This window comes from Silurus aristotelis (genome assembly GCF_946808225.1).
Source record: "Silurus aristotelis genome assembly, chromosome: 2".
In the NCBI taxonomy this organism is placed as follows: Eukaryota; Metazoa; Chordata; class Actinopteri; order Siluriformes; family Siluridae; genus Silurus; species Silurus aristotelis.
In genome coordinates, this window is record NC_139575.1 from 29,135,794 (window position 1) to 29,279,972 (window position 144,179).

General features: G+C 38.2%; 2 protein-coding genes and 2 long non-coding RNA genes across 14 annotated transcripts; 1 reads left to right on the plus strand and 3 right to left on the minus strand.

The window, feature by feature from the left end:
* Positions 1–5,188: 5,188 nt before the first annotated feature.
* On the plus strand, positions 5,189–82,951 carry chd6 (chromodomain helicase DNA binding protein 6). 11 transcript variants are annotated; one of them, XM_083531264.1, is made up of 38 exons: positions 5,189–5,329; positions 21,630–21,685; positions 40,825–41,354; positions 42,501–42,648; positions 42,966–43,115; positions 45,444–45,512; positions 45,611–45,669; positions 48,169–48,286; positions 48,598–48,682; positions 48,766–48,902; positions 49,157–49,278; positions 49,788–50,031; positions 51,647–51,823; positions 53,912–54,055; positions 55,656–55,911; positions 55,991–56,201; positions 60,092–60,287; positions 60,657–60,821; positions 61,595–61,774; positions 63,535–63,645; positions 64,199–64,401; positions 66,807–67,006; positions 67,173–67,332; positions 68,282–68,371; positions 68,529–68,632; positions 68,727–68,856; positions 69,033–69,126; positions 69,206–69,254; positions 70,002–70,248; positions 70,601–70,809; positions 70,906–72,792; positions 73,807–73,952; positions 74,057–74,272; positions 74,400–74,876; positions 74,971–75,168; positions 76,491–76,634; positions 76,725–76,829; positions 79,788–82,951. In XM_083531264.1, the coding sequence occupies exons 2-38, from the start codon at positions 21,659–21,661 to the stop codon at positions 80,826–80,828; spliced, it is 8,829 nt and encodes a 2,942-aa protein (XP_083387390.1). In that variant the 5' UTR covers positions 5,189–5,329; positions 21,630–21,658; the 3' UTR covers positions 80,829–82,951. The 11 variants fall into 11 exon arrangements, with proteins under 11 accessions (XP_083387390.1, XP_083387391.1, XP_083387394.1 ...); XM_083531265.1 differs by having other exon boundaries at positions 21,633–21,685; XM_083531268.1 differs by having other exon boundaries at positions 21,633–21,685; positions 45,444–45,509.
* On the minus strand, positions 27,470–29,435 carry LOC310722374. Its single transcript, XR_014532347.1, has 4 exons — positions 29,158–29,435; positions 28,072–28,147; positions 27,683–27,838; positions 27,470–27,596 (listed from the first exon to the last, which is right to left on the minus strand). It is a non-coding gene; the product is annotated as an uncharacterized lncRNA (long non-coding RNA).
* Positions 82,952–92,013: 9,062 nt separating the features above from the next.
* On the minus strand, positions 92,014–92,322 carry LOC310722490. Its single transcript, XR_014532391.1, has 3 exons — positions 92,258–92,322; positions 92,135–92,192; positions 92,014–92,054 (listed from the first exon to the last, which is right to left on the minus strand). It is a non-coding gene; the product is annotated as an uncharacterized lncRNA (long non-coding RNA).
* Positions 92,323–110,025: 17,703 nt separating this feature from the next.
* On the minus strand, positions 110,026–129,553 carry rbl1 (retinoblastoma-like 1 (p107)). Its single transcript, XM_083531965.1, has 22 exons — positions 129,194–129,553; positions 125,087–125,220; positions 124,549–124,749; positions 123,858–123,922; positions 121,141–121,269; positions 120,525–120,670; positions 120,376–120,440; positions 119,563–119,749; positions 117,933–118,099; positions 116,474–116,586; positions 115,652–115,755; positions 115,248–115,385; positions 114,324–114,488; positions 114,058–114,199; positions 113,417–113,647; positions 113,073–113,242; positions 112,567–112,743; positions 112,199–112,270; positions 112,035–112,119; positions 111,785–111,930; positions 111,495–111,659; positions 110,026–110,637 (listed from the first exon to the last, which is right to left on the minus strand). Exons 1-22 carry the CDS (start codon positions 129,353–129,355, stop codon positions 110,467–110,469), a joined length of 3,135 nt encoding a protein of 1,044 aa, XP_083388091.1. The 5' UTR covers positions 129,356–129,553; the 3' UTR covers positions 110,026–110,466.
* Between the last annotated feature and the right edge of the window lie 14,626 nt (positions 129,554–144,179).

Sequence of the window (144,179 nt, forward strand, 5' to 3'; positions counted from 1 at the left end):
GAATAATTTAATACATATTCATGTTTAAAAATATGTAATCAAAATGTAAGTCAGTGTTTCTGATAAAGTTTAGGCCAGCAGAGAAGGCCTTACTGACCCTGATGGCAAACAGAAATGATGTAATTTGAATTTCCTTCAACGGGGTTTGTATCCCAGGACACACTAAAACAGAGTGAGATTTGTGGATGAGTGAATCAGTGAGTTCCAGGCTTATCTTTGTTTTGGTTTTTTTTTTTTTTTTTTTTTGCATTTTTTGTCATTTAATTTTTCTTCTTCTTCCTCCTCATTTTCTTTTCATTATTATCTTATTTTTCTTAAAATAAATTATGGGGGACAAACTGTAAAAGATTGAGAGAAGAGAAGCTTGGTGAATTTAAATAGTACTTCTTATGCTACTCAGGAAAGTGAGATGGGCTCAACTTGTCAAATGGTGGCACTATTGTGCAGACTGGTACTATATATATATATATATATATATATATATATATATATATATATATATATATATATATATATATATATATATATATATATATATATAGTGTTGGGCAGTAACGCGTTACTTTTTACAGTAACTAATACTGTAACTTTTTCTAATGCTGTACTTTTAAAAAATTAAGTAACTTCGTTACCGTTACCGTATGGTGCGTTACCCGTTACTTTTATAAATTAATTTCGGCTAAAGTGTAGACTACAGCCTAACTTGCTTACAGCAGCGTCGCATTGTAGGATTGGTGGATGAACCACTGTAAACAGGAAAAAGACGCATTGTAGGATTGGTGGATTACCCTCTGTATACACGAAGAAGACGTACTGTGGGCGTGTCTCCGTTTATTCAGGTCCGTGCGGCAGTAATGGCGAGTCGAGGCGAGAGCAAGACGAGTTTCTCAAAGTGGAAATATGCTCATTATTTCACTTTAGTTGAGTATAAAGACAAAAACTTTTAAGTCAAATGTAAGATGTGTCTTTCTGGTGCGAAGCTCGTATCTACTGCGATAAACAGCAACTCCAATCTGTTGAAACACCTCCAGGAACTCCATGCCTGAGGAGCTAGTAGCTAGAAGCTTACCCGGTGTTCTACATTGTTGATAGTTTTCATACTTCAGCTGTCAAAGGAACATTTTTAAGAGCTCAACACAACAGCAGAAGCCACTTTAGTTTTTGATTGTGAATATATTATTCAGCTTGTTTTGTTATTTATTTCAGAAATCCTTGTGATATAGTCAGTTTGTGCTGGTCTGACTTCAATAAAATAGTGTTTAAAAATGACTGTGTTTAAGTCAGTTTTGTGTTTGTATAGATCATAACGCATAAAAGGGCATTAATGGGAACATTAAAGAATGTTCCCATTATGTAACTAAAAAGTTACTTTTAACAGTAACCCATTACTTTTTGGTGTAAGTAATCAACAAAGTAACGGAGTTACTTTTTGAATGAAGTAACTGTAACTAGTTACTATTTAGTAACGAGCACAACACTGTGTATGTATATATATATATATATATATAATTTTTTTTTTTTTTTTTTTTTTCTATGAACTCTAAGCATTTTTTTCCTCATTGCTTTTTTTTGCAAACAAAAAAACTTTAGAAACAACTAACCCTGTCCATTCCAATTTTATATATAAGCTACAAAGATGCCCTTGGGTTTGCTGAAATTGTATTTACTTTATGTACTATGGAGATTTTATGGAACTTAATGAAGACATTTCAGCAGACCTTTTTCCAGAATAGGCCTTTTTTTTTTCACAAACATCATATGCCAGAGGAGATTATATGCCATAGTTGATGTCTGGTCATGTCTAATGTCAATAATTCTAAAAAAGTCCAACTCTAAGTTCAATCATGCTGGTGCATCAACTTATGTTCATTATCGGCTAATCTTTAAAATTGATTATTGTCAATGACTTGCTATTTGAGTTAGCGCCATGAAATTTTAAGGGGCTTTTCTAGAAATCCTCACTACTACTGATACTATTAGTACTACTACTGCAAGTCAGATTTAGCAAATATTTTGTGTTTAATTTATTTGTATAACACCTTTAACAATGGACATTATTTCAAAGAAACTTTAGATAAATTAAAAGATTAAGAAAATTAAAATTAATTACATTTGCCAAAATTAGCTTGCCAGAGGTGATGGTGGCACAGAAGACCCTTTGAAGAATACAAAGGGAACTCGTCCTCATCTGAATGACACCAGATATTCATTCATTGTATTTCTATTATTTATAAGTTCCAAGATCAAAGTGTTACCAGCCATGGCAATCTCAAGTATTTTATTCTGGTTGTCCGTTTTGAACCATATTTATCAGCAGCAAGGGGTGTCTATTTGATAAGAACTACATCAGGGCATAAGGATGGACTAACTAGATCTGGAGAGCAGAAGGGCACAGGACCACCGGTATCCCAAGAGGCATTGGCAGAGAGTAATAGAGTGAAAAGACCCACAAATTATTAGGTACACTTATTGTTGCAAGATGGTTAAGGACAATACACACTGTGATCAGAGTGCAAGCAGGGACTGCAGCAAGACTAGCCATGGCAGCATAAGCTAAAACTTAAAGTGGCCAACCACATCATGTCAACAAAACTGAGTGAACCTGTGACAATGGGGGGAGCAACCAAACATTGCAGTTTAGCCATAGTGTAACCATAGATCCTCCATACATTCTTCTTTACATAAAAATGTTGACAAAATCCTTGATTAAACAAATAGGTTCTTAACCTAAACTTAAACACTATTGGGTCTGAGTCCCGAACACATATTGAAAGACTGACACACATAACTGTGGCTTTAAAATAAAAGCTCAAGGAACGAACAAATAGCCTGCATTTTTGATTGAAGTAGGCAGGCAGGTAATATTGAACCGTGATTTTAAAACCGAGGAACATACCGAACCTTGAGTTTTGTATTGTTACCATTACATATCTATCTATCTATCTATCTATCTATCTATCTATCTATCTATCTATCTATCTATCTATCTATCTATCTATCTATCTATCTATCTATCTATCTATCTATCTATCTATCTATCTATCTATATATATCTATATATATATATATATGCCAAGAGAAAGGCGTGCTGGTCCTCGAGTGTGCTTAGACAGACATTGAGAATAATGGGAATAAAAGTCCACGAAGGAGCTCGGGCAGGTGCCAAGGAAAGGTGTGCCGATCCACGAGTGAGATGGGTGGATGCTGAGGACAGGTGTCCAGAACAACGAGAGTGTGGGTGAGTCCCAGTGTGAGTACTGAAAAGGAAAGCGCAGGGCGAAAATGAAAGTAAATAAAGAACCCTCTGCTTAGTAAACAATCGCCCCTCTTTCTTCCAGTGAAGAACCAGTGAGATTTGCTACAGTGGTCCGAAACCCTGTGCAGGAAGAGAGATATGATGCCAGGGAGACTTGGCTACAGAGGAAGCAGGACCAGGCCAAGGAGGAGTGCTGCAGCCGCTGCAGCCACCACCTGTGTGCTATGTGGTGAGATGGGACTGGCAGCGGAACGGGCACTTAATTGTCCACCACACCTCTCCAGGGAAGTTCAGATGGCGGTGTACCTGATGACAGGCAGCTTCTCTCCCTTTCTCTCATTCCCTCTGTCCTTCACCACCAACCTTCCGCACCTTCCTTCCCACTCCTCTGAGTCTGGGAGCACTTTCCACCAGTTTATACCTGTATATAGTTTGATATCATGTGATTCTAGTGATTGAAGTCTTTCATCTTCATTGTGTAAAGCCTTCTGGGACCACACACGGGGAGATGCCTGATTGGTTAAAAAAAAGTCAGAACTGTGAAAAAAAACAGCAACTCTGAATTGCGAGCTAAAAAACTCGGAATGGCCATATTCAGAAACATGTATTCCAGAATATGGAATACGTTTTATATTTTTAAATCTTCAAAGTAGCCACCATTTGCCTTGATGACAGCTGTGCACACTCCTGTATTCTTTCAGTCAGCCGCATGAGATGCTTTTTTGCTACTTTTCTTTCATCCGCCGGTCCAATTTATCCCAAACCATCTCAGCAGGATTTAGTTCACATGATTGTGGAGGCCAGGTCATCTGAGGCTGCACTCCATCATTCTCTTTCTTCTTCACACCTTCTCCTTCATGTGTAACAGTGAGAACCATACATTCAGTAATCGTTCATTTACATCTAAAAAAGACTTGGTGGTTAGAACCAAAAATCTCAAATTTAGACTCATCAGATCAAAGGACAGTGGAAATACCACAAAGAATAGTAGTTCTAAAAAACTTATCATCTACAAAAAAGGTAGCGGTTGCTCTTCACTTCCTGAGACGATCCTCAAGAGTTATTTTTTGGTTTGACTGATTTTCATTTCTTAAAGTAATGATGCCATTTTATACATTTGTACAGTAGATGTCATAGAACTAATAGGGCAATTGACTCTGTACCCACACTTCCTCTGCACTTCCACAAGACAACTCTAAAGCACATTAAAGAAGGCAAGGAATATCACAAATTAACTCTTTACATTACGTTAAACGTTAAACTGACGTTAAACTGAAAACTATTCCAGGTGACTACCTTGTGAATCTAATGAGAGAATGCCTTAAATTTGCCAAGCTGTCATCAAAGATAAATGTAGTTACTTTGGACAATCTAAAATATAAAACAGTGTGGGCTGTTCATCACTTTGTTCACTACATAATTCCATACGTGGTATTTCGTAGTTTGGATGTTTTTATTATTGATGTACAATGTTGAAAATAATAAAAAATAAAGGGGAAACAACTAAAGGGGAAAGGTGTCTCCAAAGGTTTGATAGATAGATAGATAGATAGATAGATAGATAGATAGATAGATAGATAGATAGATAGATAGATAGTGTTTATTATAAACATTAAATTAATAATACATACTTGAAATTAACTGAAATCTTATAACCATATAAGCCATATAACCAATTATGAGCCCCGTGTTCTTTTCATATAACAATTTCTGGGGAGTAAGTATAAAAGATATAAATTCTGACTGAAAACTAAAACCCAACTCCAAAGCCTGCAGAAATCCTGAGACCCTGACATGTTTGCGCTAAATCCTCCACTGCTCACATCCGGGCTACGAAACACGAGCAAAGACGTGGAATGTTAGATTTTTTTCCCCTCAGCCGCCGTAATGATGAAGTAAAAAGCAACACGATTGGTGGATCGCGAGGGACAAGAAACATAAAACCGGAGGATTAGCTTTAGCCTTCGGATTCAAACGGGACACGCTCGAAAATAAGCAGCTGGATCCAAAAGCAGCGCGAACAGCAGCTAGCGGCACGGACGCGTTTTCGCTTGCTTCTTGACATCTGCGAAGGTAACGAGAAGAGAAATCCAACGCTCAGCATCCACACAAGTAGCTAACAGTGCACAATGGTCTCTCACAATATTTTGCTCTCATACAAACCATAGCGCGGCGGCGCATTTACGTGACAGCTCGGCGTCCAATAGGAGGACGCGCTCGCCAGGCTGCGCTAAGCTACAACCAATAGGCAACGCAATAATACGGGCCCAAACTAAGTTAGGCTGTTGGCTCAGGCGGCCAGCGCTAAACTTCACCAAATAATAGCTGTTTGTGTTTTGGGTGATGCAGTAGCCATTTTAGGTAAGTAGGTCTTTTGAAATTCCCACCCTCCCTGAATTTGTGCCATAAAAATGAGTATTGCAGCAATAGAGCGTTCCTCGGGCCGGCTCTAACTCCTGCATCCCCATGAATGAAGTGCTGAGGTCTTGTGCTTTAATAACGTTTAAGAAATGGTAGGGAGTTTGTTTCCCCCCTCCTCGACTCCCACCCCTCTAATATATGATGCATTTTACTAAACTGTCATGGCGATTTTTTTGCGTCCTTGGAAATAAACGCGGGGGCGGAAAAGCGTTATGGTGCTCCGAACCGGCGGCTTGAAGCTCAGGTAGGCGAGGTCCTGCTCAAAGCCAGGGGATAGTGGAGTTCTCAGTGGCGCTTCACACGTGGAACGACCGCGATAGATAGATATATACATGGACATTAAACGGTGCCGTCGCAGTGATATTAGATTTAGCAGCATAGGCTAACATTGCTAATGCATGTGACACGCGGCGTTGCTGCTGGTCGTACAAGCGGTTTTTTTTAATTCGGTCAACACCGATGCATCTGAAGCCCTGTTGTAAAAGTACTCAAGCAGGTAAATTGGTGACTTGGGGTAAAAAAAAAAAAGAAAAGTACATGTAATGACATTGTAGTTACCTACTATTCATTCTTATTTATTCAGCACGCGCGCAGTGCACCTCAGTTGCAGGTTCCTCTTTTGGCACCTGTCAGGAGCAGGAATGCTTCTGAGGATGTACACTGTTAATAAAGGATATTTTATTGTTTCCCTCGTGTAAGCACACATTGTATTTGTAATATAGTTAGACAAGGCTTTAATAAAACAAAATATACAAATGACAAAGTATTGTTTAATTTTTTTTTATTATTTGGCCATTTTCTTTTTTTAGGGTGTTCATTTCTGGTTAGTGTTAAAATGATAGATATTTAAGACCGATCAGAAGTTATTGAAGAAGTTTTACAACTTCGGCTTGCACTTCAAGTATTTATTACACATAGTGTCTGTCCTAGACATTGAAATGTATTTCTAATTCATTTACAATCTCCAAAAAAAACAAAATGTCAGGGAACAAGATTCATTATAGCTATTTTTAGAAGGATTTTATGGTGCACTCTTAGTACCCAAAAGAACGTGTATTACCCAGAAGGCTTTACCAGTGTGTCTGTTTTGACACGGCAAAATGTTTTCAATGTAAGAACGAATAATTTTCTTTCAAATAGTTTGCCTTTCAAATTCCACTAGTACAAATATCATTCAAATTTGCCTTTATTCAGGTTCCTGCTACACATGATGGGGGGGGGGGGGAATGTAGATTTTTGATCCTTTAAAATATATCACTTCTAAATATTGATGTAACTGTTAGCAGAAACTGGATTTACATGTCGTTTACAGTGTCATAGTATGAATTATTATTATTATTATTATTATTTATTAATTTCTTTTACAAAAATTGCACAAAATGACATTTATTTATTATCTACTTTATTTATTTAGTTTACTGCATCCAGCAGATACCCTTATCCAGTGTTAGTGCTCTGTGGCTACATAAAAAAAAAATCCCTATGCTAATTAAATTAGTGTGTAAATAAGATTATTATAAGATATAAGATTATAAACTAAAATGTTCTTTCAGAGAAATTGGTTCGACCAACATTTCTGGTACATCCACCAGATATGATCCAGATACCAGATCCACCGGTATCCATGTTGTCGGCCTGAAGTTTGAAGCTGTTGGTGTATGAATGAGGCTTCTCTGCTTCATCTGTCTTGTTCCATTTCCTCCAGGGCTGATTGTTAGACAAAGTTCTCTCCAGGGATCGGAGGCTTAGTTTAATACCATGCACTACACAGGGGGTGATGCCGCCATTGGCTGAAAAAAGTTGGAATTGCAAGGAAAAAAGGTCGGAATTAGGCAACCTTTTTTTTTTTTTTTTCCTTCTTTCTTCTGTGATCCCTGTCCAGAGCGCTGCAGGGTTTAGCGGGTGGTGCATCAACAATAATGGTCCGTGTGGAAACACAATGCTAATTTGCCTCAAAGACGTTTCTTTTTGTATTCGAATTACTCGAGTTGTTTGAAGAATCGTCTCAGTCCTACAAGTAACAAGTCATAACTGCTGTAAACTGGCAAATAAGTAAGATGAAAAAACATGTTCTCTAACAGATAAATAATTTAAATAGACTTGATGAGCTTAGCATACTGTGTTGCTAAGAAGGATTTGAAATAAATGCCAAATAGCTGACATGAAAGAAGAATTGTCACTCAAGTGAAAGGCTCACACTATGATGAAGACATTTATGAGTCATTAGCTATTTTTACATACAAAGATTTTTGCCAGACTGAATTTATTTTGATTACTAATTAACCATTTGTCTTCCATAAAACGAGCAGGCTTCATGTTCATGCACTTAATAATAAATAACTAAATAATCTGATTCAAAGGTATTTTCATGCTGGGAGCACACCATAGCATTAGCTTATCATAGCAGTGAGACACGTCCAACTCGGTATGTTCGGCTTACTGATAGTGCCACTTGTTGATTTATGTAGATAAAATAACTTAAATACTTGCCATTAGTATAATGCAATTAAACATCACCTGATTTCAAAAAATTAAATATGAGAAATTAAAACTATATAAATGTATTTTAGAATGTGCAATTTCCGCATATTTTCTGTATGCACCAATGTAAAATTCTGAGCTTAATTAATTGACTTAATTGAGGTCAACTACTATTTCTACAGAAATTATTTTGAAGCTAGTCTAAACTCAAACTTATAAATAAATTAAAATCTATAACATGAACTGAGTTTTCTTAATTGACCAGTGGCACTATTGGGACTCAGATATAAGAATACAACCACGTTTTGATATTGGAAAAAAAACAGACACAATTGTTTATATGGCTGTTGCATTTGTATTTGGCTTATTATCAAATTTTATATGCAAATAAGATGCTTTGTTTTTGGCATATTTGTGTTACATTTTTTTATTACAAATAAATATGTCCAAAATATGGAATTTTTGTATAGGCAATTTATTTTGAATATTTTCTTGTGATTGATAGCACCAGCACTCCCACTTAAAAGTATACAACTCTGTCCTGGTAAGCATTTACCTTTATGTCTTGGTTTGCTAGCATGAACAAATCAGGAGCAGGAAACATTTGGAATTAGAACAGCAAGTATTTTTGCAATACTTTGTGAGGGTTTGCATATGATTACAAACTGGTGAGTGTGATCAAAAATCTAGTGACTTGTGAATGTGCTCATGAGTTATTATGTCTATTATGTCTGTAGGCCATGATGTGTTCTGTTGAACAAAACGGAGGGCTTGTTTCGCAATTTTGGAGATTTCTAAAGTCCCTAGTGGTGAGACTCGTGATGACAGTCTGCATTCTCTTTATTGATTTGGGCCACTTGTTCCAAACATTAATGGTTGCTTTTCCACACCTGTTCACTTCGTTCTAATCAGTAACTAATCACACTCTAGATGGGAGTGACCTGAAAAACTGTGTGTCTCAATCAATTCTGGGCATTTTCATTCTATTTCTCATAGTTCTGCTCAGTCAGCGATGACTTCTCAGAGACATCTACCTTGACGACGAAGGGCCATGAAGATCAGGATGGAAGTGGTGAATGCAATTTTAGGTTGATTTAGTGCATCCTAATCTTCTATGTTTCAGGCCAGGCCCTTTGCCCCATCTGGTCTGATAATATACTTCAGGAAGGAAATTTTAGTGTTTGTGAAATTCATATTCTCTCCTCTGATGAATAACTGATTCTAAAAGAGGTGTTCATTGACCTGATGGACATCAAGCAAGTTTCTTAATGGGGTGGGAGTAGATTAGAATATAATCAATGTACGCAATGAAACCCCAGCATGACTCTCAGAACATTGTTAATGTAGACAGTGGAAGAGCGAGTGGACCCAAAAGAGCCCATTCACCATTATGCAATACTCATTGTGGTCCCTCGCCCCCCCTTTTGAATTCACACCAGATTATACACTGATAATCTGTAATAATAAGACCATCTGCCTAACACTGTGTACGTCCCTCATGTGCCATCAAAACCGTTCTGACTCCACATGGTCCCGAACGTGTTCTGTGGTACCAAGAGGCACAAATCCTTTCTCTAGGTTGCAAGATGGAGCCTCCATAGATTGAACTTCTTTGTCCCGCACATGCCACAGGTGCCTGATTGTACATTAATGGGGAATTTGGAGGTCAACAACAACTTTGTCAGCTTCCTAAAACTTTTACTGACCAGTTTTTGCCAGTATGGCTGGGCATGTGAGATGTCTGTGGTGTGGTTAATCGCTAACCCTGGGTTTGGAGAAGCAGGGTGGAAACTGCAGGTGATCATTCTTGCTGAGTCTTTTTAACACCAGTTTTCTTATTTATTTTTTGTTTTCAGTGACTCCTGTAACTCTGAAGAGGGAGAGACAGAGTAAGATATAACTTGGCAGAGCTTGAAACACACACAGACACATACACACTTAAACTTGGAAAGGCAAAAGCTGCAAGCACGTTTTGAAAGAGTTCATTGCAATTCGGGAACATCATTAAAATGAAGGGGTTGCTGCAACAGTGTTTGGGTAAATGATATGTGTCACGGTAACATTTCCATGAATTCATGGACCAATGAATTTCCAACAGAACATCGTGCAAAGCATTACACTGGCTCTTCTGGCTTACCTTCTTGCCATGGTAAACAATGTATAAGCACTTGGCTATCCACTTGTTAAAGAAAATGCAATTCATCACATTTTATATAGTTTCTGAGATAATTGGGGTGGGCATTTGTTTGTCTTGTTCTCTGCTGAACTGTAATTGCTAGCTGGCTTGGCACGGAGGGGGCACTCTCTAGCAAAGTGGTTGGATTTGCCATGCCATTGTGTCTATCATCTTGCATAACATGACATCGCCCCGTTACATGGGTTTGGATGTGCAGCTGGAACTTTGCGAGTTGTAAAGATCTTGCAGCTCAGTTCCTGATTAAAGGTAGGTTTAAGGGCCTGGTTGTTCCTTCCACAGGAGTTTCTGTTCTCCTTCTTGAAACTGTACAGCAATGACACATTTTAAGGGCTTGTCAGTAGGTCAAGGAAATGTGTGCTGTTATTGTTGGCAAAAGAGCATTGTATTTATAAACCTTTACGTGGTGAGGAATTACATGCATATTTGTTTTGCATTGCTAACGCCGGGGCATTTGTGCGCTAGTCGATGGCGATGGTTTAAAAATCGGCAAGCGTTGTTGCTGTTCTCCCTCCAGTTTGTGGGAGCATGTTGCATTCATGGAAAAGACGATGTAATATGTCAGGAACAGACGCAAATGCAGTTTGTGTGTATTTAGAGACTAGCAGACAAGCAATATTGCAAATTTTGTAAATGGACAACTGATTCCAATCACCATTGTGCCACCTAGTCTAGCTCGGAACAATGCTGTAGTTTTTGCTTTCTGTTTTTGGCTGACGGAATTAAACCCAATTTAATATTCTCTCATTAAATCCCATTTGCCTAAAGGTTTGATGCTTTTCTGTTCACCACAATTGTGAAGAGTGGTTATCTAAAGTACCGCAGTGTCTCTTATCAAAAAGGTGTTTCAATCTACAGATCTGCTGCTTAGTGTAAAATTTAGAGGCTGCTGTGATTGAAAATCCCAGGAAATTAGGTATAGAAACACTCAAACCAGTTAATCTGTTAACAGCATTTATGCAAGGGTTAGGGTTCTGACCCTATTTTGATGGATGATGTGAATATGATGAAGCTGCTGGTCCAAATCTGCATGATTTTTTGCATTGCACTGCTGCTAAACATTGAGCTGATTAGACAGTTAAGTATTAAAAGTAGGTGCAAAGTTGTTTCTAATGAAGTCTTCTATAGATGTATATTGAACTCATTAATGTTCATGTAAAACCTGCCCTTTTCTCTCATGTCATTTTAGTAGAGTTTTTTTTCCCAGTATTTACATTTTTGTTCATTATTTCTGTTTATTTACCTTGACAGTATGCAAAGGCATCATTTAAATATTGTTTTAAGTTCATTAATGTGAAATATTAAACAATTAAAGTAAATATCAGTTAATATAAGTTACAGTATATTTAATAGGGATCCACACAAGTTGTTAATGGAAAACTTCAAAGGTAAAACTAATTTGAAATGAATTAACCCTTCCATTCCATTATCTGCATGAAAACGGATGAATTGCAGCTTTACTTTCCCTGAGGGTTAACTTTAGTGGTTAACTTTAAAAAGGCACACTTCAGTTTCTACTGTAATCAAAAGATTTATGAAAGGATTACATTGATAATGGTGCACACAGAAGTACATTTACTACCTTATAGCACAGTTACAACTGCTATCACTGCTAATTTTACTAGTGAAGTTCCATCACCTCTTATTGCAAAATTAAGATGTGGTGCAGATTGATGGAAAGCGCAAACTTTTATTGATTAGTTTAGTTGTGGTTTTTTTTGTTGGTTTTTAAAAGTAAGCTCCAAATTGACAGATGGCGAAGCCCACAGCTTGATACATTTTATTTATTTATTTTTCTAAAAAGATTTTCATGTTTTATGACAACAGTCCATCTTTTGTAACATAAACATTTATTAGAGTTTATTAGAGTGCCATGGTAAGCACAGAAGGCAAATCCTTCTTGTGTGACATAACATGAAACAAACATGGCTAAATATTGGGAGTTCATTATTGTTGACTTCAGGATATAAATACTTTGCAATTAAATATGGAATAGGATTTTTCATGCCTGCTTTGTTGGACAGTTTCAGTCTTGTGGTTTTTGGTACAATTAAGAATATCCCAGTTTATTAGTGGTTTGTTTAAAAAACTACAGTGTACCAGTGACCATTTTCAACCGTTAGTGACAGCTACTGTGTTTCTTAAAATGTTTAGAACACGGTATAAATTGCACCATCCAGGACCATTAAAAAAAAAAAATGTAGAACAGCAACTTTTTTTGTTAAATTCCTATAGTGTTTCATTACTGTTTCCACTAATGACATTTTTGCATGTCATGACTTCATGCTAACAGTTCTAGAGGTTTGTGCTAGTTTGATCTCCTTGTCCCCAGTGTAATTTTATTTTGCAGTAAACAGCTGCAAAATAAAACTTTCCAGTTCTACACATCCGGCAAGGGCAGCCATGCTCTCTCTGTACGATTGGAAATCTTTTTTGGTCTTTTTAAAAGTTCTTCTCTCCATCCCACTGTAGAATTAGTGCCTCTTTTTATTAGCAGCCTTATAATCAAACTGTATCCACTTTATCCTTCACACCCTCGTTCTATGCATCCCGACCTTTACTCATCCATGTTCAATTCAAGCTTTGTGCCTTTTTTTTTTTCTGCAAGTGATTTATGTCGCTCAAAACTCCTAGGCCTTTCCAATAGACTTTCTCGCTGCTCTCTCTGAAGGGAATGCAGGTGTCTTCCTCTTAATTCTAGCCTTTCTGACCCCCCCCCCCTAATACCCTTCCTTTATTAATGCCAACCATTAGCCCATCCTTCTTCAGAGTTCCTGTCTAACTGCTCTCATCTCTTTATGTTCATAGCTCTTCCTGTTTTGCAGTAGCTGTTGCTTCTCCTGTCAGACTCTGTTTTAACTGTCATTGAGGGATTGTGTATGGTTTGTTACATACCCTTCAATCAGCCTTTTTTATAGACCTTTTTTATGCAGCTATGTCCTTCTGCATTTCAAGCCCTATGTTACTCAATCTTGACCTGACTATTTCAAAATAGACCAAATATATCCTCACAAATTCATTTGCCAAATTCATTTTGCTTGTTGTGTGCATGTGAGTGTAGGAAATGGTTCTGTTTATACTAGAAGCACCTGAAATATAAGGTACATACCAGTAATATACTGTAGGTGCTTGACTGTGAATTCAGTTAATCAGTTTCATCAATTAAAATGACCAAACTTTTATACGGACTAAATTAGAGTGTATATCTACATCTATAGTTAAGTTCTTCAGTATTGTGGGACTTATGATTTTGCTGCTTGCAAGATATGTGCGATAAAATATGTGATAAAGGTGCAGCAAAAAATTCATATTGGTGGGCTGTGCATTTCACACCTTGGCCTTCAGTGATGTCCTACCTGAATCCACCTCTTAATACAATTATTTTGATGCCATGGCTATAGAAACCATCAATATTATACAGAAACGCAGTATAACGGAGCGTTGCATCACAGGCTGGTATTTCATGCATCAAGAATGAATGCAATTACTAAAGTAAGAACCCCAATAAAAACAATTCAACAAGTGTCCTTTCATTGCAGCCCCAGCTGTTCTGCCCCAATAAATTATCTTTATCAGAAGGCAAATTGTGTGTTTTTGTGCAGATTTGCCAGGTAAAGGAAACACAAAAATGGTTCATGAAAAGCATAACTTTTTTTTTACTTTTTTGGCTGACCTTTTGTCACGATGTCCAGCTTTTCACAAACAGTTTATCTTAAAAATGTCAAGTGTAAATGCAAGCAAATCAATTATTTTGAAAAACATATTAGATGCACAATATATCGAATATATTTGAGCTTGTGCAGTTTGCTAAAGATGCGGTTTGCGAGACCTGGCTAGTGTGCTCTCTGACCATAAAAGAAAGAGAATGGGTGAAAAAAAGAAAAAGTATTTAAAAATGTGGATGTTATTGTACGCCTGCTAGATGGCCTCAAAGTCACCAACTCATAAACTGAACTTCTGATTGTCAGCAGAGAAGGTCTTGCTGGTCCTAATGGCTCGCCACCGATATGTGTGTGGGTGTGTATACAGTACTGTGCAAAAGTTTTAGTCTGCTTGGAAAAATTTTGTAAAGTAAGAATGATTTCAAAAATAAGCGGTGTGTTATTTTTTATCAACAAAATGGAAAGCAAATGAACATAAGTGAAATACAAATACAATCTATATTTGGTGTGGCCACCTTTTGCCTGCAAAACAGCATCAGTACTTTTATGTACACTTGCACACAGTTTTGAAACTTTGCAGGTAGTTCTTCTGTCTTCTTCATGTAATCTCAGACAGACTTGATAACTTCGAGATTAGGGCTCTGTGGGGGCAAAAACTATTGCTTCTATTACTTCCAGGACTTTTTGTTCTCTGCAATGAAGATGGTTCTTAATGACATTGGATGTATGATTGGGGTCCATGTCCTGCTCCAGAATAAATTTGGGGCCGAACAGTTGCCTCCCTGATGGTATTGCATGATGGATTAGTATCTGCCTGTTTGAGGACACCATTAATCCTGACCATATTTCCATCTCCATATGCAGAAAGGCAGCCCCAAACTTGCAAGGAATTTCCATCATACATCACTGTTGCCTGCAGACATTAATTACTGTACTGCTCTCCAGCCCTTCAGCAAACAACTTGCTACAGACAAATATTTTAGTTCCAGTCCAGAGCTCCTGCTGCCATTCTTCCATGAATACCACTTCTGGCCATACTTCTCAGACAGTAGCTGGGTGTACCTGGGTCCTGCCGGCTTCTGACAGTTCTTTGCACTGCTGGACAACTTCTGATGGCGATGGGATGTAAGCGTGACCACTGCATCTATAATCCTTAACGCTCCCTTTTTGATTGCTTCTTCAAAATAGTTAGAACAGAACATCTTAAAACACCAGTCTGCTATGTAATATTTGCTAGAGAGACATTGTTGATGCAGTATTGTTGCACCTTGTGTCCTGTTGCTGTGCTCAGTCTTGCCATGGTGTAGGACATGTGACATGGTGTAGGTCCTGTGACAACTGTTTTCCACAACCTCATCTTAGTAGCAGAGTTTGGATGTTCCTCACCCAGTTTTAAGCCTTGTACACAAATAATTCTGTTACAGTTAATGACTGTTTCAACCTACATATAAAAGTAATGTTTTTTTTATACCTGCTTGGTATGCTTAGTTAATTATACACATGACTCTGAACCTATAAAATCCATGATTTTGGCAAGTGTAAGAATAGAAAGCCAAAGGTAGTTACACCAAAGGTATATGAATGATTTGTGTGTGTGTGTGTGTGAAAATGTTCTGCTCTGAAGCAATCATGTTCATATGTGCATTTGTGCTGATCTTATAAAAAATGACTTACCAAAAAACATAGGGAATAGAAATAAGCCTGAACTTAAAGAGTTTTAAATGAGTGTCAGTGTAGTCTTTAAATTTGTCCTGTTCAGTTTTGATAAAGTTGTGTGGTATGGTTTTTTACTTTGTCTTTATGTGCATTTACAAAAGTCCAAGATTAAAAAATTATGCACTTTACTTTTAATGCTTTACAAACAAACAAACAACAAATTCTTTTTAAAAATCGGCGAAAGTAAAACATTGCTTTTCATGAACACACTGTGTGAGGGTTAGTCTACATTGGCTCTCATTCATGCAGATGCTTCAAAGATTTGAGTATGGTATGTATTGCAGTAGCAATAAAGCTGTAATCACTCATTGTATGCAAATTTACATTTATCAAGCATCTTTGACTGGACAACTCAAGATGTAATGACCCCGCTTTTAAGCATTCATGGTAAAAGTAAACTTGAATGGTGAAAAAACTTAGTCAATCATGCATGATGTGGTATTGATTTTACACCACTAAGATAAGTGAGCTTTGCTCTCATTATACGTTGCATTGAGCACCAACTATTCTGCCCAAGGAACAGGAAACTCTGGGAAAATTTGGGTGAAACTTGCATGTATAGTGATCAACAACAAATGGTGCAGTACACAGAGAAACTATTGTCTCATGGAATTATGCACGTTGGACCTGGAATACCCTGCCGAAAAATTGCATCTTTTTTATTGAGAAGCTATTTCTGCCATCATTGAGAATGATTATATATTCCCCTCAGGCCAACATAGACACTGCTGTATCTGCACTATACAGGACATTGGACAACTACCATCATTGAATCTGGATGCTGCATTTGTGATTATCAGTATCTTAAGGCTAAGCTTGAAAAAAAAAATGCAGAATTTATCAGCAGTACATGGGGGGGGGGACACAAGACTTTTACAAGGCAGTAAAAACACCGGCACTGTTTAAGTTGGAATATGGTGACATTTTACTCCCAAAATTTAAACAGCGGCTACAAAGGGAAGATCATGTGACATAGGAGGTACAGCGCTCAGATGACTAATCACTAGTCATGCCACAGGATTTGAATCCTCCATCATTTCTGTCCCCAGCACCCTGTCTCTAGTAATGACTGCTGTCCTGTTGCACTTATATCTACAGTGATGTTTGGGGAAAAACTAATCAGAGTTTCTCAGTATCTAAATTTCCAGCTGACTAAACAGACTACAGTTGCACAGGTTAATAGATTATCAACTACACCCTCCCATCTACAAAAAACAAAAGGAACCATGTATAGACATTGAGGATTTTGGAACCATTTTCAACACTTTGGTCTGCTTATTTCTTTGTAAAAAGCAAAAAAAACCTTGGGGCTGAAATCCACAATCTTGGTCATTGAATTCTGGAGTATCTAAGAAGTTGAAACCAAGTGGTCAGGATGTGAAACCACACCTTCTCCTCAGATGTTAGCAGCTGTGAGGGTGAGCCGCTTCATATTCCTTGGGGCCTCTATGGAGTCTGTTCTCACAGAACATCATTGCCTGGTTTGGAGTTACCACATCCAGGACAGAAAAGCCCTGTATGAAGTAGTGAGGATGGCGGAGAAGACCAACGATTCGGGTCAGGAGAATTATCAAAATATTTACCCGCCTAGACATTACCTCTTCTCTATGATTTCATCAGAATTCGTCAGATTCTGAGGACCAACAGGGATAGACTTAGGTTTGACTTATAATTTTGCAATGTTACGTTGACGATTGCGATTTGACAAATTTGTAAACATTTTGTACATTTTGCGCAGCAGACAAGCGTCAGCCTTAACTCGCATGACCAAGCGCCCACACTGGCGCTTGTCTATGTGGCCGCTGCTGTACCTCACAGTATATATGTGTACATTTATGTACGGTCATCGTCGTCGTCGTCTTCTTCTTTTTTAGGCTGCTCCCATTAGGGATCACCACATCGGCTCATCAACCTCAACCTCCTCCTTGGCCTTCCTCTTTCCCACTTTCTTTTTCTTCTACCAGTATACTCCATGCCCCTTCTCTGCACATGTCCAAACCATAATAATCTAGCCTGTGCACAGTCCCTCTAATAAACACGTTTCTAATTCTGTCCATTGTCGTCAGTCCCAATGAAAAGCTCAACATCTTCAGCTCTGCTACCTCCAGCTCAACCTCCTGTCTTTTAGTCAATGCCACTCTAAACCATACAACATAGCAGGTCTCACCACAGTCCTATAAACTTTTCCTTTCACTCTTGCAGATACCCTTCTATCACAAATCACTCCTGCCACTCTTTTCTTCACTTTTCTAACACACTCTCTATTACTTTGCACTGTTGACACCAGGTACCTGAACTCCTCCACCTTCTCCACCTCTTCTCCCTGCAACCGCACCACTCCACTGCCCTCCCTCATATTCACACACATGTTCTCTGTCTTACTCCTACTGACTTTCACTTTCCTTCTTTCCAGCATTTACCTCCAGCTCTCCAGGCTCTTCTCCACCTGCTCCCTACTCTCACCACAAATAACAATATTCACAAACATCATAGTTCATGGAGACTCCTGTCTGATCTCGTCCGTCAACCTGTCCATCACTACTGGAATCAGGAAAGGGCTCAGAGCCGATCCTTAATCCCACCCCCACCTTGAACCAGTCTGTCGTTCCTACTGCAAACTTCACTGCTTTCACACTGTCCTCCTACATGTCCTCCTACACCACCCTCACATACTGCTGACACACCTGACTTCCTCATACAAAACTACTCTCTCGGCACCCTGTCGTAAGCTTTCTCTAAATCCACAAACACACAATGCATCTCCTTCTGACCTTCTCTATACTTCTCAATAAACATTCTCTAAGCAAATTATGTGTCTGTGGTGCTCTTCCTCAGCATGAAACCATACTGTTGCTCACAGATGGTCACCTCTTCTCTCAGCCTAGCTTCCACTACTCTTTCCCATAACTTCATGGTGTGACTGATCCACTTTATTCCCCTGTAGTTACTGCAGGTCTGCACATCTCCCTTATGCTTAAAGATCAGTACCAGCACACTCCTTCTCCATTCCTCAGGCATCCTCTCACCTTACAAAATCTTGTTGAACAACCTGGTTAAAAACGCCACTGCTATCTCTCCTAAACATTTTAATGCTTCTTCCGGTATGTCATCTGGTCCAACCGACTTTCCACTCTTCCTCCTCTTAATTGCTGCTCTCACGTGCTCCTTACTAATCCTATCCACGTCCTGCTTTACCATTTCCACACCATCCAACCTTCCAAATACACCCTCCATTTTCTTAACACACTCCCTCGACATCATTTATTGCACTAACTTGCAGCACATCCTTACCAGCTCTGTCCCTCTGCCTGGCCAATCGGTATAAATCCTTTTCTCCTTAGTGTTCAACTTCTCATACAGCTTCTTATATTTACATATCACCTTCCCCTGCTGCCGCATCTCCTTGTACTCCTTCCTACTAACGCATCTCTGTCGAACCCAATTTTGTTTTGGGTTTTCTTTCTTCTTATGCTGTCCTGCACTTCCTCATTCCACCACCACATCTTTGTCTTCCTTTCTATTTCCAGTTGTCACACCAAGTACCTTTCTAGCAGTCTCCTTATCACTTCTGCAGTAGTTGCCCAATCATCCAGCACATCTTCCTCTTTTCAGTTTCCACCATCTTATTCTTTTTGTAGTACCTATTCTCTCGCTTCTCCTCTTCTTCTTTACCTCCAAAGCCATTCTACAGACCACCATCTGATGCTGTATAGCTACACTGTCCCCTGCCAACACCTTACAGTCTCCAATCTACTTTAGGTTGCATTTTCCACATAGAACATAGTCCACTTGTGTGCACCTTCCTCCACTCTTATACGTCACCCTGTGCTCCTCCTCCTTTTTTTTTTTTAATACGTGTTCAGCATTGCTATTTCCAACCTTTTAGCAAAATCTACCACCATCTGCTCTTCCACAGCACTGACTTGTGCAACCTTTATGGCTCAGTTAAATGATTGACAAATCACATTCTACACTATACTGATAACTATTCTTCAAGACTCCTGGGTAGGCTAGACCATGGCTCGACTTCAAATATTTTTAAGTTAGAATGGGGTCATCGGAATGCATCTCCATCATAAGTTGGGGACAAGTATTATTATTTCTTTTTTTTTTTTTTTTTTATGTGTGCATTTGTTCTCTTTTTGTCTGCACTTTGGGACAACTAACTATGTTAAAAAAAAAAAAAAAACATTACATCACATGTATTATGTATGTGACAAATAAACAACCTTTGATCTAACCATGGATTCTAATGTTTACCATAAATAAATTAATAGAAATATTGCTTACATGGATTATTTAATAGGTTATTTTATAAAGCCAACAAGTTGAAAATGTTTTGTTTATTCATTAACCTTTTGAAATTTGATTTGATCTAAATATAGTTTCTATAATATAAAAGTGAATTATTGTATATAAATAATTCACTTCAATTTGTGTGATGTTTTGTGACGTTCTAATCCCGGTTATTCCATTTATAGTATGACACAAATGTAGTCACATGCTAATGCATTCATGTATTAGGCCAAGAACAGTTTTTATTTTTTTTTATTTTTTTTTGCTGTATACTCCAGACACTTGGGGTTGAGATCAATAGATGAATCTGAGTTGACAGAATTTTTGCTTTTGTTTTCTGATATTCACATTTAGTTAATTTAAACACCTTGATAACTATCTTTTGGTATAGTAACAGAGTTTTTAATGAACATTAATGTAAATAACATTTAATTGCATACCCCTTGCTTGCAATAGCTGCATTAATCTGGGGCCACACTGACATCAACACATTCATGGATACTTTTTTGAGATTGGATAGTCAGGGAGTTCTACATTTAGTCTTCTCTTCAGGAGGTGAAATGCATGTTTATTTGGGTTAAGGTCTAGTGATAGACTTAGCCAGTCTAAAACATTTTACATTGTTCCCAATACATACTTTGTTGTGTTTTTTTGTAATTTTCTTGGTATATAGTAAAATATATTTTACTGAAAGTTGGCAGAGAGAAAGTATTTGTAGACATCTGAATTCATTCTGCTATTACCATCATGTGTTCGATTACTACAGTTTAGTCAGGCTGTTCCCGAAGCAAGCTCAAAACTCCATTGACCTCCACGGTTTTTGACCGATGAGAATGTACTATGGCCTCCTTTATAGCCCTTGCTTCATAGGACTGTTAAAGGAAAAGCTAAACTGAAAGTTGTTTTAGTTGTTTCTGAATGTACTTCTGTGTTTATTTTTCCTTAGGACACGAGAGGATGTCAATTCTCAGTATGCAGAATTTCTGCTGCCATTGGCTGGTCATTGTAAAAGGGCTGCAAACGTGACTTAACAGTGAAAGAGATGGGCAAATTATAATTGACAAACACCTGCAAAGACACTGTTGAATTTAGAAGTACATAATCTGCTGATTTTCTTCTCACAAATAACTTGTGATTTCTGGTGCTGATCAGCCCGATTAATAAATAAAACTTGATTGCACTTTTCAGAACAGGAAGGAAAGGGCAGGAGGGAAAGTCAAATGCAGCACCATTATGAGGATGCAATGTTTTATTCACTGCATTTCATTGGCTCTGTACTTGTACTCTGTACAGTCACAAAGTTGAATCTCACCTAATCTAATTTACATCCTCATTAGCATGCTACACTAAGAAAATAAATAAATGCAGAACTATAATCCGAAATAAACACTTGAGGGCAACAACATTTTGTGCACCTTTATTGTGTTTATTTTAATTATTCGCTTTTCTATTCACACAATTTATTTAGGAATCTGTGAATTTATATATTTCTTGTGTTTTTCCTCGGGTTTTACTCTCTTTAATGAACCTCTGTATGATCCTACGACAGTGAATCTGTCTACTGTGAAATATCTTTAATTGTTGTTTTATATTCCTATTTCAGTAGATGCAGATTCAAAGTACTAGAAAAAAATGAAAATACAAAAGAAGGACAAGCAGGTCAGTTTAACCTTTTATATCTTTCTGTCCTTTTTTTTTCTATTTCTTTCTCTGTGGTTGATTTTCCTTTTTTTTTTTGAAGTGCTGCATATATCTAACAATTCATAAGGCATCATAGGCCAGACTGTATTATTTTATAAACAAAGTTTTTTTTTTTTTTTTTTTGAGTGAATGTCACCACATAAACAACACTGTTTCTTGTAAATCTGTTTCATTTTTAGATTGTGAATTGACAGTACCGGTCCCTGTCTATAAGATGGTACTATAAAAACATTAACATATTTAAAAGAGTGCTTTTATATAATCCTATTGTTCATGTTACTGCCAGAAATACTCTGAGCTGTGCTGTTTTATGTAGGAAATAAATGTCACCAGTACTCTAGTAAACGTCATATTAATACAATATTTTGCCCAGGTTATTTTCATGCATAATTTCTATAAGTTCAGTTTGGCATGCTTTTGGATGTGTTGCAACATTTGAACCACTAATAAAAAATATTTTATATATATATATATATATATATACACACACACTATTATTATTATTATTTAATAGGAACTATTTTTAAATTAGTGGTGTCTTCATTTGTTGGCCGATGTAAATTTTATTAGCAAAATAAGCAAAATTGACACATGTAATTCTTTTTTATCTAGAAATAAAGCTAATAGATTGAGATTTGCGCTGTGCGGTAGCATTTAAAACATCTTTCAGTTTGACATCATTCTTGCTAAGTAAAGAATTGAAACATTACATAATGAAAATGTACGTACTTACTCAGCGCAGGTGGGAATAACTATAGCAAATGTCACTGATGTTCATTAAAGGCATGGCGCCATTTCCGAGCATATGCATGAGCTTAAAAAATACAGCTACCCTTAACCGTTCACATGCATGTTTTAATGAGCAGAATGTTATTAATTTGCTCTTGTGTTTGAGGACGTGCGTACATTATGCACACTCCTGACCATAGCATGTGCAGGAACCTGTAGTGGTAAAAGTGTAATTATGGGTGTATTATAAGGAGCACTGATTGCACTTACTGTTCATCATTTCAGCATAATTAACAGCGTAATTGCTGACTTTGTTTCTAACAAGGTGCAGACAAGTCACACAAGCATATCTAATGATTGATTAGGATGGTTCCTTGCATAAACATTTGGTCCACACAGCTTTGCACATGGAGCAATGTGTTTTTAAAAGCATAATAGGCAGAGAATAATGAACAGATGATTTAATTTGCCCAGTGTCATTTTGTTTGGCTTCTATTATTTTAGCCACAAGTACAATGTGATAATGGAGGCATGTCTGTTTTTTCCCCAAATAACTATGAGCCAAATAATGTTCTAATATCACTCACAATGCAAAAATAATTACACTTAAGACAACGGCAATGAGGAATTTCGGGCTCTGTAAGGCCAGTAGAATGCATACTTGTGAATACAAGAAAAACAGCAGAAGAGATTTTGTATTTATTTTACAATATCATTTTAGTATTTGATTCAAATGCCACTCTCATTCATTAGTCAGTTTTCCCTTAGAGTCTGTGCGCATGGATGGCACAGAGCTGTCCACTTACCTGCTTTTGATTATGGTCCGAGCTCCAGGTGTCTTGTCCTCTAAAGCTGGGAATAGTTTGCTATCATTCAAGTCTAATTGCTTAGTGTGTTATCACTGCCATTTGGTATAGAATGTGTGGGGTTGTGTAGTGCATGTTACTCATGAGCCTTTTTTCCTTTTAAACATTGCTAACTCTGCACTCATGATTAAGCACTCATTATCACAACTAACCCTGCATATAGTAAGATAGCAATGCCAAACTTCATTACAAGAAGCATTGCATTGCATTTTATTTGCTCTGTGGGTGTTGAATACATTTTTTTTGTAGAGCTTGTAGCTTTAACCTTTCCATAGTTTCTATTCACCATAAGGCACAGTTTGATCTTGTTGAGTCCGTCTCTCAACTCAGTTGTTGAGAATGTGGAATATTCAAACGCAAACAAAGTTGGTACTGTAGTTTGCAGCTACTGAGCTGGGGATTTGCAGAATCTTTAACAGGTTTAAGAAACGCTTTTTTGCTGGATCAGAGCCTTTGTCTTAGATCAGGGGTCACCAACATGGTGCCCGCAAGGACCACATGAGTAGCTTGCGGGCCTTTTCTAAAAATAGCTACCTACTTTGTTAAATCATTGTTGATGATAATGAGAAATCATTAACATGATGAGTGTCATCACATAGATGAATATCATTAATTATTAATAATAACATATAATAAAAGGTAAATTGAGCAAATGTGTTATTTCAGATCAAATTGAAAACTGTGTGTATCAAACTGGTAGCTCTTCACATTAATCAGTACCCAAGAAGTAGCTCTCAGTTTCAAAAAGGTTGGTGATCCCTGTCTTAGATGAATTCAAGGTATCGAAAGACACTCTTATCAATAACTGAAAGGTTTGCAAAACCATTCTTATAGCTCACTGGTCAATTATTCTTTTGATGTCTTAAAATATTAGTTGGAAGATCTACTGTTATTTCTGTTCTATCTACTGATATTGGTTCTTCTGCGTTGGTACTGCCTGCTGAATTGTTAAGACATTTTCAACTGACCGGTTCTAACCTATAGAACCACACTTGTATGCAGTGGTTAGAAACTGCCAAAGTAGTCCAGGAAAAGACAAACTATAAACCAATGACAGGAATTATTGATGCCTGTGGGTAGCGAAGTCTAGCCCATCCATTCTGATCTCACACAAGAGCTACAAAGAGCCTGCTTTTTATGGTGGCAGACTGGACAGAATGCACATGCTGACTCCTCTCCACCTCTGACTGTGCTTACAATAAGCATTAGAACTAGACCATGGAGCAGTACTTAAAGAAAGTCTAGTTTGATGATCCATGTTTGGTCTCTTACATTGTCTGGATAGGTGTGTGGTTAGGAATGGGGCCAAAATGCATTTAGCTTGTGAAAGCTGTGTGGTGATTTTCTAGGAAACTTTGTCCTGGCAATCGTTTGGATGTCGATTTGACGCACATAATTTACCTAAACATTGTTGTAAGCGCTCTTATTTAAAAGAAAATTTGTCCAGCTTTACTTTACTCTCAAAAGGATGATGGTTGTATGCTGGATATAGCCTTTGGAATATTAAATGTCACCATCCTGCAATGTCTGGTCTCTATGTTGCTGCTTCCTGGTGTAATCCACCTGTGTCTTCAGGTTTTACATGGTTAAATTTGCTCCTTTCAGTGGTTGGTGAAGGTAAAGTGTGGTAGCCATCCTCAAGCAAACCAAAGCAGGGACTAAATGTTCTGACTAGATCTTTCTAAAACATGTCCACAAGTTATTGACCATATAACATCAGTGACTATTGCAAATGCCTTTGAATTGAATTGCTGGTGTTATGGCTGCATTCCATTTGTTAATTGGTAGAGTAAAGTTGCCTTAAACACACTTGTCTCAGTTATGCACAATTTGATCTTGGTTGATTTCTTACACTATTATTACATATGCATATTATTTCACTATTATATTGGTGAATTTGTGTGAATGGTGCTGGAGATCGACTCCGCAATAACAGCATCCCCAAGCAAAATAAAGCAGATATTGTAAACAAATGAAGGAATCTTCTTCTTTCGGCTTCTCCCGTTAGGGGTCGCCACAGCGGATCATCCATCTCCATACCTCCCTGTCCTCAACATCTACCTCTACAACCTCGTCACTCCCAACGAAAATCTCAGCATCTTCAGCTCTGCTACCTCCAGCTCCACCTCCTGTCTTTTACTCAATGCCACTGTCTCTAAACCATACAACATCGCAGGTCTCACCACAGTCCTATAAACTTTCCCTTTCACTTTTGCAGAAACTCTTCTATCACAAATCACTCCTGTCACTCTTCTCCACTCACTTCAACCCTGCCTGCATTCTTTTCTTCACTTCTCTAACACACACTCCATTACTCCATCACTGTTGACCCCAGGTACCTGAACTCCTCCACCTTCTCCACCTTTTCTCCCTGCAACTGCACCACTCCACTACCCTCCCTCTCATTCACACACATGTACTCTGTCTTACTCCTACTGAATTTTATTTCCCTTCTCTCCACCCCTCCAGGCTCTTCTCTCCCTGCTCCCTACTCTTACCACAAATCACAATATCAGCCGCAAACATCATAGTCCATGGAGACTCCTGTCTGACCTCGTCTGTCAACCTGTCCATCACCACTGCAAACAGAAAAGGGCTCAGAGCTGATCCTTTATGCAGTCCAACCTCCACCTTGAACTAGTCTGTCATTCCTACTGCACACATCACTGCTGTCACACTGTCCTCATACATGTACTGCACCTCTCTGACACACCTGACATCCTTATACAATACTATGACTCCTCTCTCAGCACCTTGTCGTAAGCTTTCTTTTAATCCACAAACACACAATGCAACTCCTCCTGACCTTCTCTATACTTCTCCATCAACATTCTCAAAGCAAATAATGCATCTGTGGTGCTCTTCCTCTGCATAAAACCATACTGTTGCTTACAGATGGTCACCTCTTCTCTCAGCATGGCTTCCACTACTCTGTCCCATAACTTGGTGTGGCTGATCCACTTTATTCCCCAGTCTGCACATCTCCCTTATTCTTAAAGATCAGTACCAGCACACTCCTTCTCCATTCCTCAGGCATCCTCTTACCTTCCAAAATCTTGAACAATCTGGTTAAAAACTCCTGCCATCTCTCCTAAACCTCTCCATCCTTCTACACTGCAAAAAATTACCTATAGAATCTACCCAAAAAATGTGAGGTAACAATTTGCATTCAGTCTGTTTGGGTAAATTTCACCCTATACTGTTCAAAGAGAGTACCTGAATAAATCAGCTATAACATGGCAATTGAAATTAGGTAAAATCTATTCATAATATTAGAAAATAAATTACTTATTAAAAGTGAGTATTATTAACACCATTTGTATTTTTTCAATTTATTTTATAATTGCTGTTATTAATTAACCATATGACTAACCATTATTGAATCAGGAAGGTAAACTTACTAATAACATTAAAAAGATATCAGAAGTAGATCATGATTTTTTTAATAAACAACCAAAAATCAAACAAATGATTCTTTGCATATTCAACAAGAACATATTCAAATCTTGATCACAAGAAATTTAGTTTTTTCCTCCAAACAGCATTATAAAATATAAAAATAAAAAAATTAGGCTAACATGCTTGCTCAAATAGTGTGTCTACTTGTTCATTAATCAAATTTAGGATGCCTATTTGTTCAAATAACAAACATCTATTTGAAATTTACCAATTACTGTATCCTAAGACACTAATACTTGAATAGATTTTTTTTTTTATGTATACAATGAGATACATTTCAAAACATTGTGACATTAACAACAACAACAAAAAAGGCAAGAAGCAGTGTATTCCATGGGTTTAATTTTGAGGCTGTGAACCTTCTTGAGACACTTGCCTCCGTCTAGCTCCAAAATAAGTTTTTTAAATACTTCAAAAAGTATTCTTTAGCTTCTTGGGATATTCAGAGTTGAGGGCATGGATTAATCCTATCAACAATATGCATGCCTTGGTTTTGTATCCACACCCACTGATCACTTGGATGCCCTCTATCACAATAGATACGTCTACTGGATCGTCCTCAGCCATGGGAAACTTTAATGCAAGCAATAAGTTAAGAGAAAAATTTAATGCTTGAAACCAATAACATTTATCAATCTAACCACATGCTGTAAATGAGAAAAGTGTTCGTTCATGAGGCTCTCTGTAAAAACCTTGTGTATTTTGGTCATTTTGTAACTTACCTGGGAGTCTTGGAAGAGCTCTTCTTGTGGCTTCCCTAGGTACTCAGTGAAGCAGGAGAGCACTGCATCCCTTTTATTCTCAATACTCTGAGACTGTAAAGAAATGCATTTAAATGACCAGCATTTTTTTCTACAAATTAGTGTTTGCACTTTTGAGACTATTTGAACAAAAAACATACCTCATTTACAGTGTTAAGGAGAGGGCGCATCCTGGTACCAACAGCACCTCTTTTGGGACGCATCAGCTGCAAAAGACGGGGTGTGTAACTGTCAAGCTTAAACATAAATGTTTCTTCTAGGGAAATAGTTGTTATCCGACGGAACTCCTCTTTGATCTAGTAAATAAGTAAACGGACAAAATAATGACAACTCTTCCAATGACGAGTCACTTTCCAAATTCAATTTTGAAATTCTAAAGATTTATATATGAAATATATTAGTAATATTTCTAATTTGCTTTATTTACACATTTAGGGGTATGATGGGTGTATGTAGGAATAAATGTTGGAAACTATTGGTGTTTATAAATACATTAGTGAAAAAGAATAACAAATATAATTATTCTTACTTGAGTCTCAGTGAATAAAGCTGGCCACCTCTCTTTGAAGACACTGATAGCTGGGCTGAGAGTCACCACCTCCTCTCTTCGAATTGAAAAAGTATAGACAGACACATGCAGACTGGTATAAACATTTACATTGGCAACATTCCATTTAACATTTCAACATTCTTTATTATTGACACATATATGGCATTGAACTAATCATAATTCATGGCTGCACATCTTAAAGTCAGTCATATTCATGTTACAACAGAAAAATGTGTGCAAATGTGTCCATAGCCCCTTGTTGAAAAGCACTAATTTATATTAGTACAAGCTACCTACAATTAGGTAGGTAGTTTGTACTAATATAAATTAGTGCTTTTCAACAAGGGGCTATGGACATAATTGAAAAAACAAAACAATGTTTTAGGTTTCAACACTATAGTGTATTCGGCAATTGTGCATAAATTAAGCCTACTCAGGATTTTTGTATAATGGAGTGGACAATTGTAGGCTTAATTTATGCACAATTGCTGAATTTAAAATTAAACTGCTATTACATTGAATAACTGACATTCACATCCATATGTCTATTTTTTTTAACATTTAAAATAACATTTGTTGTCGTGACAAGCGTCATTTCCTAAGCACAACTTTAAAATGATATTTTAAATGCTGTAGCTAAAGCTTAACACCAAACTTTTTGTCTTACCCACAACACTTACATTTTAACATTTAAACGTGCTTTCTGGTAAACTTTCAGTTAGCCTAAACATTGGTAATGGAGTCACACACAGTTAGCTATGTTACTATCTACCTTTCGGTAACTTAATAAAACTTGGATTAGAATATAATAGCACAGGTAAAAGTTTTGAAATCGCGTTCTTGCAGTACCATTAGCGCTTCAATAATGCGGAAAAAGCTAATTTTTAACATTAGTACAAGAGAAAATGTGTTTTTAGCTAGCTCGTTATGACCGATGTCCGAAGCTATACGTGAACTCCTCGTCTAACATAGAACAATGACCACAATCTTATGACAGATAAAACTAAACAAGTGCCCGTTTTCTTTTATTACATGATAAATATGCAGGCTAAAAGATTATCTTACCGTCAGCACTGAAGCATGACAATGTAGTCAACTTCCACAATCCAGCTCGCCCAACGAACATGTGCCCCAAATAGCTCTTGCTCTAACAGAAAGGCCAACGTTTTTAGGTCTATATTACAAAGGTTTTTTTTTAGTTTGCAGTTATTACTATAAATAATTAGGTAGTGTGGGTTAATTTTACTCATCATTATACAATTAAAAGTGCTGACTTACACATTAAGTAAATGGTACACTATTGGCAAGGGTAATATTTACCGCCCACCAAAATCATTTTTTACAGTGTACTGGTATGTCATCTGGTTAAACAAACTTTCCACTCTCCATCCCCTTAATCTCTGCTCTCACTTCCTCCTTACTAATCTTATCCACTTCCTGCTTCAGCATCTCCACACCATCCAACCTTCTCTCTCTCTCTCGTTTTCCTTGTTCAACAGCTGCTCAAAATACTCCCTCCATCTTCTCAACACCCTCTCCTCACTAGTCAACACATTTCCATCTCCATCCTTTTTTGCTCTAACTTGCAGCACATCCTTCCCAGCTCGGTAAATCCATTTCTCCTTCCTTAGTGTCCAACTTCTCATACAGCTCCTTATATACCTTTTCCTTTACTTTTGCCACATCGCTCTTCACTTGCTGCCGCATCTTCTTGTACCGTATTTTTCGGACTATAAGCCGTTACTTTTTTCCCACGTTTTGAACCCCGCGGCTTAAACAACGAAGCGGCTAATTTATGGATTTTTCCTGGGTTTTTCCCGGTTTTACGAACTTCAAGCCAAAAAACTGAACCCCATAACATTAGACCAATGAAATTTCCCAACGGAAATGAAAAAACGCACCTCACCTGTGTGATAAACTCCCCAGAGAAATACAGTTGTACCTTGACCTACGAGTTTAATTTGTTCCGTGGACGAGCTCAATTTGCTCGCACATCACATCAGTTTTCCATATTGAAAATACTTAAAATGGCATTAATCCGTTCCAAGCCTCAAAATGACACCCCATTTTTATGTTTCAATTGGAAAATACACTTCTTAATAACAAATCTTGTATAAAAACATAATAGAAAGAGTATTTAAAGATATAATAAGGTTTTATTCAGTGTATTTTCCTTGGAGATGAGACGACTTGAGCTAACGAAAACGCCGGTGGGGGGGGGGGGGGGGGGGGTGTGTGTGTGTGTGTGTGTGTGTGTGTGTGTGTGTGTGTGTGTGTGTGTGTGTGTGTGTGTGTGTGTGTGTGTGTGTGTGTGTGTGTGTGTGGAGGGGGGGTAGAGGTGATAAGCGGCGGCGGAGGGAAAACTCGTTTTTTACTATCACTCCTGTACACTACGTATCCCTAAACTTTAAAATGTTTACTTTTCTTCTTTGCTTATCTTAATTTTCGTCAAAATCTTCACTTTCTGGCTTCGCTTTACCATCTAGCAGCGGCATCTCGAGCTCGTACCTCAATTTTTTGCTCACGTAACAAAGCAAAAAAAACGACCGAGTGACCGCTCGTACCTCGGAAAACTTGTACATTAATGCACTCGTAGGTCAAGGTACCACTGTAGTTGTGAAAGAAAGGAGGAAGACGGTGAACAATGACTTACTTGGTCGGCTACTGTTTAGATACAAGCTGTTGTAGCGCGTTGAGTCTGGGTGAAGGGAGAGCTCACTAACTCCAAAACAGAAATCATATAAACACAGACAGGTTTCCAAAACTCATGCTTTTTTTTTTTCTTTGCAACAGCGTTATGGGTTGGTCAAAGAAACTTAGAAATGAGCATCAGAAAATAAAAAGGACATCCTCGGTCTCCACACACACGCAGTAATACCTTTTCCCAAAATACCACTATGCTCCTAATAGAAGCGCAACATATTTCACCCGTTACAACGTGTCTTTCGTTAAAGCCTGTGTAAAGTACATTAGACACTTATTTATGTTAAAAAATAAAAATATTTGTCAAATTTAGTGTGCGGCTTATATAAGGGTGCGCTTTATAGTCCGGAAATTACGGTACTCCTTCCTACTTTTCTCATTACTCTGTCGATCCCAATTCTGTTTCACCAACCTCTTGCCTCATGCTTTCCTGCATGTCCTCGTTCCACCACCATGTCTCTTTGTCTTCCTTTCTATTTCCAGATGTCACACCAAGTACCCTTCTAGCAGTCTCCCTTATCACTTCTGCAGTAGTTTCCCAATCATCCAGCACATCTTCACCACCATCGAGCCCCTGTCTGACCTCTTCCCTGAACCTCACACTACAGTCTTTCTCTTTCAGTTTCCACCATCCTATTCCTCTTTCAGTCCTCATTAATGAATGAAGAAGAAAATGAAATTAATAATCTGCACAAAATGTGAGTGTCTTTTTGTACCTGTAACTGTATTATCCAAATTTATGTGAATGGCCTTTTTAATTAAACGTACTGCAATACTGCGTACTGTGACGGTCTCTCCCGGCTTACTGTGTTTCTCATATGTGTTACATACAAAAAAAGCACAATCAAGACCAGGGCTATATTCAGTCCATTCATAATTCGCATACTATTATTTCCTGAACTTTCTACCGTCCGATGCTGGTAATGAAATATTTGAAAAGGCCCAACCTCAATAAAGTTTGCAGACATTTTTGGTTTGTGCTCAGGATCGGCGCTGTCCGTGGAGGCCTGGCTAACCGCTCCAGATTCCAGCGTTTTGGGACTCTTAGCCATTTTGTCGATCATCTAGTCTTTTCAAATTTTCATACCAAAACTATAAACAAATGTAAAAAAATAGACACAACCTTTTAGCTAATCTGCTCTCCTGCTTCCTATCAACATGTAGACAAACAATGCATATTGTTAAACTGTATTTTAATGGTGAAATCTAAAATTGCACAAAAGCCATATAGGGGGGCATCTTCTCGACCTTCCACCACCCCCTATTATCACCCATGATTGGCAATATAATATATTCTCAACAAAAGTGCTTACCAGCTTCTGATTCATATACCATTATAGTAACTTTTTTTAGTTTTACTATTTATTATATGTCTTCTTTTAATTTTATGTGGCAACATCTTTGATACTTGGTATTCTTTGCTATTTGGATATTTCATTTTGACGTTACGATCCAGGTTATCTCAGTCGGATTAAGGCCTGGTTACTTGTTGTATGATGACTCGGTACCAATTAACTACAATCCAGGTTGAATTGCATTGCACTGAAGTGTGGAATGGTAGCCTTGTGGGTTTTGTATTCCTTTAACATGAAATATGTCTGCAACCTTCCCTGTTCCAAAACAACTCCGAACCATTCAGCTTCCCACTCTGTTTGACTTTGGTGTGAGGCAGTCTGGTAACATCTTTCTTGTTCTCTGGCTTAAATAAGTTCCTCTGTTAATGTCAAAATGTCATATTTTCTTTTTTTAGTTACAGTGGGATTATAGGCGGTTTTAACAGATAAACAGCTGCTGTTTGTAGTTTGTCTTGTTTTTATGATTATCACTTAATTGCACGGTGTCCTTGAGTGTTTTGACGAGCACCTTTATATAAAATGTATTATTATTTTAATTTGGATGTTGACACTTTAATATCGTGTGCTGTTGAGCCGTGCTGTGGGCTGAGGACTAGTTAAATGTCTGTCATGAAAATTGACACCCTGAGGTGCTTGTTCTCTAAAGGAGCAGTACATTTTGGCCCTCTACTCCTTTTTCTGTTAGACTCGGTACTGCTTTTACTCTGTAGACTATAGAACTCCCTTTGGTGAATTCCTCAATTTCATTGCTCTAGCTTGCATAGAAGAGCCATAATTGGCCTGAATACTATCCCTACAGTGAAGCATGGTGGTGGCAGCATCATGCTGCAGGGATGTTTTTTAGAGTCATGAACTGGGAGACTAGTCAGGATCGAGGGAAGAATGAATGCAGCAATGCACAAAAACATCCTTGGTGAAAACCTACTCCAGAGTGCTCTGGACCTCAGACTGGGGCGACAGTTTATATTCCAACAGGACGACGACCCTAAGCACACAGCACAGATAACTAGAGAGTGGCTACATAATAACTTTGTGAATATCCTTGAGTGGCCCAGCCAGAGCCCAGACTTTACCTCGATTAATTATCGCTGGAGAGATTTGAAAATAGCTGTGCACCGATGCTCTTCATCCAACCTGATGGAGCTTGAGAAAGAGGTTTTTCAGACGAATCGGAGAAACTTCTCAAAAATAGGTGTGCCAAACTTGTAGCATTATACTCAAAAGGACTTGAGGCTGTTACTGTGCCAACGGTGCTTCAACAAAGTATTTGAGGCTGTGAATACTCATGTACATGCGATTTTTTTTTAATTATTTTATTTATTTATATATATATATATATATATATATATATATATATATAAAAATAAAATATTTGCACAGATTTCAAACTTCACGTTGTCATTGTCATATTGTTTGTAGAAGTTTTGGGAAAATAAGGAATTGAATCCATTTTGAAATAAGTACATGGTAAGAACATTGGTAAGATTGGTAAGTACATGCCCACCTATTTTATTAGGAACATCTATTAACCTGCACAGTCATGCTACTCTGTTATAATTTGGCTGCTTGATAGTTTTGTTCACATAGTTCTGTAGGTGAAAAATGCCTTCTTTATAAGAGATTTTAGAGAATTAGCAGATTGGTTTAGGCTGCCTGGAATTTTTTTTTAACTCGTATAATAAACTCGTTACAACCACGGTGAGCAGAAAAGCATTTTAACGTGCACAAAAACATCAATCTTGAGATTTAGCAACAACTGTACAGTTGGTACTATAGGTAAAACCTTACAATGTGCCAAATATGCATACAGCACACTAGCTCAAAAAACGCAAACATGTCATGACATCGTCTGTCTGTATTGTACAAATAGTGTTTTCCTTTTAGTTTCTGCTTTAAAAACATGTCAAATGTCCTGACATTTTAAATCCTGGTTAAAGAAATCGTCATAGAGAGGAAGTAAAGGAGAGCAAATGGTAGAGTGGAGAACACATGATTTCAAAAGAGCTACGCTGACTTGAACAACATAACTAGCTAACAGCAGAATGGAAAATAATTAATCAGCAGCCTTCAGCAGAGTCTTTAGAGCTTCTTGTGAGTCACAACAGATTGTACATGGCTAATTAAACATTAGCACTCTGGCCAATGTGAAGAATCTAATCAGTTAGTTATGCATTAGTTTACAAAAAATCTGAATTGATCATGTAAATATTGCATAATAATAATGTAGCATTGTTTTGTTAAAAGCTGTTATTTTGAGCCACCATCATATAAACTAGAATTCGAATTTGTGTGCTGTTACACGCCAGACAACCACCAACCTTATCCATTCTTATAGAAGAGGACATTTGACAAGACAGCATGGTGGTGCAGTGGGTAGAGTTGCCACCTTGTTGCTCCAGAGTCCCTGGCATGATCTCGAGCTGGAAGCACTATGGTAGTCAATTGGCTACTTTTGGCTGCCTTTATTCTTCCTTCTGAACTGATGGGGCTCTGCGATGGAATAGTGTTCCATCTAGGGTGCATTCCTATCTTGTTTCCAATGTTCCTGGGATGAGCTTCGGATTCACTGCCCCCCCCCCCCCCCCCCCCTTGACTACAATAAATTAGTTAATAAAAATAAAAAAAATGAACATCCAGTTTATTGCTGGGGATGACCATATCCTAACAGTTTATTCTGTATTACTTAAATCTATATTTCATGACAAAAAAAAACATTTTAGACTGCTTTAACTAATTAAAAGAATTTAAATTTAAAGAGGATTTGAGTGGGTATTTAAAAATGTAAAAAAATTTAAATGCATCAAGATATTATAAACAAACATTATACATTTATATTGCTATAGTTATGAGAATTTGATTTCAATCACACCTTTCTGTCAGATTAAAACACTGCGGCATATGATTTAAATGTATTTAATTTGATCTGTATAAAAAAAAATACAAAAATTCCCCCCAAGAATTTGTCAGTTTGATATAAGCATATCCCAACACGATTATGGTTTCTGTGTTTATAGAAAGAGGAACTGTGTAACAAAGGCAACCTTTTTTTAGGAGGAGAGGAGTGTGGCATTGACCAGTCTGCAGCTGTTGCTTCTGGCTGTTTTGAGCTTGTATTGATTCCATAGAGTACTCTATTGGACTGTGTTTCTTTGTGAATGTGTGATTGGATTGGCATATTTGCCTGGCAAGTATTTATACTAAAATATATACGTGTTCAGAATTAATGAGCTGCATTCATGGAGAATTCTCTGTATACATGTGTGTATGGGTGCATCTCTGTGTGCGTGCACATCACAAGCAGAAAAGAAACATCTGAAAAGGAATACGCTAAACTGAAATCTGGAGTGAAATTCTGTAGTTTTACACATCTATTAAGTAAAAATAGTTATTATGAGATGGGAAAAGAAAAAAACACTCTTCTATTTTCTATCAAATGTTTTCTAGCTATTTTGTTTGGCTTTATCTTAAAATTTGTTGTGAATTTTATGACAGAAATGCAGAAATTGCATTGCTGCTTCCCATGGCTTGGTTGCAAGCCTGTTGCCATGACAGCGGCCTTGATTAATAGGCCGCAGAGGAAAGCTTGTGATTCATTGATATTATGCCCATACCTGTCTGCAGATGCAATGCTGAGGGTGTCTGAGTGCCTGTGTGTGTCATTGGGTTTTCTTTTGGGGGGGGGCTCACACATGTGCTCCAATGGCAGAACCACTTAGCTTAATGTACTGTAGTTCAGAAATATACCTTCAACCCTTCCTGTTTATTGTACTGAGCTCTCTTCATGTTTAAGACACCAATCAGCTATAACATTAAAACTATTTAAAAGTCAAGTGAATAATCCCAACTGGTAGATCTAACCGGCTGTTTTGTGGCTGCATATTGGGCTGTGTTGCCCTGGCCATTGTGCATGCCCCGGAGTGTGCATGCGGTCCCCCAACCACTACTAAAAGTTCCTACAATGGGTGAGCATCAGAACTGTATTAAGGGACAATAGAAAAGGTGACTTGGTTTGATGAATCACGTTTTACTTTACATAAAGTAGACCGGCAGATGTGTGTGTTTGTTGCTTAGCTGGACAAAAAAATGGCAGCAGCATTCTTTTTTTCTCGAAAGAAGGCATGCTGGTGGAGGCAGCGTGAAGCTTTACGCAGTGTTCTGAAGGGAAACTTTGGGTCCTGGCATTCATGTTACTTTGACAAGTCCCACCTACCTAAACATTGTTTCAGACCATGTACACACCTTCATGGCAGCAATATTCCAGTGACCTTTAGCACAGTAATGTCCTCTGTCACTTGGAAAAATTGTTTTGGAATGTTTTTAGTAACATGACAAGAATTTGCCTGGGTGTCTAAATTTCCCAGACTGGAACTAGTAGAACTTTTTAAGTGCACAGTGCTCAGTACTCGGCAACAAAACACAATTTAGTATCTACTAGAAGTGCAAGCAATGAAATAGTAGCATTGTGCAATTAAAAGTTAAATATGTATATGTATACACACCAACCAATTATAACATTATGTCCAGTAAAGTAAATAAGGTATAATCTCTTTATCATGGTACCTGTTAGTAGGTGAGATATATTGGGCAGCAGGTGAATATTTTTTTCTTACATTTTCTGTAAGTCTCCACAAGGTTTTTAACACACTGTTGCTGGTAGTTTGGCCCATTCCACCATGCAGATCTCCTCTAGAGCAGTGATGTTTTGGGGATGTCACTGGGCAACACAGATTTTCAACTCCCTCCAAAGATTTTCTATGGGGTTGAGATCTGTAGACTGGCTAGGCCACTCCAGGACCTTGAAATGCTTCTTACGAAGCCACTCCTTCGTTGCCTGGGTGGTGTGTTTGGGATCATTGTCATGCAGAAAAACCCAGCCACGTTTCATCTTCAGTGCCCTTGCTGATGGACGGAGGTTTTCACTCAAAATTTCACGATACATGGCCACATTCATTCTTTCCTTTACACGGATCAGTCGTCCTGGTCCCTTTGCAGAAAAACAGCCCCAAAGCATGATGTTTCCACCTCTGTGCTTCACAGTAGGTATGGTGTTCTTTGGATGCAACTTAGCATTCTTTATCCTCCAAACACAACTTGAGTTTTTACCAAGAAGTTCTATTTTGGTTTTATTTGACCATATGACATTCTCCCAATCCTCTTCTGGATCATCCAAATGCTCTCTAGCAAACTTCAGACGGGCCTGGACATGTACTGGCTTAAGCAGAGGGACACGTCTGGCACTGCAGGATTTGAGTCCCTGGCGGTGTAGTGTGTTACTGATGGTAGCCTTTGTTACTTTGGTCCCATCTCTCTGCAGGTCATTCACTAGGTCCCCACGTGTGGTTCTGGGATTTTTGCTCAGCGTTCTTGTGATCATTTTGACACCACGGGGTGAGATCTTGCGTGGAGCCCCAGATCGAGGGAGATTATCTGTGGTCTTGTCCTCCATTTTCTAATAATTGCTTTCACGGTTGATTTCTTCAAACCAAGCTGCTTATCTATTGCAGATTCAGTCTTCCTAGCCTGGTGCAGGTCTACAATTTTGTTTCTGGTGTCCTTTGACAGCTCTTTGGTCTTGGCCATAGTGGAGTTTGGAGTCTGACTGTTTGAGGTTGTGGACAGGTGTCTTTTATACTGATGAGTTCAAACAAGTGGCATTAATACAGATAACAAGTGGAGGACAGAGGAGGCTCTTAAAGAAGTTGTTATAGGTCTGTGAGAGCCAGAAATCTTGCTTTTTTGTAGGTGACCAAATACTTATTTTCCACCATAATTTGCAAATAAATTCTTTAAAAATCAGACAATGTGATTTTCTGGATTTTTTTTTCCTTCTAATTTTGTCTTTTATAGTTGAAGTGTACCTATAATGAACATTACAGGCCTTTTTCATCTTTTTAAGTGGGAGAACTTGCACAATTGGTGGCTAACATACTTTTTTGCCCCACTGTATATGCAGGATACAACTTGCAGAGAAATTAAAATGTTAATTAAAATTTAAATCTTGAATCCATAGCTATTCTTTAGCGTTTTATGTCCATTTTTAAGAATTTCTCTTGAATATTCTCCTCAATTTTGCATATCGAGGAAGGGAATGAATAAGGTATGGAAGGAATGATGGCATTTGTTAATGTATGCTGAAATAAGTTAAACAGTTATTTAAATCATATCTTTAGGAAATTAAATTTTAAATGTAAAACACACCCACACACTTGCTTACATATTTGTATTTCCCAAATGTGAATAAAAGTTTATTTAATTAATTTAATTTTTGGCAATTTTATTGTTTACTTAATTTAATCAATATAATAATAATTTGAATTTCTTTTATAAATAGGTTTATTCTATTTTTATAAAATATTCTAAACTAGTATTTAACCAAGCATGTATTTTATTTAAAATAGTTTGTAAAATGTAAACTGTTCAAATGTTGACTACAAATATTAATAATAATAATAATAAACTGCATTAATAAAAAATTATAAGCAATTTTATGTTTTGCATTTTATTCCCCCTAATCGTCTCGAAATTAGTCACCAAATCGTGACTTAAATACAGAGGCACATACCAAATCTGTGAATTTCGTTTATATATATATATATATATATATAATTACACACACACACACACAGTGGTACCCCGCTTATCGAACTTAATCCGTTCCTTAAATAAAACCGGTCGAAATGCGAATAGGTCGAAGAGCGAATGTAATTATCCCATAAGAAATAATGGAAAACCAATTAATCCATTTCCGACCTCCACCGATACCCATTTATTAACAATTAACGGGCGAACGCACGGGAGGAAAAAGGTAATCCGGGGTGCGCTTTGGAAAGAAAGCGCAGCCGTGGAGAGCGCGTGGAGTCCGGAAAGGAAGAAACGCATAGGAATACGTGTGACAGGGAAAACACAGACAAACATGCACCAAACACCTTCACATAACAATAACCTACAAGTAGTGTGGATGAATAAAGGGTTTATATAGGAGCTGGGGATGAGTGAATCATGAGCCCCAGGTGTGCATTATTGAAGCCAGAGGCTTCAGGGAAAGCGGAGGTTTTGACAGCTGCCGAAGGGGGCGTGGCAGGTGGATTTCTGACAATAATACAGTAACAAGTATCAATTAAAAACATTACAAAAGTAACAAAAAATGCTCCATGTGGGTCGGGATAAAAAAAAAAGTCGATAAGCAGGCATTTGGTTGTTCAGCGGGCGCAAATTTCAGTCGAAAAACTGTTCGCTAAGCGCAAAGGGCGATGTTTGAGCCGGTCGATAAGCGGGGTACCACTGTGTGTGTGTGTGTGTGTGTGTGTGTGTGCGTGTGAGATTATATATATATATATATATATATATATATATCATTTGTACCGTTTGCAAGTGCAATTAGATTTTGCACGAGTGCAATTAGATTTAAATCCTTTAAAAATAATTTGTATAGTTCATTAACAGGGTGTAACAAGAAAAAGTTTCCCAATCAGTCAGGATCTCTTTCAAGAACTCTGTTGCACACATTCTCCATAGCTCCTTACTAATCTGAATCTTATTTAGAAACATTTCCTATACAAATGCCTAAAACCCTGACCAGTTTGCCTTCTAGAGAATTGGTGAGGTGAGGACGAACCATTTTCCTTACTCTGCATTTGTCCTTGGAATTTAATTATGACTGGCACTAGAAGGTACTTGTGAGCATCCTTATGCACATACCTTCACCTCTAATTCAAATAATGGTGTCCCACATTGATTTAGAATTAGATGGATTGTGGTCTGTTTGCATGCCTTGTCTAGTAATGCCTCTTGCCTCTCTTCACAGCTCAAGCAAACCTTTACCTTGGTTCTGCTGGGCTGAATTAAGAGCGTGGGAGTTTAGAGGGGACATTAGAGAGGAAACTTAGGTATGTGAGGATTTGTGTGGTAAATATCAGAACATGAAGCTGAAATTCTGATCTATTTGTCTTTTGATCTCAAAGACAAGTTTTTCATTGTATTTAAAGAAAAATTGGCTCAACTGTTTTAATACTTTCAGAGGGGATGGCACAGACAAATTCACAAAATCATTAATCGCAAATTAATTTATTGGTCAAAAAATTTGTGCAAAACACAGTGAGACCAGTATACAAAATGTAAAGTGCTGTGGCAGGCCAAGGATGCCTAGTGAGATGGAGACAGGAGAATGAAAATCACCTTAATGTGTGATTTGCTTTAAAGCAGCTTCCAATTTCCTGCATGAGAAGTGCACACCTAGGGGCACTGACTAGGTCTAAGGGTTGTAAGGAAAGTGTTAGCTGAGCAGCTCATGTCAAGGTGATAAAATAAATAAATCTGACTCCATAGGGAAGGGACAAACACAACAAAAATGACTTGGTGAATTCCTACTGTTGTTCTCGGGCATTAGCTTATCCTAAAATGTATTTATATTTTGAAGTTTGCCTTGATTAAAATGCCCTAAAATATTTTGATCAGCTTGAAAAAGATTTAGTGAGACCTCTGGGGGGGATGAGTGTTACCATACAATTCTTTAATATTGTAGCACCTAAATGCCTGTTTTTTGTTTTGCTTTGGAGGACGAACTTATGTTAAATTTGTGTGATCTGTAGTAGTTTATTTCTTTAATCCAAAAATGTTTTGTTGTTCTTGTATTTGATTGGAAAGTTTATTTATGCTTGCTTTATTGTTTTTACAGATGTCTGCCACACACATTTTAATGCACACTTCAGCAACTTCAGCCAACACTGCCCCAGAGCAGAATGCACAAACAACTTTTTCCATAGGCCACTTTGGCAAGGAGCAGATCCGCATCATCGATGGGCCATCTAACCACTGTGTGGCTCATGCAAAGCTCGCCAGCATGAGGGAGGTAGTCCAAGGATCTAACAGCTCCAGTCCCCACCTTTCTGGTTCACCTGTCAATAGTGAGGAGGATGATGGAGGAGGTGGGCCCAGGGTGAGAAAAAAACGCAAAAAAAAAGACAAGAAAGACACAAGAGAGGACAGAGAGTGCGACATTAGACCAAAGAAAAAGAAGGAACAGAAAGAGGGAAAGGGCCTGCTCCTGAAGAAATCAAAAGCACTGAAGGAGCTAAAAAAGACAAAGAAGGTGGAAGGGAAGGTAGCAAAGGATGCTAAAAAGGTCAAGAAAGTTCAAGCGGTCAAGTCAAAAACACAGGGAACAGATGTGACAACCACACCAAGGCAGCGAGGGAGGAAGCCAAAGTGAGTTGATGAGTTGATGAATTATTGTTTTAAAGTATAATACATTCATTATTTCAGTAGGAATATTATTATTATTTCAAAGAATAAAACATGCATGACTGGGTATGCATTTAAAGGGAAATTAACCACATGGTGATTAAATCCAGAAGCAACTATTTTCCAATAACGTTTCATTGTTACACTTAATGTTGTGAAATACTTCTTTCAACCGGGCTTTAAACAGCCCAGATGATTCCAGAACTTGACTTTTAAAAGGTTTAGCTGTTGCAAGTGTTGTTATACAAGCGCTTATCTTTAGAGACGTGTATTCTAACTTGGCTAGGAACTCTGGGGGGGTGTTGAGACCCCCACAAGTTTCTTTTTCCATCTGACCAGCAATTCTTTGCAAAAATATTGCAACTAAAACTAACCATAAGTTAACAAGGAAACCTTGGTCTGAATGGTACAACTGAACCCCACTATGATAAAGGAAGTGAAGAATGATGTTATACCTGCCAGTGTTTTATGAAAAGTTAATGGAATGCTATTCCAAGCATTTCATCCAAGTTAAAGCAATTAAAATGCAATGCTACTAAATGCTATCAGAGTGAAATTACCCCAGATGTAGTAATTGAGAGGTGGTAGCTTAGTGTTGAAGGCATTAGACTCTGGATCGTATGGTAAATAACTACTGGGCCCCTAAGCAAGTCCCTTAACCCCATATCTGCTCATTTGTATGAATGAGATGATATGGATAAGGGCATCTGCCAAATGCCGTTAATGTAAATGTAATTCATATGTAATAAAGTAGTTATTTGACTTAATACAGGAAATGTATGATAGTCTACATGAATGCCTTCAACTAAATAAAGCAGTTATTTCCCTTTTTTTTTTTTTTTTTATGTATTAGACGCGAAAAAAGTCCTGTAATTTGAATTACAGTCGCCGCTACTGTCTGAACTGTGGTATTATATAAAAAAAGAACACATGCACATTATGTATGTAATTTTCATATCAGGGGTCAGATTCGAGGAATTCCATTTGCTATAATACTAGAATCAACGCTTTCATCTGCTTTCATTGCAATATTAAAAGCAATCCTGACCATTGGTCTCTAATTTGATGCCACTAAGTCGTGTTCTAACTCATGTTCCTCATAATGTGCAGAGAGCAAAGTGTTGTCCCACTGGAGAAAAGGAAAAAAGGGAAGCGGAAAAGTGATGCACCACAGGAGGCAGCTGAGAGTGATGATACGGCCTCACTTTGTACACTGGCTACAGGAGGCGAAGAGAGCACAGATCATATGGACAACACTGTGAGTAGCCTGGTTCTGCTAGTCATTTCTGCAATTCATTCCGTCAATGAATTTCATTTAATGATCTTCAAACTTCCAGATGATTAAAAGGCCTAATTGTAACTTCTCATTCTTGGTTTGGATGCTGTTACTTTGCATTTTATGTGAAAATCTATAAATAAATGATTTCACAATTGTAATAAAAAGAAATGTTCTTTTTCCACTCGCTTTTATTTCTCTCTCGTGCTCTCTCATCTTTCTCTCTCTGTCCCCTTCTGTCAATCACTGGTTGTAACTTTCTCACTTCTTTCTCTCTTACTCTTTTTATCTTACTGCAGAAGAGGAGATCAGGGCGTCAGGTGAAGCGCAGGAAGTACAATGAAGATCTAGATTTTAAGGTTGTGGATGATGATGGTGAGACCATTGCTGTTTTGGGAACAGAGAGAATTCCTGCTCTCTCCTCCTCTACCCTTGCTTGGCAAGCAGAGGTAACTATTTACAATTATCACACTTCTGCACTTCTTTTGACTTCTAGCTCACCCTTCACAAATGTACACAAACTCCAAGATGGAAAAAGTATCCAAGTATCAAGTTTATTTTTATAGCGCCTTTCACAATGGACATTGTCTTTAAGCAGCTTTACAGAATGTAAGAATTAAGGTGAATTATGTGTAATCCCTGATGAGCAAGCCTGGGGTGACTGTGGCAAGGAAAAACTTCCTTAGATGGTATGAGGAAGAAACCTTGAGAGGAATCGGACTCTAAAGGGAAACCCATCCTCATTTGGGTGACATCAAGAGTGTGATAATAAATCTTAAAAAAAACAATACAAAACACTGGAGAGTGAGAACTACCATGAGCGCTGGAGTATGTGATTGAGTACCGTATTTTGACTATAAGCCGCTACTTTTTTCCCCACGCTTTGAACCCCGCGGCTTAAACAATGAAGCGGCTAATTTATGGATTTTTCCTAGGTTTTCAAGCCAAAAAAGTGAGCCCAATAACATTAGACCAATGAAATTGCCAAACGGGTTCAGCTGAAACAATGAAATTCTTTATATTAAATCAGATGCGCTCCCACCGAACCGGGCCGCACCACATCATAAATATGGATGAGGTTCCTCTGACGTTTGACCTGCCGCTCACTCGGACTGTCAAAAGGAAATGCGAATCATTCATCACGCTAAAAACAACCGAAAAAACGCACTTCACCTGTGTTCTGAGCTGCACGGCATCGGGAGAAAAGCTTCTCCGATGGTGATTTTTAAACGCATGATGATGCCAAAAGATAAACTCCCGAGAGAAATTGTTGTGAAAGAAAGGAGGAAGACAGTGAACAATGACTTTCTTGGTAGGTTACTGTTTAGATACAAGCCGTGTAACAGGCACTGCCTTTCATTAAAGCCTGTGTAAAGTTCATTAGTTTCACTGCGGCTTATAGACAGGTGCAGCTTATTTATGTTCAAAATAAAAATCTTTGTAAAATTCATTGGGTGCGGCTTATATTTGGGTGCACTTAATAGTCCGGAAATTACGGTAATGTCCTTTCTACAGTCTTATACAGTCAGGTGACGTTGTGGAACCAGGAGCTACTGAGCACCTCGCAAAATAGCTTAACATCTGAGATCATTAGAATGTAGGTCCAACACAAACCAGAGCCTTTAAACATTCAAAAAAGTCCAATGTCCATCTCCACATAAAGTGGGATCTGATTGGCGCCAGTTCGTCTCTAAATGGTTTGGGATGTTTGCGGGGTCGGCAACAACTCCTTTGAAGGTCTTTTGAGCTTAATCTTCATGAGTTGGGACACAACTCTGACACAAGAAGTCAGATATTTGAGTATTCCATCACAGTTTCTCACCTAGAAGCTTTAAATCCATCAGGTCGTAAGTCAAGAAGTTTGACTACTCTATGAAGCAAGAGAGAGCATTCCATGGTGGTGTCAGCTTCACTAAGGTCAAGCAACAAACAAAGCAAAGAGGGACAGCCCTGTTCAGAAGCCAGTAGTTGACCATTTACCACATTACCCAGCACTGTTAATTTCTGATAGGGGTGACCCCGAATAGTCGAAGACTCGATGCTTTAAAAGGAGGAGCCTGATTCGACTACCAATCTTGCAGTTGAATCTTCATAGAGGTGCTATGAAATGAGGACATGTTTAAAAAATAACGTTAAAATATTTATTAAAAGGTTTTAACATTTTTGTTTAAAACTTTTAATAAATATTTTAACGTTATTTTTACTGCAGTGTTGATTAAGATTGTGTTGTTACTTTCTATTAGAGTGTAGAAACATGTTGATCTAGCAGCAATAAGAGCTTTTTTATAGCTCAGGAGGCTCTAAGTGCTACATACTACCAGTTATGTCACCCTTTACATTTTAAGGTGCATGTGTGATCGTTGCATTCGTGTGGTTGTTTTCTTCTTTCATTTCTTTAGCGGAACATTGACTCTAACCATTCAGTAAAATTACATAATCCTCTATGGAGGTCTTGTAGCCCTGAAGAACACTAAACAATCAGCTAGATATTGTCTAAAATGTCTGTGTATGCTGTTGTTTTTTAAAAGATCACTTTACTAGAATTAAGGATCCTAGCCCAAATGTCTAGCATGACAAGGCATACTCCATTAAGGCATGTTTTGTAAGGTTGGTGGATGGATGAATTGGAAAGCTGATTTGCCCAGCCTTACTTTTGCTCTTGTTGCTTTATGAGCAAAAATTGCTCTAGCCACATTTCATAATCCAGTGGAAAGCCTTCAAACAGACTCGATGTTTTACATTGTCGTTTGTCATTTGTCTTCTTTTCTTTGTGTCAGGAACCTCCTGAAGATGAAGCCAACATCATTGAAAAGATTCTCTCAGTGCGGACTGCTAAGAAGGAGGTGGTGTGTGGTCTTTACTCTTTTAATCACTGTTTTAGTGGAGTGTTTTGTAACATTGTCCTCACTTTTTTTTTATCTGCAATTTTTTTTCCAATTGTTAGACATTCCCTGGAGAACCAGTTGAAGAGTCAGAGGAATTTTATGTGAAGTACAGAAATTTGTAAGTCTTTTGTTCTTTTGCTAAAAGTAATAAAACTACTTTTTAAATATTTATAAATGAATGTTTTTTGCAGAAATGGCATAAATAGTTGTTAGGGTTTTTGTTTTGAAAACAGTTTTATTTATTTTTTTCTTTTCTTTCTTTGCAATGGAAGTTAAAGTCCCTGAATTTCAAATACATGATTTAAATTTAAGAGGGAAGTCTGAAAAAGTACAGTGCATTATATATAAGATATTTTGAGTTTTTTCAATTTCAGTAAGTTGCAGCCTTGTACTACAATCATTCAAATAAATTTTTTGTCTCATTAATCTACACTCAGTACCTTATAATGACAATGTCAAAATAGAATTCTATAAATGTTTTCATATGTATGAAAAAGGAATTTTCTTATTTGCAATTCTATTTATTTATATAAGTAGGATTGTTACAAGTTACAGATCTGGGAGACTAGTCAGAGTTGAGAGAAAGCTAAATGGAGCAAAGCAATAAAAACCTGGTTCACAGTGCTCAAGACCTCAGTTTGGGCCGAAGGTTTACCTTCCAACATGACAACAATCCTAAGCACACAGCCAAGACAGCACAGGAGTGGCTAATAGACAATAGGGTTCTGTCAGGGCTCTGGCTGGGCCACTCTAGACATCTCTGGAGAGACCTGAAAATGACTGTTCACTAACTGTACTGTAATTGTCAAAGGTGCTTCAATTAAGTATTGAGTAAAGGGTCTGAATACATATGTACATGTAATATATATATTTTTTTTCTTTAAGAAATTTACAGACGACATTTTTAGAATTCTGGGTTTTTTGTTGTTGTTGTCATTATATTGTAGAACAATTGTACCATCAGGCTGCAGCATAAAAGTGAAGGGGGTCTAAAAATGTTCTGAATGCACTGTGTAATATAAAAATATTTAGCTATTATGACCAAGGAGGAGGTGGCATGTAAAATCATCCACAATGGGTAAATTATAGGAATTATTATTACCTAATTGGAATTGGAGCAGGGAGGTAAATATATATATATTAATATGCTTTTAGAGCAAATAAAATTATCTTATTCTGGTTATTATAGTTATTATAAGGTATTATAATTGTCTAGAATAGTTCAAATTAAAGCATGTGTACATTCTTTTCCTTAATAAGTTACTGTGTAATTGACAACTTGTTAACATCTACATGCAAACCAGTAATGCACAGTGTGGCATTATGGAGTTGACCATATCATACAGGGTTATTCATAAAGAATGAACCGATATCATGACACATTGCTTCAGTTCTCAAGCATTGTCAAGGAATGTGTCAGTGACCATTTGAAAGAGAAATTATCTAAGTTAATTGTGAGTATAATACTTGTGACTTGGCTGGATTTTTTGTATTACTTTTTCTTAATAAAATATTGCTTAATGAAATTGGTTAATTCTTTTTGCATAACCTTGTATTTCCCACTAGAAGAAAAAAATCTTTACATGGCATAGAAAAAAAGAAAGTACAAGATTTAATTTAATCTCTTCTAGACTACATTAATTTTTCAGATTTTATTAAATGCAGGGTAGTTCCTCGTGCGCAAATGAATTAGATATTAGGGTCTCAGGAGAGCAATTTAAGAGACAATTTGTTTCTTAAAATTGCCCAATGAGTGAAGTCACAGAGCAAGGAATTTTAATTAAATTCAGTTTTATTTGTATCTTAATTGACATTTGTTTTAAATGCTTTACATCATTACAGAAATGAAAAGATTAATAATATACATTTAAAATTCCTAATTTTGTCCACCTACATTTATGCCTAATGAGCAAGAGATAGTGGCAGGTAAAACTCCGACATGATAATGGGAAGAAAACTTAAGAGGAACCACACTCAAAATCCGCGAGAGAGCGCGCGAGAGAGCGCGCAAGAGAGAGAGATGGATTATTAGATTTGCTTATAAAGTGGGAAGTGGTAGCTCAATGGATAAGATGTTGGACTTCTGATCGGAAGGTTAAAATCCAAGCACCATCAAGATATCTTTACTGGGCATTTAAACAAGGCCCTTAACCCTCAATTGCTGTATAATTGAGATAACTGTAAGTTGCTCTGGATAAGGTGTCTACCAAATGCCATAAATATAAATGTAAATTGCAGATCAGTTACCAGAAGAAAAATAATTTATTTATTACAACTGGATTACCTGTGTAAAGCTGTTTTGAGACAGTGTCCATTGTAAAAAGCCCTATACAAATAAAACATGAATTAAATTAAATTGAATTAATTACAGTACAGTGATTTTTTTATTATTATTTTTTACTTTCCATTTTGCATATCCCAGCTTGTTATAGTTAGAGTCAAAGCACCGGGTCATCTAATAGGGTGAAGTGCCCAACAGTGGCAGCTTGTTTCATCGAAGTTACCATAGAGGAAAGGAGGCTATATCTAATAAATAGATTAAATGGATTGAGGGATACCCCCTTATAAAAATGCTGTGTCCTGCTGCATTGTGCTTTTTTTTCCCTTTCATTGATAGTTCCTATCTTCACTGTAAATGGGCAACGTTAGAGGAGCTGGAAAAGGACCCACGCATTCACCAAAAAATCAAGCGCTTCAGGAACAAACATGCACAAATGAAGCACATTTTCTCAGAGGTAAATTTGGGTTTCTGCAAGTCTCTGTGTGTGTGTGTGTGTGTGTTTGGTTGTGTGTGGTTATGTCTATATACCAAGGTACTTACAAATTTCTTAATTTGTTTATCTAAATTTGCCAGTTGCTTGTGTTACCGTTTGGAATTTATTGTAGTAGAATATGATAAATGTTTCTAAATAAATGAATTTTGAATCATAAATGTGAATATGTAGAAACATTTAGAAAAACAGTAATGGTACTCAATTGTAATTTTTTAATCGAATAGTATTTTGTGGTTGCTCTGTACCAGTAATATCAGTTTCAATCTCTCTAGCTGGATGAAGACCTCTTTAATCCAGATTATGTTGAAGTAGATCGGGTTTTAGAGATTGCAATCACTACAGACACAGAAACTGGAGAGGGAAGTATCACTGTAGTAATAAAGACTGAATACAATCTGTGGCCTCAGATTGCTGTTAGAAGTCATTGTGTTTATACTTACAGGAGGTGACGCACTACCTGGTAAAGTGGTGTTCTCTATCCTATGAGGAAAGCACTTGGGAACTGCAGGAGGATGTAGACCCTGTGAAGATTCGTGAGTTTGAAGAGCTCAAGAAAATACCAGAACTCACACCTGTTGTAAGATTTTGCATTGAATTCATCTGAACTGAATTTACGCCCTGAGTATATCATGAAGAGACACATTTTGGTTCACTGTTCACATATTACATTTTTATTTTACCTCAAGGTAAAATAAAGGTTTATTTTACCTGAACAGCATTTTTTGTAACTAACACAGCATTACAGGTAATGCAATGATGTCTTAGTCGTTATGCTAGGTTCTTAAATGTTTCTCAGTAGTCAAAAATTACTTTCTTACTGTTCTACTTTAGGAGAGGCCTTCACCAGAACAATGGCAAAAGCTTGAACAGTCTCGTGAATACAGAAATGGCAACCAACTCAGAGAATACCAGCTAGAAGGCATGAACTGGCTTCTTTTCAACTGGTACAATAGGTAATGTTTCACAAAATCATACTTTTCTAATGCTTTTAAAGTTACAGGTACAAAGTATCTGACATACTATGGAAAAGTTCTTCTTTGTTTCGCCTTTTGACAAGATTGTGTCAAAGATTAAAAAAAAAAACTGAACCATTGACACTTTGGACACTTTTTTTTTTTAGGAACACAATAGTAATATTGAGCAAGGCCTCCCTTAGTAAACCAGCTACACTAGCCTAGACCACCCCCCCAATACTAATGTTATAGTCGTTTCCTGAAGCCGCTAGGTCGTCTCTACATGGTTTGTGATTGCACTTGCTGGCACTTCATGGGCTGATTGCATGAACAATAGGTGTGCAGGTGATCCTAATAAAGTGTTCAGTTAGCATTTATTTTAGAAACAAGGTTAATTCCCAAATCCAGAATACCCGAAATGTACAATTTTAGTTGGCCTATTTTATAACAGTAACTAACACTCAAATGTAATTTTTTTTGTAATTTTCTACTATGTTCTTCCACTTTAGGAAAAACTGTATCCTTGCCGATGAAATGGGCCTTGGAAAAACCATCCAGTCCATAACATTCCTCTATGAAATATTCCTTATGGGTTTGAGAGGTCCTTTCCTAATCATTGCTCCTCTCTCCACCATTACAAATTGGGAGAGAGAGTTTCGCACATGGACGGAGATTAATGTAGTAGTTTATCACGGTAGCCAGATCAGCCGGCAGATGATCCTGCAGTACGAAATGTATCACAGAGATGAACAGGTACATTGAATTCAATTAAGTATTATTTGTATAATGCTTTTAACATTGTACATTGTCCCAATGCAGCATCGCAGATGTGTAGTGCCTATAAAAAAGTTTGAATACACCTAGTTTTTCATTGTTTTTGACAGACATATGAATGTTCCTTTTGTTTTATATGCAACACACTAGGTCATTTAGTAGTATGAAGGTTTATTTTTTTGACCAAACAAATATATAGGTGTGAAGATTAAGTTAACTTAGTTTAAAAACGCTGCAACTTAAAAACTTACATTTTATTGAATAAATCTTCCCTCTGCACAAATATCAGCTTTACACACTCTTGGCATATGGACATCCATTTTCCTCCAAAATTCACCTGAAATACTTTACCTGTCTCTTGCTAAAGGTGTTTTTCACTATTTGGATTCCTTGCAATCCAATTTAACTCCGAGCAGTTTAATTAGAATTTAGGTCGGGTGACTGGACAGGCCATTCCATGATAGATAACAATCCAGCCAGCTGTTTGCTTAGAGCTTGGATGTATGTTGTGGGTCTTTGTATTGTTGCATGATGAAGTTGGTTCCACTTACAGTAGGTGCCGTCTAGATGGAATTGCATAGCGTTGAAGAATGGAGTTGGTTTAGTATTCTTTTTATTGTTCAACCTACATATATACTTTTTAATGATATAGTATGTTCTTCAAATATAAATAAAAACTGGAGAAGTGCAACACAGCTATGGAACATGACCAAAACCTACTATTATTGCCTAAGGTAACAGTCTCTCAAAAATAATAGATGACTAGGTTTTTCTGAATTCTTATGACAAGCGTATATTTATATCCATTTCAAAATTGAGACCCGTGTCCTGAACACTACAGTAATAGAAGGTTTATTCAGTAGGTTTTGATCTAAGCAGGAATAATCACAGGTTTGCTCACATACTCTGGAGAAAAAAAACTTGGCATAAGTACTCTCTTAATAATAAATAACACATTTTACATTTAGCCAGTATGCTATGAAAAAGGTACAGGTGATTTATAAGTAAACATTTTCAAGTAAGGATATGACATTTTATTCTAACTTTAGTTGTTTGCACCAAATGGAAGAGCACAACATCAGAGCTATGTAATATTCCAACCTGGAGGGAACAAAAGCACAAACTACTTTTTTATTTTTTTTTGCCTAATTTAAATATAGGTATTATCTAAGCAATTTTATGAGATTTTAAAAGGCTATCCTAGTAATATTATCTGCAGGAGTTTTAAACAAGGGAGTCAATAATCACACCAAGATCTTTATGTAATAATATTCATAATGTAGCTGAAAGGTCACCCAGAGTTCAAACATAATACATTGCACACTGCTAGTTGCTTGTGACCATTATGGAATACTTTTGTCTTATTGGAATTATGTATTATGAGAGAGATGCTCAGCATTCAATGTCAAATGTTTCTGATGTTTTCCTTAACTTTTTAAGCTAGTGTTTTTGTCATGTAAAGATGTGTCTTAGCAGTGGAAGCTAATATGTTTATTAACAACTCGTCCTAGATATTATATAGGGAGGAAGCACTTAGTCTAGATCAAATTAACAATAATTTTTTTGGTTTTTGTTTCTGTTTACTTCTTCGCAGGGAAACATAACGCCTGGTTTTTTTAAGTTTCATGGTATAATCACCACATTTGAGATGATCATGGCTGATTGCCCTGAACTGAAAAAGGTTAATTGGCGCTGTGTGGTGATTGACGAGGCCCATCGATTAAAGAATCGTAATTGTAAACTACTGGAAGGACTTAAACTCATGAACTTGGTTTGTTTATTACCCTTATGCTCTTATTATGAAAATTCTATTTTTTGGTAATGTTAATCAGTCATCTTATACATTAACCTAGACATTCCATTCAAGCTTTATATTGTTGTGCTACTTTCCCTTTCTTAACCTTCCTTAATAATTTTTATACAGACCTTTTTTTTTTTTTTTTTTTTTTGTTATAAGTGTTTGTAAAGAGTGCCATTCAAATTTGTTGTGTTTTTGCACAGCCATAAATCACTTTTTATTTCATTTCAACATTTCTGCAACAAATTAATATCTTAAATCCCCTTAAATGAACCATGCATGCAGTGGATTCCAGCTGTTTTTTTGCTAGTCACATAATGACATTCTAGCAAGAAGCTGGTGATTGTTTCCTTGGCAATCAACATACAACAATCTTGGGAGTCAACTGGGATCATATTTAAACCTTCTTGAAATATCAAAATAATCATCTGAGACCTCTTAGCTAGCAACAACCTAGCACTGTGATTAGCATAGCATTGACCTAGCAGCATTCTAGCAACCAACTTGGTTATTATAATTATATTATATTATATATTATAATATAATATATTATAAAACATTGGACTTGATTGAAGGCCATGGGCTGAAAGTAAATGTTGCATTATATCAAACTGTATTATAATTATAAATAAGGGGAACCATGGTACTTTTTAATTTAATTTCATTTATATTAAACAAAAAACATTACTGTATAATCCGCATTTTTATGACGCAGTTTTATTAAAATAAATTTCTAGTTCAGAGTAACTTAAAGTACAATGAAAACATAGCAACAATCCCATTTATAGTACAATAGAGTTCAATGCCTTATACAGGTCTTTAAGCAGTATGCTTGTTCATTAGTGACCTCTAATAAGAGTTATGAATCTACTCATTATTTTTCTTATTCACTCTGTACATTTTCAGCACTTTTATTCCCTACATTTAATTTTCATTAAAATATTTGGCAGCTCAAAAAACATTCTTTTAAATGTTAAATTAAAAAAGATAATCACGGGTCAGCTTTGGCCTGCAGGCCCTATTTTAAGCATCTCTGATCTACAGGTTCAAAGACATGAAACACAATCATTATATAGTGCATGAAGACTCTAGCAACACCATGGCAACCACCTGAAATATCGTGGCAAAACCTAGCAACCACATGGGATTATAAAATTACTTCATAGAGATACCATAGTGATCACCTTGATTCACCTGCACATTCATATTTAATTTGCCAAATACTCTAAATATGCCTAGTCAAAACATTTGGTTTCATTCACATTAGCCATAATGCATTTTCAAAAATAGTTTAGTCGTTGCATTTAGTCTGCGCCTATGAAGTGTTTTTGTGCATACCGTCCAAGTATTGTTTTCTTTTTTTATTATTATTGTCACTCATTTTTATTAGGCCTGTCCCCTGCCACTTACAGGTAGAAAGAAATTACAGTGTAAATATAATACATGATTTTGTTTATTATTAAATTAACTTTTTAAATGAAATATATGTTCGTCATGATATTGATATGTCATATTTAAATAAGAAAACAAAAAAGTTAATGGGAATCATGGGTCAAAAAAAGGTTAAAGGCAGCAACGTTTGAAGACTGAAAGCAGTTGTAATCCAGGCCTGAATACATCAATATTTTCTTTTCCAGGTTTTTATTTTATATTTATTTATCTTTTTAGAAAAATGAAATTCATTATTTATATAAAAAAAAGCCTTATTTATGAATGATCTAAAATTGTATTTCATGGCATGTAATTATTCACTTACAGTTTCATGTGTTCCTCAAGGGTGCCAATATTTTTGGAATTACTGCTGTCACTTGCCTAAATGCCCAATATACACAATGCATATTATGCACCATGAAAAGATGCACCATAGATATAGATGGACTTTATTTATTTAAAGCTAAAATCTTTTATCATACTGCATTTTCCTGCAAAATCCTACATCTCAGTTGTAATCATGCTAGTCATAGATAAATGCATCTCTTTGTACAAAACAGATAAAACATTTCTGCTGCATTCAGACACCTATGAAAAATAAACCTCTTGTTTTTCCCCTTTTCTGTTTAGGAGCATAAAGTGCTCCTTACAGGGACACCACTACAGAACTCTGTGGAGGAACTCTTCAGCCTGCTCAACTTCTTGGAGCCAGTGCAGTTTCCGTCAGAAAGCACATTCCTCGAGGAGTTTGGAGATCTAAAAACTGAGGAGCAGGTGGGGTTTCTTTTTGCTTGATAGTCCTAAACAATAAGTTGCAATTAGTCATCTCCAAGAATCTCCACATGGGGGTGTGATTACACTAGAAACAATTGTACAAAGAGCCTTGTTTAATATCACAGGGCACCAGCAGGTTCTAGTACTGAACTGGAAATGTTTTAATAGTCTGTAAAAGCCCTAATCATACACAATAAACATTAAATCTTCCTGCTACAATATGACGTCTTTTGTGCTTTTGGTTTGTTTTTGTCTATTGCATTCTTTAATTTCAAGTTTTTAAAGTTACAGAATTTTGCTAGCTTAAATATAGAATTCAAATAAAAATCTAATTAAACAATCCTTAGCCAAGTTGTGTGCTTGGTTTGATTAAATACATTAAAGTTTTTTTTCTGTACTCCTATATATAAGGACTTGATAAGAGCACAAAGAGTGATCTTACAACAAATAAATATATTATATGGTCTAGTTTGTGGATTCTAGACCCTCAGATCTAATTGTGAACTTTCCCCAAACACACAAAACTCTGATCACACGTCTAATCACATCTTAGTTCAGTCAACAATGACAAGCACACTATTTGTTTTAAGTTGGTCGTAGCAGTATTACTGTCATGAGCGTTGCTTTTTTTTCTGGCAAAATGTACTTAAAATGAGATTTAGAGGCAGTGAGTGAGTGTTACTTAATTTGTAAGTACAATGGAACCTCGCTTAACGAGCACCTCGCATAACGAGTAATTCGCATAACAAGCAAAATAATTTGTAAAAAAATTGCTCGCATAACGAGTGACACGGAAAGGGGAAGTTCCCCTCTTCACGTCACTCGTTTGTGCGCCAGGTATTTCCGTGCCAGTGCTACATCAGTCTGTGTTTAGCACTCGTTCTGCTAGCATGTTAGTGTCGCTTGTGATCACACATTTTTTCAAAACTTGTGTTCAGACATTATTAGTGATGTTTTTTGTGCAAAGTTTAATAACCCTTGCAAAAATGTCCCAGACGAAAAAGCCACAAGAAGAGAAATGCTGAAAGCATGGGAAACTGCAGGGGAATTGCATCTTACATTAAGAAGCATCACCCTAATAAGGCGGTTGATATGCACGTTACAAAATGTATTCACCGATAATGCTGTCACATTTTCACCAAATTTTGAAGCGTCGGCAAAATCAAATGTCTCTAGACAGCTTTCTAGTAAAAAAGAATTAGGTAATGTGTCATAAATTCATAAATAATAAACAAATTATTTAGATTTTTTTTTGTTTGTTTTCTGCAAATCGAAATCGCATTCCAGGTTGGTTTGTTCCAGTATAGAAGAAAAAATAAAGATGATTCACGCCCCTCAACAATTTGTTATTTTCTGTAAATAAACATTACATCTAAACTTTTGAGTGTTTTTTTCGGCATGAAATGCATTATCGTATTTTACATTAATTTATATGGGAAAATTTGTTTTGCGTGTTTCGCATTACGAGTAAGATTCTGGAATGAGTTATGCGAAGTTCCACTGTACTTAAATACTGAATTAGTTTGTAATGTATTTTACATATGTCTATTACTTGCCATCTGTTGTAACATTGTCATATAAATCGTGTGAAAACCAACAGGTTAAGAAGCTTCAAGCTATTTTGAAGCCCATGATGTTGAGGAGACTGAAGGATGATGTGGAGAAGAATTTGGCCCCCAAAGAAGAAACAATCATTGAGGTGGAACTCACTAATATGCAGAAAAAATATTATCGGGCCATCTTGGAGAAAAACTTTACCTTTCTGGCAAAGGGAGCCAACCAGCACAATATGCCCAACCTCATTAATACTATGATGGAGCTACGCAAGTGCTGCAATCATCCATATCTCATCACAGGTAAACAGACACACCCACACAACCCCTATATAAACAATAATTTGCATGTAACCTCTGTTCTTTATACTGTTTTTCTTAGGTGCTGAAGAAAAGATACTGGATAGCTTTAGGAAAACCCACAATCCTGATGCACCAGATTTCCAGCTCCAGGCTATGATTCAAGCTGCTGGGAAATTGGTGCTTATTGACAAGCTGCTGCCCAAACTCATTGCTGGGGGACATAAAGTGTTGGTATTCTCCCAGATGGTTCGGTGCTTAGATATTCTAGAGGACTACCTCATTCAGAGAAGGTGAGTGAATATATAATCGCTAAAAAATGTTTCTGAATGTAGCAATACATTCCAAAGTTTGGAATCATTTCAAACTAAAACATAAAGAAAACCCTGTACAGTGCGTTTCCCTAAGTAGTAATTAAAAAATATTTTTATTTATATATTTGTATTTGCATTTAAATTTGATAAGAAAAGTAAATGCTCTAAATGGGTTTAGTTTTCACAGATATCTTTTATGCAATTTCAGCAATGAAAATGTACAATTTTCTAAAAAAAAAAAAAGATGACAAATTACTTAGAGATCTGTCTTATTTTCAATTGTATATTTTGTATTACTTTTTAATTAACAAAAAGTACTTCTTTTCTGATTAATTGATGGACTAATCCAGGGGTGTCAAACTCAAATTCACAGTGGGTCAAAATTAAAAACTGGGACGAAGTTGTGGCCCAAACTCAATATTTATTGAAAAAATTACTGCAATTGTGCATGTTTTTCCTTCTCTCTAGATGTGTAATGTTAAACCTTTTCATATGGAAACAAATTTTAGTTTTGCATAAACATTAAATCTGGAACAACCAAAGTTTAATATTATAAACACATGAGAAATTAAATTTGAAATAAAACACACATCAGTGGTATTCGTTTCTTATGTCTGCCTCGCTCTATCTATAGACTTTCAAATTCCTTTATAATGTAAATAATTTTTCACAGCCCAACAACAAAACCAAAAATAATAATCATTTCCTTCAATTAAAAAAAAGCAATCTTTCAACCAATAACAGTCCATGCCTTGGAGTAAGAAAAGTGCATAAAGACAAAATTCAAGTCAGATACCTGCATCTCTTCTTGGATACAAGTGCATCATGTCTGGGTTTAGGCTCTGAGCTGAGGAAATCCTCAGGATTGAGTGAAGATGTTCATCAGTGTTTTGTTCATCTTCATTAAAGAGAACAGTTACACACACAGATATGAGCTGGTAAACACAGAGAGGATTTGAGCAGTTTGGGCACGAAGTCGGAGCAGTGTGTCAGGGAGAAACATGGAAACTGTGCAGCACACACAGAGTCGTACTTTGACTTGAGCGGGTCTCTACACTGGAGTTCAATTGGCTCCATTTGGAGGTTGGTTGCTGCACTTTCCAAGTCAACCACATACGGATTACTGAGCAGATCAAATCTGCATTTCTGGGCTCTAAAGTCGGTAAATCACCTGGTAAATTCAGCGCTGATTACGCAGAGTTTTTCAGCGGTCTCGACTGACGCACCAACGCACTAACAAAGCATTCTGGAATTTGTAGTATTAGCGGTGTATGCGCTATATACTGGCGGGCCAGCACTAATACACATTTGGTATGATCTCGCGGGCCAAATATAATTACACCCCTGGACTAATCGGTAGAATACGCTATTACCAAAATAATCTATTGCTACAGCCCTAATATTCTCTTTATGTTATTAAGGTACAAGCTAATCATGATTTCATCTGTTCAAAGAATCTTGTTCTAGGAATTTGTAAGCCATTCATAGATGGTTTTAAAGGTCAGATGGCATTTCTGATCTTGAGTGTAGATGGTAGATGGCGTCTTGAGATAAACCTACTGTATTTATATTCATTAAGGCATTAATTTGTTGTAGACTTTGGCAAAGATTAATCGACTTCCTCCTAAATGTTCTTGACTTTGTTAAATATCATCTAGCATTGTCTTTACAAGAAAAATAATTTTACAATCATCCACTTTAGTCATCTTTTGGACATTATCTTTTTTGTAAAATATTTTAATTAAAGCTTAAAATCAAAATTTACAATCACATCTTGGTTGCTTAATTTTAAATCCATTTTGGAGGTATACAGGGACAAAGTAATGAAAATTGTCACTGTCTAGATACTTATGGACCTGACTGTGTATTTCCTCCTGCCTAATTTCTTTTTTTCTGCCTCATTTGGAAATAATTTATTCTGTCATGAGCAGTATTCAATTTAATATAATTTTATTTGTACAGTGCTTTTACTCATTGATACTGTCCCAAAGATAATTTTTTAATTTTTTTTGCCTTTTTCAAATGTTGGGCAAGTTTTTGGCTTTCACAAAATACAGAATGAAAACAACTGATAAGACACGCAGCAAAAAAAAAAATGTGGTGTGGTTGCACTGTTGACTTCAGGTACCTGAACTCCTCCACCTCTTCTCCCTGCAAAGTATTGGAGAGTGTATTAGAGAAGTGAAGAAAAGAGTGCAGGGCAGGGTGGAGTGGGTGGAGAAGAGTGGCAGGAGTGATTTGTGATAGAAGAGTATCTGCAAGAGTGAAAGGGAAAGTTTATAGGACTGTGGTGAGACCTGCGATGTTGTATGGTTTAGAGACAGTGGCATTGATTAAAAGATAGGAGGTGGAGCTGGAGGTAGCAGAGCTAAAGATGTTGAAATTTTCATAGGGAGTGGCGACGATGGACAGGATTAGAAACGAGTTTATTAGAGGGACAGCACATTTTGGACGTTTTGGAGACAAGGTGAGAAAGGCCTGATTTGAGATGGTTTGGACATGTGTAGAAGTGGGACATATCGGTATGGTATATCGGTAGAAGAATGCTAAGGATGGAGCCACCAGGAAGGGGAAAAAGAGGAAGGCAAAGGAAGAGGTTATAGATGTCGTGAGGGATAACATGCAGGTAGTTGATTTGAAGGCAGATGGGGTGGGGGACGGGTGGGCTGGGGGGGGGGGGGGTATGGTGACAGATAATCCGCTGTGGAGACCCTTAACAGGGAAGCTAAAAGAAGAAATATATAGCTCTTTCCTTTTCCCACTCAAATGTTGTAATTTGTATTCTGTTCAAATAAGTGAACACCACAGGTATTCCCAACAGTATGTAAAGCAGGGTAATGTTAGCCAACAACCAAACTTGGAGCCAAATGATGCTGTGGATTCAGTAATTTCATTACACTAGGTTTGTTAACTAGCAGGTTTGCTCATGTTAACACTTATCGGTTTCATATATACAGAACATTGTTAGCTATTTACCATAGATGCTGTTTGCACACTATTCTGCTTATTACCTGTATGTTATAGCATATAAATATTCTGTAAAACATCAAACGATATGGCTAGCTACCATAGCTAACTCAGCACACTTATGGATTACCTGTACATGTTTTTCCAGTTAAAATGTTAAACTATGAAATGCCTGTCTGTCATTTTCACATGTTATTGTTGGCATAATTTGCAATCACTGTGCTGTTTCCATTGAATCATTTAACCTTCAAAAACCTTTAAAAAAAAAAAAAACTTGATAAATTGGACCCGGGATGGATTTGTTGTTACTGCCTCAGGCAGTGCTGCTCCTAGTTAAACATTTGGCTGCTGTCTTTTTTTTCCTTGTGATTGAATTATTTAACATTTTAGCATGGAGGTAAGTCAGGTTAAAATCAATTCAAGTTCAACTCAAGTCAAATTCATGCATGCGCATTGCAGTTTAGGATTTATTTATTTATTTATTTATTTTTTTACCAGTGATGCAATGATGCCAGTGGACATCTTTGCATAAATCACTATTATTTTTAACACTAAAACAGTGATTAAATATAACATCTCAAATAAAAGTAATTGATTTGGTTACCTGAATATCTGTGTACCTTTCCACCCTTGTTTCTCTGGTAACTTTGCCAAGTTAAACTGTGTGAAAGCTAAACAAAACAAATAGCAAAACTGTTCTGTTTTAACCAAAGCACCAGAAGGGACAGTAGATTTCAGCAAAAGATTTACCTGTGATTAAGACTTAATTCTTAAATAGGAAATGAAAGAATTCTGGTGAAGTAGCTTTTCCACAAGTTACTATTTTCCACAAGACACTATTCACATTAAGTAATAAGCAATTGCAAATTTGGCTTATAAAATAAAGCTGTGCTGTGTTTCAGGTACACATACGAGCGCATTGATGGAAGAGTCAGAGGGAATCTGCGACAAGCAGCTATTGATAGATTTTGTAAGGTGGACTCTGACCGTTTTGTCTTCCTGCTGTGCACAAGAGCTGGGGGACTGGGCATCAATCTTACTGCTGCAGATACTTGCATCATATTCGACTCTGATTGGAACCCACAGAATGACTTGCAGGTGACCAACTATTAAACAACTTCATGTATCACATAAAGCCTCAGCGTAGGTCAGGAACAAGTTGTAGGTAGTCTAGAATTTTTTTTAGTTTGTAATAATTTACAAGATAAAATGCTGCAGATGCATTGCTTATTGAATTTGTCAGAAGGCCCAAGATTATTGGTAAAACTTCCATTATCACTTTTGAAAATAAGGGTGGCAGAGGAAAGCAACACAGATAAATACAGGTTAGATGTCCAACAAAGAAAGCCAGGGTTTAAAAAGAAATAGATTGTTCCATTAAAGTATAAAACAGCGATAGCAATTATAAGTAACCTCAAGCATGTGATTTAAAAAGCTGGTTCTATCTGTTGTTTTTTAAACTCTTAGGCTCAAGCTCGCTGTCATCGGATTGGCCAGCGCAAAGCTGTGAAGGTTTATCGTCTTATTACTCGCAACTCATACGAGAGGGAGATGTTCGATAAAGCCAGTCTGAAGCTGGGTCTTGACAAGGCTGTTCTACAGGATATCAACCGCAAAGGCAGTCTAAATGGGGTGTGTGCTTGCCTCATACTACATTTTTGCTCGAAGAGCTCAAGTTTAAAGGTGTGCTTTGGTGACCAGGATCAGCAAAAAAAACTCACCTTCATGCAGGTGGGAGCAGGGAGACAGATTTATGGCCTGCAGGACAAAGAAAGAGCTTCGTTCATTAGCATAGAATAATATAGGATCCAGTGTGGTTTTTTTTTTTTTCATCTTCTCAAACTGCTTTAACCTGGTTAGGGTTGCTGTGGTTTAAATGAATACTTTAATATTAATTTAACGTATTGTTTTTAATAATATTAATACAATTAAAGAAACAATACATCAAATTACAATTTCCATTTGCTGGAAATAAGGGGTTTAAATGTCTGTGCGCATAAAGCGATATTCATGTAGGTATTTTTTGCCAAGGTTGGTGGGGAAGAAGTTAAGTGGGCTGCTTTGGGCTGAGCCGGAAGGCTGACTGCACCCTTGGAAACTCACTGTAAATCAGTGCCTGACTGTACTTATGTTTTTGAGGCTGAATGGACAAATCACCAAAACCATGCTCCAGAATCTAATAGAAAGCATTCTCAGAAGAGTGGAGGTGATTATAACAGCAGGTGGGAAATAGAACAAACCAGGTTTGTAAGACAGTTTGTTAAGCAGATTGATCTGTTGAAGAATGTTTGTGGAAGCAGGAAGGACTGGTCGGAATGTTCCTCCAAAGTGCAGTTTAGAAACAGTCCTAGATCAAAACACACATTTAGACCATCTCTGTTATTCTCATTTTTACACTTTCAAAGGTACAGCAGCTATCTAAGATGGAAGTGGAAGATCTCTTAAGAAAAGGTGCATATGGTGCTCTTATGGACGAAGAAGATGAAGGCTCAAAGTTCTGCGAAGAAGATATTGATCAGATTCTGCAACGCCGCACTCAAACCATCACCATTCAGACTGAAGGGAAGGGTTCAACTTTTGCTAAGGTAAACACGGACACCTGTAGGCATCACATTTTTACACAGGTTTTATTATAAGCTCCGACTGTCTAAATAAACACATCCAAAGCATTCATTACTTTTATTGGTTTAGAAAGATAGGTTTCCTTGCCTTTCAAACAAACAGCATGCTTTCACAAAGGCTGTCTACTTCTCTTTAATATTCTTCATCCCTCTTTTATTAATAAGTTAGTAGAATTTGTCTAAAATACTCATGGACCTAGAATACAATCAATAAATACACTGGATATGAGGAAAATAAGGAAAATATTTAATTTTGCTACAAGAACAATGCACTAACAAATTAGTTAGCTATTAGCATGTCCATCAGCATGCTTATTTTCTAGCTACTGCTGTGCCAAACATGTGCAGCAAAATGCTAATTCAGTTTTTTTCTGATCACAAACGTCAAAATAAATCATTCACATTGACCTGGATTCTCAGTTCTGTCCTGAGAAATGTTATGTACTTTTCTCACTGGTTATGATGAGTTTTTGGAGACTGAACATAGCTATGTAAAAGTCTAAAATTGTATAATAAATAGCACATGAATATAACACGCTGACATTTTAAAATAAATATGAAGTTGCTTCCTGTTAACAGTAGATTGACATTGTGTGGTTTGGTTCATGTCTCTGTTGTGCTCAGGAGAATATGGGAATGCTTAATTTTATAAAAATCTGTAGGTTTAACTACCATATTTTCCGGACTATAAGCCGTACTTTTTTCCCCATGCTTTGAACCCCGCGGCTTAAACAATGAAGCGGCTTATTTATGGATTTTTCCTGGGTTTTTCCCAGTTTCACAAACTTCAAACCAAAAAAAATAAACCCCATAACATTAGACCAATAAAATTGCCGAACTCGGGTGTGCTCCCATTGAATCGGGCCACACCACATCATAAATATGGATGATGTTGCTCTGTCATTTGACCTGCCTCTCACTCGGACTGTCAACAGGAAATGCGAATCATTCGTCACGCTGAAAACAACCGGGCATGAAAAAACGCACTTCATCTGTGTTCTGAGCTGCACGCCATCGGGAGTAAAGATTCACCGATGGTGATTTTTAAACGCACGACGATGCCAAAAGAAAAACTCTCTCGAGGATTGTTGTGAAAGGAAGGAGGAAGACAGTGAACAATGACTTTCTTCGTAGGTTACTGTTTAGATACAAGCCATGTAACAGACACTGTCTTCCATTAAAGCCTGTGTAAAGTTCATTAGTTTCAATGTAGGCACCTGCGGCTTATAGACAGGTGCAGCTTATTTATGTTCAAAATAAAAAACTTTGTAAAATTCAGTGGGTGCGGCTTATATTTGGGTGCGTTTAATAGTCCGGAAATTACGGTACCTTTTAAAAAAAGAAAAAAAATTATAATAATATTTTTGACAGTAGTAAAGAGATGCTTTATAGCAGATTTTTTTTAAGTGTGCTTCAAGTTTTTTTCATTACCATTTTTTGTGTGATTACAAAAAAGGTGCTTATGTATTTTACTGCTTGCTGTTAAAACTGTTAAATTTATATATGGTGGCTATAAGTTTAATGCATTTTTCTTTTTTTTTTATTGTTTTATCAAAAAGGGGAAGATTAATTTCTAAAGGCTTCAATAGATTAGGCCCAAAGCATATTTAAATATTTCAGTATAATCTTTGATTTACATCACTTGTTCAACATGATTAAAAGTTTGAAATAAATCACATTATCTGAAGTTTTGGGTTCAGAATCGGTTTTGTGTACTTTTTCAGGCCAGCTTTGTTTCTTCTGGAAACCGAACGGACATCTCTCTTGATGACCCAAATTTCTGGCAGAAATGGGCTAAAATCGCTGAGCTGGAGATTGACTCGAAGGAAGAGAAGGTAAAAAATTCCCATTGCCTTTGTTTTAATGAACACTTGTAAAAAATAGTGAACACTTGTAAAAAATACGGTTGTAGTCATTTATGCCATCTATTCCTTCCAATTGGAAGCAAATCAGTTGTTGTCTAGATTAGTGAGTTTTTATTATTTTATTAGTGAGTATATTTAGATTTACAGGCAGGCAAGAGCTCTTGTAGAATAAAATTATATCTGCTCTTGGATGTTGAGTAAATGTGAAATGCTGTGCATCTTTACTGTAGTTACAAACTCTTTGTTTTGATCCCTATTTAAAAATAACATTTAGGTGGTGATCTAAAAAATGAAGTACTTTAAAACATTTTAATGCAGAGTGATTGAAAAGATTAACTTGTTGACCAGACCTCACCCTGTAGCCCATAGACTTAAAAATTAAATATTCTGTAGACCCATTTGTGTCTGTATCTTTAGCACATTAGTACTAAAACAAAAAAAGATGACATTTGTATGCTCTAGGAAAATGCTGTCCTACAAATGGAATGTATCCATTTGGATAATGCGTCTTTATATCCTGTAGGAAAGTCTTGTGATTGATACACCTCGTGTGCGCAAACAAACACGACACTACAACTCATTTGAGGATGATGAGTTGATGGAATTCTCAGAGCTAGACAGTGACTCAGAGGAGCGTCCCTGTCGCTCACGACGCCTTGGCGAACGCAACAAGCGATATCTCCGAGCTGAATGCTTCCGAGTGGAGAAGAACCTGCTCATATTTGGGTCAGTCTTTGTCACACATGCCCACTACTTTTTCTTTAGGTGAACATCTTTATTAATTCAATAAATCTCTATCAAGCACCAAAACTTGCTTTATTTGTTTAGTTTCAAGTAGGAACAACTAGCGGTAATCAATGTTAAATGTTAATACTTCATGTTGGTTAAAATTCTGAGTATTACTAATAATTAGATGGAAATATTTGAACTGGGAACTGAGTTTATCAAATAATATCAATAGTTTTACAATAGCCGCTAATTCCAAATGTAAAATTTCTTTGGGGGGGGCGTCATGGAATCATGGAATTGGGAATGCGTTACTCTTTCAAAGATGAGAAAATTTAATGTGGAACAACAAATAGATTTGTGTCAGAAGCTTGCCAGAGTAACGGCCATTCAATTATAGCTTTATAGAAGATGCATGATGACGGTGACCCAAAACAGGATTAAATAAAAAAACCGAGAATTAAAAAATAGTGAAGTGCAGACCTTAAACAAATTAAGGCGCTATGTCATCACCTGAAAAGGGCTGTTAATGCAAGGAATTATAGAAATATTGATGATCTTGAGCAGTTTCATATGGAAAAAAGGTCTGTTCAAGCACTATTATGCAAGTGCGATCAGCAACTGTGGAAATGTAACACATTGTAAGACATTCCCTTCAGCAGATGTCACAGTCCACACTGGCTGCCAAATATTGTGGTGATGTGTATTTTGAGTATTATTATTCTATTAATCATCTGTGCTATGTTTGCCTGCTCTGTCGGATTTACTCTGTTGGATTGTATTGTGACTGCCCATGCTCTGAGAACTGCCTAGTTATCATCACTGAATAGTTTTGTGATTTCATGCTGTGTACTCAGACCTTGCACATGAATTCACACTGAATTGGTACAATGAAATGTTTTGTGAAGGATTTTTTTGCTAAAGGAGGTTCCCGCCTGTAATTTAGTTACACGGGTCACATATTTTGTTTACAACCTGGACTATGATAGATTAAACTGTGTTAAATCATTTGAAAAGTAAATGTGCACTAACACGGAGACTTGTATTTGTATTCTTGGACATGAATACACTTTGCTGTACAGAATGGTCAAATTAAGTACATTGTTGAATATTTAATAGTAACTATTTTGCTATGGATAAAATGGGCTGTACATTGGGACCACCTCCAGTATGTTATGCCTTAATTAATATAAATGTCAACTACTTAAATAAAAATAAAGGGGTCTTGTAGTTTAGGGCATTATTAATTAAATCTAATCTAAATACCCAATGTATTTACGTTTATGATGGTTTCTCTTCTTTGTAGACACTAATAATGATACAAATGCCTATTTAAATGGGTAGGTTGGTTAAACAGTTTTTTAATAACAAAATAACAATAATTTTATAAATAAATAACACATTTTTCCTTACATTTATAAAAAAAAAATGACTTTTTATATGCAAAGTTTTAATAATTACACTGATTTTGTAAACAGTTTGCAGGGGATATGTTGTTATTTCTTATTCTTCTTTTACTTCTTCTTTCGGCTTCTCCCATTAAGAGTCGTTACAGCGACTCCTCCGTCTCCATACCCCCCTGTCCTCTAGATCCGTGCTTTTTTTTTTTTTTTTTTTTTACAACTACCTGCGTGTCTTCCCTCGCCACATCCATAAACTTCTTCCTTTGCCTTCTTCTTTTCCTCCTTCCTGGTGGCTTCATCCTCAGCAGTCTCCTACCAATATACCCCATGTCCCTCCTCTACACATGTCCAAACCATCTCGATCTCGTCTCCCTCACCTTGTCTCCAAAACGTCCTACATGCGCTGTCCTCTAATAAACTCCTTTATAATTCTGTCCATCGTCGTCACTCCCAATTAAAACCTCAACATCTTCAACTCTGCTCCCTCCGGATCCACCTCCTGTCTTTAAATCAATGTCACCATCTCTAAACCATACAACATCGCAAGTCTCACCACAGTCCTATAAACTCTCCCTTTCACTCTTACAGATACTCTTCTATCACAAATCACTCCTGCCACTCTTCTCCACCCACTCGCACTGTTAGCCCCCAGGTACCTAAACTCCTCCACCTTCTCCACCTCTTCTCCCTGCAACCGCATCACTCCACTGCCCTCTCTCTCATTAACACACATGTACTCTGTCTTACTCCTACTGACTTTCATTCCCCTTCTCTCCAGCACATACCTCCACCTCTCCAGGCTCTTCTCCCTACTCTCACCACTTGTTTATTTTATCTGAATGGTTAATGATACTGTCTTGTGTGCATTTGTAGTTGCTTCTAGATAAAGTAAAACCCATCTAAAATCCATATTGAGGAGCTGAGATTGTACAGCTCTTAGTTTGGTATTCCTGCTTCCAATGTTTTTATACTGTCCTAAAAATATTTAAACTGTATCTATAGATGGGGGCGGTGGAAGGACATCTTGAATCATGGACGCTTTAAGTGGCACCTTACTGAAAGAGACATGGAAGTCTTGTGCAGAGCACTGCTTGCCTACTGCGTTCGTCACTACAGAGGCGATGACAAGATCAAAAGCTTCATCTGGGACTTAATCACACCTACCAAGGATGGTCAAAATCAAGCACTCCAAAACCACTCAGGCAACAAATTAACTTTATTTTCCAGTCTACTGCATTGAATGTAGATCTTCATATAGAACAATATGAAACAGTTTGCTTAGCCGAATAGTGTTTGCAAAATGTCAACTTTTTTAAACACTGAATTGTTGTCATTGAATTTTTTCATTGATACTTTGTTTCTGTGCAGGATTATCCGTCCCTGTACCCCGGGGACGTAAGGGTAAGAAAATTAAAAACCAGTTAAGTCCTCCTGAGCTAAAGAATGCTGATTGGCTAGTCCACTGTAATCCAGAAGTAGTACTCCAGGATGACAGCTACAAGAAGCACCTCAAACAGCACTGTAACAAGTGAGACCCTGATAATTAAAATACATTTAAAGGTGTTTGTTTTTGTTTTTTTTCCTCACGACTGGTTACATATTTTATTGTTTTGCTTAAGTGTTGATGCACATTTAGACTTTTATAAAGTAACATGTACTAGACATCATTGTCAGTGCCACTGTAGGTATTGTGGTTATCCTGGGAGACATAGCATAGAAATTATTATTATTGTAAGTATTAGTAGTAGTAACACCTTGATTACAGACTGTAAAAGGTACCGTAATTTCCGGACTATTATAAGCCGCACCCACCGAATTGTAAAAATATTTTTATTTTGAACATAAATATGCCGCACCTGTCTATAAGCCGCATGTGCCTACAATGAAACTAATATACTTTACACAGGCTCTAATGAAAGACAGTGACTATAACACGGCTTGTATCTAAACAGTAGCCTGCCAAGAAAGTCATTGTTAACTGTCTTCCTCCTTCCTTTCACAACAATTTCTCTAAAGAATTTCTCTTTTGGCATCGTCGTGCGTTTAAAAATCACCATCGGTGAAGCTTTTCTCCCGATACCGTGCAGCTCAGAACACAGGTGAAGTGCGTTTTTTTCATGCCCAGTTGTATTCAGCGTGATGTCGCATTTCCTGTTGACAGTGTGAGTGAGCAGCAGGTCAAACGTCAGAGGAACCGCATCCTTATTTATGACGTGGTGCGGCCTGATTCAGTGGGAGCGCATCTGATTTAATTGAAAGAATTTAATTGGTTCACCTTAACCCGTTCTGCAATTTCATTGGTCTAATGTTATGGGGATCAGTTTTTTGGCTTAAAGTTTGTGAAACCGGGAAAAACACAGGAAAAAAACATAAATTAGCCGCTTCATTGTTTAAGCCGCGGGGGTCAAAGCGTGGGAAAAAAGTAGCGGGTTATAGTCCAGCAAAGTATGGTAAACCTAAGCCATGTCTATGTATAGGGTGCTGCTGCGGGTACGGATGCTGTATTACCTTAAGGCAGAGATACTTGGGGAAGCTGCCAGTCAGGCCTTGGAGGAAGTCTCAGCCAGGTACTGTGTTTTTGCCAGCCTAATATTTTTCTCCATTAAAAAAGTTATAAGAACTTTCAGAACTAAGCTGTAGCTCTACTGTGCGTTCACAAACTGGATGTGATGCACGCTACTTATTTTTATTTTCATTTAACTCATGAATTGTGTGTGTTGGTAGCACACTAGATGTGTCCCTGCCTGAAATTGACTACATTGAAATTCCTACTGGTTGGTGGGATTCTGAGGCAGATAAGTCTCTGCTCATTGGAGTACACAAACACGGTTGGTTGAAACTGCTGATATATAGAGATTAACTAGAACATTTTAACATGAATCATTGTTTAATTGCCTTTAACTGGTATATGTCATTGTGTAGGGTATGAGCGGTACAATGCCATGCGTGCAGATTCTCAGCTCTGTTTCTTAGAGCGGGTGGGCATGCCAGATGCCATCGCACTTACAGCAGAACAGGGTGGTGCTGAGGTTGCACCAGATGTAACTGACAGGTAAATAATGCTTGACCACGCTCTAACGGTTGTATATTAGGCAGTCATTTACTTTGGGAACACTACAGCTTAAAGTTACAAAATCCATTCATATGAATCAAAATTTACATTGATGAGCATACTTTCGGTTTATTGTAGCTGCCAGCATATGCTTTATTTGATTTATTGTTTTGCAGTGTGAGCAAGAATGATGATATAAAAGAAGAAGTAGATGGTAAGCCAGAGGAAATAGAGGACAAAGAAGATAAAAAGGTGATGATCAAATGTCAGGTAAATAATATTTTTTTGAAAATTGTTGGTTAAATGGCATCTATTTTGAGGTAATTTCAATATGCTTCCTTCAAAACAGGAAAATACTCTCTCGGAGGACACAGTGAAACATGACTGTTCTATTGAAGGTAGGTTTTTTTTTAAACTAGATGAAAGATGCAAATAGATATCTAAACAGTAAAGAAACCAGGTTAAATGTATTTTTTTTTACAAATGTACATTTTGCAAAACTTTGCCTGTTCATATTTTTTTACTTTAATAATGTCACTTTGATATTAATTTCACTTAAAAATAGAGAGGTGTGTTTCTGTTGTTTTTTATCTTTCCCAAAAGGAATTCCTTTACAATTTGCTATCCTTTAAATATATTTTAATGGATATGAATTTAAATAAACATGCGTGGCATTGTGAATGTGCACCCTGCAAAAGAATGCCTTTTGTGAAGTGGATTGCACTGTTCACTCTGCACTTAGCTAGTTTACCAGTTTACCAGTTCACAGTGGCTGATTCACAGGTCCTTTTGCTACCAAGTTCGAACATGGCAGAAAAACTTCACAGATGCTGCTTTAGAAATAGCATCCTCTGTCCATGTAAGGCTAATAATTTTTTTTGTTTTGTTTACCATTCATTGCATGGATTTATTCACTTTTATTATAGACAGTGTAGCCTCAAATTACCTTGTTTTCAATGTTTACTGAAGTGAGCTTTTGATTCCTCTTTTTGCTTCAATAATTAAAAAGTCTAATAGCAGGTTTTTTTTGTACTTTTTTAAATAACTGCTCAGCTGGTACAAATGGAGTCATGCATAAGTACCCTGGTGCCATTATGTTGATGTTTTAATTCATCAGTGATATAAGTAATGTATTTTTTGTGTAGCAACTCGTCCAGATATTTTAGCTGAGGAGGTAGTGGAGCAAGGTCAGGCACTATGGCCAACAGCGTCTGCCCTTACAGCAAGATTACGACGCCTTATCACTGCTTATCAACGCTACACACGACGTGAACCGTTTCGACATGAAATTCTCATGCATGAGGGCATTGGGCCTGCTACCTGGCAAATGGGTGATGAGCTAAGACGCTGTATGACGAATTCTGATCCACTTTTCCTTGAGTGGCAAAGAAGGTAAGCAGTTTCAGAGTTTTTTTGTTTTTTGTTTGTTTGTTTGATTCTTTTTTTATCGTTAAATATTTATTTTACAATGTTGTGTGTAACAACAAAGTGCATACACACACACACACACACACACACACAAAAAAAATTCAGGCATGTGTAGATGCATTGTAAATATGAACAATGTTTAGTCATTAAATTTAGTCAATTGATTTGATATGTTTGAAGGGATATATTGGATATAAACAAAAAAAAAACAATGTTTTTCTTGCAGCAAAACTAATAATTACTAAGTCTAGTGCAAGTTGCAGTTTATTTAAAGCTAAATTTTTTTCTACAATTCTATGGTGTGTTTATGCTGCAGGTGGACACGTCGTGAGCAGGCTGATTTCTATCGCACTGTGTCTTCATTTGGGGTGGTGTATGACCCAGAGAAAAAGGTTTTTGACTGGAGCCAGTTCCGTATATTCGCTCGTTTGGAAAGAAAAACTGATGAAAGTTTGGAGAGATATTTTTGGAGCTTTGTGTCCATGTGTCGTACTGCCTGCAGACTGCCACCAAGGAAAGATGAAGGTAGAAATGGATGGATTAAGGAATTGCTTGTTTGGTGTGTTGGTTTTGTTACTTTTTTAATATAAATATTTTTCTTTCAATTTTTCTCCATTGTAGGTCTGGTTGACCCAAGTCTTTGTATAGAACCAATTACTGAAGAACGAGCTGCTCGTACATTGTACCGCATTGAGCTCATGAGAAAGGTTCGTGAGCAGGTTTTGAATCACCCACTCCTAGGGGAACGATTAAAACTGTGTCGACCAAGTCTTTATTTGCCTGTGTGGTGGGAATGTGGCAAACATGATCGTGATCTTCTCACTGGTGTAGCCAAGCATGGCCTTAGCCGCACCGACTTCTGCATATTGAATGATTCCAATTTGTCTTTCCTGGAGGCCTACCGTAACTACATGCAGAAAGAAAACTGTGGAAACCCAGTGTCATGCTTGCCCCATCAGCACTGCTATCTAGGGCACTGCCATTCTCCTCTGCCCTCAGAGTATCATCATACCCTCTTACACTCCACACAATTACACCAGCACATGCATTCACATGTTCACCAAGCCTCAGAAGTAGTAGCAGCAGCAGCAGAATCAGAAAGCACTTTGACTATGCCTGCAAACTCCAGGGAAAGCTTCTTGGACTGCCCCACTATTAATGACTCTTTGGATCTTGGGTCTTTACAGCATGAAGGCTTGTCTTCCAGCTCCCTCCATAGCAAAACTAGTAAAGAGCCCTTCAATGGATTTCCATTTAATTCTGCTTCAGCTGGTCAGAGTATGTTAAATTCATATGATGTACAAGGAGACATTACTGGGGCACAAGGAGATATGACTGACTCTATAGATGGGAAACTACGAAATGATGTTCTTGTGGGAGAACAGGGGTCCTCAGAGGAGACTGGGTTAATGGCCCCTTCAGTTGAACTAGATGAACTTCAGACTCCATGGGGAAGCTCAGATCATGCAGAAACATCTGATATTTTAGGTGATCCGATCTTGGTAGAACCTTCACTTGAAACGGAATTCCTGGACCCTGCTCAGTCTGATGATGGACAAGAAAGAGGGGATCCACTTACAGGCTGTTTAAGCATACCCAGTTCTGACTCACAGAGTGATCATGTAGAACCACTAGCACCAAGCTTCATGTTGTTCAAGGATTTAAATACTGGAGAGACATCCATGGAACAGCCAGATTTATCTGCCAGTCCACCTGAATATGTTGCTTCACAACCTCTTGCACTTTCAGATGTAGGCATTGATCAATCAGGATCCATTAATGTAGCGCTAGAAACAAAGCTAAATGATTCTGACATCACACATTGTAACACAAGTTCAGTACATAGACCAGATCATGTTGTATACGAGTTTAAGGATGAGGAAACTTCCCAAGGAGGCAGTAGTAACATGGAAACTGACCAAAAGCTAAATGAAATTGAAAGCAAAACAAATAATTTGGCCTCTATCGACACTTTAATGGAAAATCAGTTGGAGCCCCTAAAGGTAGAGTGCAGCATGCCAAGTGAGGAGCAGCTGAAGGATGATTGTCAAGTGTACTTGGAAGAATCTTGTAAAAAACTCCTATTGGAGCAAGATAAAGTGCCATTAACAGAACCTTATGAAATTCCTTGCAAAGGGACCCTGGAGGAACTACTTGATGGATCCCCTCAAAGTTCGAGTGTAAAATTATTGGTAAAAGAAGCTTCTGGAAAACCCCTTGAAAATTCGTCAGAACTAGTAGTGAATAGTCCTGCCAACCCCACACTCTCCCCCGACACTTTGCCTTCTTCATTACCTTTGTTTCCCACTTTTCCCAACCCAGTACCGGACCACTCTGTTTTCCCAGAACCTGAGACTGAACAGAACATAAAACAGGAATTACTCTTGGATTCATTAGAGACACAAGTAAAACCCAAACCTGACAGCACCACACGGACCCCACACTTGGAACAGGCTGCTGACGCAGAAGTGAAGGATGAGATAAAAGAAAAAGAAACAAAGACAGCAGGTACAATATTGCTTACCAATTTGTTTATTTATGATCTTTAATACAGAGCCTAACATTATATCCAGTATTATTGCTATTTTTTTTAGTTTTAGCACTTGATCCATTAATGAAAAAAATCACTGTAATGCAATGAAAGAATTTAATGCTTTAGGGATTTTCCCACCCAGGATCAATAATAACACTTTCTGAACAGCAAACTAAACTGAGATGATAATTCCAAGCCTATATCTGACTTTCAGAATATGACAAAATAAAAAATTACAAAGAAAATGTCTAAATAAATATCTACATCTTATATAGAAATGGATCTCTTATTGCATACTGTATTTTCCGGACTATAAGCCGCTACTTTTTTCCCCACTCTTTGAACCCCGCGACTTAAACAATGAAGCGGCTAATTTATGGATTTTTCCTGGGTTTTTCCCAGTTTCACAAGCGTCATGCCAAAAAACTAAGCCCCATATAATTAGGCCAATGAAATTGGTAAACAAGTTAAAGTAAACCAATGAAACTCTTTATATTAAATTAGGTTCCTCTGACGTTTGACCTGCCTCTCACTCGGACTGGTAACAGGAAATGCAAATCATTCGTCACGCTGAAAACAACCGGGCATAAAAAAAACGCACTTCACCTGTGTTCTGAGCTGCACGGCATCGGAAGAAAAGCTTCACCGATGGTGATTTTTAAACGCGCGACGATGCCAAAAGAAAAATTCTTGAGAGAAATTGTTGTGAAAGGAAGGAGGAAGACAGTGAACAATGACTTTCTTGTTAGGCTACTGTTTAGATACAAGCCATGTAACAGGCACTGTCTTTCATTAAAGCCTGTGTAAAGTTCATTGGTTTCAATGTAGGCACATAGACAGGTGCGGCTTATTTATAAAATATGCAAATACAAATCTTTGTCAGATTCAGTGGGTGCGGCTTAATAGTCCGGAAATTACGGTAATTTTAAAGTGTTAGATTGCAACAATATTTATTTACCTGTTATGCTTATTTGTGTATGCATCTTTAGCTTTATTGGCAGATAGTTTTGTTGAGCAGCCGCAGTTTGATCCATCCATATGTGAGGTGGTAGGCACTCTGCAAGATCCAAAGGAGCCAACAATTGCTAGGCTGCTACAAGAGAAAGCCCATTACTCGTTCTCCGAGTGGCCCAAGGTTTGTGTAATCTGTTTTTCTATTGATTTTTTCATAACCATTTCTAAAAGTATTTAAGTTATTTAAAGTGCAACACAACTCCGTAATATATTTAACTTTTTCAGGACAGAGTTATCATCAGCCGCATTGACAGTATTTGCCAAGCCATCTTAAAGGGGAAGTGGCCATCCCCCAGTCAGCAGTATGAATCTCCCAACTCAGCTGTTAACACCTGCATGTCCAACAGTGCCCAGCTAAGGGCAGGTTATTTATCAGCAAGAATGCCTCTACCTCAAGACCTTAACTTGAACATTCCACACTCAATACCCCATATACACAAGGTAACCGGTTACACCTTTGTAATCGAGAAATAAAGATTGACAACACAATAATGACAGACCATGCTGTTTTGTAAAATTGTACCATTATAACCATTTTATCCTTTGCTTCATTTCCCACTGTCTCCAGGAACGGTTAGTAACACCTGCATTTCTTTCTGAAGTCAAGCATTCAAAGTGTGGGTTTGAGTTTAACACAGAGGTTCCTGTCAAACCAATTGATGTTGGAGAAAAAATCCAACTTGGCATTCCACATCATGGGAGTACTCTCCTCCTAAACGGTTGGCAAGAAGCTGCCATGGATCTGTCTAAGCCAACAGAAATTGCATTTGGTAGAGAGGCTGAATCTTTGAGACATGTGTCCCATGCTGTCCAGTCAGCATCTCACAAAGTAGCTAACCTGAGCTCCATGGAGGGCTTAATGGGATTGGACATGGCAGGTATTCTGCAAGCAGGACTTGTGCACCCTGTTACAGGGCAGATTGTTAATGGTAGCCTTCGTCGTGACGATTCAATAATGAGGAGGAGGAGAGGTCGAAGGAGAAACGTGGAAACGCTTGACCTTGGATTGATGAAGGAACGAGAAATAGACTTAAATAGATTAAAGGTAATGTAGATTAAAAATATATATTTGCATATATGTGTATCAGGTTCATTTTCTAGTCAAAATCAGTAACCAACCACATTCTGGATTTTTAAAGGGCCAGCCAGAGACCATCAACCACCCCATTGTGTCCTCTACCTCCTCTCAGCCAGACTGCCCCACCCACCCCTCTTCTGTCCCCCCTCCATCAGATTCACTCACCATGAGTGTTGACAGAGAGGCAGCTGGTAAAAGCCTGATGGAATGGCTCAGACAAAACCCAAGTTACAGAATGGAGCTTCCTGCATTTTCAACGGTCAGTGACAAAAAATGTAATGGGATCTGAAAATTAAGAAACATATAAAAAAATTTTAAAAGAATATTTTACCTGCACATGCTAATGTGATTACCATTGAACGAATGTAAATGTAGCATATTTTTTTATTCTATTTTTTCCCTTTTTTCTTTTGACCACTGGTGCTGGTCATGTTTGCAACAGTCTGAGAAAGTCTGCCTAAACTTCTTAAGCCCCAGCCACAATTTCCTTCTCCTAGAGATCTCAATCAGTTCACAAGCCAACTGGAGAGTCTACACTATCTTACTACAACTACTCTTCCCAATTCCCAACAATCCTATAGTGTGACCTCAGTTGTGCTACCTGTCTTTGTGAATTAGTTTTTTCAGTCAGTAACCACAGTCTTACTGCCTTCTCACCATAGTTTGACTGTTGTGGGGGAAAAAGCTCTGAAAATAGCAGGAATGTTATTTTTAGCCAGTCTTGGCTGCATCTTGATATATAGTCCATGAAAACCTCCTGGAACTAAAGCTTCTGCTTCACTACCAGACTGGTACAGTAACTGTAACACTGCTACTAGTGACCTGATCTTTTTGATGGTCTTGTGTTCTTCTTTTCTTTAACTCCTAAATAAGTTCTCAAATACTTAAACTCTTCTGTCCGGGGCTAGAGGGAAAAGGTCTATTTTCTCAACTAGATGGAGCATTCTACCCATTTGTAGGAGCTCACAATGTTCTCAGACTTAAGCCAAGCTTCTTTACACACAGCAATGAAAGTGTCAGGTGTGTGTTAGAGGACATGTTTAGATGGTGTCAAAAGGATTCATGTTTAGTAACACAGATGTTACTATTAACAACGTATACCCTCCGACCTAAACTGCATTTTGACACTCACTATACACAAAAAAAAATGTTAAGGTACATGAACATAAATATTCTCCAAATCTTTGAAACACATGCATGAATCAGCATATTATGCACCTGCATTGTTCATACTGAAATTTAGGTTCAACTATTGGACTGAGTCTCTTCTTTAGTACACTGACATAGACCTGCTGTTTCAAGGAGTGAAATCAAGTTTACCTCTTTCCCAAGTTCAAAATGGCTTGTTTTTCTCTCGCAGGTCTCTGGTCTCCATTTGCATTTATTCTGTTAAGTACCAAAAAACACAGCTCAAACAAAAAGTACATACAGACCTATTAATTGTTTAAACAATTGATCTAATAGAGAAGTGAAATGGTGAATTGTTTTTGTTCTGTGTAGATATTCACCTAGCTTTTTTTTATGTGTTTAAAAGAAAATGTAGCTTTAAACAAACTTGCTTTCTCTTTTATAATGTGTTAGTCTCAGACTGCAAGCATGCTGCAGAGTTTTGCTGAACGTCCAAAGCAAAGGAGGCATCGCTGTAAAGACCCTACAAAGCTGGATGTCAATTCCCTAACTGGTGAGGAGAGAGTCCCAGTAGTTCACAGGAACACAGGTCGCAGGGTAAGAACATAAATGCTCTTTTCTCTTTTCCTTAATTGCAATTATATGAACAATCTGAGATTTTTAATGCTTTAATAACTCTTCACTTAGCTTGGTGGTGCAATGGCCCCAGCCATTAAGGAGCTCTCTCAATGGCTAGATGCAAACCTAGAATACTTTGTGGCTCCTGACTGGGCAGATGTTGTGAAGCATTCAGTAAGTTCTGCTTATTGTATATATATATTTTTTTTTTCCCCTATAAATTCATTGATTTGAAACGCTAAAAAAAAGTTGTAAATGTAAATAATAATTAGTAAATTTAATTTGTTACTGCACTTACAGTAAGAAGCTTTTTCATGTATCTGTATTTTACTAAAGAATTTCCATTTTGGGAGACATTTACTTTAACTTCACTACATTTCAAAGTCTAATATCTTACTTTATACTCAACTACATTCAGCAAAAACAAGTTAAAAACTTTACTGGCCAAGCACACAGCAATCCACCAATCAGGTTAGAGCACACGCTCTGTTTTGAACTTGTTATTGCCGTTTGGTTCGTATCTACACGAACATACAGTTCAGCGTTGGTTCGACAGCAATTTTGAAAGTGGATGAACACACTGAAGAGAAATGGAATGAAAGTCAGAGGGAGGGTAGTGGAGTGGTGCAGTTGCAGGGAGAAGAGGTGGAGAAGTTGGAGGAGTTCAGGTACCTGGGGTCAACTGTGCAAAGTAATGGAGAGTGTGTTAGAGAAGTGAAGAAAAGAGTGCAGGCAGGGTGGAGTGGGTGGAGAAGAGTGACAGGAGTGATTTGTGATAGTACGGTATCTGCAAGAGTGAAAGAGAAAGTTTATAGGACTGTGGTGAGACCTGAGATGTTGTATGGTTTAGAGACAGTGGCATTGAGTAAAAGAGATTTTCGTTAGGAGTGATGAGGATGGCCAGAATTAGAAACGAGTTTATTAGAGGGACTGTGCATGTTGGATGTTTTGGAAATAATGAGAGAAGCCCGATTAAGATGGTTTGAACATGTGCAGAGAAGGGACATGGGGTACATCGGTAGGAGAATGATGAGGAGGGAGCCACCAGGAAGAAGAAAAAGAGGAAGGCTAATGAGGAGGTTTATGAATGTGGTGAGGGAAGACATGCATGTAGTTGGTTTGAAAGAGGCAGATGTAGAGGACAGGGGGTATGGAGACGGATGATCCTCTGTGGCGACCCCTAATGGGAGAAGCCGAAAGAAGAAGAATCTGACAGTAGCTTGGAGAAAACAGTTTAATTGTGTATGATGATTTAAAAATAAATGTGATGTTAGTAGGTTAGGCTGATTGGTAAAACTGCAACAGAAAGCGACAGTAACGACAGCTTGGCGCTTTTTTCCGTCCGTCAGCTAAGTTAGCTGTTTCATTAAATTTGCGGTATTTGAAGCCGAGCGCTCCGAAAGTGTGTATGGTCACTCAATGTTAAAACTTTTGAGAGGAATATAAATTCTATTTTGACTTGTTTTGTATTCAGTGTAAATATTGTACTGTGTAGTTCTAAAAGTAACATTAGATTATTTTCACATAAACTGAGTTGATTGTGACAAAAATGATAATAGGACATTATAGCCATAATAAATCATAGTATTTTGGATACTTAAGTATATTTGCCTTCAAATATACTTTTGTTCTTTGACTCAAGTGAAAGTTTAAAGGGAGCACCTTTTTACTTTTACTGGAGTAATATTTTATCAAGTGTATCTCTACTTTAATTCAAGTACATGATTTGTGTACTTTGTCCACCACTACCTGTTGCACATTAGCAATCTATATGTTATACACCATTAAGCTTTATCTAACATGGTTTAAACAGCAGAAACTAACAAAGAGAAAGGTACAATATAAAAAGGACTAATATTTTAATTATTCTAATTGAATAAGTAACGTAATTAAAAATTCTAGTAATTCATTACTGAAATACATACATATGCTTGTGGCAAGGAACCTCCACAGCAAACCAACAGCATTATACACAAAGGCAGTCTGAGTTCATGGATTCAAGCTGTTTGAAGCAATCAGAAAGTTCAGAAGCTTAGCATTTGTGAGGCTCAGCAGAAATTCTCAGCCTCAGCTTTCTGTTCTTGTTTTGGTTGGGTTAGGGTTGTCTGCTGTTGTAGTGGTTTTACTTCGAAGTTTTACTTTTATGCATTCTCAGATGCTTTCCTGCTCACCATAATTGTTCAGATTGATTGAGTTAATTGAGCTCAGCCAGCCTGGTCAGTCTCCGGTGAACTCTCTCATCAACTTAGTATCTATAGTCTACTTACAATAGTGCAATAAAGATAAAGCATCCACTTAGTGACAGTTTTATGAACACAAACACTGTTTGTAAAAGTTCTGGAATATCAACAGGTATATAAATACTTACAAATCTGCCAGTTTGTCTGACAACAATCATACCATGGTCAGAATCACTTCGATCAGATTTTGTCCCCATTTTGATGACTGATGTGAACATAACAGCTTGCCTGTATTTATGTAGAGATGTACAGGTGTTTCTAGTGACATGCTAAGTGAGTTATTGCACTGTAGCTCACCAGAAATTCAAAATACATAAATCAAACTGAAAAATAAGATTTACAACAAATATCTCGTCCTCCTAACATTTAATGCTGCCTTGTTTGCAAAGCATTTCGCAAATTATGCAGCAAATACTGTGCAGCCTTTGGAGCTACTCTCTCTAAGACCCTAAATAGAGTAGGGGTGGTATGGGGGATTCATTCAAGGAAGGGAGAGAGAAGAATTAGCTAATGAGCACTTTTTTTGTTGTTTTTTTTGACAATGTTTATTTCACACATTTTAGGAAATCAAATATTCGAAACAGTGGGTAATAAGACAAAATGTGCATAAAAATGTAGACCCACAATTTTGCTGAATAGTTTTTTATTTCAATAAAATGTTTACATATACAAAGGTGAAGTCACAAATCAAATCAATCCTAAATGTCCTTAATGTTGTCTAATTTTATTTTGGTCACTAATATATTTTTGTCCCCGGTGGGTTATGATAAACTGTCATTACCAGTTTCTCTTGGATTCATTTGTGTATCCAAATAATGTGTTATATAAGTCAGTGACACACAGGGTTTTTTTTTTTCTTTGTTTTTTTTTTTTTCTTTTCTTCATATTTAAGGGTTTCCTCCCAGAAGGAAAGTTCACTCGGATTCTCACTGAGCCAGTGAATCGCGATCCTAGCACACGTCGTAGAGGCAGAAGACCCCGCAGTGAGATGCCCAAAGCTCCTGATCTTCCTGCTGGAATTGGACCACTGTTTTTGAATGATGGGCTTATTGGCATGGACTTGGTTAATTTACCCAGCCTTCGCAACGTGCCTGGCATTCCAATAGGTGGGCTTATGGGCTTTCCGCCCAGTTTGGCTGCAGCCCTACCAGGAGAGGATGCTAAGAATGGCTTGAGTATGTTACCTATGATGCTCCACAGTATGTCAGCAGTGCAATCACCCATATATGGCGCTCATTTAGGTGGAATGATTAATCAGTCATTATCTGCTACAGCCTCCACAGTAACCACATCTGCCAGCTCCTCCAGCACGGCAACAGTGACTTCCATATCCTCTGCCACTGTGGCCTTAAGCCCTAGCCCTGCAGTCAGCTCCAGCACAGCAGCTTCTAAAGAGAGAGCCAGCCCTGAGCCGAATGATGAGAGACTGGGCACAGATGAGAGAACACTAGGAGAGAATGAGAAAAAAATATTATCTGCTGTTCCCAGCTCCAATGTTTCTAGCAGTACTGCTAGCATTACAAGCAGTGGGAGCCATTTGGCCTTCAACCCCTTTTTAATCGCAGGAATGCCTCATGGATTACTGTATCCCCACATGTTCCTGCCACATGGCAGCATTATGGCACTTCCATCAGATAGCACTGGAATTATTAAGCAGAAGAAAAAGAAAATTAGGGATGAAGGAATTGTGGATGAAGACAATGGTTTATTGGTGGTACATGATGGGAAGACGAAGGGAATGAGGGATGTAGAGACACTGGAGTGTAAGCATAAAGAGGGCAGACTGGAGGAATCTATGTCAGCTGTGGACACCAGTAAAGTTACAAGTAATGACCCTCCATCTGTGGTCAGCACAGCCAAAGCAGTAGAGGAAACAAAAGAAGAGGTAGAGAAAACAATAGAAGATGACTTGGGAGAAACACAGGATGTGTAGTGCCCTCCAGTGATTAACAGTAACAGTAACGGTATGTGTTGTGCTGGTAAACGTTTGTGTAAAGAAATCAGTTTATTAACTTCTTAACATTTATAGATCTGCTGCATAATCAAAACAGGTGAATTCTCTGACATAACCCTTTTAAAAAGTTTGCTGAAATTACCACAAAGTAATTAGCATGCACACAGTTGCATTTCAGTACCACATGAATACCCAATAAACATCACTTTGAATCTGAAGATGTCACTCTTGCATCATGGTCATGGGTCCTGAGGTCACCTGACCTGTTCTGGTTGTGTATGACACACTTAGCTCAGTGTTAGAATTGACAAAGGATTTCATAAAAATGATCCTGCTTTTTTTTGTTTGTTTGTTTGTTTGGGGTTTTTTTTGTTTTTGTTTTTTTGTCTACTGAACGCAATCCACACACAATGTTTGCGTTCCAGGGAAGAGTCCAAAAATGGTTGGCTGCAGTTAATGATAGGTGTTGTGAAATGACATCACATTTTTGTCTTTAATTTATGGTGCTTACAGGGTTCTAGAAAAAAAAAAAAAAACATGATTTGCTTACAAAATTAATTGATTAGATTATTTGTAGAAATACATATAAACGTTTCACGTTTGTATTAAAAGCCTGCTCCCCATGGATGGATTATTAGCAAAGTTGCTGCTGTTACAATACAACACTAGTTGCACATCATTAGTTGCTTGCTGCTAAATTCTCAGAGCAAAACATTTAGGAATAAGTAGAAAACTATACATAAATACAAAGTTCAAAATGGGTACTGTTGAATCATAAGAATAGAGAAGAAAGCAGTGCTTAACATTTACAAAGATGCAAGAAATTTTCAGGGGCATGGAGGTGGAATATATTTCCTCAGTGTCATTTTGAAATAATGCCCCTTCTGTATAACACTCCAGAGATGTACTATTCCGTATGAATAATTTCAAGCAAGGGCAGATGATCTTGGATTTGACAAGGTGTCATTAGGATTTCATTTCTTGATTCTTAGTGAATCTTAGTACCTATTAGTGTAGGTATTGAGCCATTGAGTAAAGATTGTGTTTTGAGCATCAAATTCATATGAACACTATTAGTGAAATTAACATTTCAGTGTTAATTGACATCATTGCTGTGTTTTGTCTTATATGTAGAGTACAAGGGCAGAGTTGATGAGGCACTGGTTCTGGGACAGAAGGCCTTGTTAAATGCTTTTGTCTGACCTGATATATCTGAAAATAGTGTAGAGTAGTATCTGTCAAGATTTTTTTAAAACATGTAAATTTATATAGCTGTATATTGCTGTTACTTTTGTTTAAAAGCACACTATTTTTTATTGTCATTACGTCATTGGGAGAAACTGTAAATCAGTGCTAGTATTTCTTGTATCTACCCATAATGTACACTAGATGGACACCCAAGACTTTCAGTTGACAAATTTGTCTCTCCAAATCTCACAGCAGGGTCTTTTTTTTTTGTTTTGTTGTTGTTGTTGTTGTTGGTGGTTTTTTTTTTTTATATTTTTGGTTTTTTTTTTCCATATGTTGGATTTTTTTCTATGCCTAACATTCTTGAATTCACGTTCTTATCATTGTTTTTGATGTGAAAACATTTTGCACGTCCTTATGGTGAATATTTATCTGGAACTGTATTCTGTCTTCTATGCGTTTTTATTTCTTCTGTTTATTGTATAGACGTCTGTTTGTGTGGACACGTACAAACATGTCTGCTCCTGCAGAGACAGTTTTCATCCATGTAAACCTAAACATTGTATTTCTCATCTATAACCAGATTCCTTTTTGTGTTACATTATTTTGTTGCCTTGTCATATCTTAGAACTCTGTGCTATCTTTTTTTTTTTTTGCCTTAGCAATCACCAAATATAAATATGCGATTTCATTAGGTATTTCTTTGATTTATTAAGTTTATTCAAAATGCATTTGCTTATTTAGCATTTTGCTCATAGTATTTGTTACATATTCATTTTGGACTGTATATGTTTAAGTGTCTGTGTTTTGGAATGGGAAGCATTATTACTACACTAACAAAAGCTTCTGTGGGTGCATAAATTCTGTTTCCTATATTAAAGATTATACCATGGCCACAGAATATAGAAATCAAATTTCTGGAAGCTGTGCATTTGTTCCTTACATAGGGACAGTTCTAAATAAAATTTTTTAAATCGAGATTACAAAAGAATTTTTCGAAAATTAAAACAAAAAATACATAGTTTATACATAGTCCTGTTTTTAAGCAACATCTCTTGATGCAAACACTATATCCTGATGCAAAAAAAAAAAAAACACTGATCAGCCATAACATTGAAACCACCTACTCAATACTGTGTACATCGCCATGGTTTGCTGTGGTATCTGGCACCAAGACAATAGCAGAGGATTCTTTGTCTTGTAAGTGGCTAGGTGGAGCGTCCATGGATCTGAATTGTTGTCCAGCACATTCCATAGATGTTTGAGCGGATTAAGATCTGAAGACCACACTTTGAACTTTTTGTCATGTTCCTTAAATCATTCCTCAACAATATTTAAAAGCCATGAAGTAGTGTACTTGGTCTGCAGTAATGTAGGAGGTGGTAGGTGTAAACGTGACATCCGCACGAACACCAGGATCCACGGTTTCCCAGCAGAACATTGCCCAGAGCATCCTGCTTTCTTTCCACAGTGCATCCTGTTGCCCTCTCTACCTCAGGTAAGCAAAACACAAAACCCACCTTCTACATGATCTAAAAGAAAAACATCATTCATCAGATCAAGTCTCTTTATTTTTATTTTTTTTTTTTCCATGGTTCAGTTCTGATGCACATATGCCCATTGTAGGTGACTTTCACATTGGGCATGGTTAAGCATGGCCACACTGACCAGCCTTCACCTTTCCACCAATGGCACATTAACATTTTAGCAATTTGTGCTGTAGATCTCCTTTAGAATTAAAGCAGACGGGCTAGATTTCACTTCTCATGCAGCGAGTCATAGGTCACCTGTTCATCAGGTGGCTTTCCTAAGACTTATTTGGTACATACTATCAATTGCATGTCAGGAACATCCCACAAGACCTTATGATTTGAAGATACTGCAACCTAGTAAATAGCCATTGGCTATTTAAACTAGCTTACAGCCTTACACTTGCCCATTTTCCTGCTTGCAACACAAGCAGTCATTGAGAACCAACTGTTCACTTGCTGCCTAATACCTATAATGAGATAATTAATGTTATTTGTTAGTATTAATATATAATATTATAGCTGGTTTAACAGTATTTCTGTTTAGCTGCAGTGTTCTACAGGCCACATTGTTAAGTAACAGCCATGCTTATTGATTTAATGTGTAGTTGTATCATTTTTTTATACGCTAACATTTATTTTGCAGCATTACCAGGCTTAGTTTAAATTTATATATGAGAATCAATTCTTTCTAAAGGTGTGGGATTGGGAAAATGCTTTGCTTTGATTGGTTAACCTTTCTCATAAGCATACTACCAAGTTCACTACTCCAAGGGAACGTAAATATATTCTAAAAACTCTAGTGCCTCAACACACCCCTCCTACAGTGTACAATTTGCAAGTATGGTAAGTGTGGTGGCAGCATCATTCATTGAGGATGCTTCTGATTAACAGGGACATATTGTTACAATTATAAGAATGGATGGAGTTAGGGGAAAAAAAAATAAAGATGTACTGCAATAGAACCTGCTTCAGTCTGTAAAAAAAAAAAAAAAAAAAACGAAGGAAAGAGAGAGAGAGAGTCAGGAGTTTATCCTACCACAGCTACCCGTGGAAAACAATGTTTTCAAGTAGTTGAAAGGACTGTTTTGAGATCATAATTGTAATAGATATAAATCAGTGTTTGACTCCTTAACATCAATAGATTAATGTATAAACTGAGTTAAGCAAGAGTCTTGTGACAAAAATTATAATAGGATTATTTTGGATTAATCAAGCATACTACTTTGGATACTTTTGTACACGGTTACCAAAAAAAGTCCTTAGTAATGTGTGTATTTTTTCTTTTTTGTTCATAAAGCTCTAGTTTTTCCTTTGTAGCACAATCACAATTAAAACCATGTTCATTGACTGTCATGTGCATTAAAATTTACTCAATTTCATTAAATGTGGTTTATTACTAGAACTTAGGAGTGTAGCAGTAAATGAAATCCATTGATGTCCTCTTGGAAGTCACTGGATTGTATCTTGTATTTTGCTTCAGGTTTGTATTTTGCAACTATAAATACTTTTCCACTATTTCAGTCACCAAAGTAAAAAAAGGTTTTTTTTTTTTTCATTTTTTAAGTCTTTTTTTCTTTTAATTCAGTGAACTAACGCACTATATTCAATGTCATGGAAAAACAAAACAATTTACAGATGTAAACAACAAAAAATATAAATTCGTTTTGGGAGGCACTAAATGAACTGTTGAAGTTTATTAGGAAAGTGTTCCCACACCTGTCTGTACAGTCAAAGCACCTGAAACCAATCAGAACAACTTTCGTCTGCTCCCATTAGGGGTCACCAAAGCGGATCATTGTGTCCATGCTCCCTTTTGCCTCATCTGCACTTTAACTTTCTTTTCAGCCCAATTTATAGAGGATGCCATCTTATTTGTCACGGGAAAGCATGTGACAGACCCTCATATTCAGTGAGGTTTCTCCAATTATGCTGAAGCATCTCACCTGTCAAAATATGTTCACAAAGCAGAGAGAACATAAGTTAAATGTTCCACAAAAAAAAATGGGATAAGTAAATGGCTTACATAGAAGCACTAATCATCATTTGCCTTGCTTTATTAGACTGTAAAACCTCCTCTGCTCTCTCACGCTCATCAGTATTGTGCGGAGGGACTGAGACAGGCAAAGTTGGCAGAGGTTGCTTAGAAGAAGGCAAGGACTGTCTGAAGAATTCCTGACATTCCTCCTGGAGTTCTTTGACTTTTTTTTTTTTTTTACAAGTTATGTGACAGTTCCAAATAAACTGTTATAAAACAATATCTTGTGGAGAATAAACTAAAAGGTTATAGTGGCAAAAAGATTTTAATGCTGTTTAAGGAAAGCAGACAATATCTCACCTGACTTTCATTAACTGTCTTGTAGAATGCCAACTAGAAAAACGTTACTAATAAACAGACTTGCACATTAACATCCAGAATATATGCATATCTGGTCAGAAGACTCCAAGAGATGGGTAGGCAGATCTTTGGTAGAAGGTCTGGACTCTGGTAGCTGATTATACAGGAGCCTGCTTTTTTTTGGAGCCTACAGTGAAACAGATTATTTTAAATGTATACAATTTGCTAAATAAATTTTTGGCACATTTCAGATACATCTGGTAATTTAATTTTTGTTATTCTTCTTTTCCCTTTTTTAACTTCTGTTCCTTCTGCAGTTAATAAAAAGACATTTACATTTTTTTCAAACTTCACTATTTCTTAATTAAACTGCATATCAGTTCTGTCACAGTTTGCCTGTAGATATCTTTTCAATCTCCTTAGCTTCTTCATATGTGCCTGCATGTTGACTTAAAAGGTGTCGAACAGGTTCATATGTCAACCATCCCTCAGTGGGCAGTTCATATTGTTTTAACCGCTGTCTGCACCTTGGCTGTGTCTTTGGGTGGATATGGTGGCCATAGAAGCTTCTCTCCAATCAGCCAGCTGTGTTGCACAATTTCTGCTCCACCATTTTGACATTCAACGATGCATCACTGCTTAATTTTTTTTTTTAAAGAAAGTAATTTCCCTCGAATGCAATAACACTAATTTGAAACTTCCTTCGCAGTTAACGGAAAAAAATAATAAATCATGAATTAATTCCAAGTCCAAGCTTCTTACAACAGCAAAAGAATGTTGTAATCTACAAACAATCATAATGTCTTATGGATGAGAGGCATGGCAATAAAGACATTCTTTTCAGGACAAAGGAAATATTTTTTTTATATCTTGGAGTCTGGCTTTATCAAGATTGTCATGCAAAGCCCACTCTTTATAACAGCCTATGTTGTTTGACTCAAATGGATAGAATAATTATTACTCTTGATTCTAAAACATTTAAATTAGGACAAAAAAATCCCTATTCCATCTAACTTAATATTTCATTAAATGGCCAGCTATTTGCACACAATTATATCCTTGCACTACAGACAAAGCGTACTTCAGCTACAGTTTGAGTGGACAACCTAGAGATACAGTATGTGACAGTATGTGCTCTACCTCAGATCCATATGTTTAAAAGTTTTTTAGTGATGCCAAGGCAGCGTAAGTGCATATATTGTAATCTATTGAAAACATGATAACCATTTTTACCAAGCCAGCTAAAAGGAAACGTTTCTGGTTCAAGTGGTCGTCATCAATCATATAATTAAAATCGGAATCACTTCTTAACTTTGCATCAGGTTCTGGGTGTCATTTTATTTTTCCACTAAAAGGCCCATTGTCAGGCAAAAAAAGGGTTTATCCACACCAGAGGGTAAGAAGATCCCAAAACTTGTGGCAACACTCACAGAGTTGTTATAGTTAAAAAGGTTTATTTACAGTGACCGAGAGGTGAACAGTCCCAGCAAAAGAATAGAAAAAGAACTATTAATAAAGTAACAACAAAAAAACGTTTGATGTATATGATATATTAAAAGACGGTTGAAGACCTACCTCTAACTGAAACACTTAAATTATCACTTTCCAAGTTTGCTTTGTAGAATTTAAGTGTTATATGTATAATTAAGTTTTTAATTTTGCGTACCAGTGTAGATTTATTCATTGCTAGAGACTCAAAGCACTTTTGTACATCGCTCTGGACTAGGGCGTCTGCTGAATGCTGCAAATGTAAATGTAAATATACAAATGTATATGCACAACTTTTTCTATTACAATATTTTTGCTCACGGTACCACAACTACTAGCTTGCTCGCCAGGTAAATTGACCCTGTACACTAGCTTGGGGGACACTTTTAAAATCCATGCCCCACCCCCTTGGATTAAACCAGTGTGACGAATTACCAAGGTGAATATTGTTAAGTATGTACATATTTACAGTAACACAAATATAAGTCACATACACATATGTCAGCATATTCTTAATGTTTATTTTTTCTTTCTATTTTTATATATACATACACATGTGTGTGTGTATGTGTATATATATATATATATATATATATATATATATATATATATATATATATATATATATATATATATATATATATATATATATAATTTAGAAAACACATCAGTCAGGACAAGGACATTCTCCATTCCATTCTGTGAGGGCTCAATTAAAAATCAATGTAAAATCAATCGCCAGAATTTTATTAGGCCTTGAAGCTAACAAATGGCCCATATAGGTCTGGACGCGGGGAAAGACATCCTTAGCAACAACACAGCGTTCACATTGTTGGCACCATCGCTTAATGTCAGAAGACATACCTGGCCAAAAACATCTTTGTCAGACCAGCTCTATTGTACGTTCCACTCCCTGATGACCATGTTAATCATGAAGCTGCTGCATCACTACAGTCTTTAAAGAGGCTGGGAGCAGAAGCTGAAGAAAGGCCTCACCACCCTGGGAATGGTGGCACTGGCGATACAATACGCAATTCTTCATCCTTAGCTGTTTCCACTGTTTCAGTAGTCTACCTGTATCCGTGCACAACCCCTGATGCTCTTCACTTGAAGGATATTTCCCCCTTCTCCACAACTGTAACAACACTCCCAACGCTGCATCTGCTTCCTGCAGCCCACGCAAATCTGCAGAAGTATGACCAGGAAAAGCTGTAATAGATGCTTGTATACATTCATTCTGCGGTCTCATAGAAGCAACCTGTTGAAGAGGCTCAGGGAAAGAAATTCCTGGAATCATACCTGCCAATTAGCAACTGCCTCGATTTTCTTAGGGTCAGTCACCACCCCCGGTCAGAAATCAAGTGCCCTATGTAACCCACCTCGGGCCGGAAGAACGAACACTTCTCCAGTTTGGTCTTTAAGCCTTCTTGTTGTAAACGCTTCAGGACCACCTCTAGTCGTTGCAAATGCTCAGACACTGTGGAAGAGAACACTATAACATCATCCAGATAGCGTAACAGTGATTGGAAATGTTGCGAACCAAACATGCGTTCCATCAATCTCTGAAATGTGCTAGGTGCATTACACAGGCCAAAGGCCATCTGGTTCATATAGCCCAAAAGGTGTACAGAAGGCAGTTTTCATCTTATACTTCTCAGCCACTGGGACCTGATTGTAGCCGCTTGCGAGGTCCATCGTAGTAAACCACCTGGCACCGGAAAGAGCATCCAAAGATTCCTCAATTCTTGGTAATGGAAATGAATTTTTTCTTGTCTTACTGTTCAATTTACGATAATCAACACACATTCGCAGGCTACCATCCTTTTTCTTTACCAGCACGATAGGAGAAGCATAGGGGCTACTACTTTCCCTTATTATTTAGGTTTCCAGTAACTGATTAATATGAGCTTTGACTGCCTCATATTCTAATGGGAGGAATGCATCTATACCGCTGCCTAATGGGAACCTCATCAGTCAAAGGAATATCATGTGTGATCAAAGTGGTACAACCCAAATCACCATCGTGTTCTGAAAACACAGAAGAATATTTAGACAGCAGCACCCTAACTTGACACTGTTCCTCAGCAGTTAACGGGGACAGATCAACAGCGTTTGTCCTGTCCTGTAGGGAACCAGTAGTTACCTGGGAAGAGAGAGTGGCCTGCACACTAATGGGAACATCTTCAACCCCTGGAGGTAAACTCACTACAGTTACTGGACTTATAGTACCCAGGACAGTTCGTGCATAAAGATTAACATCAACTAGCCCTACATTGATAACTGGAACATAGACTTGTCCACAAGCTACCTTAACAATGGCAGGAAAAGCCAAAAGGCCTGCTGCTAACCCACCACTAAAGGGCTCAAACACAACAGTCAATCCAGCATGTTGCTGAGAACAAGTAGCGGGAATAAACTTCATGGTGCCGCCTGGTACATGAATACACTTGCGTCCTCAAACCTGAACCCGGGCTGAAGAGTCTAAAGGGGCCTTTGCCTGAACTTGATGGCATTTCTGTAAGGCTTGTTGCCACAAACTGGGGGCATGCTGCACTAAAGCTGCTTCAAAAAGGGCTGACCCATATTGTCCAAACAATTCGTTATAACATTCCCGAATAACATTCATGCCCAGAATCACTTTACCCAAGACTTTAACATCCAGCTCTAAATAGCCTATGTATGGGATATCTAAGTCATTGGCACCCTTAAGCTGAAACCAATGACAAGAGTGAAGTTTTTCCCTACCCCAATGCTCAAAGTGCTTCAAAAAAAAGCTTTCCGAGGGAAACGTCGTGGGGCATTTTGAAGTAAAGACACATTACATGTTAACTGATCAAGCTGTTCTTGCTGCTTTTTAAGCATCTCTTTAAGCTCAGCTAATTCAGAACCTGTAGACATTGTAGACCCACAAACCCCATACTGCAGCCCATGGGTAGAAGTTGAAAAGCTACGGTCCCTAGAACCCCTCATCATGCCCTCCTGTTCCCATCTAATAGCTTCCCCTCAAACATCAAGTAAAAAAGCCCTTTTTAATTCCCTTCGAAGGGCAGAATTCAGCACATACTCTACAACTTGGTCCCGCAAAAGAACCTCAGAGTTAGGCATACCATTAGGAGCATTTTTAATTACTTTTGACATTAAGCCAAGGAGGGCATGTGAAAATTCCTGAAATGTCTCTCCCTCTAAATGTCGTCAAGAAAATAAATTCTCCTGCAAAACAATATATGAATCCGGGCAACCATACAATTCAGTAAGTATTTGAATAACTCTTTCTGGATCTTCCCGGTCTTCTCTAGGCCTAAATTTTATTTCCTCCTTAGCTTCCCCTTCTAAATGATCATACAAAAAGTGTGCTTTATCAATAATGGATAAGTGGCAAACGCGCATACTAGTCTTCACGTCCTCTAACCAATCAGTCAAAGAAATCCCAGTGCGGCCTCTAAAAACAGGGCATTTCCTCTCCGTAGGGACATAAATCAACCTCTCTGTCACTACTGAATTACCATTGGAGGGAGACATTGGGCGCACATCTACCCCTCTTTCATTAGACTCAGAGGGTGCAACACCCGGACTTGCCTGTACCTAAACCCGTTCGTAACGTAGGCGTTCATTATCAGCCTTAAGCTGGGCCACCAAGTCTCGCAATTGCTGCATCTCCTCCTCCATAGTGACAGCCTAATTAGAAAGAAAGGAGAGGAAAATGTACAAAACAACAAAAAAAAAACTAATGCGCTAGCTGTTTCAAGATCAAAACAAATTAATATCAAACACCAAAATTAATCACACAACAAAAAAAATAAAGTCACGTCTCTGCTTTACACACCCAATGAATCCTGCCGACTACGCCAAGATTGTAACCTTTGGTTATAAAGGTATTAAAAATAAAAAGGAACCGACTACGCCACCTGGGTTATTTATTCACCCAGGAAAATAGATTGAACAGAAAAGAATAATTAAACCAAAAAAAAGTAAAAAAAAATATGAAGGACCCTGCTGGTTCAGATGGTATTAAAGACAGCGACGTGACTTTCCAAAAATAGTACACATTTATTAAACATAAAAAAATGCTTAAAAATATTTTCAAATACCATTTACAGCTTACCAGTTATTTACCCACAATCGGAGAGACTAGATTAAATCCTCTTAGTAACAGAAGGGACAGAGCACACAGCAAATCAGTGCATAATTCTTAAAAGCAAGAATAAACCAAAAATAAACCCAAAACACACAAACATAATCTCCCCTTCTGTTTAAGTCTCAAAAATCACGGCTCATCAGATAGTTACATGTGGAAATAATTAGGTAAATGGTACATACACTTATACACACGTTAAAAAGAGAAAAACAATTAACTCCCGATTAATATTTAAAAAGCGTCCAAGCGGCTCACGGAGCAAAAATACCAAGCCTGTTAATTTAATACACCTGCACAAGAGATAAATATCCAAGTCCTTACTCAAATATAGCACAGCGCCGTTGCGCAGAACAATCTTAAAACACTCAGTAATACAGTGGTTTACAACCGCGACGTCCGCTTGGTCCAAACTGTAAACCAACAATCTAATTCGGGTTTATGAAACAGTGTGTAAAAACATATACAAAACATGTACGAAACAGGTACGAAACAGGTACAAAACAGCAGCTAGCGCTCTTTGGCCGCACCTGAAAAAACAAACAAACACATAAAACACTTCAAACAGTTTCCCACTTCCCCAAAATAACCCACAAAAAAAATTGCTTACCTCACAAACAGGGTTAAACTATTGTCACTATATGCTACCTGCGTTCATGCGCACATCCCTACAAACACACATATAGACCATGATCAGCAACTAATAAAATAAAAAATATAACAGACAACTCACCAGGGGAAAGCAACAGGAAAGTATAAGTAAAAATACCTTTTCTAGCCACACAGCCCACAGATAGGAAAGGAATCAATGTGTCTTCGGATTTAAAATGCACCCATTTATGCATGTCTATTTGTCTTCATTTTAAAGACATTCAACCGGTCACATAAGGAAGGTGAGAAATCAGCCCAGAACTACACGGGAGGAGCTGGTCAATGACCTGAAAAGAGCTGGGACCACCGTTTCCAAGGTTACTGTTGGTAATACACTAAGACGTCATGGTTTGAAATCATGCATGGCACGGAAGGTGAAGAAGAATGATGAGTACCAGCCCAAGAACACCATCCCTACTGTGAAGCATGGGGGTGGTAGCATCATCTGTATTAAGGAGAGGATGACCGGGGCCATGTATTGCAAGATTTTGGGGAACAACCTCCTTCCCTCAGTTAGAGCATTGAAGATGGGTCGAGGCTGGGTCTTCCGACATGACAATGACTCGAAGCACACAGCCAGGATAACCAAGGTGTGGCTCTGTAAGAAGCATATCAAGGTTCTGGTGTGGCCTAGCCAGTCTCCAGACCTAAACCCAATAGAGAATCTTTGGAGGGAGCTCAAACTCCATGTTTTTCAGCGACAGGCTAGAAACCTGACTGATCTAGAGAAGATCTGTGTGGAGGAGTGGGCCAAAATCCCTCCTGCAGTGTGTTCAAACCTGGTGAAAAACTACAGGAAACATTTGACCTCTATAATTGCAAACAAAGGCTACTGTACCAAATATTAACATTGACTTTCTCAGGTGTTCAAATACTTATTTGCAGCTGTATCGTACAAATAAATAGTTAAAAAATCATATATTGTAATTTCTGGATTTTTTTTTTTAGATTATGTCTCTCACAGTGGACATGCTCCTACGATGACAATTTCAGACCCCTCCACTATTTTTAAATGGGAGAACTTGCAAAATAGCAGGGTGTTCAAATACTTAATTTCCTCACTGTATATAAAATAGAAATAACAAAAAATGAACATATTAAGAATATGCCGACATTGCACAATAACCCTTAATAAAATAAATAGATTTGTCGGCTTCCGGTTTTGGTGTTTATATATATATATATATATATATATATATATATATATATATATATATATATATATATATATATATATATATATATATATATATATCCAGACCGCTGGGTGGTGCTTGGGTTGGGTGGCCGATTAAAGGAAACGTAATAGGAAAGGCCAACAACACCAGCATCGGCAAACACAGGTAAGTTTTAAAAACATAAGACCTGACAAAAATAACCCAAAATACAGCTTCAAAGCATGTATATGTTTGCTTGTTAGGCAGAGTGCAAATTATTGTCAGGGGATGAAAGTGGAGTGGATGTGTTTGCATGTATGAAAGAGCGGTATGCTAATAGTGTGCGTGTGCACCCACATCACCTCAGCAGGGGGTAACAGAAGGATGAAAGAGGTAAGTTGCGGTGTTTGTATGTGCGTGTTTTTGCTGCGCTAACCAACAGTACAGGTCACTTTGTCACATAACCTTTCCCCTCTACAGATCATGAACTGTTCAGGTACCAAGACAGGTAGTCAGCTATCTTGTTCTTGGGCTCAGGCCGATGTCGAACCTTAAATTGGTAGGGTTGCAGAGAGAGATACCAACTGGTCACTCAAGAGTTGTGATCTTTCATGGTGTGGATCCATGTCAGGGCTTGGTGATCTATCTCTAGGATGAATTCCCTTCCCAGCAGGTAGTACCTGAGGCTCTCCAATGCCCACTTGATCGCCAGGCACTCCTGCTCTACTGTGGAATTTCTGGTCTTGCTTGGTAGCAACTTCCTGCTCAGGTACGCAATAGGCCTTTTTTCACCCACATCTCCCTGGGCCAGGAACGCTCAGATTGCCACAGCCGAAGCATCCACCTGCACATTGAATCCTTTTGTAAAATCTGAACTCTTGAGGACTGGACGAGAACACATTTGTCCATTCAACGTGTTAAAGGCTCTCTCACACTCCTCAGTCCAGTAAATCGTATTTTTGTCCTCTTTGAAGAGCAGGGTGGTCAGTGGGACAGCAGTGGTAGAGTAGTTGGAAATGAAGCATCGATACCGTCCCACAAGCCCCAAGAAGGACTGAACCTCTTTTTTTTGTGTAGGGTTTAGATGCCCCATCCAGGAGAACTTGCCAATACCTTTTGAAATACGCTCTGCATTGTCTCAATTACTGCCTTTAGTGGTGCCACCACCCTCTCAGGAACACTTTTGTCATTTGTCCCTTCCAGTGCCTAAATTAACCTTGCGGAACATGTTTTTGAGCGTTTGATTAAAGCGCTCCACCCGTCCATCGGTCTGGGGGTGATATGGGGTGGTCTTGATTGCGGTGATGCCTAGCTGCCGATGCAGCAATTTCATCAGCCATGAGGTAAAATTAGTCCCTTGATTGGCAGGGATTTCATCTGGTATGAAACAGAACAGCTGGAAACTCTGCAGAACAGCTGGACGAGGGCATTGATAATCTTGGGCGTAATGATGGAACAGAGAGGGAAAGCCTCAGGATACCTTGTAGAATATTTGCTAATGACTAGCATGTATTGGTGCCATGCACTTCTTTTTTTTAAAGGGACCAACAATGTCCATGGCGATTCACTGAAAAGGGACAGATATCACAGGTAGAGGTAATAGAGGTGCCCTATCCTGTCTGCACACAGCACTAGTTTTCTGGCATGTGGGGCATGTGGTGCAATAAATCTGTACATCACTGACCATAGATGCCAAGTGAGCTTATGCGAGTGTATGTTTTCTGAAGGGCCATATGTCCTGCCCATGAAATACTGTGTGCTAGGTACAAAAAGATGGGACAACAACATGTAGGGACTTCCAACTGGCTACATTCAGGGGTTTGCATGTACAATACATCATTGATGATAAAATGTTTCCCCACATAAGTCAACTTTATTTCCTTCTAACACTTTCCCAAACACTGGTTTCAATGTCTTCTCAGCTTTCTGTAGTTCAAAAATATTTTCTGGGACCTTTCAGCCATGAACCTCAAGACCCGCAGTTTAGATCTCAGGGGCTGGGGTACCAAGACCCTTTTCAAGTTTTCATTGACAACTTGTCTTTCCGGGGCCCTTATTACTGCCTTGCAACAGACTATGGTGCAAGTCTGGCAATGGCTGCAGACCTGTTTCAACCTGGGTTTGTGCTACAACAGGAGAAGCAACTTTAACATGGCCAGAAGTGGTTACACAGTCTTTAGCAACAGGCACAAGTTCACTTAGCACTGGTAAGTCTCTCCCCAAGATCATGTCAGCAGGCAAGTCCTCAACAACTGGCACATTTAGTAAATATGTTTGGTCTTGTACACATACATTAACTTCTGTTTGAGGGTATGGCTTCACATCCCTATAAGCATATTGAACACTGACCAAGTGGCAAATGGAACATGTGACATGTGATTTCTTTTGAGTAATGATATGGAGCTACTAGTGTCTAAGAGAGCATCAGTATCCTCCTCCTAAGGGACATAACAAAACCCAGTAAATTTGGATTTCCGGACCGTACACACTGTTGCTTTGTGACCAGGCTGTTGCCAATAAAAGCAAACAAGTCTTTTTTTTTTCTTTTTTTTTTAAGCTATTTTCCGTACCTGAGTGACATTTATTTCCACATGAGATTTGGCAGAGTTACTGGCAGAACTTTTAGGGTTGCCTCTAGTCTCATTGTCAGCTCGTGCTCCTTCACCCATACTGATGGTAAGTTTCAGTCAGTGACTCCCCTGCTGGAGAAAACACAGCATGGAACGGTTGATGGTAGGTCTCTGGAGATATGTTAAACTTTTCCAATAGTGCCTCCTTCAGGTCGGCATAAATCTCTCCTTTGTCCTCAACTAAAGCCAGGTATGCCTCCAAGACCTGCCCGGTTAACAGTGGAACAGTGGAACAAGACGATAACACCACTCATCGTTTCTAAAAAGATGGCGCCGCGGATGGCACCCTTGGCACGACTCTCTCTAGTACTTTCTTTATTTTTGTTTATTGTCTGTGTGTTTGGTTACCCTACCCTAATAACTTATACTAAAGAAGAACTGCTTAACATCGGGCAGTTCACTCCAGACACTTTTTCACCAGTTTTTAAAAACCCGGAAAGTTTTTTGGAGATCTTAGTTGGAGGAGCAGCTACTCTCTATCGTACATGGAGGAGACGCCGGCGGGGGAAGCGCACCGGCTCGCTAGTAAAGCTACAACAGAGGGGATTTATAACTGCGCTCCCATCGATTCACCTGGTAAATTTCCGCTCACTGCCGAACAAAATGGACAAACTGACTCTTCTTAACGGAACAAACAAAGACTTTGCATGCTCTGGTGCTCTCTGTTTTACAGAAACTTGGCTAATTCACTTAATCCTGGACAGCAGATTACTTCTCTCGGGCTTCCACTTACACTGAGTCGATAATGGAGCTATCGGGCAAAACAAAAGGCAGAATCTGCTTTTACATTAACAAATGTCGGTGTATATATATATATATATATATATATATATATAAGAAAAGTGACTTGGCTCTAAACTCTGACCCCAATTCCAAAAAAAAAAGCAAATTATTATTTACAAATCTCATAAATGCATAATTTTTTTTGTACACAATAGAACATAAAAACATATCAAGTGTTTAATGTTGAAATGCACCACTATGTTTACCATGTTTACCACTGTGTAGCATCACGTCTTCTGTCCGTATACATCTGGACACAGTGAAGACCAACTACTTTTGGGAGAGGAATGTTGTCCTGTATGTGTCTGATACAGGCAGAAATGTGAAGGACAAAGTACAAATACTTTGTTACTGTACTTAAGTAGATTTCTGGTATCAGTACTTTACTTACTTACTTACTTTACTCATTACATTTTTACACAAATATCTGTACTTTCTATTTCTTACATTTAAAAAAAAGACTCTTTCCTTTAGTTTTAATTTATTTTGTAAATTGTCAATATGTTTTCCCATCAACATATTTCTGTCATTGCACTGTTTTTTCAATCACTACTGGTGTATAATTTCCTGGCTTCCATGCACCAGAGATGTAGGCTATTTTATGAAGCTAACAATGAGCAGGCAAAAGGCAACAAGAAGTATGGGGTTAACGTGGATGAGACAGAGGGAGTCAGCGACGTAAACATGACTGAGAAAAGACACAATCCTGATCAATTCAATTCAATTCATTTTTATTTGTATAGCACTTTTAACAATGAACATTGTCTCAAAGCAGCTTTACACAGAAAATGTGGTGATTAAAAGTGAATATGTTCTTTATAAGTAAGTTTGTCCCTGATGAGCAAGCCGGTGGCGACTGTGGCAAGGAAAAACTCCCCGAGATGGCATAAGGAAGAAACCTTGAGAGGAACCAGATTCAAGAGGGAACCCATTCTCATCTGGGTTGCACCAAATGTCCATTTGAAGCAGATATACAATGTTGCGGGGTACAGTGATGATGATCAGAAGCGAACTGTATTCCTGAGTCAGTGTAGCAGACTGTTGACATTAACTATCTGGGTTGCACCAAATGTCCATTTACAGCAGATCACCTGATCATTATCTTTTCTCTGCTTGTGTTCTATATGGTGGATGTTCAGCCTGGACACATTCATTAGATAACAAAATGTGAATTTTTTTTTTTTTTTACTAATATATTAAAAATGGCTGTCAAAATGCAACTTCATAACGGCACTAATTTCATTAACGCGAAATTAATGCAGCATGCATTTGTTTGACCATTTTGAACAAATATAAATAAATATAAAAGAGGCGAAATAAGAACCTTCAGGTCAACACGTTTATTTACAACGTCCTTTCTTTACTGGGATATAAAAAATGTAATAAAGTCCACCGAAAAAATGATTTTTAATCACTAAACATTTGTTTTACTGATGCGCCAAGTCTCAAATCAGCACCAAAATTTGCCATGATGGCACAATTATCCCTCTGTGGGTCGACAAACGCACCAGCGTTTTGTGGCATTTTTTTTCTCATAACACTAAAACTAACTTAAATTATTCTATTTTTTGATCCTACAGATAAGAGCAATACATCGTTTGAATTTGTGTCTACAGACAGGGGGCGCTCTCTGCCGTCTCTGTGTCCTCTCTTCACAGTAAACAATCTGAATCTTAGTAAATCTCACAGATATAGAAAGCTGGAAATGTCTACTTTTAAATAAACCATTTTACATCGAAAACAAATATTATGTTTATTCAATTCAATTCATTTTTATTTGTATAGCGCTTTTAACAATTGTCTCAAAGCAGCTTTACACAGATAATGTGGTGATTAAACGTAAATATGTTCTTTGTAAGTAAGTTTGTCCCTGATGAGCAAGGAAAAACTCCCCGAGATGGCATAAGGAAGAAACCTTGAGAGGAACCAGACTCAAGAGGGAACCCATTCTCATCTGGGTTGCACCAAATGTCCATTTGAAGCAGATATACAATGTTGCGGGGTACAGTGATGATGATCAGAAGCGAACTGTATTCCTGAGTCAGTGTAGCAGACTGTTGACATTAACTACAGTCCAATCCATTCTCAAAGCACCCGTTCTACTCCGGAATTACATGGAACCACCCAAGGTGTTGATGAGAGACCGTCCCAAGCTGCACAGAAGTGTTAAGGTCCACGGAGGGGAGAGGGGCAGGAACAGTGGTCACTGGAGCCTCAGGAGCATGTTTAACTCGACCGAGAGAGAGAGAGAGAGAGAGAGAGAGAGAGAGAGAGAGAGAGAAGAGAAGGATATGGATTATTAAGTGTCCCTATTGGTGTATGAAAGTTAATGTCACTGTGCAGTTTGGACTCCGGCAAGACTCGCTATGGCAGCATAACAAAAACCGAGAACCAGAAGGTAACACAGACATGAGGGATATCTGGGATAAGAGACGACCCACCACACCACCGTCAACAAACCCGAGTGAATGTGTGAATGTGAGGGGACGACAGCATTCAAATATACCAGTTCACCAAACACTCTATATCCATGCTCCCTCCAGATCTGAGCCTTTACCTAAGAAAAATCTACTGATAAAAGGCTTGACTAAATAAACTTGACTAACTTTTCAACCTCGACTTGAACACTGAGACTGTGTCTGAGTCCCGAACACTGATTGGAAGGCTTTTCCATAACTGTGGGGCTTTATGAGAGAAAGATCTGCCCCCTGCTGTAGTCTTCATTATTTGAGGAACCAACAGATAGCCAGCACCTTTTGATCTAAGTAGGCGTGGAGGATCATACTGGTACAGAAGTTCACTCAGATACTGTGGTGCGAGACCGTTAAGTGCTTTATACGTCAGTAGTAGTATTTTATAATCAATGCGAGATTTTATTGGGAGCCAGTGTAGACTGATTAAAACAGGGGTGATGTGGTCATATTTCCTAGATCTAGTGAGGACTCTTGCTGCTGCATTCTGAACTAACTGAAGCTTATTTATGCACTTACTCGCACACCCAGACAGTAAAGCGTTACAGTAGTCTAATCTAGAAGTAACAAAAGCATGAACTAGTTTTTCTGCATCCTGTAACGACATCATATTTCTAATTTTAGCAATATTTCTAAGGTGAAAGAAGGAGATCCTGGAGATATTATTCACGTGAGACTCAAAGGAAAGACTCGGGTCAATAATCACACCAAGGTCTTTGACAGCCATACACGCTGAAACACCATCCAGAGACGCTTCGTAATCGGAAAGTTTACTTCTAGCTGCATGTGGTCCTAGTAAAAGTACTTCCGTCTTATCTGAGTTGAGCAGAAGAACGTTATTAAGCATCCACTGTCTAATGTCCTTTACACACTTCTCAACATTGTTAAGCTGATTTCTCTCATCTGGCTTTGCTGAAATATACAGCTGTGTGTCTTTAGCATAGCAATAGAAGCGAATCCCATGTTTATGAATGATTTCACCAAGAGGCAGCATATATAAAGAGAAAAGCAGTGGGCCTAAGACAGATCCTTGAGGAACACCAAACTTTACCTCATAGAGTGTGGAGAACTCACCATTTACATCAACAAACTGATAGCGATCAGTCAAATAAGACCTGAGCCAAGAGAGAGCTGTTCCCTTTATTCCAACAACGTTCTCAAGTCTAGCAAGTAGTATAGTGTGATCAATGGTGTCAAAAGCTGCACTAAGGTCGAGCAAAACAAGTAAGGAGACAATACCCTGATCAGAGGCCAATAACAGGTCATTTACCACCTTAACTAGCTGATAGCTCTGTGTTATGATGAGGCCAAAATCCTGACTGATACATTTCAAAAATGTTATTCATAAGTAGGTGTGAGCATAACTGCTGTGCTACAACCTTTTCTAAAATTTTGGATATAAAGGGGAGATTTGATATTGGTCTGTAGTTGGACAACTGACATGGTCAGGTTTCTTAATAAGGGGGTGGATAACTGCAGTTTGAAGGATTTAGGTACATAACCAGTGCTAATGGAAGAGTTTATTATTTTTAAAACAAGTTCAATTACCTCTGGAATTATCTGTTTAAAGAAACTTGTAGGCAAGGGATCGAGAATGCAGGTTGATGATTTTGATGAGGAAATTAATGAAATTAAGTAATTCTCATGAATAGGAGTGAAGCTTTGTAGTTGATTGTCTGTTATAATTACGCTGCTGTCTACAGGGTTACTTGTGAAATAATTTGAATTTATATTAACCGTCTGGATTTCTTGCCTGATGTTTTCAATTTTATTATTAAAAAAGTTCATGAAATCATTACTACCTATTGATGGTGTGCATGTTAGGCCAGTGCTTTTATTCCTGTTAATTTTGCTACTGTGCTGAATAAAGATCTAGGATTATGCTTGTTATTTTCTATGAGGGTGGAGAAATATGCTGATCTAGCAGCACTAAGAGATTTTCTATAATTTAAGAGGCTCTCCTTCCATGCTATTTGAAATACTGGTAATTTTGTTTGTCGCCATTTACGTTCTAATTTTCAAGTGGTCTGTTTTAAGGTGCGCGTGATCATTATACCACTGTGCTAATTTTTTCTCCCTGATCATTTTGGTCTTAAGGGGAGCTACATCATCTAGAGTGTAACGTAACGTTGTTTCTAGGTGTTCAATGGCCCAGTCGAGCTCTGCGGGGTCTGACGGAGTTCTGTCTAATATCGTAATTTCTGGAAGATTATTGATAAAACGTGCTGCTGTAGCTAACGTGAAAGTACGCTTAACACGGTAACGTGGTGAGGTAGAAATGCAATGACTGAGGCAAATTTTAAATAAGATTAGATAATGGTCTGAAATAGCTTCAGACTGTGGAATTAAGTTCTACGTTTTTTATTTTTAATCCAAATGTTAACAACAAATCGAGAGTGTGTCCACCACTATGAGTGGGTCCTATAACATTCTGATTAATTCCAATTGAATCTAGAACGGACACAACTGCTGCTCTTAAGGAGTCTTCCTGATTATCAAAATGTATATTAAAGTCACCAACAATTAATGCTTTGTCTAAAGAAGTAGCTAAATTTGTAATGAAATCTGCAAATTCTATCAGAAAATCTGAGTAGGGCCCTGGGGGTCTATAAATAATAATTAGTGGAATTAACTGACTGGACCTGCTTTTGGACACTGAATATTTTATGTTGGTGTAAAGAACTTCAAATGTTTTACATTTTTGTTTAGTCTTTTGTGTGACATTTAGATTTTTATTATAAATAGCTGCGACTCCACCTCCTCTGCCATTTAGACGGGGTTGGTGTATGTAACTATACCCAGGAGGACTCGCTTCATTTAATGCTACATATTCATTCGATTTAATCCATGTTTCTGTCAAACACATTATATTAAACTCCTGGTCGGTAATAATTTCGTTTATAGTAAGCGCTTTTGACGTGAGAGATCTAATATTCAACAATCCAATTTTTTATGTTTATGTAATCTGTATGAAAGTTAGAAGAGGTACATTTTCTCCCGTATCACCTCATAAAGTGTCCATGTGAAAAAATAGCAAAGGTTCTGTATGGTGTCCTGAAAATTTACATAATTTAAAACACTGTAATTACTTTTAAACATTTACAAGAATATTTTGTCTTCATGCAAAATGGTGTAGGGGTGATTCTGAAGAAAAGAGTACAGTAAGAGTGTAGTGGAGGTGAAGAGAGTTTCTGATAGGGTGATGAACGTGAAGCTGGAAGTTGAAGGGATGATGATAAATGTCATCAGTGCCTATGCTCCACAAGTCAGCTGTGAGATGGAGGAGAAGGAAAAATTAGATGAAGTGGTAGATGGTGTACCTAGAAATGAACGATTGGTGTTTGGGGAAGACTTTAATGGGCATATAGGTGAAGGGAACAGAGGTGATGAGGAGGTTATGGGTAGGTATGGCCTCAAGGAGAGGAATGTGGAAGGGCAGATGGTGGTAGATTTTGCTAAACGGATGGAAATGGCAGTGGTGAATACTTAATTTAAGAAGAAGGAGGATTATAGGGTGACGTATAAGAGTGGAGGAAGGTGCACACAGGTGGACTATGTTCTATGTAGGAGATGCAACCTGAAGGAGATTGGAGACTGTAAAGTGTTGGCAGGGAACAGTGTAGCTAGACAGCATCGGATGGTGGTCTGTAGGATGGTTTTGGAGGCGAATAAGAAGAGGAGGAGAGTGAGGACTGAAAGAAGAATAAGCTGGTGGAAGCTGAAGGAGGAAGAGTGTAGGGTGAGGTTCAGGGAAGAGGTCAGACAGGGGCTCAGTGGTGGTGAAGAGGTGCTGGATGATTGGGCAACTACTGCAGGAGTGATGAGGGAGGCAGCTAGAAAAGTACTTGGTGTGACATCTGGAAATAGAAAGGAAGACAAAGAGACGTGGTGGTGGAATGAGGAAGTGCAGGAGAGCATAAGGGGAAAGAGGTTAACAAAACAGAAGTGGGATCGACAGGGTGATGAGAAAAGTAAGCAGGAGTACAAGGAGATGCGGAAGCAGGTGAAGAGGGATGTGGCGAAAGCCAAGAAAAAGGCTTACGAGGAGCTGTATGAGAGGTTGAACACTAAGGAAGGAGAAAAGGATTTGTACCGATTGGCCAGGCAGAGGGACCGAGCTGGGAAGGATGTGTTGCAAGTTAGAGAAATAAAGGATGGAGATGTAAATGTGTTGACTAGTGACGATAGTGTGTTGAGTAGCTGGAGGGAGTATTTTGAGCAGTTGATGAATGAGGAAAATCTGAGAGAGAGAAGGTTGGATGATGTGGAGTTGGTGAAGCAGGAAGTGGATAGGATTAGTAAGGAGGAAGTAAGAGCAGCAATTAAGAGGATGAAGAGTGGAAAGTCGGTTGGACCAGATGACATACCGGTAGAAGCATGGAGATGTTTAGGAGAGATAGCAGTGGAGTTTTTAACCAGATTGTTCAACAAGATTCTGGAAGGTGAGAAGATGCCTGAGGAATGGAGAAGGAGTGTGCTGGTACTGATCTTTAAGCATAAGGGAGATGTACAGACCTGCAGTAACTACAGGGGAATTAAGCTGATCAGTCACACCATAAAATTATAGGAAAGAGTAGTGGAAGCCAGACTGAGAGAAGAGGTGACCATCTGTGAGCAACAGTATGGTTTCATGCCAAGGAAGAGCACCACAGATGCCTTATTTGCTTTGAGAATGTTGATAGAGAAGTAAAGAGAAGGACAGAAGGAATTGCATTGTGTATTTGTGGATTTAGAGAAAGGGTATGACAGGGTGCCAAGGGAGGAGTTGTGGTATTGTATGAGGAAGTCAGGTGTGTCAAAGAAGTATGTGAGGGTGGTGCAGGACATGTATGAGGACAGTGTGACAGCAGTGAAGTGTGCAGTAGGAACGACCGACTGGTTCAAGGTGAAGGTTGGATTGCATCAAGGATTGGCCCTGAGCCCTTTCCTTTTTGCAGTGGTGATGGACAGGTTGACGGACGAGATCAGACAGGAATCTCCATGGTGTATGATGTTTGCGGATGATATTGTGATTTGTGGTGAGAGTAGTGAGCAGGTTGAGAAGAGCCTGGAGAGGTGGAGGTACACGTTGGAGGGAAGGGGAATAAAAGTCAGTAGGAGTAAGACAGAGTACATGTGTGTGAATGAAAGGGAGGGCAGTGGAGGGGTGCAGTTGCAGGGAGAAGAGGTGGAGAAGGTGGAGGAGTTCAGGTACCTTTGGTCAACAGTGCAAAGTAATGGAGAGTGTGTTAGAGAAGTGAAGAAAAGAGTGCAGGCAGGGAGGAGTGAGTGGAGAAGAGTGACAGGAGTGATTTGTGATAGAAGGGTATCTGCAAGAATGACAGGGAAAGTTTATAGGACTGTGGTGAGACCTGCGATGTTGTATGGATTAGAGACAGTGGCATTGAGTAAAAGACAGGAGGTGGAGCTGGAGGTAGCAGAGCTGAAGATGTTAAGGTTTTCGTTGGGAGTGACGAGGATTGACAAGATTAGAAATGAGTTTATTAGAGGGACAGCGCATGTAGGACGTTTTGGAGACAAGGTGAGGGAGGCGAGATTGAGATGGTTTGGACATGTGCAGAGGAGGGACATGAGTTATATTGGTAGAAGAATGCTAAGGATGGAGCCACCAGGAAGGAGGAAAAGAGGAAGGCCAAGAAGGCGGTTTATGGATGTGGTGAGGGAAGACATGCAGGTAGTTGGTGTGATAGAAGCAGATGTAGAGGACAGCCCAGTCAGCAAACAAATCTGTCTCAGATTTGGCATTCATCTGGCACAGCTGGCATTCATCCAGCACTGGCATACAGCATGTGGGCCAAACATGGCCCGGTAGTATTCGGCCCAGATGTCAAGTATACATATGTGGGCCACATACGTATGGCCGATCTTAACCCATATTTAAAATCCATTTCAAATACCTTTGAGTAAAATCCCAATGTTTTAATTCACAAAGATATTTCCATCTTTCTGTGTCTAATGCCTTCAAGTTAATCCAGGCAACAATAAAGATTTATATTTCTGAATTATGAAAATCAACTGTAATTGTTTGATTTCAGTTGATAAGGTTTTTGCGATTAATTTAAACTTGTAGACCAATAAACCACCAATTAAGACAGTCTAAACATTTTCATTATATTTAATCCTTAGCTAAATCTAAAACTACTGGGCATGCGCACATCAGTATTCCGTAATTTTTGTCACACTGTATAATAATAGTAAAGGTGAAATAGTGGAACACTTATTTTGGTCATGTCATTACACTCAGGAATTTTGGTATGATATTGGTGTTTTTGTTAAATTAAAGATTTTGCCAGAATTTTCATTACAAATATGAAATGTTATATTTGGGTATTTTGACTCAGACCCCACAAAAGAAAATTAGTTTTATTATAAATGTTATTATTTTCTTAAGTAAAGTTTACCTGTCTTTGTGGTCTTTTTAAGAGATAGAACATTATAATAATTTGATTTCAATATCTACTGATAAAGCTATGAAGACTGTTAAAATAAAATTTAACTGTTACGTGTTGTAAATACAATAAACTAACATGCCAATACTCCTGAAAAAGTCAGTCATTGTTTCAGGGACTCTGAAGCTCAGAGTTTTCGATAGCACGTAAAATGTGGTTTTAATTATAATTACAGTAATCTCAGTCGCATTGGAGCATTTCTCGAATCATTCTTAAGATTTGAAAATCAGTAAGTGCATTCTCACAACAATGTGAACAAACAGCACAATACATTGGATGTCTTGCAAAAGCCTGTTTTCTGCTTTAAAATCCTTAGTACTTCTCTCAAAATTAAGTATTTGTCAATGAACATATCATTACCATCAAAATAACAAGTCCTTATCATTGTCTATGAACAAGATAGTCAAAATGTTTAGTAATTTTTTCAATATGGCAATGCTTTATTTTAGTATTTTCTGATGTAAACTATGTTTTGGATTACAAGTATTGAAAATGCATGAGGCTGAATTGGCAACTGTGAATTTCAACAGCACAAATTTATGATCGTAAGAGACTGGACAGGATTCACACTTTTTTATTTTTCTTTACTAGTGGACTGACTAAAAAATGTCAATGTAATGTCATTGTGATAGAAAATAAAAAGACACAAATTAAAATTCAAAAAGGTAAACATAGGAAACACTTCTTAGGCAGAACTGTGCATGCCGCACTATACAGTGCAATCTGTCTCTACCCCCTGACGTCCCAGTCTGTCGGGCCACAGATTTTCATCCACATCACAACAGATATCATACCTTGCAATACCATTGTGAGGCCATGACTGACAAAATTGTCCACATCAGTGGCTCTAATTTCATCTGAAATGTGTCTATGTCTCTGGCCTCTTCTTCCTCTATTTTGCCTCCTTACCCTTCCAGCTGCATCCTTATTTTTGGCTTTCGACCATGTTCGTTTCCTAGTTGTTCATCCATTTCCAACAATTGTAAATCTGTGTTTTGCTCTTTTTATATACACTCGCCAATTACAGTAAAAGTTCAAGAGATTCAGCCTTGACCTATTTTGAAGAACTAGTTGATTATTGTTTAATCTAAAAGTGAATACGCCCCTTCATTAGTGACATTCAAGGTTCATCTGCACAATTCATCAAGACACATTTACCAAAAGAGTTTAATTGAACTGTGAAGAAGAAGAGCTTAACAAATTGTGACAACTGGTTTAACCATTTTGCACTCAATGACTTATGCAATGAACCGGTGCTTAAATGTTTTAGGGGTTAAGACCATTTAGTTGAAACTAGTATAATACATTTTGATCAACATTACATAAGCAACTGATAATGTAGGAAAAAGCAGACACTTGTACACAATCGATTAAATGATGTACAAAAGCATTCGCAATTTGATCAAAGCAACGAGAAATGTTCTTATGATGAGCACAAGTGACTAAATGATGTGGTGGTTGAACAAGTAGTTTTGAGAATTTCATTTCTGATCTGAGAAACGCTCCAAAGCGACTGAGAAAAACTGTAATGGTTTTTAATCAGTGGTTTTAATTAATCATCAAGCTTTTTTGCTTTTTCAGAATCAAACAGAGGCTGAAAAAAACTTCTCTTTTTCTGGTATTTCATTTTCATTATAGTCTATTAAAACTTTTTAATAATCTGTATTTTTTTTAGGAGGAGTATGGAAAAGGTTTGGAGGTACAATGATAGGAGCAATTGCAGAAGGAGCAAAAACATGGACATTTAAGTGTCATAGTTCGAGTAAATCTTGTTCCTGACCAGAAACATGGACGTTCAAGTGTTATACATAGTGTGAAACTTGTTAATGACCAGAAACATCCCTGTTTCTGGTCAGGAACAAGAGTTACTGTACCTTTAACACGGTACAGTAACTCTTGTTCCTGACCAGAAACAGGGATGATCAAGCGTTACATTTAACTTCATGAACAAAAACATAGCGGAGAACTTCTACTTGTTTTATTTTTGCTTTTATTTTAATTGCTGAACTGACGGGTGGTATTTTATAGAGTTGTTTGTACAAGTGTATATGTCAGGTTTCAATGTTTTGATGTTAAATATAATTATATATTTGTTCAGAATACTGTCGTTGTTGTGACTATTCATTTAGCAGGGGTGTGTATCAAGTGACCTGGTTGTGTTTTTTTTTTAAGGCTGACATGTGGAACCTATCTGGTCCAGTGTATAGGACCACAATAGGGCCAGCTATGGTCATACAGGTGGGTGAGCTATGGATCTGTCATGGCCCTTTTATGGCCCATATTTTGGTTGCCAGGTTTAGTTAACCTATGGATTATGCTCAGGTGTGGCTAAGTTTTGGGCTTTCTGCTGTTGATATGGTTAGGGTTAGGGTTGTATTTTGGTTCCAATGTCATATTTTGACCTGGCCCAATTCAGGACCAGTTATGGGTATTTAACTTGGCTAAGACTTCTCTGAAGTGAAGGGCGTGTGTACTTTTGCCAACTCTGTATACAGGCCATTTCAGCAGCTGGACTCATGCAGTAGTAGTATGCAAGGCCTTCCCTGAAATGCTTCTGGGTGGAAGCATTTGTTGCTCCAAAACGTTCAGCTCTGATGGAACCTTTCCAAATGTGCAAACTGCTCATTCCACAGGCATTAATGCACTTCCATAACATCTGAAATGCAGAATTAACCTGCATTTGTGAATAACATGGCAAACTGTGTTCACAGATGATTTCTGGGAGTGTTAATGAGCCCATGCTGTAAATCATGACTGTTTTAAATGCAGTGCCACCTGAGGGCCTGAAGACCATGGGCATCAAATATTGATTTTCACCCTTGTCCCTTATGCACAGAGATTTCTCCCGATTCTTTGAAAATTATGCATTGTGAATGATAAGATATTCAACTGTTTTGCAATTCTATGTTGAGGGAAAAAAAAAGGGCTGACCCACTTTACTTCTTAGAAACTCTGCCTCTTTAAGAAACACTATTTATCATCTTACTGACCTGTTGTCAGTTAACCTAATCAGTTGCAAAATGTTTCTCCAACTGTTTCATTTTCCAGTCTTTTGTTGCCTCGTCCCAACTATTTGACATGTTGCAGCCATCAAATTCAAACATACCTTTTTTCCACCTCACATTGGTACAAGTTTCAAAATGTATTACATTTTCTATGTTCTATTGTAAATACAATTTGGGTTTATGAATTTTGTAATTTATTGCATTGTTTTTATTTACATTTTATTGCATTGCTTTTAGTATCTGGAAACTAAGCTTCAAAATTAACACTTCATATACTGTGTATATGTTTATAATTAATAAGAGGTGTCAAAATCCGTTGTCTCATTTGGTTTTAGTGTGTGAGCCTGCAGAGTAATTAATATTAATAGCAACGTTAATATTACATCCCAGTCTAATCATCTTTCAAAGCCAATATTATAGAAACTAAAGATTTTGAATGCTGTTATATGTGGTAATGAGCTGCAGAATTACATGCTGTAGTTGTTTCTAATCTCAATTATTTCTGTAGTGAAAAAGCTTTTTTATAACTGATTTTTATTTTCTGCCTAGTTGACACATTACACAAGCATACAAGCAAAAACCTATATGACCACTCATGTGATACCCTTGTTTAAAGATTTTATAACCAGGACATGAGGAATTGTTTTTGTGAGTCAAAAGGCCATGATGAAGGTAGAGTTTATGAAACAAAGTTTAATCTATACATCCATTAACTGACAAGAACAATACTGAACATTTGCATAATATACAGATGTTTTCAATTACAATAAGCCTCTTAACCAATGTGAGATTACAAAATATCTTAAAAACATAATTCCATACAATAAACAGCCATTTGTAACTGAAATTTTGTCTTCTCATCCCCACAACTTGTTTTCCAATAAAAAACTAAATGTCATTGGAGAATGCTTGATTTTCATTCTAAAATCATTCAGGTCCAAATATTAAAGACTGTTCCTGAGAATATTCCAAATGTTTGAGGGAGGGTTTAAAAATATTCACATGTTCCTTTACAGTGAAAACAAAACAATATGGTCAAATAAGAATGAGAATAAAATAAGTAATCATAGAGACCACAATTAAAGACCATGTAAACAGACTTGGTTCAAGCCAAAGCAAGTCTTAAGAAGGTTAGCTTGGTATGACCTTATATACCAACACGATTAGTGATTTATACTAGAACACATACATTTCTCCACCTGGGTGGAAAAACATTACTTTGATAAAAAAAAAAAAAAAAAAAGAAAAGAAAAGAAACACACACATATATATATATATATATATATATATATATATATATATATATATATATATATATATATACATACACATACACATACACATACACATACACACACACACACACACATATATAGTTTAGTCATTGAGTCACTGATGTGTAGATACTACACAACATAGTACAGTGCTACATGTATATGCAGCATGTGCTAGAACACACTAATGTTGTGCTCAATAAAATAGTTTCAGCCCCATTTATAATGTATACAGAAGCCCCTTCCCAGAGTGCTATGCTATACAATGCTTTAGATTAATTAGGTTAAACAGATATTTTGCTGCTTTTTCAAAATGACTGAAATGAATGATCAAATTCTGACTTCCTTTTGAAGGAACCCGAAATCCCACCAAAGCTCACAATGAGCCGTCAATCATGATCCACTGGCTCTATAGCCTGGCTAGCTCTGTGAGTTATAGCTCTTTGGTTATAAAGGTCATGCTGCATTGTAAATAGCATGTGAATGTGTGTGTGTGTGTGTGTGTGTGTGTGTGTGTGTCAGTCAGTGATTGGCTCTCTCAGTCACAACATCTTGAAGCCGTTTGAGAAGTACGTCCTCACTCTCCTGGCTCAAGCGTTTGGTAGGGGACTCCGTCTCGTCTCCCTCCATGGTAAAGGCTCTCTTTTTGCTCACACTTCCCTGACGGATCATTCGGTTGATGTCACTTAGCTCCTGAAAGTAAGGAAAAGACAATAGGCTATAACAAACTAATAAAAAAGCACCACATTTAACTGCGCTAATACAGATACCCAAATTTGTATGGTTCTGTCAAGCAGACAAAAACATCAACATGATGAATAGGACGTGGCTTTGCAGGGTTACATGACATAAAGCTGTTATAACTTGGGGTGTACTCACTTTGGTTGCCAGCTATTTTAACAATAATGGCTGTATGTTAAGTTCTTTTCAGAGGACAGTACATTTTGTTTGAAATTGTATATACTGCCATATATCAGATTTCCGTACGGGCCACCCATGGATAGTTAGGTGATGAGTGTTGAAATATCACGATCAGTAGCCATGTGTGTCAGGGAGCTCAACATGCAAAAGGGGAAAGAGAACAGTCACCTGTCCTGTGACACAGTATGAGCAGCTGTTTGAAAACATGGTTGGCTATCGGCATCTGTCTTGGAGGAAACATGTAATGGCTGTCGTATGATAGGGGAGGCCTAATCGGTAAGTAGGAATTGGACAAAACCTAGCTTTTAAGAAAACATCCATTTCTGATGCATCTTAGGATCACTTGGTTTGTGCTTGTCAAACAGACAAGCTCATAGATAATGCTAGCCTCTCACACATTAAATGGGAGAAACATGAACAGAAGATTAAAATAAGAATATCAAAACATCTTTCCATAGCAAGGCAGTGTAGCTATACAAGAATTAAAATCAAGAATTGACTGTTCAACACGGACCACACACATGCAAAGTTTACATAATTTTACTCAATTTTTAATAAAAAATAATAAAGTAACACACAAATGTTATACAATCCAATGAAAAGTTTTGAACAAGGTGAGGAGCTTCTACCTTGGATGGGCTGCCAGTAAACTTGTATGTGTAAGCAGAGCTGGGTTTGAGACAGGATCCATTCTTGTGAGGAGACAGATAAACAGAATGTCTCTGAGATATTCGGCGTGGGGACAGAGGTTGAGCTCGCAGCGAGGGGAATGGTGACAATGGAGGTGCATCCACCTGTGGGTGTATGTGAGAAGTAAGGAAAAAAGTTACTTATTACACTTAATTCTCCTTCTGCCAATGTCTGCAAATAAATAACAGAAAGACACAATCACAAACAATTATTTAAAAAGTATACATACTCTACTGTCAGCTGCTGGATGAGCATATCTGACTGCAAAAGATTTCATTTTCATTACATAAACAGAGTTGTAGAATTGGATAAGGTCACCCCTCTCCTCATCTGAGTCACTGTCAGCCTTGGCACTCTGATCTGTCCTGGCATTGGCTAAATCCAAATGGAAACAATACAATAAAGAAAACATTTTAGTATAAATATAAAAATACAAATTGGGGAAAAGAGTTTTTAGTGAAGCATGTGGGCATCAGTACTTTGATCTGTTGGTGGATCAACCTCCATTCTGTCATCAGCCTGCTGTTCATGGATTCCTTTCCTCAGTAGCACACTGCGGTATATCTAGACACATGGTCAAAAACCTAGGTATTCGCACAGAAACCACCAATTATGTGCTTGTGAATATATTCATGCTACTTACATGGCTGCTTGCTTGAGGTTGGCTCCGATAACATTTCATTATATCTTGAAAAGTGTGTTCCTCTTTTGAGATCTATGAAAGGGATCATAAAAGTGTATAGATTCAACATTTTGTCAACATTGCCACGTTCCAAAGTTTAAGTTAGGTCAACTCAGTGCCGCACCATATCATTAAAAGGATATAAAATTAACATTTAAAAGCTGCCTGGTGACACTGTATACAGGAACAGAATTTATTTTAACATGAACACACAGTGTTATGTCTGGTTGCAGCCTTTCACATACTCTGTTAAACATTTACTACTTAAAAGTTATGCATGATGCTGTACTGTATTATACCAAAATGACAGAAGCGGTTCTTCTACTTGCCTTGGATATGATGTAGACGGCACAGAGCAAGAGCTGATCCAGATGTCTATCCATCATCAAGTCTGTACAGTGGACCAGAGACTGCTCAAAGCATGTCCAGATTTTGCCTCTTAATTCTGCAGAGATGTCCAGCTTCAGACATAGATCTCTGAGACGCACACTTGCTAAATGATACACCTTTACAAAAAAAAAGCAAAAAACCAAAACATTTTCATTAATTAAAAACCACAACTACATTATAAACTGTTTGAAAGTAATTCCAGAAAAATGTGCAAATATAAAAAAGTGCAATAACAAGCCTCTCAGCACCAATCCTGTTCCTTAAATAACTGTGAATATACAGGACTGTGTTTTTGTCTACCGTTTCTTATCATATTGTAAGTATATATATAAAAGTGATACACATAAAAACATATGTAGTAATAATAAATGAACATTTTTATTGTAGAGATAATGGAGTAGAAACATTTGGATTTATCACAAGTGACAAACAATGTCCCCCTCACCTTGCGGAAAAAAAGTGCCAGGGAACCTGTGCGACGTGGTCTGTTGGTTGGCTGTGCCTGTACCTCAGGGGCTTTATTAGGGGAGGTAAGCAGCACCTGGGCAGTGAGGGGGTTCAGCTGGTTTGCTTGTACCTGGATTACTGTGATACTTCCCATGTCATTCTTCATCACTACAAACAGAGGAATGTTATTTAGCATTAAATGCACAGAGCAGATGATCCATCTCTCCAGCAATTTAGTAAGGCTAATAAAACTTATATTGCTACTTTAAAAATCTCACACAATTTATTTTGCTTTGATGTTTGCACGCATGCATGCTTGCATGTGTGCACACGCACACACACCTGGCAAAGGAATGTTAAGTTGCTGGCCATTAGAAGTGGACATGGACAGGACAGTTGCTGTGTTTTGGTTGTTTTCTATAGAGGTGTTGGGTATAATTTTCACAGGAGTGACAGCTATTCGCTTCACTGGAGACTGAGGGTGAGGATCATCACCAAACAAACGTCTTTTGGCACTGCCTGCTGATGGAGAACTAAAGCGGTCATGGAGTGAGATGGGAGATGGAGGAGCATCTAAGAAAAAGCAAAAATTGGACATTAAGTGATGTAATTTACACAGATGTATACACACACTCATCTAACTAATTAACATCTAACTATTTATGAAAAGTCATTCACATAATTGTAAAACTTCAGTAAAATATTTTACTTGTCAGTGCTAGCATAAAAGCTTCTTGACTTGAGCAAGTGACCTTGGTATAAGCAAGATAAATGGCTAGGTGTGCATCATATTTGGAGGTTATTGAACCTTCTGTGTTATGCATTAAATTCATGGAACTCACACCTAACCATGGGTTATCCCTATATTTATGAATGGAAACAGTTTGTGAAGTTACAATTTTTGCCCACTTTTTTTCACTTCTTTTTTTTTTATTAAGTGCTGCATTCTTATTACCATGCTGCAATTTGTTTTAGTGGCATACCTTTGCGAACACTAGACCCTAAGCCAGTGCGGACCTCTCTGAGACGAGGGTGCATGATGGGTGACAGAGCCACCAGAGGAAGGTGGGTGGGGACCCCACTACTGCTGTTGCGGCCTGAATCAAGACTACTAGGGAAATTTACCTACAACAAACAGATAAATTATATTTACCATCATCCATGATTCATAAGAGACCAACTTTAGGAGAAAAATAAAAAAAGTCCAGCTTGTAAGCTAATTTATGTTCATTACACAATGATGAAATACCTCTGCTACAGTAGGAACTTTAGAATTAGCATTCTCTAATGCTTCCCACAGTACAGAGTCCTTTGTCCAAGCCAAGCTTTCCAGCACTTGCTCCTCTATGACATTCAAGTGCTTCACCATGTCTCTAGAAAGGCCCTCCTCAGAGCGGATGAACACCTCTATCACCTGCACATACATATATAACAACTTGACATTATACTGTAATCCTCTGCTGCACAATAACCGTATTTTCACACTTGTACAAAATTATTCATTTAAATATAATGAAAACTGAGTCATTTGTAATTGCAGGCATCTACATTGGGTGAACAAAGATGGCTATAATGCATTTTCCTGACATTCATAACATATATACAGAACATATTAATTCTCACTGACACTGAGCATAAAAAAGATAAAAAATAAAATTTATACAACAGCTAAATTAAACAAACTTTTAATAAATTGAACCATAAAATGTGCAACAAGTATTAAGTCAAATAAAAAATGTTTTTAAATGTGTTTGACATCAGCGATCTTTTACATATCAACATGTAACTAAAAGTATCAGATCAGTTCAAGATCAACAGTTACAGAAGGTCTTGTACCAACATCTTGTCCCCATTCTCTTTCGCTAATGTGACCATTATCCAAAGTTGCTGACTAATATCTTCATGATTTTATGTTTCACTTCTGCTACATTAAATAGCTGAATGAATGAGTGGGTATAAAGCTGTTTCTAATGGGGTGCTTGGTGAGTGTACAGTTAAGTATGTTTAAATCTAATGGAACAAGAGATGTTACTTGGACTTGTATAGGGGTTTTAAATGGGGCAATTGCACAAACTTATTTGGAAGTGTCAGGAAAGAGGGGTTAATGTGTGTATATTATTTTTTGTTACAAAAAGTCAAAACAGCAGCATGCATTTTTATTTTGACCTCTAACCTTGTAAAAGTAGAATGACCTAAGCTGGAAGGTTTCTAAAATCCAAGGGAAGGTTCGTTGAGAACTGTAAGCAAACAGCACAACCTCCAGACAGCAGGCCAAAAGAGAACAGTGGAACACATCCTGTTCCAACAGCACCTGATAAGGAAACCAATATCATATGACATTAAAACTAAATATATTTCAGCCATCTTTATTTAGCCAAGAGTTTACATAAAGGTCTTAAAAATATGTATTTAGGAACTTCAATACCCTTCAAGTCAATGGTTTGCACATTATGTATGTACTTGCTTTTAATGTGTTAGGAATCTCCAAAATTATTTCCCAGCTGAGTAGTAAAAATCTATTTACAAAATTAGTTGAATCTCCAAGAGAAATTCTTCATTTTTCCATTATATACTTACAGCCATATCTTTACCCTGGAGTCTCTTAATCTCTTGAGCTATAACATTCTCCAGAATTTTAAAATACAGTATTTCGGCAATCTTCAGACGGTTTTCGGCAAAGTCTACAGTTAAGACAGAAAAATAACAACAATAAAATGAATGCATAAACAATTATAATACCAGGTGGTATGTTACATACAGTCATGCAAAAAATGAGTACGCCCTCTGTCAAGTCTACGTTTTAATTTGTTATAGGCTTTTTTAATGTTTTTATTTATTACACAGAATTCCCCAAAGTAAACCTATGTTCAGAAATCTTCTGTATAACGATTGTTTCCACTCAGTGACATGGCAAGACATTTTTTTATGCACAGGTATTGTCAGGCACTGCCACAGTATCTGATTGTGGTTGAGGTCTGAACATTAAATTGGCCATTAAAACAAACTGATGTTCTTCTTTTTCCAGTCAGCTAGCATACAGCTGTTGCATGACCCAATTTTATTCCAGTTTATGTTACTAAACAGATGATCCCAGCTGTATTCTGACATAAAGTAGACATTGCACATTTTCCCGGGTGTTGTAGCTACAAAAGATACCTAAACAATCACCCCCTCCACCACTATACTTGTCATTTGGCAAGAGGCGCAATCACATTTCCTCATGATTTTCACCCAATATGAGCCACCAGAAACAATGAGAATCAATGAGATAGCCAAGATGTTTTAAAAAAATCTTAATATTGAAGAAACAATGGCATGCTTAGAGTAGAAAAGTGAAATGTCTGTACATTATGCATTAAGAGGATTTATTATCTAGTGAATTAGTGCAAGATTTCTAACCCATATGGGCTCCCTGAAGATCATCTGTTTGTCTTGTGTAGGCCTGTTTAAAAGTCTCTCCTAGCTTCTTCACTCGATTTAAAATAGCTTCAGTCGGGTCACGGGAACAAGACCTGAGGAAGGGAAAAGTATCAATGTGCACAAATGTATCATTTTAATATACAGTAACAACCATCCTCAAATAACATCACTGGCCTTTGACACAGGTCATAACCAATACAAAAAAAAACAAACACACCTCGTAAACGTTTTTTTCTAGTGCCAAGTGAGGTCAAGAGGTTACAGTGGCAATGGTACAAGCATTGTAAAAATGTACTGATTTTGCAACACAATAGAAAATGAAATTATAGCCAAGAATAGAGAAAAACTAATTCCAGTGCACCTTGCACAAAGAGTTTGAGGAATTTTGGTCTATTACTGTTTACAAAACAACTTCAACACAGTGATCTGCAAATTGAATCTTCACAAAATAACAAAAAAAATTTTTGAACATGTTTCTTCTGCAAAGTTCTTCTTAGACCATTCCACACCAATACGTCTTTTTACACATATTATTCAGTCTATTTTGGCCTTGCTTTCGGTCTCCTCTGATTCAAAAGGGGAAACAAAAATCAAAAAACAACAACGAACGGATAAAAGACTGCGTTTTTATTCAACGTAAACGTAGCTTTTTGAAAACGCTCTCCAAACTGGATAAAATTGCATTGAATCTCTGCATCGCAGTGTGGACTGTGCAAACGAATTCATTTGACAACGATGACATTTTTAGTTATGTGACCAATTCAGCCAAGATGGTGGACGATGCCTTTTCTCGGCATTGCTGAAATGTTTTAAAGAGCTGGGAAAGTAAATATATGGCTTTCAGAAATGACGAAAGATTGAAGCGCCTTGCGATTTACTCATGTGCAGTACAGGGACATAAGCATTTTCAGAAGTGTCGGTGTGAATGAGCTTTCTAGAAAAGATTGAAAATGATCTCTGCTTACTACAGGGCAAGAGTTATTTTCCGTCTAAAACACAGTAATATCTTTGCCATGTCCACAATGTACTTCTTGACATGTTTGTTAAAGAGATAAGATGCTACAAACTGCATCAAAATTGTTGTCAGCTGAAACATATTAATCACTGCAATAATGATTCAATAGGTTTTCAAGCACATGCTTATTTAAATCGAAACCGGAACCTGTGGACAGTGTAAATTTAGTACAATTCTGAGTAAAACTTGAAATTGAAGATCTGAAACAATTCATAAAAGATGCAAAACATAAAAAAAAAAACAGGAACACAAATGGGACAAACCTGGTTTTAAATAATAATATTGCTATTGACCATTTTTGGTTTGATTATTTATCAATTTCACAACTGACAGAGAGAACAACATTTACAGAAAGAGAGAAGGGGGCCGGTACTAAATCTACTATAGTGAGTCAATGTAACAACACTATGAATTGCCACTTACTTGAAAATCTGGAGCAGGGCATCAGTAGGAGCATTGCAGAGGCCAGACACCATGCTCTGCAGGCGACTAACACTTTGAGTAGCTAAAGAGACTGGTGTGATCAGCACCTCTTTCTCCTTCAGGTACCTGCGCCCTGTAAGTGGAGTGGAAGGGGCCAGCGAGCGAGTCTGTGCAGAAGAATTAAGAGAGCAATCAACAGTCTGCATAACGTTTAGAATACTGTTTAGCCCATGGCATGACAGTGTCCAAACTCTGCATTGTTTAAAACAAAGAAGAGTGTGTGAAATAAAAATACAGTCAACTCCGCATTGAAAAATGTGAACCAACTATAGATCTAATTCTGTAAATAACTGTTCAACTGTCCATTAAAGTTTTGAAACAATTGTTTTGTGCAATATTGCAAAAAAAAAATTGTATATTACACTGGCATTTTGTGCAATATTGCAACAACATTTTTTATATTACACTGGCATTATATCCACTGTCATTTACAGCCAGGTCAATAAGTCATCATCATCAGTCGGCTGCAAATATTTGTGGTTTGCAGGCATCAATTTTTGATTTCGGAATCATTGAGGGTTTTTACTAAAATTTGGGTGAATAGCCCTGGATTTGAAACCTGGTGCGAGGTAGGGACTGGCTGTACCGGTAGCACCAACGGTAGCGGATTTGGTTCTTCGAAAAATTCAGCCAGACATGTCAATAAGGTCAATAAGTATGCAGGCTATATTATCAGGATAATGTGTATTACACACTCCATTATTCTCTGTAAATTAATTCTCCTGTTTTTAGTAGTTCTGGGTGTTTGAATCACTTGTTGTGTTTCAAAATACAGTGGTCCCCCGGTTAACGAATGGCTCGGATATCGAACATTCCGGTTAGCGAACGGTTTTCCGAACGAAATTTGGGTCCAGTGAACGAACAAAGTTCCAGTTATCGAACGCCACCCACGCTGCCCAACCCAGTGCGAGGGGAAGAAACTGCTTCCGCTTCAACCATCGCTGAGTAAGCGTCTATCGCAACTTCTGTTTGTGAACAATATTAGTGATATTTAGCGGTAAGTACAGTAATCATTTTGTTTCTTGCTCTTGTAAAGTTGTTAATTTATACTTTTACCGAGCCAACACAAAATACCCGCAGAGATCGGGATAATCCGGCAAAAGGCAGTCCATAAATAATATCCACGGTGCTTTACGGAGGAAGCCCGATTGCGATGAGCTCAATGTCTGCGGGGCATGCAAGAGCGAAGGAACAGGGCATTCCCTGAAGCACCGAGGTATGACAGCCACCGAAGGGGGCGTGGCAGGGGGATTCCTGACAGTGTTAATACGGCTAAAAACAGGAAAAAATGGTTAATTATTGGGTATTGGTGGAGTTCGGGAACGGATTAATTGGTTTTCCATTATTTCTTATGGGATTTCAAACATTTCGGATTCCGGACGGTTTTAAGGGACGAATTAAGTTCGATAACCGGGGGACCACTGTACAAAATTTAAAGCAGAGATGTCAATATCACAAGCCTACATGACAAGACTATTATCTGATTATGGCTTTGCAACTGGCAAATACTTTTAAGTTAATGGTTTGATTAGTCGTGTACAAATGTACGTGTTTTAGTTGAATTTCATACCTTTTCAAAGTGCTGCTGAAGATTATTCTCCACTTGCATTCGTGCTGATAACTGACCAGATGCCGGTTTAGGGGTAATTTTGTGTGGCGTTCCAATCTCCTCGTTCGCATCAGCACCCAAAAACACCCGTTCATCAAAGTCACCCACCGTCAGGACATATTCTTCATATTCACGATTTATAGCTTTGCTAGACAGGCACACAAGCACATGTTTATCTTATTCATTATGTTTAAATGTATTAATAAATGACCTTTTTTTTTTTTTAACATTCACAATATTTCATACAGTAATTTGATACAGTAAACATTTAAGCAATTATTTTATAAGGACAATTACTTTAAATGCATTAATATGTACATGCTGATGTTGCCTGGGAAGTTAAACACTCCAGGAACCAGTAAAACTACTAAGAAGTATCAAGTCACTATTCACATTAAAGGGCTATATGACAGCGATATTCTATAAGAACTCATAGGTTTATTACTGCCTCGCTAAAATCTGCAACAATTAAAATAATTTAGAAGCTGGATGAATCCTGGTGATTCACTTCTCCCCCTGGTGGTTGTGTGTGTGTGGGGTTCAGCGAACCATTTACATGTCATAATATTTAATTTGCTAAGTTACTTGATCATCAATACAATCACTTAACACTGAACATAATTTGTAAATAAACATTACAGACAAATTAATTAATCCCTGGAGCTCTAACTTTTAAATCATGTGAAAATAGTAGTTGTCATGACCATTATTTCTTATTGATTATTAGACAATTTCTAAACAATTTCTTGCAATTAGTCAGGGAACAATACTTACTTATTGTCCTGGAAGTTTGGAGTGTCCAACAGCTCAGTAAGTGTGTCTTTGTTTCCTTTAAGAATCTGATTAAAACATGATTTATTACATTGAAAATGTTTTACACTTTGTATCTTTTGTAACACAATTATGCGCACGTTTTCTCTAACCTTTTTCTCAAACAGACATCTGATGTAAGGTTTAAAGTAGTGCTCTTTTATCCCTTTCGCTTCAACAACTAGACCACCGTGCATTTCGCACAAATGCTCAAGAGCGCACTGAGCCTCTTCAGAGTCTCCGTCATCTGTTGGGAAGCCTGGAAAAAAAAACAGATATGAATGGGATTAGATGAAGTGTTGCTGTCACACAAACTCTGTATTTTACTAAGCAGGAGAAAAAGAACAGGCCAATTGTTTTCTTTTAGCCACTCCTAGCCATCGCAAACTTCTCTGCCTTAAAATATTTAACATTAAATAACTAGAATAAATATCAATCTTTTTTTGTGGTTAATTCATTAGCTAGCTCAAAAGCTGAATTTTTGCTCATATCGATAAATGATCTGGCAGCAGTCTATAAAAACTATTATCAAATAATATCGGAGCTTTTTGTCTGTATAACAGTAAAAAAAAAAAAAGATTTTTGTTTGGTTTTTATAGCATCAATGCTACCAGCAGTGTCTTTTGTAGGTTACTTATCACATTAGGTGAATAGCATCGTAAAAACAGTTGACCCAGGTGAATACGGATGTATAGTTGGTTAAAATTACTGTGCTCCCATGGAGATCACCTTTGAAATATGGATTGATGAGGTCTTTCTTGTTGGCACAGAGCAAAGCATTCCCATAGACCAGGTCCAGACAGCACAAAAGGAGATGGTATGAATTGACCAAATCATCTCCAATCATATGAAAGTTGCCTGTATTCAAACATTAAATCAATGGATTATGTTAATAAAAATTAAAAAACAGAAACACTAAACAGATTATTAATTCATTTCAAATGAAATTCAGTTTGGTTTCAATTCCATTTTTATGCATTCTAAAATGGTAATCATAGCTTATATAGCTATAACACCTGACCATTACATTTGGACCTGCACTAAACTGTTGTGTGGCGACGGGCCAATGACACACGCACCTGGAAAGACAAGCACTGCGAACACGACTGTCAGACGGGTTTTGTGGAAAGCCCCTGAGCACATCACCATCCTTGAGCAAAGAGGAGCATATAAGAGGAGACACTAAAGATATCAGGACAAAAAATGTTTGGCTCCCAATTAACACTGGTTCTCTCTCTCTATTTTGTGCTCTAGGCAGCAGCAGTGGAGACGACTACGGTTGAACCAGCAGTCCCTACAGTCCCTCGCAATTTTCCCTTTTACCCACACATCCCCAACTTTGTATATAAACACCCCTAGTAAGCTCCTGGTTCCCGTTTCTGGTGCCTATGCTCTACCCGTCGCAAAAAAGCGTGTCACTACAGTTGCCATGATGCTGGAAGCACACAACTGTTTTCTGTATCTTTGTATGTGAAAGCATCACATTCACTGAAACCAAGAAGACTGTGGCAGCAGGGGCGTGGCCGAGCGTCGGTTTGTGAATAGAGGGCGGGGCCGGGAGCAGATAGGCAGGGGATTGCCTCACCTGAAGTTAATGTGACCTGATGATTGTTCTTTCTTTTCCAGTGATCGGCGGGTGCATTTAAGGAGGAGTGTGTGTGTGTGTGTGTGTGTGTGTGTGTGTGTGTGCGCGTGCGTGCGTGCGCGTGCCAGAGACGTGCTGCATGAGGCACTAAGCAGACAGACACGAGAACCTAAATAAAAGGCTGTGAGGCCTTTACACCTGACCTGTTGTGGCGTTCCTTCTTCCCGCATTCATACGCTCTCCCACAAAGACAAAATACATTTGAGCATAACAATGCCCCTGTGACAAAAACAAAACACCATGAAGACACGGTTTTCCAAAATTGGAATAGAACTTGAGGCCTGTACAAAGCTCTGTCCTCAACCACACAGGGACAAAGTGGAATTCTGTGCACCAGGCCTCCTCACCCAGCATCAATTTCTTAAACCTCACTAATGCTCTTTGACTGAATGTCCAAATGCCCACAGGGTTAGAGTTAGCCTGAGAGGTTTCCTTGCTTATTTTTTTAATAACCTTTTTTGGTACTGTTCAACTCGGCTTCACAAAAATTCTAAACAATCTTCCTTGCATTTGTTAATAGCAAATTCAATGTGGGTACAAAAAAACAATAATAAAAATACTTTAAGAAAGAATGTATTTATGTCCCCAGCTTTTAAACAGCTGCCTTTTAAGTAACTAAAAAGCCACTAACAACAACTTAGTTAAAACATCCTATTCTCACCGAGTGGGAAAAGGCACTTCATGGTTTCATATACATTTAGGCTTACAACACTTATTGCCATTAAAAATAAGAAAAAAAAAACAGCTGTACAGCTGTTTAAATACAAAGCACAAATATAAATGTGACAGAACTAAATGGAGCACACACAAATAGTGTAAATCATTATACACTTACCAGGAATAACATTATTACCACCTGTGTTGGTCCCCATTTTGCTGCCAAAACAGCCCTGAGCCTTCAAGGCAGGGACTCCACTAAACCCCTGAAAGTGTGCTGTGGTATCTAATACCAAGGTGGTGGCAGCAGATCTTTTATGCCCTGTAGGTTACAAGGTGGAGACTGCATGGTTCGGACTTGTTTGTCCAGCACATCCCACAGATGATCAATTGGATTGAGATCTGAGGAATTTGGAGTCCCGCAAAAATGCTTGGGTAGGTGGTATGAGTTAAAGTAACATCCACATTGGATAGCTGGACCCAAGGTTTCTTAGCAGAAGATTGCCCAATGCATGACACAGTCACGTTTCACCACTGTTCCTTCCTTGGACCACTTTTGATAGATACTGACCACTGCAGGCCAAAAACGCCCAACAAGAGCTGCAGTTTTGGAGATGCTCTGACCGAACACAATTTGCTTGTAACACATCAACTTTAAAAGATATAAATGTCCACTTGCATAAAAGATATAAATGTCCACCTAACACATCCACCCACTAACAGGTGCCATGATCAAGAGATATGATGAATCAATGTTATTTACTTCACCTGTCAGTGGTCATAATGTTATGCCTAATTGGTAAATAACTATACAAGAGATACAGCCATTAAACACAGTCAATAAAACAGCATTTAAAAAATGTGCTGTTGGTCGAAAAAGGCTTCTGTGCCTTTGTTTACATGTAGGTGAAAACTCTCCACACCACACAAGTGCCTTTTTATATTATAAAGAGACACTTTCAAAGTCTAAAATGACTTAATTGTGTTACTTTGCAATCGGTTTGTTATCAAAGTTTTATATAATATCTATTTGTTTTATTTAGAATAAATTAATAAAACACACACACACACACACCAACACACAACAATGCAATCTGTCCCTCTCTCTTTCAACATGTAAATTAATTTGTGACATTAAAAATACCTTTGGTGTACACAAACAACGTCCAACAGAACTTGAAAACATCATTGGTGTGGCAGAGAAGGCGCCTAAAAACAAAATTAAAGGACATAAAAAAAGTTTTTTTCCCCCCCATAAATTAAAATCTAGTCAATTTAATAAACACAAACAGAATGCAAAAAATAATAGTCTGATCAGGGAGAATGACACAAAGCAAGCTAACTTGTAGCTCAAGCTATATGCATGAAGTGCATGAGAACCTTGAAGTATAGCTGAAGGTCTGCACTTCAATCATATATTGTTTGCCACATTGTATATGAACAGTGAGGCAACTGACGAAATAATCTAATATCTAAATCCTTATAAACCTAATCGTATGTTAAATATGCAACCGCATACTGTATATGTAGCAAATATGGTAATAACTTTATTTCATATACAGTATTGGATTGCTCCTTCTTACATTTACACACAGGTTCATATTTCATGAAAAGAAAACGGCCTCAGATCACAAAGTCACTTGTATAGATTGACACTAAAGTGTATGGTCTAATTTTATATATATATATATATACTATTAATTGATTTTATATATATATTTTGCAAGATATTAAGGAGAAAAAGGTGAGGTAAAGTCAACAAGAGCATATAAGAAACAGTACTGGAATGCAGCCAGTATGCCTCAGAACAGCTGAGAAGGAGAAAGTAAATTCACCTATGCTTCCTGCCTCTTGGTTGCCGTGGTGGTTCACCTTGATGATTCTGGAACATGTCCAAAAATATTGGCTCGAATTTTCGAAAGAGTACAGCAGAGACTTCGAAATTCCTTTCTAGACGGGTTACACGGTTGCGGAAATCCTGCGAGAGATTCGACATGTCTGCCCATTTCTTCATCTTGCTGAAGAACTGAATAAGGCTGAAATTGAAAACAAATAAAAGCCTTAAACATGCACAAAATATGTAATGTAGTCATGAGGTTTTTAACCTAACAGACTCATAGAAGGTGACATACCACTAACTTAATTAATAGTTACAGTATAACTAGACATACAAAAAAGTAATTTTCCTACTACTTAAAATAGGACAAGACAAGATAAATTTTCTTTTAAAATTCATCGTTGTGGCAGGAATATTAAGGTTATTCTTAAAATCAATATTGAAAGCCTTTTTATAATTATGCAACAAATAGTGGAAAATGTACAGAATGATTATCTTGAATGTACATTGAACGTTTAAAAAAAATTTTTCATTACCTGAGTTTGGAGGACCGTAGTATTCTGGTAAGAGAGACACAGTTGCCTTCCAACATGCCACTACCTATAGTGGGAGTTGAAGTTTTTCTACAAGCTGCATAGAGAGAGCAGGCCAACCAGTGCACCACCTCACCCTGCACATGTTAAACACAAATACAATTCTTTAATATTAGGACATGAGTAATGAATGCCAAACAGCATCGTCTGCATTAACTTGATCTCTTCAATCGCACCATAACTAGCAAACAGAGCAAACTAGCAAGACTAACACGTGCTTACTTTGCATTTTCTTGTGATCACAAATTCATTATCTAGCCATCTTGACACAACTGGAATAACAACAAAAGTTGCTTTTAACATAGAAATTGTCCGATTACAGCAGAGAATTATGAACTTTATGATGGCGATGGCAAAGATGTGTGAAAACAACTGTTCCATTCCCAAAAAGGATTTGCGCATAGGAAGGGCATCCAGGATATAACATGCCAAATCAAATATACGGATCACAACCCTGAATCTCATACCGGCTCGATCAGAACCCAAATAACCAGGTGAAGGGAACAGAGGTGATGAGGAGGTGATGGGTAAGTTTGACCCATCACCCATTAAGGAGAGGAATGTGGAAGGGCAGATAATGGTAGATTTTCCTAAAAGTTTGAAAATTGCAGTGCTGAACACTTATTTTTAAGAAGAAAAAGCAGTATAGAGTGACGTATAAGAGTGGAGGAAGGTGCACACAGGTGGACTATGTTCTATGTAGGAGATGCAACCTAAAGGAGATTGGAGACTGTAATGTGTTGGCAGGGGACAGTGTAGCTAGACAGCATCGGATGGTGGTCTGTAGGATGGCTTTAGTGGTGAAGAAGAAGAGGAGAAGACTGTAGTGTGAGGTTTAGGGAAAAGGTCAGACAGGGGCTTGGCAGTGGTGAAGAGGTGCTGGATGATTGGGCAACTACTGCAGAAGTGATAAGAGAGACAGCTAGAAAGGTACTTGGTGTGACATCTTGAAAATAAAAAGAAAGACAAAGATGTGGTGGTGGAATGAGGAAGTGCAGGAGAGCATAAGGATTAAAGGTTGGTGAAACAGAATTGAGATCAGCAGAGTGATGAGAAAAGTAGGCAGGATCTAAGCCCTTTCCTGTTTGTAGTGTTGATGGACAGGTTGACGGACGATGTCAGACAGGAGTCTCCGTGGACTATGATGTTTGTGGATTATATTGTTATTTGTGGTGAGAGTAGGGAGCAGGTTCAGAAGAGCCTGCTGGGGTGGAGAAATGCGCTAAGTGAAAGTCAGTAAGTGAAAGTCAGTAGGAGTAAGACAGAGTACGTGTGTGAATGGGAGGAAGGGCAGTGGAGTGGTGTGGTTGCAGGGCGAAGAGGTGGAGAAGGTGATGGAGTTCATGTACCTGTGGTCAACAGTGCAAAGTAATTGAGTGTGTGTTAGAGAAGTAAAGAACAGTGCAGGCAGGATGGAGTGGGTGGAGAAAAGTGATAGCAGGAGTGATTTGTGATAGAAGGGTATCTGCAAGAATGAGAGGGAAAGTTTATAGGACTGTGGTGAGACCTGCAATGTTTTATGGTTTAGAGACAGTGGCATTGACAGGAAGCGCAGCTGGAGGTAGCAGAGTTAAAGATTTTCATTGGGAGTGACGAGGATGGAAAGGATTAGAAATCAGATTAATTAGAGGGCCTGCGCATGTAGGGCATTTGGAGACAAGGTGAAGGAGGCATGATTGAGTATAGTTTGAGGTGAGGGTGGCTAGAATAAGTATAGAGATTGAGATATTTGGACATGTGCAGAGGAGGGACATGTGGCATATTGGTAGAAGAATGCTGAGGAAGGACCTGCCAGGTAGGAGGAAAAGAGGAAGGACAAGGAGGGGTTTTATGGATGTGCTAAGGGAAGACATGCAGGTAGTTGGTTTGAAACAGGCCGATGTAAAGGACAGGGGTGTATGGAGACGGATATATGTCTGTATATTAATGGTTCAAGCCTAAGTTATAAGTTCTAAAAGGATGTTTTGGAATTTTGAGATCAAATGCATTAAGAATTTGTCTACATGCAAAATAATTTTAAAGAGAGAAAACTGACAAATGTCTTTAAATTAAACATTTCAACAGTGTCATAAGGTGTGGTAACAGTGGTATAAGAGGAATGTCAGACTCGGGCATGTTGAATTATTAGAAGTAGTAATGCAGCAAAGACCATTACAGGAGCTTTAAGTGCAGGAGCAAAACTGTATAATGCATTAATTTGCCAAATTAGAACAGTAATCAGTAAGCTACTTCACCCAGACATACATCTACAGCATTCATCTACATGTATGGCATTTGGCATATTATCTAGAGCGACTTACAACCAAGCAGGTGAGGGTTAAGGGTTTTGCTCAAGGGCCCAGCAGTAGCAGCTTGGTGGTGCAGGGATTTGAACGTGTGACCTTTTGACCAATTCCTTAACCGGTAAGCTATCATCCTCCTACCACCATCCATGTAAATGTTACCCTTCCTTCCATCAATATATGAATATTCTATAAAGTGCTCCAACAATACAACGCACAACACAGATGCTTAGAAGAGCAGATATTTTAGGTCCTTTTAGGTTAAGTAAAAAAAAGTATGTAAAAGGTGAAATCTGTTTGCTGTTGCTGTAGTTGATAGGAATGATACACTATTATTGAATCATGGTGCATCTGCTTTTTTTTTATTACTATTACCTACTGGGTTTATGTCTAAACTTGTCCTCTGATCACAGTAAAACTGAGATTTTCAAAAACAGTCTCCTGAATGACTCACATCTGAACCAGATTTTCATGCTGTCGTGTGAAGTGAGAAAACATTATATTTTAGTCATATAACAGTCATGTGACCATTCAAATAAAAAACAAGCAGGATGAGGCACAATGTTTTAATGCAGTTGTTGTGCCTGCTTTCCATTTTGAGAGCATTTAAAAAATGTATTTGTCAGACTGTATTTTTTAAAGTAAGGTTTTACTCATAACTGCATCAATTGCAAAAGACAAAAAGTGAATAAACGCCTGGCGGAACTGATGCAGGCCAAAGTGTGATGTTTTTACACAGTATATGAATGCAAACATTTGCAGATGTTTTTAGTTGAAAAAATATTTGAAAACATTTGAAAATGGCAGTGCAATCAGACAAAACAAAAATGCAGTTTTCAGATCTGTCTAACAGTCCAGATTAATGTGGATGTAATCAGAGTTGTCTTAATCTATTTGATGTAGCTGACAGGTATAAAAGTCCATCATAGTGCTTACATACAAAAGTGTTTTAAAAATGGATACTGCCAAGTACATCCAAATTCTAGAGTAAAAGCTGCATCTCTCTGCTAGACAGCAACAGATGTATAGGTCATTTACCTTCCAACAGGACAATGATCCTAAACATACCGCAAAAAAAGAACAGTGCAATGGTTTAAAAGAAGAAGGTGAATACCCTTGAGTGTCAGAGCACTGACTTCAATCCAATCTTGTACTTGAGCAATTCTGGAGAAAGAATAGGCAAATATTCCCCAATCTAGAGGTGTGGAAAGCTGGTAAAGACGTATCCACGGGAGAAAAAAAGAGTAATGGCTCTACCGAGTAGTGGTTCTACAAAGTATTAAATCAGGGAAATTATTATTTTTTTTCTCAGAACTCTTCCTTTTTCTTTAATTAGTCTGATGTTATAATTTTGTACATTCAACTGTAAAATATTTTTTGGGTTTTGATTTCATGCTGTACGAGAAATAAAAGTAAGTAAGGAGTATGAGGATTTTCTACAGGCAATGTATAATTATAAATCTTAGTAGAATAGAACAGCTGGCCATCTAATGCGCTTTATACTGTTTGTTGCTGGAGAGAACAGCTTCAACGAGAGATATGTTATGGTAATGATGGTGTAATACTTCTTAAGAACTGTAAGAAAGAATCTGTTGGCGAATGATAGTTTAATTCCTTGTAGTTTTTGTCGGTGTAACAGTATAAACACTGACCACCTATTATTACCACTAACAAAACTGTATATAAGGTAATTAACTGATAATAAGCTAGCAATAGCGCATGCTAACTTAACTAAAACCATAAAAACTATTCATAGCGGCCATCTCACCTCCAGAGTATAGGTGTTCCAAATAGAAGTAAAGTTTTGCAGAGCCTCTGTCGCCGTCTCTTCGTCCATGTTTAATTCTTGACAAAGCGTTTCAAAGCTTCTCTGAATCGAGGCTCCTTCGTCTGATTTGCCAGAGTCCGAATCACTCTCATCTCCCCGCATTTTAAATCTCTTCAAATGGTCGGGAGGGTTTTAAAATGTTTACTCACAAAAAAAACATAAATAAATAAAGAGCATAGACCCGTCGCACTGAGGAAGCTTCCCCTCACTTCCGGTTATTCGGAACGGCGCGAAATCGGTTCGCTTCTAGCCAATAGGAACACGAGATGCACTCGCAGGGCCTTCAGCGCAGAGAGGAGCAAAACAGTCGTAGACTTCCGTTGTACTCGGAGAATGCGGAAGTGACGCGTGTCATGGGGCAGCCCATATTTCAAAATACTGTATAGTTGCAGCAGGGAACCCCTTTTATTTCAGTGTTTCCAACAAACACGCGTTGCTAATTGCCCCAAAACTGCATTTAATAAAGGCCCTTCAACATGGCCGATCACAAGTAATCACGACAGGTGTGTGGTTCAAATCAGTGTAAGAGCATCTTTGTAAAAAGCTCAAAGAGAACAAGCATCATTAAGGAGTATAAAATCTGTATAATAAAGGAAAAAATGTTTTCACCAGCTCTCTGCCTCACCACAGAATCCACACAAAACCTGATAAAGAAGGAAGTGTTGACCTTGTTTGGGCTGCACGATAAACCGGAAACACAGCATGACCAGTTGCATTCAGCACTATAATTTGTTCTGTGAAAGTCTTTGTTGTGTGAAAGGCTCTCAAACCATGGGAATTAACAGTCTGAAAACAACAGACCAAATTTATAGTACAAATTGCTATATGGACATAATCTCTGCCTTTGTGTATAATTTTCCAAATAACACACATACTTTGTAAGCAAAGATTACTGTTCCTTTAGAAGATTCTGAGTCAAAATAAAAAAATAAAAAAATAAAAAAGGAAACAGAAACCATCATGTAATGGCCAGCAACTGCTACAAGCTTTGCACACTACAATATCAGTATAACTGTGGCAGTCAAAACCAGCCAGGTATTTTGTAAATTTTATCATAACCCATAATAGTGCCATGAGATAGATTTGCAATGATGGAGTCCACTCATTAATGTTCAGAAAGTTCATCCATCCATTTACATATACCTAATATTTTGCCTTTACCATTTAGCCACAATGTCAGGCTATTTTAATGTAGTGCATGAGGACATTGCTTTGTGCTATTTTGAGTGGATCGCCCAACACAATATCCAGAAGCCTTGCTTTTTCTAAACATCTCCACTCTTCAAACTAATTTTCTTATTTAGGATCCTAAAAGAGATTCTGTTTAAATTAAATTCAAACAGACAAGTGTTGATTGAGTAAACATTGGGACAATTAACACAAGAGTATTTGCTACAGGTGCAAAGAATTTATATTATTACTTTATTTATTATTATTATACACAGCATGCAAAGGGCCCTTTAAGATCACAAAGTGAGTTATGGGTATCAACTATGCTAAGATGGAAAGATAGTTGGAGGTGGGGCAACTCAAATATTCCAGCTGTATCTCCTCAATGCTTGGAGAGACACAATCCCTTTAATGGCAGCGATACTCAAGAGTGGAGATGAATTATGTGACTCAGTATGCCCTTTCTCTGTGATCTCTTTTCGAGATCTGTTTTCTGATTTGTTTTCATATTGATCTGGTTTCCTGAATACAAAAAGCGAGTTTGGGAGTAGTTCATGGTCATGATCTAGATATGGGTGATCTGGTTCAGCCCTGCTGTTCTGGCTTCCAGGTTGATCAATCAAGACATTTCTGTGTGGAATTTATAATCGTAAAAAGCAATGTAAAAATCTTATCCAGCTTATCCAACTGCATGCATTGACAAACTGCTGGATGAGGTCCACTTGACGCCAATGTCCCATGAGAAAACAGTCGTTTCCTACTCCATTACAGTTTAAATATAACATTTTCATACACCCATTCATTGTTCACTGTACCATGGACATAATCTGCCACAGCCTATTTAGATTATTTACTATAGTAATGACTAAAAGACATAAAAATTGTAAATGAAATGCTCTTATTGGTTTTTGATGTACTGTTATTAAAATATAATACAAACTATTTAAACCAATATAAATTAAGCATACAATAAGTCAGAATGCACACAGCAACTAAACTTTCATGCAACAGATTGAAAATTCTGTACTAAAAGAGTGGTTCTCAAAAGGAGTCTGGGGTCCCATAATAAGTCTTTGTGGAAGTCCTCCCACCTCCCAAAAACATGCCTACAGGTAGATTGGCTACATGCATTTTTCCTTCAGTGTGTGTCTCTATGGTGCACTAGATGAATTGATGTCATACCTAATGGTCTTCGAATAGGCTCTGCATCCACTACACCCTTTAGCACTTACTAAAGATTTGTTAAGTGAGCTGAAGGAGTTGTGATGAAGGTTTCAAATTGTCTGATCAACTGAATGAAGTGTGTTTAATACAAAACTTAAAAACAAGTTACCCTATAAATAATATCTTGGCCCTAATGTGTTCTAGTTAACATTTGTACATTCTTGCAGTTATCTAATCAGTCAATGAAGTTTTAGCAGCACAATGCAAAAAAAAAAAACTATGTAATGTCTTAACATTAATAATCAAAATAAGAATAATGGAACATAATACGGTCTTATACTGTTGTAAGCCATCCACCTCAAGGAAGAGGATAAGATGTAATGTGACTAATTAGCATTCAAAAAAGCAAGGCAAAATTTGGAATCACAAATATTTTTTTGCTGACCAACGAGACCACTTGATTTTGCTTGCTTTTGTGTCACAAATCTAAGACTTGTGAATTTAAAGGTCAGGTTACTTCCCTTTCTTTTCATTTATGTGACTTCTATTAAACATGATAAGATGAGCATATCCTGTAAAAATAATTCTGCACAATAGATGGGAATGTTATTCTATGTGCAAAACTTTTAGAGACCCTCAGTATATAGTGATTTTTTAGCAAATAAGATTGGAAGGTGTTTTCATTTGGCATTGGCTAGTATTGTTAGTTTTGGTAATAAAGTGACACATTTGGCAACCCTGTGACTAACAAATTACAGGTGTTCACTGAACACACATTCGAAACATGAAAATATCAGGTGTGAACATTTATAATTCTTATTGTACAACTCCTCACCTGAGTTAGATGTAGATACCATGTCTGAACTAGATTCGCAGTGGAATACCAACAGCTGAAACAGCAAAACTAGCATCACAGCCTCTCACAGAGAACATAAACATACATACAGTTTTACTATGTTGTTATTTTAAAGTGTTTGTCAGTGCAGCACTAAACTTGGCCTGCAAACTACAGACTCCTACCTGGAATTAGAACATATTTTTGAGAAATACATCTAAAACCTTTCAGTTTCTGCCTCCTGCCTTTACATTTATATTGCTCATACATTTACAGCTAAAACTAGTTGTACAATTAAAATAATTAGCTCTTATCAGGCAGACAGAACTTGGATCAGCAGATAATAGCAGTGTCTTTACAACGGCCACCTGGATGTCTACATTTTAAATACAGTTTTACAAGTGAAAAGATAAATTACTACCGTGTCATCTACTGGTGAAATCATTTCTCATGAAGCCCACACGTACAGTGTACAACACACATTAGAATTCATTCTGCATCTCCGGAGATTAATCAGATTAAAACAGAATTGCGGTCCATATAATCAGCTTTTGATAACAGATAAACAAAGCCACAGCTATGATAATAGAAATCTAGACCTAGAATTCCCTGTATTTTTAATACAATAATTGTCTTTTCTCCCCATACACCCTCACTGTCCCATCAAAGGTCCATCAACATCCGTGCTTTAAGATGTTTGATTTTTAGGGAATAGTATTCCTCCTGCAACTGTAACACACGTTCTTGCCGGCGAAGAACAGAGATCTCTAGGGTCTTTTTTTCTGCAGAGGCTGACCTTGGGCACTGGGGACTGGCAGGAGTATTCTCCTCACTATTATTAGTTGTGTGATTTAAGGGCATCTCAATGTTTATTAAAGGTGTAACTGTAGTTGGAACATATTTCACTTCCATTTGTTCTTCCTCTTCCTCTTGACAGCTTGTACTGTTTTCTTCATTCCTAGAGAAAGAAATCGTGGCAGTTATTATTTTGTACTTTTTAATCGTTTTTTTCCACTTTAGTTTGTTCTCGCTTAACTATTTCTTATGTAATATTTTTATAAAATTTTACATATCCCTCTCCTTTGTAACATTATATATGAAACACAATATATTACTGAAATATATACAGCTATAGGTAGGTGTGTAATAGGTGCGCCCACACTAGAACCAATACAGGATATTAAAAATAAATTTTTATAAATATTTCTGGCCTTAATCACTCCATATTTAATTGTGCAAAAAGTGTGTTAGTCAATTGACCTGAAAATGACTATATTAAATTTCACAATTTACATATAAGCGTAAGAGAATCTACAGATAAAGCATCTCTCAAAATCCGTAATTAATGCACACCATCATAGGCAACTTTTATGCAAAAATGGATTTTGTAGCTCATGATAAGTCTTGTGCAATATTGACAAAAATTATATTCATTTCATTTCATCTTCTCCTGCTTATCTTTAAATCGGGTCGCGGGGGCAGCAGTCTAAGCAGATTCCCCAGACACTTCTCCGTGTCCAGGGATCGGGCTGTCAAGGCCCCCACCTTCGACTGCTGCCCAATCCTCTCAGCACCGGTCCCTTACGGTCCCTCCTACAGGTGGTGAGCCCACGGGAAGACAAAAATTATATCTAGATTTTTATTTTATTGATAACAATAGTTAGACAGTATTTTGCTGAGTGTATTACTGTGCTGGTACATTAAGGACTACTGTAGACTGCTGACTTCTTGATTGACTCCTTGATTAATCTTTTCCAATAAATTTTAATTTATTTTTACCTTTAAAACCATTTTTCTCAAAATACATACTTGCAATGCAGAAGAAACAGCTGAACCTGAAGTGGCATTTAGATGTATTTACACACTGTTTATGCAGCTCAAAGGTGCATGTATTGCTTTAACCTACAGTTACAAATGCATGAATAATGTTTTTATATTTTAAACATTAAACATTGAATATTGATATTTTAGATGATAAAAAAAAAAACCTTTAAATGTGGACTTAAAACCGACAGTAAGTGACAGAAAGTCACTGTTAATAAATGAGTCATTGCGATTGAAGTGGGTGGAGGGAATTGCAGTGGTGCGGTTGCAGGGAGAAAAGGTGGAGAAGGTGGCCCTCATGGGCATGAGCTTAGCAATATTTTTGATTTATTTATACAGTCCCTGCAGCATACAGCAACTTACATGCTTTTCAATTATTCAATGGAGATGGATAATCACATTTATCTAGCCTATTACACTTCATCACGTAATGTATGCGTTCACTCTGTAGGTGTGTTTTGTTGAGGGTTTGTGATATACTCAATAATTGTCAAATCGCACATCGTTAAAAGAACCATTACGATATTATCGTAGACAATATATATACACAGTGAGGAAAATAAGTATTTGAACACCCTGCTATTTTGCAAGTTCTCCCACTTAGAAATCATGGAGGGGTCTGAAATTGTCATCATAGGTGCATGTCCACTGTGAGAGACATAATCTAAAAAAAAATCCAGAAATCACAATGTATGATTTTTTAACTATTTATTTGTATGATACAGCTGCAAATAAGTATTTTAACACCTGAGAAAGTCAATGTTAATATTTGGTACAGTAGCCTTTGTTTGCAATTACAGAGGTCAAACGTTTCCTGTAGTTTTTCACCAGGTTTACAAACACTGCAGGAGGGATTTTGGCCCACTCCTCCACACAGATCTTCTCTAGATCAGTCAGGTTTCTGGCCTGTCACTGAGAAACACGGACTTTGAGCTCCCTCCAAAGATTCTCAATTGGGTTTAGGTCTGGAGACTGGCTAGGCCATGCCAGAACCTTGATATGCTTCTTACAGAGCCACTCCTTGGTTATCCTGGCTGTGTGCTTCGGGTCATTGTCATGTTGGAAGACCCAACCTCGACCCATCTTCAATGCTCTAACTGAGGAAAGGAGGTTGTTCCCCAAAATCTCGCAATACATGGCCCCTGTCATCCTCTCCTTAATGCAGTGCAGTCGCCCTGTCCCATGTGCAGAAAAACACCACCAAAGCATGATGCTACCACCCCCATGCTTCACAGTAGGGATGGTGTTCTTGGGATGGTACTCATCATTCTTCTTCCTCCAAACATGTTTAGTGGAATTATGACCCAAAAGTTCTATTTTGGTCTCATCTGACCACATGACTTTCTCCCATGACTCCTCTGGATCATCCAAATGGTCATTGGCAAACTTAAGACGTGCCTGGACATGTGCTGGTTTAAGCAGGGGAACCTTCCGTGCCATGCATGATTTCAAACCATGACGTCTTAGTGTATTACCAACAGTAACCTTGGAAACGGTGGTCCCAGCTCTTTTCAGGCCGTTGACCAGCTCCTCCAGTGTAGTTCTGGGCTGATTTCTCACCTTCCTTAGGATCATTGAGACCCCACGAGGTGAGATCTTGCATGGAGCCCCAGTCCGAGGGAGATTGACAGTCATGTTTAGCTTCTTCTATTTTCTAATGATTGCTTCAACAGTGGACCTTTTTTCACCAAGCTGCTTGGCAATTTCCCCATAGCCCTTTCCAGCCTTGTGGAGGTGTACAATTTTGTCTCTAGTGTCTTTGGACAGCTCTTTGGTCTTGGCCGTGTTAGTAGTTGGATTCTTACTGATTGTATGGGCTGGACAGGTGTCTTTATGCAGCTAACGACCTCAAACAGGTGCATCTAATTTAGGATAATAAATGTAGTGGACGTGGATATTTTAAAGGCAGAATTACAGGTCTTTAAGGGTCAGAATTCTAGCTGATAGACAGGTGTTTAAATACTTATTTGCAGCTGTATCATACAAATAAATAGTTTAAAAATCATATATTGTGATTTCTGGATTTTGTTTTTTAGATTATGTCTCTCACAGTGGAAATGCACCTACGATGACAATTTCAGACCCCTTCATGATTTCTAAGTGGGAGAACATTAGCTACATTGGCTTCCTGCTAAGTTTCGAATAGACTACAAACTACTGCTACTCACTTATAAAGCACTAAATGTTTGGCTCCCATGTATCTCTTCAGTCTTTTAACACGCTACAATCCGTCATGCTCCCTGAGATCTCAAAACTCTGGGCTTCTAGTAGTTTCTAGAATAGCAAAGTCCACTAAAGGTGGTAGAGCATTTTCACATTTAGCTCCTAAACTCTGGAATAGTCTTCCTGACAGTGTTCGGGGTTCAGATACACTCTCCCAGTTTAAGTGTAGATTAAAAACACATCTTTTTAAGCAAAGCCTACACATAACACACATCACACACATCACATCACAACCTTGTGCTCCAGAATATATGATCACATGCACATTATCAACTTGTGCTGTTAATATCATGAACAGCAGCTACGCTAATTCCTCTCCACTGCTTCTCTTTCTCTCCCCATCCCGAGGCATCCTGAGGTTTGGCCAGCTCCAGTCACGTCCCACCTCGTGAAGATTATGGACCTGTGGATGATCATGGAGAAGTAGATGCCGAGTGTTTAAAGGCCCTGGCATGAAGAAGCTGATGCTGGATCTATGATGATCACTAATTGTTCTGTATTGTTGAAAGATTTATGATCAAACTCTTGATGTCACCCATATGAGGATGGGTTCCCCTTTGAGTCTGGTTCCTCTCAAGGTTTCTTCCTCATATCATCTAAGGGAGTTTTTCCTTGCCACTGTCGCCACGGCTTGCTCATCAGGGACAAACGCACACCATTCACCTTCACTGTTGTTTTCTGTAAAGCTGCTTTGAGACAATGTCTGTTGTGAAAAGCGCTATACAAATAAACTTGACTTGAAACTTGACTTTAAATACTTATTTTCCTCACTGTATATCAAACAACCTTAGTCATGATTGCACTTATTTCTCTCTCTCTCTCTCTCTCTCTCTCTCTCTCTCTCTCTCTCTCTCTCATTCTCTCTCTCTCTCTCTCTCTCTCTCTATATATATATATATATATATATATATATATATATATATATATATATATATATATATTGTCAGGGATTCACCCTGCCACGCCCCCCTCTGTAGCTGTCAGGGATTCACCCTGCCACGCCCCCGTCTGTAGCTGTCAGAGATCCACCCTGCCACGCCCCCCTCGATAGCAGTCACGCTGCTTCCCAAGATTACCGACAGCTGTGGCTCATGAAAGATCAGACTACATAAACTCACGTTCTTGAGTCACAGGCTGTCGGTCGTTATATTGTCAAGCTGGACAATCGCGTGGCTGCTCGACCGCCGGCTGTATATGCGAATTCCACTTCCGACTTGGATTACTCATTGCCGAAGGCTTTATGGATTATGCTTGGGACATTCGAACTCATAGCGGACAACGCGTATCAAGCGGATGTCTTTGTTTGTTGTTTTCAACGGCTTATGAGTGTTTTTGTGTTGTACGGTTGTTGAAATAAAAGGACAATGATCGGACTATATCGGCTTCCGCGTCTGCAGCCTGACAGAACGACCGACCTATACCGAACGCGGATTCGCCATTCCGCGATTCCGACCGCAACGGATCGGCAGCTGAACCCGGCTTCGGATTTCCTCCGGAAGCTCAGTGCCGCTTCTCGCGGTTCAGATCCACAGAAGCCGGATCATGAGAGCGCGGCTGCGCCACGCCCCTCAGAGAGCGCGAGGGGATTACCGGCTCGTTACTCGGGGAAAAAAGACGAATTGGGCGGATTTCTGCAAGGCATCGGCGAGTATGTGGCTGTTAACATTTCCCGGTTTCCTTCCGAACGAGCCAAGATTGCCCTCTGTATTTCCCTCCTGTCTGGAGAAGTTCTTGCCAAAGCCAGCTCACTATGGAGCGCCAAAGGGGGCAAATTCGGCTCACTCGCCGAATTCAGCGGGCTGCTTCTGGGGAAGTTGGGGATAGAGGTGGTGGATCTCCACCACAGTCCCCTTGAGGAGGAAGGTGCTCCATTCCAAGGTTCTCAAGAGCACGCGGCTCTGTGCCGGATCTCCCATGAGCCTGCAGCTTAGCCCCAATGTTTTGATGAGAGGGCTGCTTCATCTCAGGGTCTCTACCAGCGTGCTGCTGTGTTCCGGGGTTCTCGTGGACGCACCACACCATCTCCGAGCGTCGCCGAGCACACCATGCCGTCACAGAGCTTCTACAGGCGTGCCGCTCTGTTCCGAGGTTCCCGTGGGCGTGCCACGCCGCCACAGTGTCTCCAGGAGCGTGCTTTCCCGCCACAGAGTCTTCACGAGAGCGCCGCGCCGCCACAGAGTCTTCACGAGAGCGCCGCGCCGCCACAGAGTCTTCACGAGAGCGCCGCGCCGCCACAGAGTCGTCACGAGAGCGCCGCGCCGCCACAGAGTCTCCAGGAGCATGCTTTCCCGCCACAGAGTCTCCAGGAGCATGCTTTCCCGCCACAGAGTCGTCACGAGAGCGCCGCGCCGACACCTCCGGTCACAGAAGGCGAAGTGACTCCTCCGAGTCCCTCTCCAGACGACGCCACATCCCAGAGCCCCTTCCAAGGCGACATCTCGCCCACGGAAAGCTCGGCTCTGCCCCAGGACCTCCAAAAGAGCTCCGCCCAGCTACAGGTCCCTCCACAGAGCTCCGCCCAGCTCCAGGTCCCTCCAGAGAGCTCCGCCCAGCTCCAGGTCCCTCCAGAGAGCTCCGCCCAGCTCCAGGTCCCTCCAGAGAGCTCCGCCCAGCTCCAGGTCCCTCCAGAGAGCTCCGCCCAGCTCCAGGTCCCTCAAGAGCGCTCCGCCCAGCTCCAGGTCCCTCAAGAGCGCTCCGCCCAGCTCCTGGCTCCTCAAGAGGGCACGACTCCGCTCCAGGCTCCTCCCGAGAGCTCGTCTCCGCCTCCGAGCGACCCCACGAGCTCGTCTCCGCTTCAGTGTCCCAAAGAGAGCTCCACTGATGTCGTGGACCTCCAGGCGAGCCCTTCTCCGCTCGTGGATCTCCAGGCAGGCTTCACCTCATTTCCAGGCTGCTCAGTAGGCTCCGATCTGCTCCTAAGGGTCCCAAGGAGTGCCCCTACGCCCAGGGGTTTCCCTGTGCACTCACCCCGGCTCCAGGACTGCGAAAGGGAAGTTGAACCGCTGCCCCCGGGTTCCACCGACGGCGACGGCTCACCCCACAGTCCCGCAGAAGGCGACGGCTCGTCTCCAGCGCCCGCAGAAGGCGACGGCTCGCCTCCAGCGCCCCGCAGAAGGCGACGGCTCGCCCCCGGGCTCCGCAGAAGGCGACGGCTCGCCCCCGGGCTCCGCAGAAGGCGACGGCTCGCCCCCGGGCTCCGCAGAAGGCGACGGCTCGTCTCCAGCGCCCGCAGAAGGCGACGGCTCGTCTCCAGCGCCCGCAGAAGGCGACGGCTCGTCTCCGGGCTCCGCAGAAGGCGACGGCTCGCCCCCGGGCTCCGCAGAAGGCGACGGCTCGCCCCCGGGCTCTGCAGAAGGCGACGGCTCGCCCCCGGGTCCTCTTCAGGGCGAAGGATCGCATCCAGGCTCCACGCAGGGCGAAGGATCGCATCCAAGCTCCACGCAGGGCGAAGGATCGCATCCAAGCTCCACAGAGGGCGACGTCTCGCCCCCGGGTCCTCTTCAGGACGACGGATCGCCCACAGGTTCCCCGCATGGCGACGTCGGTCCTCCAGGTCCCTCTGACGGCGACGTCGGTCCTCCAGGTCCCTCTGACGGCGACGTCGGTCCTCCAGGTCCCTCTGACGGCGACGTCGGTCCTCCAGGTCCCTCTGACGGCGACGTCGGTCCTCCAGGTCCCTCTGACGGCGACGGCGGTCCTCCAGGTCCCTCTGACGGCGACGTCGGTCCTCCAGGTCCCTCTGACGGCGACGTCGGTCCTCCAGGTCCCTCAGAGGGTGGTACGACGTTCCTGGTCTCCGCCCGGGACGTCCTCCACTCCCCGGTCATTGTCATGGTTGGCGTCCAGTTCCGGTTCCCCGCCATGGAGATCGCTCCGGCTTCAATCCCCGCCAGGGGCTTTACTCAGCCACCCGTCAGCACCGAGGGCGTGGCTCCGTTCCGGATCCTCCTGCAAGGTGTTGTCCCATGCCGGCTCTCCGCAGAGGATGCTCACCAGGCCTCCGTTGCTCCCAGGCGTCTAAGGAGGCCTTCCTCGGAGTGCCCTGGCCCGCCTGGCATAGGTGGGTTTTGGGGCGTCAGGTGTCGCCCCTGGAGGGGGGGGTACTGTCAGGGATTCACCCTGCCACGCCCCCCTCTGTAGCTGTCAGGGATTCACCCTGCCACGCCCCCGTCTCTAGCTGTCAGAGATCCACCCTGCCACGCCCCCCTTGATAGCAGTCACGCTGCTTCCCAAGATTACCGACAGCTGTGGCTCATGAAAGATCAGACTACATAAACTCACGTTCTTGAGTCACAGGCTGTCGGTCGTTATATTGTCAAGCTGGACAATCGCGTGGCTGCTCGACCGCCGGCTGTATATGCGAATTCCACTTCCGACTTGGATTACTCATTGCCGAAGGCTTTATGGATTATGCTTGGGACATTCGAACTCATAGCGGACAACGCGTATCGAGCGGATGTCTTTGTTTGTTGTTTTCAACGGCTTATGAGTGTTTTTGTGTTGTACGGTTGTTGAAATAAAAGGACAATGATCGGACTATATCGGCTTCCGCGTCTGCAGCCTGACATATATATATATATATATATATATTTTTTTTTTTTAAATAGACAGGGTACTACATGATTAAATGGAAATATAATCTATGTAATAAGGCCATGTACGTATAATGTAAAATAAGTAATTGAAACAGGCTAAATATATAACTTATAACAAAAGTCCCCCCCTCTCCCCCATAGTATTAAAGCAATTAGGATTAGTCTATTGTTAGACAATATGAGCAACAATTACTTTCCTCCTTACCTACAACTCACTGTCATTAAAGCTCCATTCACCTTGTGTCGAAAAGCCTACTATTTAACAAATCAAGTGGCTTCATATTTATTTAAAACATATATTTGTACAGTACAGAGTGATCAAAACAATTGTCAGTTTTGTGTTATCTTTGTTAATTTGTGTTGTTTTATGTACCAGCTTGGTCCTGGGGGTATGACCAAGGTGGTACATAAAACAACACAAATTAACAAAGATAAGACAAAACTGACAATCATACACACACACATATATACATATATAAGATATTTAACTGTGTGGTTTAAATAAGTGAAATGATATTGCAATGCATTATGCTTTTAATAGTTTTTAATTAAAATTTTTACAAAAAAAGTGCTACTTTGGTGTGTTTGTTTGCTGTTGCTATGGCTGTGTTTATATTAGCAATGCCATCAGTTCTAGTGCAACAGTACTTACAGTCATGAGTAAAGTATACCCTTCATTAGGTCTACATTTTTAGACTATAGTTTGTTCAACTGCATCTGAACAAACCACAACAGTTCTACAACAATCTTTGATGAGACCAATTTTGAGCTTTTTGGAGAAAAAAAAATCCCCTTGAAGGATGTTTATATAAGTTGGTAAGAACCACACATTTTTAGGCATTTTCCCCATAATCATAGTTTAGTTATAGCAAGCAACAAACGCAGTGGTGCTAACTGGGAAAGCTAATAAAAATACCTGGGGCCTCATTTAAAGTAAGTGCATTTTTTTGTTGAAAGCACAGAAAAAGAGACAAAACATCAAAAGCTGCTTGCTACTTACCCGTCTCTAAAATCTGTATCATTTTTCTGCAGTCTAAGGATTTCCAGCACTAGTTTGGTCACTGGATTAATATGTTCTGCAAAAAAATAAAAGAAGAAAAGAAAAATAAAAAATTCAAAAAGTTTGTTTTCAAAAAATATATATGTTTTACTAAATTAAATAACATTTGCATAATGTAAACATTAATCAAACATTTCTTTTTCTGTGAAAGAGGAAAAAACGGAGCATGAGATAATTTTCACACATGGATTGGGCCACCACAGTGTCCAGACCTTAACCCCATAAAGAATCTTTGGGATGTGCTGGAGAAGACTTTGCGCAGTGGTCCAACTCTCCCATCATCAATACAAAAATGATTACTGCAACTCTGGACAGGAATAAATGTTGTGACATTGCAGAAGCTTATTGAAACTGCGTGTGCCTTTTTTTTTGGAAGGGCAGTGCATATGTATAGATAGATAGATGGATATCATGCAGCAGACAGACAGACAGACAGACAGACAGACAGACTCTCTCCAGCAATACATTAAGGTCAGTCCCAACTACACAATTGCTCTCTACAATTTGGGACAACAAAAATGGACAGTGTACATCCTACAGAATTTTATTATAAAATAAGCAATGTGATTATGTAGAAAACTGCTTGCGGTGTGTTTAAACCTTATCCGACAAGTTTGCAGTTTGTACTTACTGTTCAGCAAAACAATATTAAACACAGGTTTTTATAGTACACTGGTACTTTTGCACACAAATGATTCAGCCTCCCTATTTTTTTTTTTTCCTGACAATACACATGCCATGAATTGAAACCTTGACAACCACAATTTTCTATGGACTAAGCTCATTCTTTTTGATAAATCATATATTTTATATATTATATAGTAATATTTAAGATTGACTAAAAGGTGATAATATTACACTGTATTAGAATGAAAGTTTCTGATATTTGATCGGTGGTAGTGTTTATTTCATTATCAACAGTGGACTTTACACGTTACTTTACCTGTAGGTGACTTTTGGGTTAGCATAGCCTCTCTGGCTTTGGCTTGCTCTATAAACCAGTGTCTCTCACACTCCTTTCCTGTACGGGGAACATCAGGATGGGCAGTGGAGATTTCCTCTGCAATCTCATCCCATGCCCATCTTCGGCTAGTTGCTGTCTCACGGCAAGAATGCCTTCCAGTCAGTAGACCTTCCCTTCTGGCTTTCACTAGCTGCACCAAAAGCAGCTTTTGCTCTGTTGACCAGTTAGGCTTTCTGGGCCTCATCAGTACTTCCTGTGGTAAGAGAAGGTAGATCAATGTGCAATGCATACACAGTTAATCAACTGAATAATCAAAATACATCTATCTATCTATCTATCTATCTATCTATCTATCTATCTATCTATCTATCTATCTATCTATCTATCTATCTATCTATCTATCTATAAAAAAATTAAAAACTCTCCACTTCAAAATAATTTTTTTAACACTAAGTATTAGTTTTTACTGATGAGTCAAGTGTCAAATCAAGCACCAAAATCTGCCAAAATGCACATATCCCATTAAAACCGTCCGTGTGGAAACAGCAAAAGTTTCATTTGGTGTCCTGATGATTTACGTAAATTAAAAACACTGTTATTACTTTAAAACATTTACAAGAATATTTTGTCTTCATGCTCAATGTTAGAGTCTGGTTTCACTAGGAATAAACGTAGATTTTTTTAAAATAAAAAAATCGATTGATATTTATATTTTAAATAAAATTTGTTAAACAGAAATGTTTGCTGCATTACTCGAGCGTTAATCAAATTAGTGGTTCTAAAATGAATTTGCGTTTGGCGCGTTTACACGCTAAAAACTTCACTTAAAGCTCCAGCCATTGGAATTTAAAATAATTCGCACATGTGACATTTTTTTGTAACATGTAGTCCTTGGATTTTGGCTTTTTCATAATTGTAATGTCAAACTACTTAGGATAGTTGTTGCCGGAGTAGATCAATAAATTCTAAGAAACCTCAAACAGTCATTCATGACTGGAGATATGATTTTTTTTAAAGAGAAAAAAGTTTCAGTACACCTAATAATTAAAGTAATTGACTGTATATTCTCCAACTTCAAACTACTACGTTCA

Bases quoted from the DNA above. Each gene is read 5' to 3' on its own strand.
- chd6 (XM_083531264.1), top strand. From the start codon at position 21,659: ATGAAAATACAAAAGAAGGACAAGCAG. The intron at 41,355-42,500 runs GTGAGTTGATGA...CATAATGTGCAG, and splicing joins CAGCGAGGGAGGAAGCCAAA to AGAGCAAAGTGTTGTCCCAC. The intron at 69,127-69,205 runs GTAAATAATATT...CCTTCAAAACAG, and splicing joins AGGTGATGATCAAATGTCAG to GAAAATACTCTCTCGGAGGA.
- rbl1 (XM_083531965.1), bottom strand. From the start codon at position 129,355: ATGCGGGGAGATGAGAGTGATTCGGACTCTGGCAAATCAGACGAAGGA. The intron at 114,200-114,323 runs GTATTTCATCAT...TGTTTGTTGTAG, and splicing joins AAGTTCCTACTGTAGCAGAG to GTAAATTTCCCTAGTAGTCT. The intron at 111,660-111,784 runs GTATGTATACTT...ATACACCCACAG, and splicing joins ATCCAGCAGCTGACAGTAGA to GTGGATGCACCTCCATTGTC.